This window comes from Scyliorhinus canicula, chromosome 17, assembly GCF_902713615.1.
Source record: "Scyliorhinus canicula chromosome 17, sScyCan1.1, whole genome shotgun sequence".
In the NCBI taxonomy this organism is placed as follows: domain Eukaryota; kingdom Metazoa; phylum Chordata; class Chondrichthyes; order Carcharhiniformes; family Scyliorhinidae; genus Scyliorhinus; species Scyliorhinus canicula.
In genome coordinates, this window is record NC_052162.1 from 62,680,778 (window position 1) to 62,802,673 (window position 121,896).

A 121,896-nucleotide genomic window follows, 5' to 3' on the forward strand; every position below is an offset into this window, starting at 1 on the left:
ACAATCTGGTGAGCACCACACAGCTGCTGATGGATATCTGGTGGAGGCAGGATGCCCCCAGGCGAGACAGCAGTCAGAGGTCTGCTGGGTCCCAGCCTGATGCTGAGCCTGTAGAACAGGGTTACCCAGAGCTGATGGAGACTTTAGGGAGAGGTCGGGACATTCAGAGAGTGTCACTCCAGCAGATCCATAGCTGCTTGGAGAAATCCCAGAGGCTACGGCGCAGTACTGGTTGGCGACAATACATGGCACCGAGGCCAACACTTCAAGGGTGGTGACCGCAGTAGAGAGCCTGGTGCACGACATTGGCACTATGAGTGAAGGTGTCCAAGGCGTCGCGCAGTCGGTGACGGCCGTGGCTGATGGTCTCGACAATGTCCGCCACGCTGGGGGATGTCACCCAGTACCAGGCTTACCTTGATGAGGTTCTGTGGGACACGTCCCGCTCTCAGATGAGAATGGCCGAGGCGCTGCAGAGCTTGTCCCAGTCGCAGGTGGACATTGCGAAGGTGCTGCAGAGCACGGCCCAGTCACTGAGGAGCATCACCAAGGTCAGCAGAGCCAGATGATGGAGGGGCAACCGGGGCTCAAACCAGTTACCCCTCCATCGAAAGGTGAACCCCAGGGCACTAGGGCACCGAGCAGCGGGAAGGGGTGCTGAGTGCCAATCCGGTCTCGTCCCATGGAGTAGGGATGGTGGCCATCAGCTCCCCCGAGTTCGGCCTCTCTGATGAGGCTGCGTCTCGCAGCCAGAACAAGGGACAGGGCGGCATGGCTGCGCATGTGCTGCCGACAAGTGAGCCAGGGCCCTCCGGCTCCCAGAGGACACCCGTCAGGGACATCAAAGACCACAGGACGAGGTAAGCAGCTGGCTGCCTCCACCTCTGATGTGCATCCTTGGGACACACCAGACGTAGTGGTAGAGCTAGGAGGGCAAAGCAAATCGAGTTTGGAAGTTGATATCAAAAGAACCTTGGTGAGTTGTTGCCGTGTATTGTGTGCATATGGTATCATGCAGAATTCCCATTCTTGCGACCCGGGTTCGGATCCTGGGTGGCGCACTCTCCTTAGCTCAGCTGGCTGATCAGATGGTTTGTGATGCAGAATGAGGCAACAGCGTGGGTTCAATTCCCGTACCGGCTGAGGTGATTCATGAAGGCTCCCCACAGGGAGAATGTGCAAACTCCACACGGACAGTGGCCCGGGGCCACGATTGAACCCAGGTCCTCGGTGCCATGAGGAAGCAGTGTTAACCACTGCGTCACCGTGCCACCCTACATAGATAACTAGTAACAAGTGATTGGTATACACTAATTTCCTGTAACTTAATCTGAAGTCTAACTGGCTGTACAATCCTTGAATTAGGGTAGGCTGGGGTGCTGGCTGCAAATGCCACCAGCCCACTTACAGCTGCAATAAAGGCCTTGCTCGTAAATCCAAGAGTGTTCATCTGGTCGCTCATGAGCTCATGAGTGAGGTACTTTATAGTCAAATAGCTGTACAATTTTCCCCTCTAATGTGCAGTCTAATAAACAATATGTTTAATAGGAGTGGCATGGTGACACAGTGGTTAGCACTGCTGCCTCACAGCTCCAGAGTCCCAGGTTCAATTCCAGCCTCGAATGACTGTCTGAGTGGAGTTTGAACTACTTCCCCGTGTCTGCGTGGGATTCCTCCGGGTGCTCCGGTTTCCTCCCACAGTCCAAAGATGTGGAGGTGACGTGGATTGGCCAGCTAAATTGCCCCTTAGTGTCCAAAAGGTTAGGTGGGTTAGCTAGGTTACAGGGATAAGGTGGAGTCATGGGCTGAAGTAGGGTGCTCTTTCCAAGTGCCAGTGCAGCCTCGATGGGCCAAATGGCCTTCTTCTGCACTGTAAATTCTATTACACAATTAAAACCCCAATTCTAACTTAAGTACTGTGGTGAATGTATAATGCGTATAATTCACACTGTGTATCACTGTGTCCCTGTGGGCTCCATCTGTGAGCCGTAGCGTGGCTCTGCCCACAGGGGGAGATGAGGAGCTTGTACAGGGCTCCACCCTTGACTCCGCCCATGGCTCCACCCATGGCTCCTCCCACTACCGGAAGTATAAAGTGCTGCGGTCTTGTGAGCCTGCCCTCAGTTCTTCTGGTCGCAGACAGGCTCAGTTGTAAGTCGATTAAAGCCACAGTTTACTTCCACTCGTGTCTTGAGTGAATTGATGGTCGCATCAATTTAATCGACTTAAAAAAAACCGCCATGGAATCAGTCCTCAAACCTGATCGACTGGAACTCGACCCGCAGGCCGCAGAAGCGAAGGAAATCTTTCTACATTGGCTTCGGTGCTTCAAGGCCTACCTGGCTGCGTCGACTACCTCCGCTGTTACTGAAGAGCAGAAACACAGTCTCTTACACGCACGGGTGAGCCATCAACTCGATAGCACCGACTCGTACACCGAAACCCTCGCTATACTCGACCGGGTATACGTGCGGCCTGTAAATGAAGTTTCGCGCAGCATATTTTCACTATCCGCCGCCAGCGCCCCGCAGAGTAGCTAGAGGACTACCTGCGCAATCTAAAAGCTCTTGCACGGGAATGTAACTTTCAGGCTGTAACTTTCCACTGCCTCCCAGCATATGGAACTCACTGTCCGTGATGTGTATGTTGCAGGGGTCCAGTCCAACTACGCGCACCAGCGTCTCCTTGAAAAAGGGGCCCAGAACCTGGAGGACACAGTAACGCTAGCAACCTCATTGGAGGTCGCTTTCCAAAGTTTGAACTCGTTCCCAGCCGACCACACGACCCCATCGTGCACCCCTGACCAGAGACTGCCCCAGGCCTGCGCCGCGCGGCCGCCCGCCCACCACGGAACGCCATCGTGCCATTTCTGCGGTCAGCCCCAACACCCACGGCCGCACTGCCCGGCCCGCAACGCGACCTGCAGCAGCTGCGGTCGAAAAGACATTTTTCAAAAGTATGCCTGGCTAAAACCAAATCCTCAAACACTACCGCTATCCAGAACAATTGCCCCTCCAACTCGCACGCCCGCAGACCCCGCAATGTTGCAGCGTGTCTGCCGACTCCGCCTCCGCACGACATGTGGCCACCATCTTGGCAATCCTCCACTACGTAGCCGGCCATGTGCGAGTCATGGGGGCCGCCATCTTGGGCACCATCTTCCTCACCGCCCGCCACGTGCGATCAACGGGGGCCGCCATCTTGCCCATCACCCGATGTGCATATCGCCGACTACGACCTCCGCGGACAGTCATCACGGGGCCGCTCCAGCACCGCTGATCAAGCCACCGACTACCCGCAACTCAACGCAGTCACTTTGGACCAGTCACGGCCAAAGCATCTCAAAAGCTCAATGATGTCCGTTCAGGTCAACGGATACAAGACACCGTGCCTCTTCGACTCCGGGAGCACCGAGAGCTTCGTTCATCCAGACCTGGTAAGACACTGTTAGCTCCCTATCTTTCCAACGCGGCAAACTATCTCCCTCGCCTTGAGGTCGCACTCGGTCCAAATACAAGGGCGCACCGTTGTGACATTAACGATACAGGGCGGCAACTACTCCAACTTCCAGTTGTGTGTACTCCCAGACCTCTGCACCCCTCTCCTACTCGGGCTCGATTTTCAATGTAATCTTAGAAGCCTAACACTCAGCTTCGGCGGACCCCTGCCCCCCCCCCACCCCCCCACAATATAGGCAGCTTAGCGACTCTAAAAATCAACCCCCCTCCACTCTTTGCCAACCTCACCGCTACCTGCAAACCCGTAGCCACTCGCAGCAGGCGGAGCAGCCTGCAGGACAGGGTATTTATTAGAGCCGAAGTCCAGCGGCTCCCACATGAGGGAGTCATAGAGGCCAGTAATAGCCCCTGGAGAGCTCAGGTGGTGGTCGTCAAGACCGGAGGAAAAGTTCCGCATGGTCGTAGACTATAGTGAGACTATTAATCGGTTTACACTCCTCAACGCGTACCCCCTCCCCCGGATTGCAGACATGGTCAACCAAATCGCCCAGTGCCGCATCTTCTCCACGGTGGATCTGAGGTCTGCATACCACCAGCTCCCAATCCGCCCAGAGGACCGCCACTACACGGCGTTCAAGGCAGACGGCCGCCTCTTCCATTTCCTCCGGGTCCCCTTTGGCGTCACAAATGGGGTCTCGGTGTTCCAACGAGCAATGGACCGAATGGTGGACCAGTGCGGGCTGCGGGCCACGTTTCCGTACTTGGATAACGTCATCATCTGCGGTGATGACCAGCAGGACCACGACGCCAACCTCCACCGATTTCTCCAAACCCCCCAAAAACTCAACCTCACATACTGATGCGCTATCAATTGCACTTAAAGACTCGAATCGGTACAAGGGAGGCTTTATTACAGTGAGATGTTTATCCTCCAACTGCAGCTGGTAGAATGGCAGCTCAGGAGAACTCATACATATTTGTACGGCTCCCTGTGTGTGGAGCTAGCCGGCAGGGGCTACCGACGAACCTGTAATGCAGGTACTGCTGTACATCCCCTAATACAGGCACACACACAATTACACAGTGGTGGATCACCACATTCACCCCCTGTTAAAAATAAGTCCGGCGGGGGTGACGTGGAACTATATACAGAATCCGTGAATTATTTAAAGAGGAGAGAGGAAAATAAATCAAGTATCCATCTTGCAACCCGGTGCCCGTCAGAGGTTAAGTCTGTCCCGTGGTCTGACGATTCGTTGGGAGCGACGCAACAGTGGTGGCAACGTCTGTACAGGCGGTGTCGACGGCGTTGGTGCTGGCGGTATTGGTGCTGGCGGTGTTCCTGCTGGCCAGTGGCTGGATGACTCCGGGACCATGCCGAAATCTTCCATGTCCTCTAGCGTGGGCAGGGGAAGGAGGGATGGACCTGGTGGGGCTGATGCTGGGAGCGCCGGGGGAGGGGAGCGTGGCGCATGGGTGGGGAGGTGTGTGGGAGTGGGATCGGCACCCGAGGGAGCCAGGTCCCTGAGCGGGACCGTATCCTGGCGGCCATTGGGGAACTCCACGTCTGGGGGTTTGCGTGGAGCTGGCGTACCCTGTCCACCAAAGGGTTCGCCTTGTGGAGTCGGACATGCCTACGCAGTAGGACCGGCCCTGGAGCTGCGAGCCAAGTCGGGAGCGACACCCCGGATGTAGACTTCCTAGAGACGGTAAAAACACGTTCATGGGGTGTGTTGTTAGTAGCGGTGCACAGCAGTGACCGAATGGAGTGAAGTGCATCCGGCAGGACCTGATGCCAGCAAGCGGCTGGGAGGTTTCTGGACCGTAGGGCCAGCTGGACGGCCCTCAATACTGTCCCGTTCTCCCTCTCTACCTGCCCGTTTCCCCGGGGGTTGTAGCTGGTCGTCCTGCTGGAGGCGATACCCCTGCTGAGCAGGAACTGACGCAGCTCATCGCTCATGAATGAGGATCCCCTGTCACTGTGGATATAGTCGGGGAAACCGAACAGAGCGAATATGGAATCGAGGGCCTTGATGACGGTGGCAGACGTCATACCCGGGCATGGGATGGTGAATGGGAACCTAGAGAATTAATCGACCACACTAAGGATATACGTGTTGCGGTCGGTAGATGGGAGGGGCCCTTTGAAATCCATACTAAGGCATTCAAAGGGGCGGGACGCTTTCACCTGGCGCTCGCGGTCTGGCCGGTAGAAGTGCGGCTTGCACACCCCACAGACCTGGCATTCCCTGGTGACAGTCCGTACTTCCTCGACAGAGTAGGGCAGATTGCGGGCTTTGATGAGGTGGTACAACCGAGTGACCCCCGGATGGCAAAGGCTGTCGTGCAGGGCACGGAGCTGGTCCACTTGTGCGCTGGCACATGTACCTCGGGAGAGGGCGTCTGGGGCTCGTTGAGCTTGCCGGGGTGATACAAGATCTCGTAATTATAGGTGGAGAGCTCGATTCTACACCACAAGATTTTATCGTTTTTGATCTTGCCCCGCTGCGTATTGTTAAACATGAAGGCTACCGACCGTTGGTCAGTGAGGAGAGTGAATCGCCTGCTGGCCAGGTAATGCCTCCAGTGCCGCACCGCTTCAACGATTGCCTGGGCCTCCTTTTCAACAGACGAATGTCGAATTTCAGAGGCATGGAGGGTGCGGGAAAAGAATGCCACGGGTCTGCCTGCCTGGTTTAGAGTGGCTGCAAAGGGCGACATCTGAAGCGTCACTCTCTACTTGAAAGGGCAGTGACTCGTCTACTGCACGCATCCCGGCCTTGGCTATGTCTGAGCGGATACGGGCGAAGACATGTTGTGCCTCGGCCATGAGGGGAAATTGAGTAGCCTGTATCAGTGGGCGGGCCTTGTCCGCGTATTGTGGGACCCACTGGGCGTAGTAGGAGAAGAACCCCAGGCAGCGTTTGAGGGCCTTGGGGAAGTGGGGGAGGGGAAGCTCCATGAGGGGGCGCATGCGGTCGGGATCGGGCCCCAGGAGTCCGTTTTGGACTACGTAGCCGAGGATGGCTAAGCGATTCGTGCTGAATACGCACTTCTCTTTGTTATAAGTGAGGTTGAGGAGAGATGCGGTGTGGAGAAATTTGGCAAGGTTGGCGTCGTGGTCCTGCTGGTCATGGCCGCAGATGGTGACATTCTCCAGGTACAGAAACGTGGCCCACAGTCCGTACCGGTCAACCATTCGGTCCATTTCTCTTTGGAATACCGAGACCCCGTTAGTGACGCCGAAGGGAACCCTAAGAAATTGATACAGGCGACCGTCCACCTCGAAGGCAGTGTAGGGATGGTCCGATTTGCGGGTGGGGAGCTGGTGGTATGCGGATTTAAGATGAATCGTTGAGAAGACCCGGTACTGTGCAATCTGATTGACCATATCAGATATGCGTGGGAGGGGGTACGTGTCGCGCTGCGTGTACCGGTTGATGGTCTGGCTGTAGTCCACAACCATCCTGTGTTTCTCCCCAGTTTTAACCACCACCACTTGGGCTCTCCAGGGGCTGTTGCCGGCCTCGATAATACCCTCCCGAAGCAGCTGCTGGACTTCGGACCTGATGAAGGTCTTGTCCTGGGTGCTGTACCGTCTGCTCCTGGTAGCGACGGGCTTGCAATCTGCAGTCAGATTGGCAAAGAGGGAGGGAGGGTCAACCTTGAGGGTCGTGAGGCCGCAAATGGTGAGTGGGGGTAGGGGCCCGCCAAATTTGAGGGTGAGACTCTGGAGGTTACATTGGAAATCCAGGCCCAGTAACAGTGTAGCACAGAGGTTGGGGAGAACGTACAGGCGGAAACCGCTGAATTCAACGCCTTGTACGGTGAGGTTGACCATACAGAAACCCCAGATCGGGACAGAGTGGGATCCGCCAGCCAGGGAGATATGCTGGTTGGCGGGATAGACCGCGAGGGAGCAGCGCCTTACCGTGTCCGTGTGGATGAAGCTATCGGTGCTCCTCCTCTAGTAGGCAGGAGGTCGCATGGCCGTTGATGAGCACCGTCGTTGATGCGGTAGCCAGGTTGTGAGGACAGGATTGGTCCAGCGTCATGGATGCAAGCAGCGGACGATCGTCCGAGGATTCCGATGAGGAGCGGCAGCGACCCGGGTCCCGCGGTCCAGTCCCGAGGAGAGGACAAAATGGCGGCGTCCGAAGTACCTGTGGGGAAGAAGATGGCAGCGCCCATGCAGCGCACGTTGCAGGCATGGGGCAAGATGGCGGCGCCCATGGTGCGCACATTGTGGGGGCGGGGCAAAATGGCAGTGCCCACTGGCCACACGTGGACCTGGGGGGAAGATGGCGGCACCCATGGTGCGCACGTTGTGGGGGCGGCGCAAGATGGCGGCGCCCATGGGCCGCACGTGGACCTGGGGGGAGAAGATGGCGGCGCCCACTGGTCGCACGTGGCCTCGGCAGCAGAGGATGGTGGCGCCCATTGTGCGATCGGCTGAGGGAAGGGAGAGAAGTCAGGCACGATAGCGGCAACTGCGCGGGCCTGACACACCGCCGCAAAGTGGCCCTTCTTGCCACAGGATTTACAGGGGGCGGCGCGGGCCGGGCAGCGCTGGCGGGGGTGCTTCTGTTGGCCACAGAAGTAGCAGCGGGGACTCCCAGAGTGCGCGGTGTGGCAAACAGCGCAGGCATACTGTGCGGGGGCGGCCCCAGTCGGGGGGGGGTCGGTTGCGGGATCCACGAGGTGTAGGATAGGTTGACCGCGCGGCGGGCGGGGTAGGACTGTACATTACGGGAAGTGACCGTCATGGAGAGCGCTAAAGTTTTTGTCGCCGTTAGGTCAAGCGCGGCCCCTTCCAGCAGTCGTTGCCTGATGGGGTCCGATGCAATCCCCGTCACAAATGCATCATGCATGAGGAGATTGGAATGTTCCGTGGCCGTGAGGTCTGACAGTCACAGTCCCGTATTAGAGGGAGAAGGGCCCGCCAGAAGTCTTCAATCGACTCACCAGGTAGTTGTATGCGAGTGGCGAGTACATGCCTTGCAAACAGAGTGTTTGTCTTCTGGACGTAATTTTCTTTAAGGAGTTCCATGGCGCGTGCGTAATTCACGTGTTCTGTATCAGCGGGAACACGCTGGAGCTAAACCTTGAGTAGAGAAGTTGAATTTTCTGAACTTCCGTCGGTGCAGAATCCGCTGAGGTGATGTAGGCCTCGAAGCAAGCCAGCCAGTGATTAAAGTCTTTTCTGCCGTTTGGTGATTGCGGATCCAGCTGCAAGCTATCTGGTTTTATCCTGATGTCCATGATACGGAAAATCTCACTGTAATAAATTGATGCGCTAAGAATTGCACTTAAAGACTCGAATCGGTACAAGAGAGGCTTTAATACAGTGAGATGTTTATCCTCTGACTGCAGCTGCTAGAATGGCAGCTCAGGAGAACTCATACATATTTATGCGGCTCCCTGTGGGCGGAGCTAGCCGGCAGGGGCTACCGACGAACCTGTAATACAGGTACTGCTGTATATCCCCTAATACAAGTACACACACAATTACAGAGTGGTGGATCACCACACATACAACAAGGAGAAATGCATTTTCCGCACAACCAGACTAGCCATCCTCGGCCACGTCATGGAAAACGGGGTCCTGGGGCCCTCTTACAACTCCCTCTCCCTCACTGTTCCAAGGCCCTCAAGAGGTGCCTTGGATTCTTCTCCTATTACGCCCAGTGGGTCCCCCAGTATGCGGACAAAGCCCGCCCACTATTTAAGACCACACTCTTCCCATTGTCAGCCGAGGCCCGCCAGGCCTTCAACTGCATCAAGGAGGACATCGCCAAAGCCGCCATGCGGGCGGTGGATGAATCCGTCCCCTTTCAGGAGGAGAGCGATGCCTCAGAGGTCGCTCTCACCGCCACTCTGAACCCGGCAGGGAGGCCAGTAGCTTTCTTCTCCCGGACCCTATCCGCTTCAGAACTTCGACACTCCTCAGTCGAAAAAGAAACTCAAGCCATTGTGGAAGCCGTACGGCACTGGAGGCACTACCTCGCAGGTAGGAGGTTCACCCTCATCACCGACCAGAGATCGGTTGCCTTCATGTTCGACAACTCGCAACGGGGCAAAATAAAAAACGATAAAATCTTGAGGTGGAGGATCGAACTCTCCACCTATAATTATGATATATATCGTCTGGGGAAGCTCAACGAGCCCCCAGATGCCCTGTCCCGCGGCACATGCGCCAGCGCGCAAGATGACCGATTACAGGCTATCCACAATGACCTCTGCCACCCGGAGGTCACCCGGCTCGCCCACTACATCAAGGCCCGCAATCTGCCTTTCTCCACCGAGGAGGTAAAAGCTATCACCAGGATTGCCCGATCAGCGCGGAGTGCAAACCGCACTTCTATAGACCAGACAAGGCCCACCTGGTAAAGGCTTCCCGGCCCTTTGAACGACTGAGCATCGATTTCAAAGGGCACCTCCCCTCTACCAACCGTAATGTGTACTTCCTCAACAACATAGGCGAATTCTCCTGCATCCCGTTTGCTATCCCGTGCCCCGACATGACCTCCCATACAGTCATCAGAGCCCTGCACAGTATCTTCACTCTGTTCGGTTTCCCTAACTATGTCCACAGCAACAGGGGTTCGTCATTCATGAGTGACGAGCTGCGTCAATATCTGCTCGACAAGGGCATCGCCTCGAGCAGGACTACCAGCTATAACCCCAGGAGGAACGGGCAGGTGGAGAGGGAGAACGCGACAGTCTGGAAGACCGTCCTACTGACCCTACGGTCCAGGAATCTCCCGACCTCCCACTGGCAGGAGGTCCTCCCCGCCGCACTCCATGCAATCAGGTCCCTCCTGTGTATGGCCACTAACCAGACTCCTCACGTGCGATTATTTGTTTTCCCTAGGGGAACTACCACGGGGGCCTCGCTTCCATCTTGGTTGAGGACACTGGGCCCGGTTCCCCTCCGGAAGCATATCCGGACACATAAAACGGACCCGCTGGTCGAGAGGGTACTACTACTACATTCAAACCCCCACTACGCCTTTATCGTACACCCCGACGGCCGGCAGGACACCGTTTCCCTCCAGGACCTGGCGCCTGCAGGATCCACCACCACCATAACCACCGCCGAGGTACCCCTCACACTACACCCCACCCGACCCCCCGCGCCCTGTGCCCCCACGCCTACAGGTTTCCTGCATCCCCTTTAGCCCGTCGCACCGGTCAGGAACGAAGCTCTGAACAAACCACCCCTGGAGTCCACCCTCAGATCCACACCGGACATCAGCACACAGCCATCCGAAGCGGCTGCAACCCCGGTGCTCTGCAGATCCCAGCGGACGATTCGGGCACCGGACCGACTCAATCTGTAGACCCGTCACCCCCGCCGGACTTGTTTTTTTACAGGGTGAATGTATTGTGCGTATAATTCACACTGTGTATCACTGTGTCCCTGTGAGTTCCATCTGTGAGCCGTTGCGTGGCTCTGCCCACAGGGGGAGATGAGGAGCTTGTACAGGGCTCCACCCTTGGCTCCGCCCATGGCTCCACCCATGGCTCCTCCCACTACCGGAAGTATAAAGTGCTGCGGTCTTGTGAGCCTGCCCTCAGTTCTTCTGGTCGCAGGCAGGCTCAGTTGTAAGTCGATTAAAGCCACAGTTTACTTCCACTCGTGTCTTGAGTGAATTGATGGTCGCATCGTAGCATGGGTAGCATGGTGGTTAGCATCAAAGCTTCACAGCTCCAGGGTCCCAGGTTCGATTCCCGGCTGGGTCACTGTCTGTGTGGAGTCTGCACGTCCTCCCCTTGTGTGCGTGGGTTTCCTCCGGGTGCTCCGGTTTCCTCCCACAGTCCAAAGATGTGCGGGTTAGGTGGATTGGCCATGCTAAATTGCCCGTAGTGTCCTAATAAAAGTAAGGTTAAGGGGGGGGGTTGTTGGGTTACGGGTATAGGGTGGATACGTGGGTTTGAGTAGGGTGATCATGGCTCGGCACAACATCGAGGGCCGAAGGGCCTGTTCTGTGCTGTACTGTTCTATGTTCTATGTTCTATCAAGTACTAGGGAAAATTAACTCTTTCCTAACATTCAAATCAGGTTCCCGTCCTTCCTGGCTGTGAATCTGATTACATCAGAGGGAGGGCCCAGGAAGACTGTGTCCGAAGATATTGCTCGTGCAAATCCCCTATTTTTGACCTTGTGAGATTTAGTGGCCATGCGGGATTTGCGCCTGTGACGAACGGGCCATGAAAAACTCTCTGATCCCACTAATTCCTAAATAACCCAGGTTACAGATATGGACAGATCTCAGTACTCTGATTAAGATTTATTCATCAATCACTTAAAGAGGTCATCTGCATTCAATCAATCTTTACTTCACATAAACAGCCTGGCAATCTTCATTCCCGATGTAAGGAACTCTAATCTTAACCTCAATGTAAACAGAGTGACTTTGTTGATATTTTTTTCTTTTTTTCAGTTTCCAATTTTTTTTACAATTAAGGGGCAATTTAGCGTGGCCAATCCACCTCACCTGCATATCTTTTGGGTTGTGGGGGTGTCCAGATGGATAGTGACCCAGGGCCGGGATCGAACCTGGGACTTTGGTGCTGTGAGGCAGCAGTGCTAACCACTGCACCACCGTGCCACCATGAGTGACTTTGTTGATCCTCAATCACTGTATAATCAGGGTATAGAATTATATCATAAGCCACTGCCTCCCATTGCTTCGCAACTTGAATTGGGGCGAAGGGAGTTTACTGCTCAGAAGCATTGGCTGGAACTGGTCCTTCAGAAGATCTGTTACAACATCAGAACTAATAGCAATTTAGGTCAATGGATCCTAAATTCTGACTGGTGTTCCCAATTCACTATTGCTGATTTTGATGCATCTGATGTGATCTGTATGCTACTATTTCCTTGGAAAGGATTATCTGCTCTATACAACAAACCTGGAGTTGATTGTATGTTTGATGGCAATATTTATAATACTCCAACCATCATTAAATTGACTTAGGCTGTAATTAGGTATGTTGTGCTTCTTTAGAGCAGTCCAAGAGAAAGGTAACCATGTTCCAGAACAAAATTGTATTTATAAGGTGCCTTTGACATAGAATATATCCTAACGCACCTTATGTAGAAGAGAGAATAAAAAGGTATATGTAAGTGATGTGAAGGAAAAACGCTGAAACACTGAACTAGAGTTAAGAGGGGTCAATAATCAAAATGATGAGCTTTGTGGAGATTTTTTAAAGTGCAAAGATAGAGGGCGAAATTCTCCCAAAACGGGAGAAATCGTCAAACTGCCGTAAAACCCGGGCGGGTTTTACGGCATCGCGCCCCTTCCCGACGGGGGACCGATTCTGGTCCCCCGTCGGGGCTAGCAGCCCGACGTCGGAGGCTCCGACAAGTCGGGCTTAACGAAAATCGTTAAGCCCGCTTGTCGGACTTAGCGCCGGCTGACGCGTCATATGACGTCAGCCGCGCATGCGCAGGTGGGAAGACTCCACCCGCGCATGCGCGGGTGACGTCATCGCGTTTTGCGCGAAACCCGCGCATGCGCGGTCCGGGTTGCCCCTCAGCCGCCCCGCGTATTGATACTGCGGGGCGGCGGAAGGACAAATAGTGCGCGGGCATCGGGCCCGCTGCCCGCGATCGGTGCCCACCGATCGCGGGCCCATGGCACCCTTGGCACGGCCGTGGTACTGCCGTGCCAATCGGTGCCATGGTTATTTTTTTCCAGGTGGTCACGACGTTTTTACGAACGGCAGGACCAGGTGTGTTTGTCGTTCGTAAAAAGGTCGTAAAGGGCTGGGACTTCGGCCCTTCTAACAGCTGTGAATCGCTGCCGGCCGTAAAAAAACGGCGGCAGCGATTCGTGTCGGGATTTCGGCGGGGGGGGGAGAATAGCGGGAGGGCGTCAAAAAAGTCGGGAAGGCCCTCCCGCTATTCTCCCACCAGTCGTGGGGGGGGGGGGGGAGAATTTCGCCCAGAGTTCCAGATAACAGGGTCAAAACAGCTGAAGTCTCTGCCATGAATGCATATGCATAAAAGGCAGAGTTGGAGGACCAAAGGATGTAGGACAGGATAGAAAGCTGGCTGAGTTTGGAAAAACGGGATTGAATGAGGTCATGGAAAGACATCTCTTAATGTGCGTGGTAGACCCGTTCCCAGCCTGGGAGGAAAACTAACAGCTGCAAATGAGTCAAAGCTTTTATACCACCCAGGAGCAGAGGAGTTATTTGAGGGATGCCTCTGATGTTTTATGGTATCACAAAAGCATCTCAAAGGGTGGTTAGCTCTAATATGATATTCCCAGTGGAGAGTGAATGAGTGACCAGATGCTGATCACCCGAGATGTGTGGAGGATGCAGTCCGCAGGAGATGAGAAGTGAAATGTAATCGGTGACCAAAAAATGACAATGCATTTAAATTTTAAATTAGTGGAACAGAATTTTATTTTACAGTGGTAATGTTTACAATGTGTATGTGTACCATTTCTAAATCCAATGAGGGTAAGTTCAAATGAATGAGGGTGAGGCTTTCTGCATGCTCGACTCTTGGCTGGTTGTCATGGTTCCACCAGGTGAAAGCTCCCCCTGGTTTCCATGGTTCCACCAGGTGCAATTACCCTTTGGTTTCCATGGTTCCAACAGGTAAACGTTCCCCCTGGTTGCCATGGTTCAACCAGGTGAAAGTACACCCTGGTTGCCATGGTTCCAAGAGGTAAATGCCCTCCTAGTTGCCATGGTTACACTAGGTGAAGACTCCCCCTGGTTGCCATGATTCCCAGAGGTGAAGGTTCCCCTGGTTGCCATGGTTCCATCGGTGAAAGCTCCCCCTGGTTGCCATGATTCCCAGAGGTGAAGGTTCCCCCGGTTGCCATGGTCGACGAGGCGAAAGTTCCCCTTGTTGCCATGGTTCCCAAAGGTGAAGGTTCCCCCTGGTTGCCATGGTTCGACCAGGTGAAAGCTCTCCCTGGTTGCCATGGTTCCGCCAGGTGAAGGTTCCCCTGGTTACCGGGCCAAAGGTCGAGCAGTTGTGTTGGGTGCAGCGGGATTGTCAGGATCGCCAGGAGGAAGGGCAGGCGTGGAAGTCAGAGGGAACGTGAGTAGATTCCTGTTCATTGCCCAGTGAGCTCCTTATTCTGAATGAAGCGGCTCTGGGATGAGGTTCCTGCCGAGCGGAGCCTCTCAAACACAATAGTGTGGGGGTGGCTGTGGGGGGTAGCCATGCCGCCCCTGAGCCTTTCCCACTGGCTGGTCATAGCCACACTAACAGTCGCCCGGTCACTTCCCGACCCGACAGTTTACGGTTTATAAAACAATTGTGGTGCCTTTTCTGAGGTAATTAGGAGGGGGAAACTGTTTTAAAGAGAGAGGCACAGCTAGCCACGAAATCAGTGAGAAAAATAAACCAAACTTGTCAACGGCAGTATTAATGTTGTTGGCGGCGTGGCCGCCTCTTCAGAGCCGCCTGGCACCGCAGAAATGCAGCAGGAGCTGCCCATCCCCATCCCGGACTGCCCAGCCCACCCCCACCCGGACTGCCCAGTCCACCACCACCCCGGGACTGCCCACCCCTTTTCCCACCCTGGGACTGCCCTTCCCCACCCCGGACTGCCCAAACCCATCCCCATCCTGGACAGCCCACCCCCACCCCGGGACTGCCTACCCCCACCCCGAGACTGCCTACCCCCACCCCGGGACTGCCTACCCCCACCCCGGGACTGCCTACCACCATCCCGGACTGCCCAGCCCACCTCGGGACTGCCCACCCCCATCCCCACCCCGGACTGCCCACCCCCATCCCCACCCCGGACTGCCCAGCCTCCCCCCCCCCCCCCCATCCCCACCCGGGACTGCCCACCCCCACCCCGGACTGCTCACCCCCCCACCCCGGACTGCTCACCCCCCCACCCCGGACTGCTCACCCCCCCACCCCGGACTGCTCACCGCCCCACCCCGGACTGCTCACCCCCATCCCCAACACGGACTGCCCAGCCCCATCCCCAACCCGGACTGCTCAGCCCACCCCCATCCCCAACCCAGACTGCCCAGCCTACTCCAATCCCCAAACCGAACTGCCCAGCCCACCCCCATCCCAACCCGGACTGCCCAGCCCCATCCCCACCCCGGACTGCCTAGCCCCATCCCCACCCCGGACTGCCTACCCCATCCCCATCCCGGACTGCCCAGCCCACCCCCAGCCCGGGACTGCCCACCCCCAGCCCGGGACTGCCCACCCCCAGCCCGGGACTGCCCACCCCCATCCCGGGACTGACCACCCCCATCCCGGGACTGCCCACCCCCATTCCGGGACTGCCAGACCACCCCGGACTGCAAAGCCCCATCCCCACCCGAACTGCCCACCCCCATCCCCACCCCGGATTGCCCACCCCCATTTCCACCCCGGACTGCCCAACCCCATCCCCATCCCGGACTGCCCAGCCCATCCCCAACCCAGGGGCTGCCCATCCCCACCCCGGGACTGCCCATCCCCAACCCGGACTGCCCACCCCCATCCCCACCCAGGGGCTGCCCACCCCCATCCCCAACCCGGACTGCCCACCCTCATCTCCAACCCAGACTGCCCACCCCCATCCCCAACCCGTACTGCCCACCCCCATCCCCAACCCAGACTGCCCACCCCCATCCCCAACCCGGACTGCCCACACCCAACGCCAACACAGACTGCCCATCCCCACCCCGGACTGCCCACCCACATCCCCACCCCGGACTGCCCAGCCCACCCCCATCCCCAACCCGGACTGCCCAGCCCACCCCCATCCCCACCCCGGACTGCCCAGCTCCACCCCCACCCCGGTCTGCTCACCCCCATCCCCAACACAGACTGCCCAGCCCATCCCCAACCCGGACTGCCCAGCCCCATCCCCACCCCGGTACTGCCCACCCCCATCCCCAACCCAGACTGCCCACCCCCATCCCCACCCCGGACTGCCCACCCCGGACTGCCCGCCCCCATCCTCAACCCGGACTGCCCAGCCCCATCCCCACCCCGGACTGCCAACCCCCATCCCCACCCCAGACTGCCCAGCCCACCCCCACCTAGGGGCTGCCCACCCCCATCCCCAACCTGGACTGCCCACCCCTATCTCCACCCCGGACTGCCCACCCCCATCCCCACCCCGGACTGCCCAGCCCACCCCCACCCAGAGGCTGCCCAGCCCCAACTCCACCTCGGATTGCCCACTCCCATCCCCACCCCGGAGTGCCCACCTCCATCCCCACCCCGGAGTGCCCACCCCCATCCCCACCCCGGGACTGCCCACCCCCACCCCGGGATTGCCCACCCCCATCCCCACCTCGGATTGCCCACCCCCATCCCCACCTCGGATTGCCCACCCCCATCCCCACCCCGGAGTGCCCACCCCCATCCCCACCCCGGACTGCCAACCCCCAACCCCACCCCAGACTGCCCAGCCCACCCCCACCTAGGGGCTGCCCACCCCCATCCCCAACCTGGACTGCCCACCCCTATCCCCAACCTGGACTGCCCACCCCCATCTCCACCCCGGACTGCCCACCTCCATCCCTACCCCGGAGTGCCCACCCCCATCCCCACCCCGGACTGCCCAGCCCACCCCCACCCAGAGGCTGCCCAGCCCCACCCCCACCTCGGATTGCCCACTCCCATCCCCACCCCGGAGTGCCCACCCCCATCCCCACCCCGGGACTGCCCACCCCCACCTCGGGATTGCCCACCCCCATCCCCACCTCGGATTGCCCACCCCCATCCCCACCTCGGATTGCCCACCCCCATCCCCACCCCGGAGTGCCCACCCCCATCCCCACCCCGGACTGCCCACCCCCACCCCGGACTTCCCAGCCCCAGCGCACCCTGTGACCACCCACCCCACCCAGGGGCTGCCCAGCCCACCCCCAGCCCCACCCCAAAGGTGCCCACACCCAGCCCCAGCCCCCGGAATGTGTCTGTGCACCTTTCACCAAGTCAGCCCCATTTCAACTGAGAAATCCTCTCACTGGAAGGTGCAAACTGGCACAAGACAACAAAGGGAGCTGGGAGTAGAAGTTAACGTTGGATGGGAATGAGTCACAACTAAAGCGAAACCAACTGGGGGCACCTCAGTAGTGAGAGAGAGGGCTGGAATTCGAGATTGAAGGTGGACATCTAGATGCTGAATTTTGCTGGCACCTTGCTGTCTGCCTCGCCATCGGGATGTTCTTCAGGGTCAGAAATTTCTGTATCTGTGCTCAATCTATGAACTAAGCTCTTCATAGAAAGTGCAGTCTTACCCATTTCAGGGTAAGCACCCTTTCAACAATGATGGGTGTCAATTGCTGCCGAACAACCACACTGAAAATTACCATCATGATTGTTGATTTTAGAATCGCCAAGTTTTAAAATCCAATTTCCCTTTCTATTTATTTTTTTTCTCCCTCTTTTAATTCCAAGTTTTGTTCCCTCGCTTTCTTGTTCTGTCCGTACCTGATTTGACATTGAATTCACCTCCTGTAATTTTCACTTCTCGATTCTTGAGCTGTGCATTTCACAAACCTTTAATCTGATTGATTGATTGGTTCAGGTGATATACAGTTGTCTGTCCTGTTCGCTGATTCCAGATGCCTGGTTTTGCCTCATTACCCTGCTATCAGTGGCACAGCAGTTAGCACTGCTGCCTGACGGTGCCAGGAACCTGAGTTCGACCTTGGGTGACTGTGTGGAGTTTGCACATTCTCCCCATGTCTGCCTGGGTTTGGGTTTCCTCTCTCAGTCCAAAGGTGTGCAGGTCATGTGTATTGGCTATGCTAAATTACCCCTAGCATCCAAAGGTCAGGTGGGATTACGGGGATGGGGAGGGTGGGTCTAGATAGTGTGTTCTTTCAAAGGGTTGGTGCAGACTCAATGGACTGAATGGCCTCCTTCTGCACTGTATAGATTCTGTAACAGTTCACAGTCAGACATTGCTAAAGGCAGGTGCCATTTGATGGCGAGCCACAGAAATTGTGTCCATTATTTCAGCAGGTGGTATGAAAAATTATTCTTTGCTTTCAATTTATCTCAATAAGGACAATTACTAAATTCTAACAACTGTACAAATCACAAACAATGGTTATTTAGTCACAACCATCTGGGCAATTTGCAACAAAGTGAACCTAGCTTGAACACGATTAGAATCCAAACACAAGGAAAAATAGAAAACATGTCAAAGAACACAGTCAGTAAAAAGCTCATGAGCAGAGCATCAATACTCTCTGGGCTGGTAAGTCTAAGTCTTTATTTTAGCTTTTGGAGGAGTTATATGGGGGATAATAATTATGCAACTATCTATTGATTAATTTGTTTCATTTTTATAAGAAACTATGCAGGTAATGCAGCTGCAGATAATTTCATACCTTGGGGTCTGTGGACTGACTCTGCTGTTTGCTCAAGGCATTGCCGATGATTCACACTTTCAAGATGCAGAGTCTTCTCATCCAAACAGGGTGAGATTTTCTTATACAGTTAACTATATTAGCAGCTTAAATGTTTCACTATCCCGTGGTACCCACCTTGCACCTCCCCCGTCAAGCAATACATTTTGAATTTTGTGGAACACCTTCCGTGTGTATTTAAAAATAATACACAGACACCACAGCAACTGGCATTGGGTTCACACTAATTGAAATGGCAGTTACAATCAATCACTGATAGATTTCAAAATCAAGAGCATGAACTCTGCCTGACTTTATCCTCAGTCTTAAAACCCTGTCAACCAACTCAGCATAGATCTCGGATTGAATCTGTGACCATCTTAATCTTTATTAATCAATTGCAAACTAGGTATAGTGGATTGAGCCATTTCCTTTAATTGATGTATTGATACAGTATCAGCTCTATTCTCTTGAGCTTGGTTACAATACTACTCATTTCCAAGAGGCATATGAGACTGGTCAAGAGGCTTATCTCTGCTCTCCTTTTCTCACTGTAAGAAGGTTCCCAACAATGAGCTAAGTTGAGTTCACTATGAGGTAATGCCAAATTGTGGCACAAACCATGGAATGACCGACAAACAAGAACATTTCTAAAGTAGCTGCATTGTCAGTGCCATTCTGTGTACTATGCTTTTATTGTACTTTCTTTTCAGGTTGATTATAAGCCTCCAAAACCTGTTGGTGATGTCTACTTTGTGGCGACCTTTGACACAGATGATCTTGAAGGGTAAGTTTGCCCCCCCCCCCCCCTGCTTTTGATCGCACTGCCTGTGAAGTGAGTCAGTGTGACTCTGTGTGATTAGAGTTGATTCTCTCTGGCTAATTGATTGATTGAATTGAGAGAAATGTTATGAAACTATTCTGCAACTATTACAGGACCAAATATTTGATCACTCAGATGAATGGGCTGGATGTAGTGAGAGCTGCTTCATCTGATTTTACGCAGGGTTCAGTATAAATTCGTCACTTGACTTTCCATTTGTCAGTGGAGGTAGTAAGTTTGGGTTCCCAAATCCTTTCTCTCCAAGTACTATTGCTGCAGTGATCTTGGAAGGAGGGCAGTCTCCTCTTTAAGGTCAGATATTATCCTTATAGATAAAAGTGGTTGGAAGTGGGACATCTGTGCATGCTGATATATGATTTATCTGTAGGTATATTCTTGCACCAGTGTGAATTTTTCCTTGCTATTCTTGTATTCTTGACTGTAAAAGATAATTTGCAGAGAGTGCAGGAAACATTGGGCAAAGAAGGTTGTGCACCCATCATGGAGTCTTCATAGATGTCTGTCTGTTAAGTTAAGTCTGCTCAGACTTCCGGTTGCGGCTATGCGGAGCTAAGCCGCACGTTCGTCAGCTCCCGCTATTTAGGGACTTTTGGGCCGATTTGAGGGCCCCAAACGGTGCTGTTTTAACGCATCCCGGTTGGGGAAGGTGTCTGGAGGAGCTTTCCACACAATTTATGGTGCGACGAAGCATGGTAGCATGGTGGTTAGCATAAATGCTTCACAGCTCCAGGGTCCCAGGTTCGATTCCCGGCTGGGTCACTGTCTGTGCGGAGTCTGCACGTCCTCCCCGTGTGTGCGTGGGTTTCCTCCGGGTGCTCCGGTTTCCTCCCACAGTCCAAAGATGTGCGGGTTAGGTGGATTGGCCATTAGATAAATTGCCCTTAGTGTCCTAAAAAGTAAGGTTAAGGGGGGGGGGGTTGTTGGGTTACGGGTATAGGGTGGATACGTGGGTTTGAGTAGGGTGATCATTGCTCGGCACAACATCGAGGGCCGAAGGGCCTGTTCTGTGCTGTACTGTTCTATGTTCTATGAAGGAAGAAGCGGCAGCAGCTCCCCAAAAAAAACAGGGGAAGAAGAACAAAATGGCGGCCGGCGGGACACCCGAGGACTGGTGGAAGTGGGCGCAGGAGCAGTAGGCCTCTCTCCTGCGTTGTTTTTGCGGAGCTGAAGGCTGAGTTGCTGGACTCCATGAATGCAACTACAAACAAGCTGCTTGGGACCCAGGCGGCCCAGGAGGTGTCTATTCGGGAGTTGTAGCAGCAGGCCGTTGAAAGGGAGGAGGAGGCCGTGGTCCTCGTGGGGAAAGTGGAGTTTCACGAGGCACTTTATAAAAAGTGGCAAGACCGCTTGGAGGAGCTGGACGTTCGCACGAGGCGAAAGAATTTGAGGATCCTGGGCCTGGCGGAGGGGCTGGAGGGGTCGGATCTCCCGGTGTATGTGACTACGATGCTGAACTCTTTGATGGGAGCGGGGTCCTTCCATTTGCCCCTGGAGCTTGAGGTAGCTCACAGAGTGATGGCCAGGAGGCCCAAGGCAAATGAGCCCCCGAGGGCGGTGCTGGTGCGGTTCCATCGATTCAGTGACCGGGAGTGTGTGCTGCGCTGGGCCAAGAAAGAGAGGAGCAGTAAATGGGAGAATTCGGTAGTGAGGATCTACCAGGACTGGAGTGCGGAGGTGGCTAAGCGGCGGGCCGGGATCAACCGGACGAAGGCGGTGGTTCATGCCAAGCAGGTCAGATTTGGAATGCTGCAGCCTGCGCGCCTGTGGGTGACATACAAGGACCGGCACCATTACTTCGAGTCCCCGGAGGAGGCGTGGGCCTTTGTACAGGCGGAGAAGCTGGACTCGAACTAGGGTCTGGGGACATATTATGGCCGTTGCTGTTTTTGCTGTTGCTTTTTTAAAAAGTTGTTTTTTCAACTTTTTTAACTTCGACATGTGTGTTATGCATGCTGGTTTTTTTCTTTTTGCTCTGTTTACGGGTGGTTTGTCTGTTGGGTATGGTTGTGGGTTAGGTGGGGAATGTTGGGGGTTTGTGTTTTATATGTTCTCTTCTGTACGGGGCTGGGGGTTAGGGTGAAACTGGATGTTGGGGAACTGCGTTAGAAGGGTGGGGTGTGGCAGTGTGAAAGCGCGGGCTTTCCTCTGGTTTCCCGCGCTGCGGGGCGGGGGAGGGTGGGGTTGGCGGTGGAGGCGGGTCCTCTACTGGTCTTCTTTCCCGCGCTGAAGCGGTGCCAAGGAGGTGTGGCAAGAGGGGGATGATCCCATGCCGGGAGGGGATGGGCGTTGGCGGAAGCTGCCGGGGTCAGCAGAAGTCAGCTGACTCAAGGAAGTACTATGGAGGGTGCGTCGCGGCTAGGAGGGGTCCTAGCCTTTGGGGGGGGGGGATACCGGATTGCTGCTGGAATGACCAGGAAGGAGCTGGTGGGGGCCGGGGGGGAAGAGGAGAGGCATTATTGCCATGGGGAACGGGTCGGGCGGGGTGTGCTGGCCTGGGGCGAACATTTGATAAGCTATGGCTAGCCGGCGGGGGAGGGGGGCGGGGTGCCCTCTGATCCGGCTGATTACCTGGAACGTGAAGGGGCTGAATGGGCCGGTTAAGAGAACCATGGTATTTTCTCATCTGAGGGGGCTGAAGGTGGACGTGGCTATGCTCCAGGAGACCCACCTGACGGGGGCGGACCAGGTTCGTCTGAGGAAGGGGTGGGTGGGGCAGGTTTATCACTCGGGATTGGACGCGAAGAACAGGGGGGTGGCGATTCTGGTGGGGAAGAGGGTGGCTTTCGAGGCTGCTGAGGTGGTGTCGGACAAGGAGGGCAGATATATCATGGTGAAGGGTAGGCTACAGGGAGAGAAGGTGGTGCTGGTAAATGTATATGCCCCAAATTGGCATGATGCGGATCTGGAGGCAGGGGGCCTGATCATGTGGGGAGATTTTAACACAGTGCTGGATCCCACACTGGACCGGTCCAGTGCAAGGACGGGTAGGAGACCGGCGGCGGCCAAAGTACTGAGGGGATACATGGACCAGATGGGAGGGGTGGATCCCTGGAGGTTTGGAAGACCAAGAGCGCGGGAGTATTCCTTTTTCTTTCATGTCCATAGGGTTTATTCCCGGATAGACTTTTTTGTCCTGAGCAGGGGATTGATTCCGAGGGTGCAGGATGCCGAGTATTCGGCCATAGCGATTTTGGACCATGCTCCGCACTGTGTTGATCTGGAGATGGGGGAGGCGCGAGACCAGCACCCGCTTTGGCGCCTGGATGTGGGGATGCTGGCGGATGAGGAGTTGTGTAGGAGGGTTCAGCGAAGCATTGAGGGGTATCTGGATACCAATGATACGGGGGAGGTCCGGGTGGGGATGGTCTGGGAGGCTCTGAAAGCAGTGATCCGGGGGGAGCTGATCTCTATCCGGGCCCACAGGGAAAGGAGGGAGAGGAAGGAGAGGGAGAGACTGGTGGGGGAGCTCCTGGATGTGGACAGGAGATATGCGGAGGCACCGGAGGAAGGGTTGCTGGGGGAACGGCGCAGTTTGCAGGCCAAATTTGACTTGCTGACCACCAGAAAGGCGGAGACACAGTGGAGCAGGGCGCAGTATATGAGTATGGGGAGAAGGCGAGCAGGATGTTGGCGCATCAGCTCCGTAGGCGGGATGCGGCTAGGGAAATTGGTGGAATGAAGGATGGGGTGGAAATGTAGTGTAGAAGGGGACAGAAGTAAACGGGGTCTTTAGGGACTTTTACAAGGAACTGTACCGGTCGGAACCTCCGATGGGGAGAGAGGGGATGGAGAGCTTCATGAACAGGCTATGTTTCCCAAGGGGGGAGGCGGAGATAGTGGTGGCGCTGGACGCAGAGAAAGCATTTGATAGAGTTGAGTGGGGGTACCTGTGGGAGGTGCTGGAGCGGTTTGGATTTGGGGAGGGATTCATCAAATGGGTGAGGCTGCTCTACGCGGCTCCGATGGCGAGTGTAGTTACAAATGGAAGGAGATCGGAGTACTTTAGGCTCTATCGTGGGACCAGGCAGGGGTGCACCCTGTCCCCCTTGCTCTTTGCACTGGCGATTGAACCTCTGGCTATGGCGTTGAGGGAGTCAGGGAGATGGAGGGGTTTGGTGCGGGGTGGGGAGGAACATCGGGTATCGCTGTATGTGGACGACCTGCTGTTGTATGTGGCGGACCCAGAGAGGGGAATGCCGGGGGTGATGGAGCTGTTAGCGGAATTTGGGGGCTTCTCGGGCTATAAGCTAAATTTAGGAAAGAGCGAGGTATTTGTAGTGCATCCAGGAGATCAAGAGGAGGGAATTGGGAGGCTCCCTTTTAGGAGGGCAGTGAAGAGTTTCAGGTACCTGGGGGTGCAGATGGCCAGGAGTTGGGGGATTCTCCATAAGCTTAACTTCACCAGAAGTTAATTTAATTTAAAAGGTGGGACATGGTGCCGCTGTCGTTGGCGGGTAGAGTGCAGTCCGTCAAAATGACGGTTCTCCCGAGGTTCTTGTTCCTCTTCCAGTGCTTGCCCATCTTTATCCCTAGGGCCTTTTTTAAAAGGGTGACCAGCAGCATAATGGGCTTTGTTTGGGCGCATGGCACCCCGAGGGTGAAGAGGATCTTTTTGGAACGGGGTAGAGATAGGGGGGGGCTGGCATTGCCCAATCTCTCGGGGTACTACTGGGCGGCCAATGTGTCGATGGTGCGCAAGTGGGTGATGGAGGGGGAGGGGGCAGCATGGAAACGGATGGAGAGAGCGTCCTGTGGGGATACGAGCCTGGGGGCCCTGGTAACGGCGCCGTGGCCGCTCCCTCCCACGAGGTATACCACGAGTCCGGTGGTGGCGGCTACCCTCAAGATTTGGGGGCAGTGGAGGCGACATAGGGGAGAAGTGGGGGGCTCGATGGAGGCTCCGTTGAGGGGGAACCATAGGTTCGTCCCGAGGAACATGGATGGGGGATTTCAGGGTTGGCACAGACAGCTGAGGGACCTGTTTATCGACGGGAGGTTTGCGAGCCTGGGGGAGTTGGAGGAGAAATTTGGGCTCCCCCGGGAAACATGTTCAGGTATCTGCAGGTAAAGGCATTTGCTAGACGGCAGGTGGAGGGATTCCCTGCGCTTCCTGCGAGGGGGGTGAGGGACAGGTTGCTTTCAGGAGTATGGGTCGGAAAAAGGCCTGCAAACTTCCTTTCAAATTATTAAAGGTTGGAACATTAACAATCTCAGGAACCATACCAGGAACACATACTCTGTCAAAGCCAAAGTAGAGAGGTGGGAGTCATGTAACATACTGAGTTGTTGTACTGAAAGGCAGTCAGCCATCTACAAAGCTCAGAAAGTGTTCTGTCCAAGTTTGAATGCCTGCCCCATCTACACAGTTGCACAATGGTTAGCACTGCTGCCTCACCGCGCCAGGGACCGGGGTTCATTTTTGGCCTCAGGTGACTGTCTGTGTGAGGTTTGCACATTCTCCCTGTGTCTGCGTAGGTTTTCTCCGGGTGCTCCGGTTTCCACCCATAGCCCAAATATGTGCAGGTTAGGTGGATTGGCCGTGCTAAATTACCCCTTAATGTCCAAAGATGTGTAGGTTAGGTGAAGGGGTATTGGGTTATTGTGGGGAGTGGGCTTGTATAGAGTGCTCTTTCAAAGAGTCGGTGCAGACTCAATGGGCAGAAAGGCCTCCTTCTGCACTGTAGGGATTCTATTCTATGATACAGGAATCTTCTGGATGTCTATACCATCACCTGCAAGACTAATCCATCTTTGCATGCCTATCTCATCATGGTAGTCACCTCAACTGAAAAAGTAAATTCACCAGCATCAGTTTTCAGCTTGCCAACCTCTGTGAAGGATACAACAGAGGACTTTGGGTGAGACATTGCAGCTGTTCATGCCAGCGGGATCTTCCTGTTCTGCTGACGGTGTCTCCCCGTCACAGGTTTCTTGATGACGTGGCCTGGGTTCATTGGGAAATCCTATTGACAGCAGCGGGACCAGAATATTCCCTCTGCTGGCCAATGGCGGGCCACCTCACACCGATGAGAATCATGCTGCAGGGAGATCAGAGAATCCTGCCCTATGATTCTGGATTCACAGGACTTAATAATTCTTTATTCTTTGCCCTGTAAATCTTTCTTTCTCTATCCCTAGTTTATTGTATGAATGCACTGGGGGCTACGTAGCAACTCTCCTTGTTTTTTGAGTATGTGCGAATAAACTAGCCCTTTAAGTTCACCCTATCTCTCGTTTGCTGTGGGGTTATTAATAGAAATTTGGTCACACCAAAACTGAAGGGTTGGGAAATGTGCCACAAAGAGAGGATTACTTCAAAACCCCTTTCTGTTTATGGAGAGTGAGAGGAGAAATCAGGACTGTTTAAATTAAACCCCCTCCTGTCCGTAGCACTAGAATGAGCACAATTATTTTTAAGAAAAAACATAGTTTGCTTATAGTTTGCTCATTAATTCAAACCTTCTCTCTTTTTTTTTATCTCCTGAAAGCATTTCCTCCTTAATCTTTTTTAATAATCTTTATTGTCACGAGTAGGCTTACATTGCAATGAAGTTACTGTGAAAAGTTCCTAGTCACCACATTCCGGCGCCTGTTCGGGTACACAGAAGGAGAATTCAGAATGTCCAAATCACCTAACAGTACGTCTTTCAGGACTAGTGGGAGGAAACCGGAGCACCCGGAGAAAACCCATGCAGACACGGGGAGAACGTGCAGACTCTGCACAGACAGTGACCCAAGCTGGGAATTGAACCTGGGACTCTGATACTGTGAAGCCACATTGCTAACCACTGTGCTGCCGTGCTGCCCCTAAAATGGTACAATTCCACTATATTGCTGCATGTATCTCACCACCTCATCCAAGTAACTCCCCTCCATCTGTCAGCTTAAACAGTATCAGAAGGGGGTTCAATAGTGGAAGGAACATCATGTCCACACACGGGCATTTTGCTTTTAATTATTTATTCATGGGATGTGACCATAGTTTGCTTTTTCCTAATTAACCTCAAAGGTAGTGGTGAGCCGGTGCCTTGACTATGTCAGTCCATTTGGTGTAGGTACATCCAGATACTGTTAGAAAGAGAGTTCCTAGGGTAGCATGGTGGCGGAGTGGTTAGCATTGTTGCCTCACGGCACCGAGGTCCCAGGTTCGATCCCAGCTCTGTGTCACTGTCTGTGTGGAGTTTGCACATTCTCCCCGTGTTTGCGTGGGTTTCGCCCCCAAAGATGTGCAGGCTAGGTGGATTGGTTGTACTAAATTGCCCCTTAATTTAAAAAAAAAATGAATTGGGTACTCTAAATTTATCACACAAAAAAAGAGAGTTCCTAAGGCTGTAATGATGTCTGAAGTCCAATGGTCCTGATAAAACCCAAACCGAACATCATTTGCTGAGTAATTGTCGCTTGGTAGCACCGTCAGCAAAACCTTCCATCACGCTGTTTGAAGATTGAGTGTAGGCCGTCGGGGCAGTAATCAGCCAGATTGGAGTTGTTCTGATTTTTCGTGAACAGGAGTAATGCTGCAATTGTCCACATTGTCGGGTTGATGCTAATATTTGTAAATGTAGACTTCCGGTTGCGGCTATGCGGAGCTAAGTTGCACGTTCGGCAGCTCCCGCTAGGAACGGACCTTTCGGCTCTTTTTAGGGCCCCCAGCGGTACTTTTTCGACGTTTCCCGACATGGGAAGGAGTCAGCAACATTTCCCCAGCAGTGTATGGCCTGGACCAGGAGTGGGGGGAGTAAAAAGAGTGGTAGCAAAGCCAAAGCAGGTGCGAGGGAAGAAGCACAAGATGGCGGCGGGTGGAGACCAGGCGACATGGATGCAGTGGGCACAGGAGCAGCAGGAGGCTCTTCAGCGCTGCTTCAGGGAGCTTAAAGTGGAGCTGCTGGAGCTGATGGCTTCAATTGATAAGCTGCTGGAGACCCAGACGGCCCAGGGGGTGGCGACAAAAGGTGTCCGAAAACGAGGACAAGATCTTAGGCCTCGCTGTGAAGGTGGAGGCGCACGAAGCGCTCCATAAAAAATATATTTGTAAATGTATTGGAACAGCATGGCTAGGGGCACAGCTGCTCCTGGAACATAAGTTTTGAATACCACAGTGGGGATTTTTCAGTGCCCATACTTTTGCAGAATCTATTGTCTTCAGCCATTTCTTGATATCACATAGAGTGAATCAAATTGGTTGACGTCTGTGCTGCTGGAGACTTGAGGGACAGCCCGAGATGGATCATCGATTTTTACACTTCCGGCTGAAGATGGTTGAAAATGTTTCAGCCTTATCTTTTACACTGGTCTGCTGGGCTCTCCCATCATGGAGGATGGGGGTGTTTGTGGAACCTCCGAGAGTTATTTAATTGTCCACCACCATTCACAATTGGGTGTAGCTGGACTGTAAAGATTTGATCTGATCCACTGGTTATGGGATTGCTTACCTGTCTATAGCAAGTTGTTTTCGCTGTTTAGCATGCATACAATCCTGTATTGAGGCTTCACCAGGTTGACACCTCATTTATGGATATGTCAGGTGCTGTTTCTGGGTTGGTCCCTGACTTAATAATGGTAGAATGCGAAATATGCTGGCTAGCAGTAACTGGATAGTGATCACGAGCTCTGGCTGCTTCTCTAACCTAGAGTTGTTGTGATGCTCCAAACTGCTAGTCGAGCTGACATCAGCTAACTCGGTGCTACCAAGCATCAAACCTTGAACTTTGGACTGTGTGGCTCAGTATATTACAGTAAGAAGTCTTACAACACCAGGTTAAAGTCCAACAGGTTTGTTTCCAACACGAGCTTTCGGAGCACGGCTCCTTCTTCACCTGAAGAAGGAGCCGTGCTCCGAAAGCTCGTGTTTGAAACAAACCTGTTGGACTTTAACCTGGTGTTGTAAGACTTCTTACTGTGCTCACCCCAGTCCAACGCCGGCATCTCCACATCACAGTATATTACAGGTAATGAAGCTATTTTGAGAATGATATAATTAACTGGGCATTTTAACATTCAATAACCAACTTGCTTCCTCAGTATTTTATTGATCCATTAATGCTAATTTACCAGCATTTAAAGTCCAATTTATAATTTCTCTTAATCAAAGCCGCTCTGTGGATTATGTTAGCCTTTAATGAAGACAATGTGGGATATTCTTGCCCTCCCTTCCCTGGCAAATAATGCAAAAGGTGGGTGATCTTCGGATTACTCATTACAAGATTGAACCGTATTGTAGGGCAGTTTATAAACACTGCATACAATGGTGCGATGGATGTTTACACAGTACAAATTTCCAAATGGCAAGTTTCCAAATCACACCCTGAGTTAGGGAGTATGTCGAAAGTGGAAGCTATGCCGTATAAAAACAGGGAGAGGAACCACAGAACACTGTTGCATATTTCACAGAGGCTGGTTAAAGAGTAACAAGCAAAGTTAAGGGAGGTCTCCATATTCTGGGGAACATGCACTCTGTCACACAACAGCTGAAAGATTTTACATTCCTTTCTTCAGATGGGTGAAGTCCAAAGCAAGGAAGGATGACACTAATGACACCAGATATGATGGTAAGATATACCTTTTCTCCATGAAATACAAATGGATTTGTTACTGAGTATGAATAGTGCTTTATCTCTGGCTCTTTCGTTCATGTGGAAGAAGGGCTATATTTTTAAAATAAAACTTTACACCCTAACTTGATGATTCAGCACTTCACACAAGCTCTGAGTGTTGATGCTGTGTACATTTAATATGCATGCATATTTAAGGCAACTGTTCGTCCTGTACCATAAATGTGTACTCAGAGTCAGTATCTCAGCCAGTTCTTTAGCCTAAAAATTCATCTTTCTACGCTGTCCTCACCTCAATGATTGAAATTGTCACCCTGCTGATTCATTTTAAATTCTGTTACCTGTTTGCTGTTGTTTTTCCACAATATGTAGGATTTGATAATCAAGTCCACTTTCCATTGTTGAGAGTCAAGCAACAGGGTACAATCCAAACCTCCTTGAGAGAACTTTCCCCAATTTTTCTCCACCTTTCCTGAAAGTTTTAACTTGGACTGGAGTATAGTTTCAGAGGCACCAAACATGTTCCTTCATATAATTGGTCATTTCTATGTACAAGCTTAAACAATGATTCATTCATATGAGCTCTGCCTGAAGGCATTTCATTTGTACATTGTCTACTGAAGCTTCAGCCTAAGTCATTTTGTTGCCGTTTTTTGTCAGTGGTGGTTTATTGCCTTCCACTCGCAAGGACGAGGAGGAAATTCTCTAGTCTACCTTAGCCAGAACAAGAATAAAGCTGCACTAGTGGCATTATTCTGAACATGCATTAGTCATCTAGACTGAATCACTAAACAATGATTATAAGCATGAGATTTGACCATAGATAGTTGTACCAATTATCCAGATCCTGTCTTCACTCATGTAGATCATATTGAGTTATGGTTGACCAACAAATGGAGTGGTGGCCAGTTACTCACTATCAAAGGGGCAGCATGGTAGTGCAGTGGTTAGCACAGCTTCTTCACAGCTCCAGGGTCCCAGGTTCGATTCCCAGCTTGAGTCACTGTCTGTGCGGAGTCTGCAGTATAATTGGGACATGATCCGATCGGCTAACCAGAGTGGGCCGGAGGTGAAATTCTGAACTAGAACCAGGTCACCCACCTAGAATGATGTCACCCCTTTATGATGTATGTTGATTTTTCTGGGAGGCCTGATGTGCCTCCACCTCCCTGTCAAATTTGGAAATATCAAGTCCGAACGAGTCCTGAGGCGATGGTCCACAAGCAATTCAGCCAGTGTCTCCCTATGTGTGCGTGGGTTTCCTCCGGATGCTTCAGTTTCTTCCCACAGTCCAAAGATGCGCAGGTTAGGTGGATTGGCCATTTTAAATTGCCCTTAGTGTCCAAAAAGGGTAGGTGGGGTTACTGGGTTAGGGGGATAAAGAGGATAGGGGTGGAGGCATGGGGCTTAAGTAGGGTGCTCTTTCCAAGGGCCGATGCAGACTCGATGGGCCGAATGGCCTCATTCTGCACTGTAAATTCTAAGAAAAGCAGCAGTGATATAGGCCTACGTATGAAACAGGAAGACATATTGGGAATTAGTGGATAGGCCTCTTTTTAAAATGTGCTGGGTGCTATGTCTGGAGTGGACTACTGACTCCATTTTGAGACTGATAGTGCCATATTAATATCAGATGATATAATTTAAAATTGACTCCAATGCCCACTACACACATTTCCATTACATACATGATCGGCAATGGAAATCATGGATAATTTATAATGTGTATATGACTGTGGTGGCTCGAGATAATAAACTGGTAACTTTGAGTAAATGAATGGGGTTTATTAATGATAGGAAAATACAGGCACAATGCTGGATATGTCTTTATTCTCCAGCTCCGGGGTCCACACTGCCCGGGTCCTTGCTGTCAAAGGCCCGCACTTTCTCTCTATTGGTCGGGGTTGATTGGTCCTGAGCCAGTCATGTGGAACGCAAAGCCGTCCCCCCACCTTAAAGGGGCCGCGCTACCACAATTCCCCCCCCCCCCTCAAAGTCCCTCATTACATTTTATAAAGTAAGCTATATAACAACACCATATACGAGGTCAAGAGATATGAGGGAAAAGAGTCCATCACAGAATCAGCCTGTCCGGGGACCATCAAGTCCCCCAGCTGGCTCCCCCGTCTCTGAGGTAGGTTTGTTGTTTGCCAAAAATGATAGTTCAGGTGATACGACCCCTTCTGTTGGGCTGCTCGTCTAGCTAGCTCCCACCTGGACTGACGGAGAGGCTGATTCTGAAATTCCCAGTTCCCTCTGCTCTGGAAAAGCCACAGGAGTGCCAATGGCATTAGTTGAATCCATCTGATCTGGAATGGGGGTTACCATCCCCCGGCTCCTTACATGGTCGACGTGCTTCCGCACAGTGCTGCAGTTGACATTGACCACATACGATCCTAATTGGGACATGATCCGATCGGCTAACCAGAGTGGGCCGGAGGTGAAATTCTGAACTAGAACCAGGTCACCCACCTAGAATGATGTCACCCCTTTATGATGTATGTTGATTTTTCTGGGAGGCCTGATGTGCCTCCACCTCCCTGTCAAATTTGGAAATATCAAGTCCGAACGAGTCCTGAGGCGATGGTCCACAAGCAATTCAGCCAGTGTAACCCCCCTTGGTGGTGTGGTAGTTTGTGTTGTAGGACAACAGGAGGTTGGCCAGCTGATGGCACATTGCTTCCTCATAGCACCTTTTAAAGTCTGCACGGCCCTTTCTGCCAACCTGTTGGATGCAAGGTGACATGGGGCTATCGTGGTATGTTGAACTCGGTTTGTCAGAATGAAGTGTAATAAATCATCACCAGTAAAAGGTGTATCATTATCAGACACAACGGCTTGTGGAAGACCATGTATGGCGAATACCTGGCGTAAGGTGTCCACGGTAGCCACCGAGGTTGCAGCTCCCTGTATGGATAGCCACTTGGAATGAGCGTCTACCAAGACAAAATGTATTGTGCCCAAGAAAGGGCCTGCACTCTGACCCATTGGCCACCTGGCCACTCCTAAGGAGTGGAGATTGGCCGAAGGACGTAACGATTGTTGAGTCTAGTGGGGAATACATTCCTGTCCCATTTCCTCAATAGCTTTATCGATTCGCAACCACCATATAACTGTGAGCCAGCATCTTTATCTTTGCTTGGCCCGGATGGGAGCTGTGTAATTCTTATAGGAGGGATTCCCTCGTTGGAGGTGGAACAACGACTCGAGACCCTCAAAGTATTACTCCATCCTCATAGGTTAGTTCATCCCTGCAAGCAAAGTAGGGCCTCGACTGTTTGGGCTTCTCATGATGCCAGCCGGTTTGTATCATCTGTTTCACCTTGGATAATAATAAATCTCGCTGAGCCCAATTTTAGATATGTCCGGTTAACATCGGCAAGGTGTCCAAGAAGTTCAGCACCAAGACCAAAACTACTCCAGGTGTGGCCTCACCAAGGCACTGTACAATTGCAGCAATACATCCCTGCTTCTATACTCAAAACCTCTTGCAATGAAGGCCAACATACCATTGGCCTCCTTTACCACCTCTGCACCTGCATGCTTACCTTCAATGAATGGTGCACAAGGACACCCAGGTCCCGCTGCACACTCCCCTCTCCCAATTTACAACCATTCGGGTAGTAATCTGCCTTCCTTTTTTTGCTTCCAAAATGAATAACCTCACACTTATCCAAATTATACTGCATCTGTCATTGGTTTGCCCACTCACCCAACCTGTCCAGATCTTGCTGTAGGATCCCTGCATCCTCATCACAATTCGCCTTCCCACCTAATTTGGTATCATCTGCAAACTTTGAGATGTTACATTTTGTTCCCTCATCCAAATCATTGATATATATTGTGAATACCTGGGGTCCCAGCACGGATCCCTGTGGTACCCCACTGGTTACTGCCTGCCTATTTGACAAGAACCCATTAATCCCTGCTCTTTGATTCCTCTCTGCCAACCAGTTTTCTATCCACCGCAATACATTTCCCCCAATCCCATGCGCTTTAATTTTGCACAATAATCTCTTATGCAGGACTTTGTCAAACGCCTTCTGAAAGTCCAAATATACCACATCGACTGGCTCCCCTGTGTTGACTGTACTGGTTACCTCGTCAAAGAATTCCAACAGATTTGCCAAGCATGATTTTTCCTTCATAAATCCATGCTGACTCTGACTGATCCTGCCACTGCTTTCTAATCGCTTAGCTCTAGATTCAACCATTTGATGCAAAGTGTAAGGGACTAGTCTGGTCTTAAAAAACTTGGATGTCAAGTCTGGATTGACATGAATTTGGCCTTCACGCCTTGATCCCACCTAACCCATTGTGGGATCTTTGCAGAATGTCTTGTAAACAGCTGTTTTAGATTTTAAAGATTTCCAGCCAATTTAGTTTAATTCGCTGCAACCAGTCCCTTCCCATCGGGTTTGGTCTGTGCCCCTGTGACAATCAAAAGCAACTGGGCTTGTTCTTTGTAAGCTACTGGTGTACTGGTGCTCCTAAGAATATTTAGGGTTTTCGTTGGATAGATTAAGAGCTTGGTGCAGTGTCTGTATGACACCACTGGATGGTGTGGTTTGTATTTACTATATTGTACAGTTATAGTGTATGATACCGTAATACAATACGCCAGTATATTTGTAATATTGTAATGCATGGTAATGTGATATACTGAATGGTTGAGTGTTCATACATTTGAGTGCTTCTGGTTGTGCTAATTGGTTTCTGAATTCCAGGAATATGGGCAGTCGAAGAATCTTATCAGGAGAAAATGCCAGGAAACAAAGGACTGGTGTTGAAGTCCCATGCCAAACATCATGCCATTGCCGCATACTTTAAGAAACCCTTTCATTTCAAAAACCTGCCTCTCATTGTGCAGTGAGTATCGTGTTTTCATTCAAAGCCTCTAGTGTGACATGTAATGTAGCAAAAGAATTACACAGGACCACTATAAGGAATATTTGTGAAGTACAGCTGCATGGACGCTAACTGCCCCCCCTTTCCCTCATCCAAGTTCAAACAGTAACACCTAGCATTTGGAATATCCATGAAACATGAAAGTTTCTTTTTTTTCCCAAAGCTTAGTTTATGGCAGAAAACCCCTTTGGAACAGTTGGTACTTGAAGGCTCAGCATAGGAACCTGAAGATACGAAAGGCAATCCTATTAGAATACAGTCCTCGCTGGGGTGGCAGCGGGTAGAGTTGGAGGGGGGGGGGTGATTTTTTGGGGGATGCAAGGGTGTAAGGATATTGTGCCTGTTTGCTGTTGCCCCGGTTGCTTTTTGATTTTCTTCTTTGTTATGTATTTATTTGAAAATGCCTCCAATAAAATATTTTTCCAAAAAAAAAGAATGAAATAGTCCCCAACTGGCAACATTTTAATATTTGTGTTAGGCTTCTTCAAAGGACCATTGCAACTGTACAACTGAAATGAAGTGCTGTTTCATTGCATCAGCTGCATTATACATCTCTAATTTACATAATGCCTGAAGATTTAACCAGCTTTGTACCCAGTTATTGCATGAGCTCTTAGCATGATGTTCATTGCCTCAGATATGGAGCAGGCATCCGATTAGATGTGGTTACACATGCCCCCCCCACATCTGCAGTAACACCAGGACTGGGTTATTTTCCCTTTGTAATGATGTAAGGTGCTGTCCATTTGCAATGGTACAATAAAATGCAACGGAGAGGTATTATTGCAGAATTTTAAATGTCACCAATTTCAGCAGTTATTTTAAGATCCAGCTTCTGGTTTCGGAAACCATTTATAAAATGGTTCAACCTCCAATCCAGATCATGGGTCCTTCTTTATTTGAGTTAAAGCATTGAACAGGTTGCTGATGTACAATAATTACGAGAGATAATGAGCTTGTTCCTGTCCATGGCAATGTCCATTCATAAGCACTTTCCAGCAGGGATGTTTATAGTTATCAGGAGTTTGAGCTGTGTCATGTTTCTCCCTCCTTAGCCTACAGACACTGATGCGAATTGTAGTGTTAGCAAGCATCACAATTAGCTGTCTTGCACCATTTTGGTGAGACGTTGGGTGATATAACAATGCAATTTTGGTGCTCCCATATATTGGATATATACAGGGTTTAATTTCAAATCTTGCAGCTGATCCAAAACTGGCAAATGTAATGAACTGTGAGGAGGATGGTAACAGACATAGACTGATGAAATGGACAGACACGTGGCAGAAGAAGTTTGAGAAAAGGAGAGGCAATATAAAGTAAATGCCCTTCTACGATTTAGAAGGGTGCAGAAATAAATAGATCAACGGGTCTCTGAAGTTAACAGTAGAAGTTGAGGTGGCTTTTAAAGGGCATTTGGAATCCTTGGCTTTATAAATAGAGTCATAGACTACAAAAATAAGGAAGTTATGCTAAACCTATACACTGCTTAGGCCCCAGCTGGAGAATTGTGTCTAGTTCTGGATGCCACTCTTTAGGTAGGAGTCAAGGGAGCCCAGAGGAGATTTATTAGAGTGGCACAGGAGACTATAGAAATTGGAGTTCTTCTTCGAGCAGGGAGGTCAAGTGAAAACATAATAGGGGTGTTCTAAACCTTGAAGGATTTTGACAGTAAGTAAGAAAACAATTTCCAATGGAAGAGTTGGTAATCAGAGGACACCGGTTTAATTGGCAAAAGAACAAGAGGCACAATGAGGGAAAACATTTGTGCAGCGAATTGTTATGAGCTGAAATGCGCTGCATGAAAGGTTGATCAAAGTAGATCCGATAGTAACTTTCAAAAGAGAATTGGATAAATACTTGAAATGGTAAAACAGTTTGCTTGATTTTCGGGAAACAGCGGGATGATGGGGTGGGACTTAGTTCTTTCAAAGTACCAACACAGACACACATGGGCCAAATCACCTCCTGTACTCTATCATTCTATAGATTCTATACCATTGCAGTTATTGGTAATGTTTAGCTTTGTGATCATTTATCCCCCATACTGTAACCAACATTAGAAACGTGTTATGAGGGAATAGCTGACTGGAGGCTGGAAACTTCTCCACAAGAATTCAGAGAAACCCATGGAGTTTCATTACTGGCCTTTCTCTTGAAATTCTTAGCAGAAAGTTAGTGAGATGTGCTGGCAGAGGCCTCCGACCTAGCCTCCTGGCCAGTGAATGGTGCTTAATGAGTGAAAACCAAAGAACAGAAAAAAGAAGAATATTAAATAACAAAACCAAAAAACAGGCTCAGGTATCATTGCAGTTAAATGTACTAGTGTCCATCCTCACTCTTCTACAGGTATGAGGTGCATTTCCAGAATGAAATCAAGTGCGGGGGTGCATATCTGAAGCTTCTGTCTGTAGATGATCAACTTGACCTGGTGAGTTGTCCTGTTGAGAAGTTAAGATTGACATCCTTTTGTTTGCACTGCAGTAGGAGACACCTCATTGCTGAATACAGCTAGACGGAGAGAAAGAACAACATCCAGGGAAATAAATAATTCATTTTTTATTTGCTGTTTCTCTTCGGCAATGATATTTGGATGGATGACTTTTCTACACAGAAGTATCATATAAATCCAAATTATTGTACCACAATTAGTAGGTAATACTCCACATGTAGAAGTAACTTTAACTTCCCAGAGACCCTCATGCAATGGTGAAAAACACTGAGGAATTACGGTCACGAAGGCTGCTTCATACAGTGATGTAATTCATAGCGTGCTGACCACTCACCTGTCCAAACCAAAGGAGGTCATCGAACTCAGTGGGTAGTATTTCCCAGACTGAGTTAGTCAGTGACTACTGCAAAGCCTGGACTGTACCAGTTGGTAATTAGTCATTCTTCAACTATTATTTGATGGTTAGCATCAATTTCAAAATGTATTGTTTAGTCATAACCGTCAATCCCAGACTGTGTGAGTGGGTGGTTACTGTTAAATCCAGACTATGTCCATTGTGTTGTGTGGCATTACCATTGTGCTAAATGGGATAAATACAGAATAAACCTAACAGCTCAAAACTAAGAATCCATGAGGCGCTTTGGGCCATCAGCAGTAGCAGAGCAGAACTGTGCTCAACTACGACCTGTAACCTCATGGCATGGCATGTACCTCACTCTACATTACCATCAAACTAAGGGATCAACCCTGATTCAATGAGACGTGTAGGAAGGCATTCCAGGAGCAGCATCAGGCATATCTAAAAATGATGTGTCAACCCAGCGAAGCCTCAACACAGGTCTACATGCATGCTAAACAACAAAAGCAACTTTCTCTTGACAGAGCTAAGTGATCCCATAACCATCGGATCAGATCAAAGCTCCACAGACCTGCCACCTTCAGCCGTGAATAGTGGTGCACAAATAAACAACTAATGAGAAGAGAAGGCTCCACAAGCCCATCCTCGGTGATGGGGTAGACCATCACATAATCACAAAAGATCTGGGGCCTCATGGTAGCATGGTGGTTAGCATCAATGCTTCACAGCTCCAGGGTCCCAGGTTCGATTCCCGGCTGGGTGGAGTCTGCACGTCCTCCCCGTGTGCGCGTGGGTTTCCTCCGGGTGCTCCGGTTTCCTCCCACAGTCCAAAGATGTGCGGGTTAGGTGGATTGGCCATGCTAAATTGCCCGTAGTGTAAGGTTAATGAGGGGATTGTTGGGTTACGGGTATACGGGTTACGTGGGTTTAAGTGGGGTGATCATTGTTCGGCACAACATCGAGGGCCGAAGGGCCTGTTCTGTGCTGTACTGTTCTATGTTCTATGTTCTATTAGACTGAAACATTTGCCAGAATTCTTCAGCCAGAGGTGCTGAATAGTCAGTCACCTTCTGGAGTCCCCAACAGGACTGGTGCCCATCTTCAGACAATTGAATTCACTCCATGTGACATCAAGAAATGGCTGAACACATTAGATACAGCAAAGGCTGTGGGCCCTAACAACATCTTAGCTATAATGCTAAAGAATGTGCCCTGAAACTAGTCCCACCCATACCCAAGCTGTTCCAGTAGGGCTACAGCACTGGCATCTACACAACAAAGTGGACAATTGCACAGGTCTGTCCTGTTCATAAAAGCCAGAACAAATCTAACCCAGCCAATTACTGCTGCATCAGTCTACTCCCGATCGTCAGAGTAAATGCCTGCACAGCAATACTCAGTTGCCATAGAATCCCTACAGTGCAGGAGGCCATTTGGCCCATCTAGTCTGCACCGACCCTCTGAAAGAGTACTTTACCCAAGCTCACTCCCCTCCCTATCCCATTAACCCCTTGATCTAACCTACACATCTTTTTGAACATTAAGAGGCAATTTAGCACAACCAATCCAACTAATCTGCACATCTTTGGACTGGAAGAAAACCGGAGAACCCGGAGGAAACCCACGCAGGCATGGGGAGAAAGTGCAAACTCCACACAGACAGTAACCCAAGGCCGGAATTGAACCAGGGTCCCCGGCACCGTGCCACCAGGACCACGCCACTGCATAATTCATCTCAGCCTTGGTCCAAACTTGGGCAAAAGAGCTGAATTCCAGAGGTGAGACGGACTGCTCTTGACATCAAGACAGCCTTTAACCAAGTGTGGCATCAAGGACCCATAGTAAAATTCAAACCGATGGGAATCAGGGGGAAAAAACTCCACCAGTTGGAGTCCTACCTAGTACAAAGGATGATGATAATGGCTGTCGGAGGTCAATTATCACAGTCCCAGGACATCACTTCAGGAGTTCCTGAGGATAGAGTCCTTGGTCTAATAATTATCAGCTGCTTCATCAATGACTTTCCGTCCTTCGTGAGATCCAAAATGGGATGATTGTTGATAATTGTACATTATTCAGTTCCATTCACAATTCCACAGATATTGAAACAGTTCATGCCTGCAAGTAGCAAAGCCTGAACAAAGGCTTGAACTGATAAGTGGCAAGTAACATTGCCTGGTGCTTATGAATGACCATCTCCAACAAGAATCTATCCATGACATTCAACAGCATTATTATTGCTGAAACATCCCATAGTGAATATCCTGGACCATGACCAGAAACATAAATGGACTAGCCACATAAATATTGTAACTACAAATGCATGTGAGAGATTGGATATTCCATGTTGAGTCACTCGCCACCTGACTCCCCACTTGCCTGAAAGAGGCAGTGGCATAATGATATTGTTGTTGGACTAGTAATCCAGAGACCCAGGGTAATGCTCTGGGGACCTGGGTTCGAATCCCGCCAGGGCAGTTGATGGAATTTGAATTCAATTCAAATCTGGAATTAAAAGTCTAATGACGACCATGAAACGATTGTCGAAGAAACCCATCTGGTTCACTAATGTCCCTTACTTGGTCTGGCTTACATTTGACTCCCAACCCACAGCAATGTGGTTGACTCTTAAGTGCCCTCAGGGATGGGCAATAAATGCTGGCCCAGCCAGTTAAGCTCGCATCCAATGAATAAAAGAAAACTCAGGAAACTCAACACCATCCAAGTCAAGAATTGTTTGGCACCCCCATCCATCATCTTTATATTCACCCCCTTCACTGCCAGAATGCAGTGGCTGCATTGTGTACCATCTACAAGAGGCACTGCAAAAACTCAACAAGGTTTCTTGCACCTGTTTCGGATGCTTGGGAACACGACCACAAGTTCTCCTCCAAGGCACACATCACTCTGACTTAAGTAATATTTTGCCACTGGGTCAAAATCATGGAACTCTTAACCTGACAGCACTATGGGTGAACTACACAGGCAGCAGCAGTTCAAGAAGGCAGCTCACCACCACTTTCTCAAGGCAATTGAGGATGTATAATAAAAACTAGCTTTACTGGTGATACTCAGAACCAATGAAAAAAAGGTAATTGCTATCAATCCCACACTATGTTGACAGGTGATTACCATTGATCCCAGACTATATCAATGGATGATTATTAATATTGACCATTGACAATGTTCAGTGTTCACTATTGTCCTAGACTGTCGATCATTGATTACCATTGATATCATTCTGTCAACGTTTTCATGGAGACAATGGGTACCAGCTTGATACTGAGACAGGAACACAGATAAAATAGTTTGAGTGAGTTCTGCACATGTTGAAAACCTCTCGTAATCTGGATGATTTTCTTAAGATTTATTTATTCTGTTCTTTATAAGTTCTAACATTGTTTTTACAGGAACAGTTCTTTGACAAGACCGCTTACACAATTATGTTTGGCCCAGACAAGTGCGGGCAGGACTATAAATTGCACTTCATCTTCAGACATAGGGATCCAGTGACGGGTGCATACGAGGAGAAGCATGCCAAGAAAACAGATGTGGACCTCCAGAGTTACTTCATCGACAAAAGACCTCATCTGTATACACTGAGTAACATGATCCTCTTAATCATTCTATTGCATTCAGAAATAGGTCCATGAGAGGGACGGAAATCATTAAGAAAGTACCATCCATGGATTAGGATTAGAATAAAACTTGCAGGCTTCATATGTGAGATAGCAATCATTCAGCATCCTTATTAATGATGAAATATTTAATCAAACACCACAGAGCAGGCAAATCTACTGATCTGATCACATTTGAATATAGCAACTAAACAGTCTAGCAACTTGCCATTAGATATCTGTGAGTGAAAATAATAATTGAACACATCTTACATATTACTCTATAGTTTAAGACAATCTGCAGAGCCAACCTTTCTGCAGCAAATTCAGATTATAGTACAGGTACCAAAACCAGTTCCACTGACCTCTGATGAGTGGCTTCATTATTGCACCTTAGTGGCATCAGTACATTGTAATATATTGATATATTATATTAGCATGTATAATGTATAATTGTTATGCTTAAAATTACTTCTCACTTTGACTTATTCTCTTTTATCTCTTTCCCTACATCCAATAACATTTCATAAATGACTGGCTTAGTTGTGAGACCTGATAGCAGTTTTGAGATGCTAATAGATGAGAACTCTGTGAGTAAAGGAAACCTCCTGCAAGACATGAGTCCGCCTGTCAATCCTCCCAAAGAGATCGATGATCCCAGCCATCAAAAACCTGAAGACTGGGATGACAGACTTCAAATACCTGATCCAGAGTCAGTGAAGCCCCATGACTGGTGAGGATTAAGCAAGCTCAGGTTCAGTGGAAATGTTTGTACAAATGTACAGTAGTCTCTTTGTACACCAAAACTCTTTCCAGCACCAAAACTAGAAATGATCATGAATCCAAAATCAGCAAACAACGCCCCAATATTAGAGACCACAAATGGGCATCTATCCGCCAACAGGAGAGAAGATCACTTGTATTGAGACCTACCTCTCACAGACAATACAGATCATCAGGAAATAGGACTCCCTTCCATCAATAGTAGAGAACACTATTGAATTGATGGCACTTTCCCTTACTCTTAAAACCACTGCGAATAAAGAAAAAATATCTCACAGTCTGAGGCCACCAGGAAATTGGGACTTAATCCTTCGAGTCTGAATACAGGGATCCATAGAATCCCTACAGTGCAGAAAGAGGCTATTTGGCCTATCACATTTGCACTAAGCCTCTGAAAGAGCACTCGCTCGCCCGATCCCCATAACCCCACATAGCCTGCACATTTTTGGATACTTAATGGGCAATTGATCATGGCCAATCCACCTAACTTGCACGTCCTTGGACTGTGGGAGGAAAGCTGAACACCCGGAGGAAATCCACGTAGACACCAAGAGAATGTGGAATCTCCACACAGTTTCCCAAGGCCAGAATCGAACCTGGGTCCCTGGCGCTATGATGCTGCAGTGCTAACCACAATGCTATCGTGGTGCCCTGAGGGATATCTTTCTCCCAACACTAGGGGGCAGTAAGGAACATAGAAACAATAGGAGGGCATCAAGTGTAAGGAGTAGCATAGTGGATAGCACAGATGCTCCACAGCTCCAGGGTCTCGGGCTCGATTCCCGACTTGGGTCACTGCGCAGTCTGCACGTTCGCCCCGTGTGTGCATGGATTTCCTCCGGGTGTTCCGGTATTCTCCCAGAGTCCAAAGATGTGCAGATTAGGTGGATTGGCCATTCTAAATTCCCCTTAGTGTCCAAAATGGTTAGGTGGGGTTATTGGATTACCGGGATAAAGGAGATAGGGTGGAGGCGTGGGGCTTAAGTAGGGTGCTCTTTCCAAGGGCCGGTGCAGACCCGATGGGCTGAATGGCCTCCTTCTGCACTGTAAATTCTATGATTCTATGTACACAGCAACATCCTCTCTCTGACAGTAGAGTCCAACACAGAGACTACGTTAGAGGTCACAAATTAATAGACACAAGACCACCAGTGAAATACAGAACCATCCTTCTGCCAACACCAGAAATAACCCGTGAAATATAGAAACATCCTACACTATAATTGGTCTTGGTGGTCTTAACAGGAATGTGGTAAATTGAGACCAGCTCCTCACGAGAATCCAGAAGTTCCTGATTCTTGGGTCCAGACAAAATGGGGCCCATCTGTGATACTCCTCCAGTCACATACCTTGCCAATATTGAAGGTGGGTGCCAACTGTGGAAAGAACACTGGAGGTAAAAATGCACAGCTCACAGCTATTTATAGACATTGTTTCAACTAATTTCAAATCCCTCACCTAGGTCCTTGGGTAAATGTAAAGTCTGGAGTAGATCCGATCTGTTGTATTTTATTTACAAACCTATGTACTTATTGAATAACTTATGATATGACAGATATTTATATATGCAGCTGCTGAGGGATATCACCATGTTCTGTATGACAGGGATGAGGATGCTCCTCGCTTTATCCAAGATTCCACGGTTATGAAACCAGATAACTGGCTGGATGAGGAGCCAGAGTATGTTCCAGATCCTGAATCAAAAAAGCCTCCAGACTGGTGAGTACTGAACTATTTCAGACTGACTTGAGATTCCAGACTGCTTCACAAGGCAGTTAATGATTTTAACTGCATGCAGGCACATCAGTGTGCATTTCTGCCCTTCAGGACATCCTGATATTCTTACATGTATCCCAGTGTTCACTGTACCTTTCTCTGATAAAGCCCACTACTCACTGCCAAATTCTTTCATATATTCCACACCTCTCATCATCTTTTTCATCTACCCCAGCCAATATATTGGAGCATTCTCTGATATGGCCTTCATCCCACACCAAGAGAGAGAGCTTTCATCTACAACCAATCCATGCATGCCTGATCTGGGAATCCTTGATGATAAAACAATCCCAACAAAGATTTTGCTCATTTTGATGAACAGAAAATGCTTGCCAGAAATATAAGTTTAAAATTATAGTTGATGAAAATAAAGATGATGTACATCAAGTTCATGAATACAGCGATTCCCATAGTTTTCTTTAACATCCTGAAATTGTTTTAACATCAATATGACGTTGTTGTCTCTTGCAGGGATATTGATATGGATGGTGAATGGCAAGAGCCAGAAATCCCAAATCCTTTGTGTAAGACTGCAGGCTGTGGAACCTGGAAACCTCCCATGATACCTAACCCTGTTTACAAGGGCAAATGGAAAGTGCCAATGATTGACAATCCCAAATACAAGGTAAATTAATTTATGTTGCACTGCAGGTTTTTGTGTGAAACAAATCTCTGAAATGTCGCAGTTTTTTTTACTTTATTGACCATAGCTAAAAGATTTGGCCATTCTTTGGAATTCTTGTTGTAGATTTTTGGTAAACGCATCGCGATTGTGCTGCTGAGTCATGCAGACCCGAAAGATCTGCAGTTAGTTCTTAGTGCCTGCTGAGTTAGCTGGTCTCAGCTGGGGGTAGCTGTTGGGTGTTATATAGGGCACAATTCTCTGGCCATGTTGCGCCTGGAGCCAATCCTGCTATTCCCGGTGAACCGTAGGAGAGCCCCGAAAAGGGCGCATGTTGGGAATGGAGCCAATCATTCGCTGATCTCTGAGGAGTCGGTCTTGCCGGCATCTTTAGATCCCCATACCAGCTCCAGAAAAAATTCTATGTGTGGGATATTTCAGTGAGAATCTCCTCAAGCTCCAAAAAATGACTAAGTGTAGATGAATTGCGATCTGGATCTTGCCCATACACCCGGCGGAATTCACCCCCGATTCTTGCCCAGAATGACACTTAGTCATTTTTTGAGGAGAATTTACCCATAGTCTTTGGTGCACTGGACTTGGGAAGTTAAAAACCTATAATGATTATTACCCCGATCCCAATGAAAAATACATGTGTGGGCATCAAGTTTGACACGTTTACACAGTCAAATAGCCAGGAGAGATTCACTGGGGCGCACACTCGAGGAGTGACCATTTGGCTAAGATACTGGAGAGCAGCTAGTCCCGAACATCAAACTATAGCAACTGAAGCATGTCTTCACATGAGGAAGTCAAAATTTGAAAGACAGAAATAAATAATTTTTCTTTACAGAGAGATGAATTCCGCTAAGGGGCATCATTGGGGCTGAAGACTCTAACCATAAAACAATCTTGAGTGTAGTTGGAACTAAAATGGTGTAAAATAGCAATCAGCCTTGTTAAATCTTAAATAATGCTTGGTACAAGATGGACTATAATATGCAGAGTATTTACATTAACTCCAATACCAGGCCATCCTATTTTTCTGACATCGCCATAATTCACAAGGCCACCTATGTTTGTCTACATTAACTGATAGACGTATGATAAAGTGAAATGCCTGTTTACTGCATGCCTGTAACTTAGTGATTGTGAATACATGTGATAGAAATCTTACCATCTCTGTAAACATGCCATTTTGTAACAAATTCCTCTGTGTAACATATTTTTCTCTGCAACATACATTTCTATAACGGATTTTGTTAACATCCTGCTCTCACACACTCCGTTCTGAAACTCACCTTTTTGTTACATCGATCTCTGGAAGTAAATTTTCTTCCAACATAATCCCCTAAAACATATATTTATTCATTGCAGCTCACTCACCCTCTATAGCACATACCTTTATCTGCAGAACATTATCCAGAAATCTAAGTTATCAAACCTGCTTACTATTTTCTTCCAATTTTGTTCCTAAAGGGAGTTTGGAAACCTCGCAAGATTGTGAATCCAGACTATTTTGAGGATACAAAGCCATTCCTTATGACTCCAATCGCTGCAGTTGGGCTTGAGCTATGGTCACTGACACCTGACATATTGTTTGACAATTTTATTGTATCCTCTGATGAGAATGTTGTCAAACAGTGGGTGAAAGACACATGGGCACAAACAAAGGCAATCTATGATGCAGATGGAGTAAGTACATTTTGTGTCTTGTGTTTCATTGTGTCAGTGTTCCAGTAGGAACAGTCATTCTCCATTCTCCTGCCAGAGTGCAGCAGAGAATGATAAACCGACCGGATGCATTGCCATAGTGCCCTGTGTCTCCTGTAACGGTAGGGGACAGCTCTCTGTTCCCTCCCTCCCTGCTGCTTTAATCGGGACTACTGTACTGGATGGTGGTGATGGACCTCAGGAAGCGGAGGTAAAGGCTCAGAATGCTTCAAAAGGGATGGGGTTTGGGAGTGGCCTCCCCAGCAGAGCCGGAATTTATCCATTATCTTTCTGACCCAGTGAGGTTCTTCCCTTCCTTGGGTGCTACAGTTGCATCAGCGGGTATCCGTTCTCCATCTGAAGTGGACCCCAGAGAAAGGGATTGGGATGGATTCGGCAGCCTGGGTGGCGGGTCCTTCTGCATAAAAACCCTGCAAGATAAGAATTTTTCCCAATATCTCCAACTGCAACTGACAGTGTCTGTTTGCTTGTGACTTGGTGGAGGAAGGAAGGTTGTCAACCCTCCAGGATTGATTTGGAGTCTCTCGGAACATACACCAGAACACTGCTGTGTACAATCAGAGTAAAATCATTGGGACATTAAAAAAGGATTGTTTTTTAAAACAATTCTTTGGACATATTTCCTTACCAGACATCAAAATATCAAAAATGGGAAGAAAGGCTGTTTCGCTGACAATCGAGCATTAAGCAATTGGGTACTGAAAGTCTTTTTGCTTTCAAGTTACCATATGGAGGCAGTACTTCACAGAGATGGAGGTGAGGCCAACTAATGGCTGAAGCATGGAGTCAGGTCACTTCATGAAATCCAGGAATACATTTAATCACAGTTGCCAACCCTAGGTGTAGCTGGTGGTACTATGGAGGTTTGAATATGCATTGGTGTGCTTGGTGTGAGTTTGGCAGTGTGTGTGTGTGTGTGCATGACTGCAATGGTGAGTATTTATTTTATCACTAATTGAGGTAATTGCCACTGTTCCCTATTGTCCACAGCCTGGTTTGATCCTGCAGTTGTTTCTGGCAGCAGACAAGCGCCCATGGCTCTGGGGGGTCTATGTCTTCACTGTTGCTCTGCCAGTTATCCTATTCATTAGCTTCTATTGGCCAAACAAGGTATGTCTAACAATTCTGTGAATTCCTAGACTAAAATTACCCCGCTGTCTAAATTGTGTGACATTGTTCAGTAACTCTCCTATATACTCTAGTATTGTGATGTCCTCTCTGTACCTCACCTGCCTGTGCTGTACTTTCTTGCTCTGTGTTGTAATGTATCACCTGCCCCATGCTGCTGTGCTACATTTTATTCTGCCCTGTGTTGTACTATCCTGTGCTGCGATTTGTTTTCCCAGCGATTTGGACCCCCTGATGATTATTACTACAAGAAGACAGATGATGTGCAGATCAGTGATGAAGAAAAACTAATAACAGAAGCAGAGCCTCAAGAGTCCGGTAAACTAAATAGCAATAATAATAAAAATGATGTAATACTGTTTGCCCTGCTCAAATTTCCCTGTGTCGCAGGTCAGTTTTGGCTGCCTTCACCTGACATTAACAGGGAATGGGGTAGTAACCATACAGCCATGTTAACACAGCTAATGCAATGGTTCAACTTCAAAAGGATCCCACGATTGCGTTTTCATCGGGCTCTTTTAATCATAGAATTTACAGTGCAGAAGGATGCCATTCGATCATCGTGTTTTCACCGGCCCTTGGAAAGAGCACCCTATCTAAGCCCACCTCCACCCTATTCCCGTAACCTAGTAACCTCACCTAACCTTTTTTGGACACTAAGGGCAATTTAAAATGGCTAAGCCACCTAACCTGCACATCTTTGGACTGTGGGAGGAAACCGGAGCACCCGGAGGAAACCCGCATAGGCACGGGGAGAACGTGAACAGACAGTGACCCAAGCCGTGAATCGGACCTGGGATCCTGGAGCTGTGAAGCAACTGTGCTAACCACTTTGCTACTGTGCTGCCCAATATGGCGATTTGAAGCCTGAGATGTAAGTTGGAACTGGATTGCATTTTAGATTGAACTAGCTGTCAGGTTTCATGGGCGATGGAACCTAGAAACCTTGTCAAATGTAAATGTTGAATCATTTCTGTGGATCTCGAAGGGCAGGATTGAGTGCTCTTCTGGGTCCCACAAAAACGACATGTAGCATTACTGACTTCCATCTTCCAACATCAAACCCTTCGGCTAGGAAGGGTAAAATCAGACAGAGTTTACCATCTATTCACCAAATTGCCAACACGCTAGTGCAGTGGCTACACAGGCACTGTGTCGGAGTACAACCAGGACCTTTGAATGCATGGGAGTTGCCGTGTCCAGAACAGATGAGGCAAATTGGGAGAAAAAAATGTATTAAAAATTGGCAGTTATAAATCATCAGAGACCACCTGAACAATTTGGTGGAAAGGGTATTAACGATATCAACTAATGAGGGACCCTAAATGTTGAGGAATGGCTTGCTTTTTTAAAAAAGATGCTGACATCTGTTCTAAAAATCATGCTGCCCATAAGCAGAAAATTAACTTGTTTCCTGGTTCCCTTCCACTGTCAGGAAGAACCTGGGGCGGGATTCTCTGATCCTGAGGCTAAGTGTTGGCGCCGTTGTAAACGCCATTGCGTTTGCCGACGGCGTCAACATGGCCTCAGGAGCAGCAATTCTGACCCCTACAGGGGGCCAGCACGACACTGGAGCGACCCACGCCGCTCCAGCTGCCGATCCCGCATCAGATGGGCGCCGTGGGTCCGTGCATGCGCAGTGGGACCGCCACAATTGCCGCGCATGCACGGTGGCTGCTTTCTCCACGCCGGCCCCGACACAACATGGCGTAGAGCTACAGGGGCCGGCGCGGAACAAAGGAGACCCCCAGCCCGAGAGGCTGGCCCGCCGATCGGTAGGCACCGATCGTGGGCCAGGCCACAGCGGAGGCCCCCCTGGGGTTGGACCCCCCACCAGGCCGCCCCCGGATCCATTCACACCGAGGTCCCGTCGGGTAAGACCAGGTTAAAATGGCGCCGGCGGGACTCCGGGTTTTTTTTACAGCCACTCGGCCCATTCCGGGTCAAGAATCACCGGAGAGGCCGTGTAGAGCGCATTGGCATTGATTCTCTGCTCTCCGGAGAATCGCATCCCGGCACCGGAATGGCGTGGCGGGGCCCCTTGGGGATTCTCCGATCCGGCGCGGGCTCGGAGAATCCCGCCCCTGTTATCCACTTGGACGCTCTACCAGCCAATGCAGTTGGTATTAGAACACACCTGTTGCGGGAATCTGACCAAAACAAATGGTTTTGTTTGAAAACACTCTTCAGTGTACATTCTAAGCAGCATGCAACTGTCTGTGATGAGACAGTTTGAAAAGCGACTCAGACTGGGAATTTTCTGATTCAGCCTTGCTGAATATAGGGGACATAACTGACAGTAAAGCTCAGTTAAATTGGTCCTTATCCTGGTTGATAATGAATACCCATTGAAAACTTTTGGAATTAATGCCTCCATCTGAAAAACACACAAGTTGACTGAAAAAATTGTTTGCTTGTGTCCAGTTTCCAGACAGTACATTCAACAAAACTGAATAGATGCCATGTCTAGTTTGGATTGTGATTGTTAATTAATAATTATGATGCATACTTTTAGATCAACAAGATAATGAAGTTAAAAGCAAAGAGATGACAGAAGGAGGTGCATTAGGAAAAATGACTGCATATTTGGAGACCTCTGCACAGGTTAGAAGTTTCTGGCATTTATTTCACATCTTAAAGGGACCACAATTTTATTCTGTTTAAATGTGTTAAATTAAAAGAATCAGTAGAGTATTACCCGTAATATTTTCCAGCACAAAATTAGTTCTTAAAGAAGGTTTTCCAGTTCGAGGGTAAAACTGGTATAGCCTGGCCAGCCACCACCACAGCAGCCAAAGCACATGTGCTTTTCTATGTAAGGAGTCCAGTGCCACTCAAATTGCATTAATATCTTTCCACATCGAATGGCTGGGATTCCTACCATACTGCCTCTGTTTCAGCCAGTTTTATTTCCAACTAGCGCTGTCGCTCCATCATTTTAAACTTTTTGTTGGCCGTGTACGAGATGACCTAACCCCTCGCATAAGCCTTGCAGATATCCCACTGGATTGAGGGGCTTACTCCAGAGAGAGAATTGATTGAGTGATCAAATTTGGCCTTAAAGTATAAGATAAAGTCATGATCGCTGAACAGAGATGCATTTAATCTCCCAAGATCTGGACTGGGGGTGGGTCACCTTGAATAAAAATTCCAGGAAGACAGGAGCATGATCAGAAAACACAATACTACCTATAGAGCAGAAAGCCATGAAATGAAGAATTGTTTTTAGCATGAAAAATAATAAATTCTAGTATGACATTAGTGGGGAGCAGAGAAGAAAGTGAACTCTTTATATCTTTATGATGCAGTGTTCTCCACACATCTAAATACCCCACCTCCTCACGAACCGATGCTAAAGCCTTACCTGTTGGGTGGGGGATTCCTAGTTATGGGGGTTAGTCCGTCAAAGAGTTAATATGACAGTTGAAAAGCCCCATGCTGGGAGGGGTCGAGGGAGTGGCTGGGGTCAGCAGGAGTCGGCTGGCTTACGGGAGTGCAATGGGGGGAGCAATGCAGCTAAGGGGGTCCTAGCTGAAGGAGGGGGTGGGGGTGGGGGTGGGGTGGTACCGGGTTGCTGCTGTAATGGCGAAGAGGGAGCTGGAGCAGGTAGAGGGGGTCGAGATGGGGGTCTGCCGCCGTTGGGCCAAGCGGGGGGGCTTGGGCACACGTGGCGGGCTGAGGAAGGGTTATGGCTAGTCAGCGGGGGAGGGGGCGGGCGGGTAGCCCCCTGATCCGGCTGATAACCTGGAATGTAAGGGGACTGAATGGGCCGGTCAAACGTGTTTGCGCACCTGACGGGGCTGAAGGCGGATGTGGTCATGCTTCAGGAGACGCACCTGAAGGTGGCGGATCAGGTAAGATTGAGGAAGGGATGGGTAGGCCAGGTGTTTCATTCGGGGCTGGATGCAAAAAATCGGGGGGTGGCAATCCTGGTGGGAAAGAGGGTGTCGTTCAAGGCATCGAACATTGTGACAGACAGTGGCGGAAGGTATGTGATGGTAAGTGGCAAGCTGCAGGGGGAGCGGGTGGTGCTGGTCAATGTATACGCCCCAAATTGGGATGATGCGGGTTTCATGCGGCGCATGTTGGGCCGGATTCCAGACTTGGAGACGGGGGGCCTGATAATGGGGAGGATTTCAACACGGTGCTGGATCCGGCACTGGATTGTTCCACATCTAGGACGGGTAGGAGGCCAGTGGCGGCTAAGGTGCTGAGGGGGTTTATGGACCAGATTGGGGGGGGGGGGGGGGGGTTTGACCCATGGAGGTTTGCGAGACTGAGGGCCAGGGAATTTTCATTCTTCTCCCATGTGCATAAGGCCTATTCCCGGATTGATTTTTTTTGTTATGAGTAGGGCGCTGATTGCGAGAGTGGAGGATACTGAGTACTCGGCGATAGCCATTTCTGATCATGCCCCGCATTGGGTGGACCTCGAGCTGGGGGAAGAGAGGGACCAGCGCCCGCTTTAGCGCTTAGAGGTGGGGTTGCTGGCGGACGAGGGGGTGAGCGGGCGGGTCCGAGGATGTATTGAGAGGTACCTGGAGGCCAATGGCAATGGGGAGGTCTGGGTGGGGATGGTCTGGGAGGCGCTGAAGGTGGTAGTTAGGGGAGAGTTGATCTCCATTCGGGCACACAGGGAGATGAGAGAGCAGAGAGAGGGAGAGGTTGGTGGGGGTGGGGGTGGACAGGAGGTACGCGGAGGCTCCGGAGGAGGGATTGCTTAGGGAGCGGCGTAGTCTCCAGGCTGAATTCGACCTGTTTACCACCAGGAAGGCACCTGTTTACCACCAGGAAGGTGTATGAATATGGGGAAAAGACGAGCCGGATGCTGGCACACCAGCTTCGGAAGCGAGATGCGGCTAGGGAGATCGGTGGAGTTAAGGATAGGGGAGGGAACGTGGTGCGAAGTTGGGTAGGCATCAATGGGGTCTTCAGGGACTTCTACAAGGAACTGTATCGGTCCGAACCCCCATTGGAGGAGGGAGGGATGGGGCGTTTTCTGGACCGGCTGAGATTCCCGAGGGTGGAGGAGGGGCAGGTGGAGGGACTGGGGGCGCCGGTTGGGCTGGAGGAGTTGGTCAAAGGGATAGGGAGCATGTAGCCGGGGAAGGCGCTGGGGCCGGATGGGTTCCCAGTCGAATTCTATAAGACGTATGCGGACCTGCTGGGCCCTCTGTTGGTTAAGACCTTCAACGAGGCAAGGGAAGGAGGGGCTTTGCCTCCAACGATGTCTCGGGTGCTGATTTCCTTGATCCTTAAGCGGGACAAGGATCCCCTGCAGTGTGGGTCATACAGGCCGATCTCACTCTTAAATGTAGACGCCAAGTTGTTGGCAAAGATTGTAGCCACGAGGATAGAGGACTGTGTGCCGCAGGTTATACACGAGGATCAAACGGGGTTCGTGAAAGGGAAGCAGTTGAATACTAATATACGGAGGCTCTTGAATGTTATAATGATGCCGACGGTAAAAGGGAGGCGGAGATAGTGGCGGCGATGGACGCGGAGAAGGCCTTCGATAGGGTAGAGTGGGGGTACTTGTGGTAGGTGCTGGAAAGGTTTGGGTTTGGGGAGGGGTTTGTCAGGTGGGTGAGGCTGTTATATGAGGCCCTGGTGGCGTGTGGCCACGAATAGGAGGAGGTCGGAGTATTTTCGGCTATACCGAGGGACGAGGCAGGGGTGTCCCTTGTCCCCCCCCTGCTCTTTGCGCTGGCAATTGAACCCCTGGCCATGACGTTGAGAAAGTCGAGGAACAGGAGGGGGCTGGTGCGAGTTGGGGAGGAACACCGAGTGTCGCTCTATGCGGATGACTTGTTGTATGTGGCGGAACCAGTGGGGGGGATGCCGGAGGTGATGTGGATTCTCAGGGAGTTTGGGGACTTCTCAGGGTACAAGCTCAACATGGGGAAGAGCGAGCTGTTCGTAGTTCACCCAGGGGACCAGGAGGGGGGGATTGGTGAGCTCCCAGTAAAAAGGGCGGAGAGGAGCTTCAGGTACTTGGGGGTCCAGGTGGCCAGGAGCTGGGGGGCCTTGCACAAGCTTAACCTCATGAGGCTGGTGGAGCAAATGGAGGAGAAGTTTAAGAGGTGGGACATGCTGCCGCTGTCTTTGGCGGGTAGGGTGCAGTCAGTCAAGATGACGGTGCTCCAAAGATTTCTGTTCCTGTTCCAGTGCCTCCCCATCCTTATCTCGAAGGCCTTCTTCAGGCGGGTTAATAGGAATATTATGGGGTTTGTGTGGGCGCAGGGGACCCCGAGGGTGAGAAGGGTGTTCCTGGAGCGAGGTAGGGATGGGGGGGGGCTGGCGCTGCCCAACCTCTGTGGATATTACTGGGCTGCCAACGCGGCGATGGTGCGCAAGTGGGTGATGGAGGGGGAGGGGGCAGCCTGGAAGAGGATGGAGATGGCGTCCTGTGTGGGCACGAGCCTGGAGGCGCTGGTGACGCCGCTGCTGCCGCTCCCTCCAACGAGGTATACCACGAGCCTGGTGGTGGCGGCTACCCTCAAAATTTGGGGGCAACGGAGATGGCACAGGGGGGAGGTGGGGGCCTCGGTGGGGTCCCCGATATGGGGGAACCACGGGTTTGTCCCGGGGAGAATTGACGGCGGGTTCCTGAGTTGGCACAGGGCAGGTATTAGGAGGATGGGGGACCTGTTTGTGGATGGGAAGTTCGCGAGCCTGGGTGAGCTAGAGGAGAAGTTTGGGCTCCCCATGGGGAACACCTTCAGGTATATGCAGGTAAGGACGTTTGTCAGGCGGCAAGTGGCGGAGTTTCCACTATTGCCGCCGCGCGGGGTCCGGGACAGGGTGCTCTCGGGGGTGTGGGTTGAAGGGGGGAGGATCTCGGCAACGTATCAGGTGATGCAGGAGGAGGACGAGGCCTCGGTGGAGGAGCTGAAGGGTGTGGGAGGAGGAGCTGGGTGAGGAGATCGAGGAGGGGACGTGGGCGGACACCCTAGGAAGGGTGAACTCCTCCTCTTCTTGCGCGAGGCTCAGTCTCATACAATTTAAGGTGCTGCATAGGGTTCACATGACCGGGACAAGGATGAGCCGGTTTTTTGGGAGTGAGGACAGATGTGTTAGATGCTCAGGGAGCCCAGGGAATCACACCCATATATTTTGGGCATGTCCAGCATTGGAGGACTTTTGGAAGGGCGTAGTGAGGATGATGTCGAGGGTGGTAGGATCCAGGGTCAAACCGAGCTGGGGGCTCGCAATATTTGGGGTTGCAGAGGAGCCGGGAGTGCAGGACGCGAAAGAGGCCGGTATTCTGGCCTTTGCGTCCCTGGTAGCCCGGCGGAGGATTCTTCTTCAGTGGAAGGATGCGAGACCCCCAAGCGTGGAGGCCTGGATTAATGACATGGCGGGGTTTATTAAATTGGAGAGGGTGAACTTTGCTCTGAGGGGATCGGTGTAGGGGTTCTTCAGGAGGTGGCAACTATTCCTAGATTTCCTGGCAGAACGGTAGAAAAAGGCCAACAGCAGCAGCAACCCGGGGGGGGTGGGTTTGTCTTTTTGTTTTGCTTTGAGGGGGCGTGTATATTTGCTCAATGTTAATGGCGGGTGCTAATTTATTTATTTCTGTACATATGGGGGGGGGGGGGGGGATTTGTTCTCTTTTTGTATTTTGTTATTGATATATTGTGAAAATTTGAATAAAAATTATTTTTTTTAAATGACAGTAGAAGCCCCACCTGTAAAGAAATTAGTTGATACCAATTCAGCAAGGTCCATGAAGACTTCAGTGACAAAATCAGGGGAATAATTTGGGGGTGCCATAGACATTCATTATTGAGGCATTTTCCCCATGCAATGGCTCCTTGATAATCACATATCTACCTCCCTTATTCTTCACACAGTCCTCCAGTCTAAAAGGCACATTTTCATTGACTAACGCTGCAACACCTTGGCTACTGGTTGAGAATGAAGGAAAACACACCGCCCCATCCCTCTTCAATTTTAGTATCTAAATGAGTTTCTGCAATAAAACTGTCAACTTTTTTCCTTTTTAAGAAAAGACAAGGGCAGGATTCTCCAGTTCCCCAGCCGCGTTTTCTCGGCTGCACCGTTCGCTGGTTGCGGAATTCTATCTTCCTGCTGCTTGTCAATGGGATTTACAGTTGAAACCACCCATGCCTCCGGGATGTGCTGTTGCTGGCAAAAGTGAATTTCAACGACTAGAGAATTCTGACCAAAATCTTTTTTTCTTTTAATAGAATGATGTACTCCCTGTATATTCCAAGAGCAAAGTTTAAAAATTGCCTATTGCCATTCTTTTTTCAGTTAAAGAGACTAAAGGATATTAGCCCAAAGAGAAAAAAAGTCTTACCAGCCACAGATTTTCATACTCCACTAGAGCATTCACCATAACATACCTCCCCCATCTTCAACTATGCTAGATGCCACTGACACATTGTAAAGTCTTTTTCTAGGATATTAGGATTGTCTGTGCCTTTGCAGAAACAAGTTAACGATTCCTTAAAGAAAAAAATAAAATAAAATAACCCCAAAATAAAAAAATATGCAAGGTTATTAGTTGTAAGGCAGTATTCTTCACCATATGAGAGAATCCATAGGACTATACCTACAAACGTTCCATCGTTACATCAAGGAGTCTTTCCCCTCAAAGAAAAAAGGTGGTAAGATATACCACAATAAGGATGAGTGTCGAGTGTCCTTTCTGCATTCTAACCTTTCCCATTAAGACTCAAGCCACTTGCCCACCTCCCAGCAGCCACGCTACTCATATTTATCATTAAAGGAGACCATAAAGCATATACCACCATTATAAACGCACAGTAAGAAGAAAAGATGGATATTTATCACACAGCCCTAGTGACATACAACCTGCACAGCACACACATTAATTAGAAGGAACATGCTGAGGTATTTCCCATTCAAAACAAATGGAAGTTTCTGGTATTCTTAATTCTCATTGTATTGCTCAATTCCTAGATCATCCATATCAGCATGATAAAAAATAACACAATCAGGAATGAATTATAATGACAAGGGATAGAATCCAGAATGTACAGTGAACTGACGATTGTTACTCCAAATTATTGCCTTCCATGAACGTCACAAAGGCATGGCCTTAGCTGGTTGTCAAAAGTTTCTACAGAGTTGCCCAATGTCACCCTCAATATAGCAGGATAGAGTAGGCAATATTGCTTTCCGATAGCCTTCAGCTGTTTTCTAACTTCATTGAAACCCTTACGCCTCTGTTGTATTGCTGCCGAGAAATCTTGGATAAAGACACATTCGCTCCATCAAAGAACAAGGCCCCATTATGTCCAGCTGCTTCCAATACTCTTTGCCCATCTTTGAAGTTACGAAAACGCATAATTAAGGGCCTGGGTCGCTCATTGTCCATAGGCCTTGGTTCTCCAAATCATTCAGGAATTCTGACATACCATGTAGCTGCTTTTCCAAGGATTGTAAGCGGACCTCAACTGAGGACGTTGCATTTTCAACAGTAAGGATTCCCTTCTCCACTTCATCAAGTCCTTAAGCAGTATTCTGCAATTCTGTAGCATGAGCACTGATCTTCTGTGCTAATAAGCTGTGTTCTCATCAATGACCTTAATAATATTAGCAGTCATCAGCAGTAATGCCTTTGAGAGTGCCAGATCGAGAGTGCCGGATCGAGAGCTTGTTTGTGGATTAAGTCGCCATGTTGATGAGTCGGCTCCACCCCAGTTACTTCTGACTGCACTCTTTTATAGATTATTTTCTTAATATTTCTTGGCATTTTGTCACCAACATTTAGCCAGAAATTTCCAGGGACATAATATGGGGTTCTCACTCTAGGATTAGGTACATTTAAGCTGCGTGAGGGTGATAAAGGATGAGTAGTGCCAAAGCTCATGAAAACACAGCTAGTCCTGCATTGGCATCATGCAACCCCAATTGACAGGTATTTTGTGTAGAAAATCAGGCATTACATTTGAGAAAATTCCAATTCATGCATGGAATCATGATCACATTGCAATTCCAGTCATTCCTTTTTCCAAAAGCTTTAACCCCCAAATACAGAGGTTGATTGTGGGAACTGGCTACAAATTATTACTGTACCATCTCAACAGTTTCCTAAAATCAGTGACATGGTTTATGGCTTTGACAATAATATCTTACTCCTAGAAGTGAGCAGATAATGCAGTGTTTTCTAGATTGAGTAGTATTTCTTTTGGGACACCCCAATCATTCATTATAGTAGAAGTGGGTGTGAAATGTATGCAGGAAATACAACAAAGATGCTTATAGAATAAATTCTGGTTGCAGGCACAAGGAGGCGGTGAACCAGATCCAGGTCAGATTACAGCAGAGGCTCTGCGATATCGCAAGACAAATCCAAAGTAATGACCACCTGGATTCATGCTCTTCGAAAAGATTAATTTTACACTGAGTTGTCAATTGTCAGTCTGACCCAAGTTTAACACAAAACTTTTGGATGTAACTATTAGTAACACAGGCAATGCTGCAGATATTGGAGAAAGATGCTTGTGCTTTATTTGTAACAATATTATAAATGAGTTTTTTAGTTTTATATTTGAAAGTTTGCTATGAATAAGAGACAATATTTTCTTCCACGTTATTATAATTTGTGATAAAATAAAACATATTTCTTGTATTCATTAAAATGAGAGACTTTTTATTTTTATTTTGATGTGATAAAATTTAGTAACAGCTATCTCAAATCAGATTATGACCCAAGTTGGTATGTGTTGCTTCCTTAACATAGTTATCGTAGCGTGTCCCCTTTTAAGTGGCGATTTTTCATGGGCCATATGACCCGCTGAGGGCATATCGCGTGGGAGCACACAAAGTCTGAATCATGAGGAAAAAAGTGCAGGGCCCTGAGAGCATGGAACTGGGAGTCAAATAGTCAAGGCCAGTATGATATACGTCTGTGCCTTTATATGGTTCAACCTCATTGTTGTTTCCAATAAATCTCTTGGTTATATACGAAGCCTCCTCAGTGACACTTCGCACCATGACAATAATGTTACTAAATATTTTGTGTCCTTGGCAGGGAGGTTATTCTTCAGTCTAATAACCCAGACTACATCTACCAGTGGATCCGTCTGAATTAAATTGGGAAAGCTCCTTGTAGTAAAATGCATCTTGTTTATTTTGTGTTCAAAGATTCTAATTTATAGTACTAATTCAGGATCATAACCATCTCCCATTTCCCCCCTGCAAGTCTGCAATCTTCCTTGCAAGGGCAGCTGAATGTTTTATAAAAATCAAATATTTATGGTTGGTATGTTGCTTAAGAAGGAACAAACTTCGTCATGGTCTGTCACTGCTTTATCAGAATATTCCTTTAACAGTCTAGACTGGAGCACTGGGCATGAAGATTGGAACAAATTGTAATCTCTCTTGAAACACAAGGAAGAAGAGGAGCAGTACCTGAGCTTTCTGAAAATCTCACCACTATGATATGGTGACTTCTGAGGAAGATCCTAAAAGTTCGGGTTTATTGATTTGCTATGATATCTTCATTATGTGATCTGTATGTATCTGCAGCTCAATTAGGCACCTTCTAAAGCCATTCTGCCACAATTACAGAATTTTAAAAATATTTGTTAATGGGATGTGAACATTGCAAGCTTGCCCATACCCAATTGCCCTTGAGAAGATGGTGGTGAGCTGCCTTTGTGAACCACTGCAGTTCATGTGGTGTAGGTACACATACAAGTGTTGCTGGGGAGGGACTTCCGGGATTGATAATGAAGGAACAGTGATATATTTCCAAGACTGGATGCAGTGTGGTTTGGAGGGGACCTTGAAATGATGGTGCTCCCATGTACCCATTGCCCTTGTCCTTCTAGACGGTAGAGGTTGTCGATTTGGAAGGTGCTGTCTGAGGAGCGTAGGTGAATTTCTGCAGCAACTTACGGTAGCGGCCATGACCAGCTAGGTCGCACGCACGGCAGCTCACGCCGGGATCGGGGTTTCGGACCGTCAAACGGGTCAGCAGCGGCACTTGTAGAACGGGTCCGATGTGGGAACGGACGCTGGAGAGTTTCCCCCCAGTGCTGTATGGAGGGAACCAGGAGCGGGGCTGTCAAACGAGCAATCGCCGGGAAGAAGACAGCGCGGGTCCGGGAGGACAAAATGGCGGCCGGCACAGATCGAGAAGCGTGGGCTCAGTGGGCCAGAGAGCCATAGGACTTTTTGAGGAGCTGCTTCGCAGAACTAAAAACAGAGATGCTGGCCCCTATGAAGGCCTCCATGGAAATGATGGTGGAGGTGCAGAAGGTACAGGAGAAGGCGATCAAGGAGATGGAGAGGAAGGTGTCTGAGAATGAGGACGAGATCCTGGGCCTGGCGGTCAGGGTGGAGGCGCACAAGGCCCTACACAAGAGATGACAGGAGAGGCTGGATGACCTCAAATATAGGTCTCGGAGTCACAACCTGCAGATCCTGGGCCTCCCTGAAGGTGCGCGGAGGCCTTCCCGTGGCCCTTGGAATTGGACGGGACGCATAGGGTCCCAGCCAGGAAGGCGAGGGCGAACGAGCCACCGAGGGCGATGCTGATAAGGTTCCACCACTTTACATACAGGGAGCGTGTCCTGCGTTGGGCAAAGAAGGAGAGGAACACCAAGTGGGTGAATGGCGAGATTCACATTTACCAGGACTTGGGAGCTGAACTGGTGAGGAGGCGTGCGGGTTTCAACTGGGCTAGACAGGAACGACAGGGGCAACGACCTGGCTGTGTTGTCCGGCACACGGGAAAGATCCGGATGGCAGTTGCCCTCTTACCCTTTGGGGGAGGGGGGTTTGGGGGCCCGGAGGAGGAGACGATAGTAGGTTTGGAGATAGAGGCGGGAGCTTCCGGGGTCAGCATGGGTCAGCTAACTTAGGGAAGCACAATGGGGGGTAAATAAGTGCTAAGCGGGTGCTGGCGGAGGGGGTGGGAGCGGGGGCTGGGGGGGGGGGAGGGTGATGCTTTTTGCTGACTTGAAGGGGAGCAGTTATGGGGATGGGTGGAGAGTCGGGCTGGGTGGGGGTCTCCGGCAGGAGGGCTGGAGCGAGCGGGGGACGCGGGTACGTGGCTGGCCGAGAAAGGGAGATAGCTAGTAGCAGAGGGGGGGGGGGGGGGGGGGTTAGGATGTTAGCCCCCCATCCAGGCTGATCACGCGGCATCTGTTGAGGGGCCTGAACGGGCCGGTCAAGAGGTCCCGCGTGTTCTCGCATTTAAAGGGGTTGAAGGTGGACGTGGCCATGCTACAGGAGACACAGTTAAAACTCGCTGACCAAACGAGATTAAGAAAGGGATGGGTGGGCCAGGTGTTCCACTCGGGGCTAGACTCAAAGACCAGAGGGGTGGCAATTCTGGTTAGTAAACGGGTGGCATTTGAAGCAGGGAGCATCGTGGTGGACAAGCTGGGCAGGTACATAATGGTGAGCGGCAAGCTACAGGGGGACCGGGTGGTGCTGGTGAACGTCTATGCCCCGAACTGGGATGATACGGAATTTATGAGGCGCATGTTGGGTAAAATCCCGGATTTGGAGACATGTAACTTGATTATGGGGGGATGACTTTAATACTGTCTTGGATCCGGTGTTGGACTGATCTAAGTCCAGGTCGGGAAAGAGGTGGGCGGCGGCCAGGGCCCTGTGGGGGTTCATGGATCAGATGGGGGGTGTGGACCCATGGAGATGCTCCTTTTTCTCCCACGTCCATAAAGTCTACTCGCGAATTGACTTCTTTGTGTTGAGCAAGGCGTTAATCCCGAGGGTGGAGGGGGTTGAGTATTTGGCCATTGCAGTTTCAGACTATGCCCCGTACTGGGTGGACCTGCGACTGGGGGCGAATCGGGGGCAGCGCCCTCTCTGGAGACTGGATGTGGGGCTGCTGGCAGATGAAGAGGTGTGTGGGCGGACAAGGAGAAGCATTCAGAACTATGTGATAACGAATGACACGGGGGAGGTAACAGCGGCAGCGGTTTGGGAGGCTATGAAGGCGGTCATCAGGGGGGAGTTAATCTATATTAGGTCCCACAGAGGGAGAGGGAGAGGCTGGTGGGAGAGATGCTTAGGGTGGACAGGATGTATGCGGAGGCCCCCGAGGGGGGCTGCTAAAGGAGCGCCGGAGATTACAGGTTGAATTTGATCTGTTGACCACGGGGAAGGCGGAAGCACAGTTGAGGAAAGTGAAAGGGGCAGTCTACGAGTATGGGGAGATAGCCAGTAGGATGCTGGTGCACCAGCTTCGCAGGAGGGAGGCGGCCAGGGAAATCAGAGGGATGCGGGATAAGGAGGGTAATACGGTGTTGAGCCCAGAGAGGATCAATGAGGTCTTCAAGGAGTTTTATGGGAAGCTGTACGAGTCAGAACCCCCGAGGGGAGGGGAAGGAATGAAGCAATTTATGGATCGATTGAGGTTCCCAAGGGTGGACGAGGATCGGGTGGAGGGACTAGGGGCCCCGATTGAGTTGGAGGAAATAGTTAAGGGACTAGCAAGTATGCAGTCGGGCAAGGCCCCGGGTCCGGACGGCTTTCCTGTAGAATTTTATAAGAAATTCTCGGAGTTACTGAGCCCGCTCCTGCTAAGAACCTTTAACGAGACAAAGGAGAGAGCCCCCCCCCCCCCGACGATGTCACAGGCATTGATCTCGCTCATTCTGACAAAGGAGAAGGATCCGCTTCAGTGTGGGTCCTACAGGCCGTTATCACTCCTGAATGTAGATGCCAAATTGCTGGCAAAAATTCTGGTCACCAGAATAGAGGACTTTGTCCCAGGAGTGATCGAGGAAGACCAGACGGGTTTCGTCAAGGGCAGGCAACTGAACACGAATGTGTTACCTCTACACGGATGACCAGCTGTTATATATTTCAGACCCGCTAGAGGGCATGGGGGAGGTCATGAGGATCCTGGGGGACTTTGGGAGCTTCTCGGGATACAAGTTGGGAAAAGTGAGCTGTTTGTAATCCATGCTAGGGGTCAAGAGGAGAGACTGGGGGAGCTCCCGCTCAAGATAGTGGAGAGGAGCTTTCAGTAATTAGGTATACAGGTGGCTAGGAACTGGGATGTCCTACACAGGCTCAACTTATCTCGGCTTGTAGAGCAGATGGAGGGAGACTTTAAAAGGTGGGACATGCTCCAGCTTTCCCTGGCGGGAAGAGTGCAGATAGTGAAGATGACGGTTCTTCCCAGATTCCTGTTCGTTTTTCAGTGCTTCCCCATTTTCATCCCCAAATCTTTTTTCAAGCGGGTGAACAGGATTATCACTGGGTTTGTGTGGGCAAATAAAACCCCGCGAGTCAAAAGACTATTCTTGAAGCGTTGGGGGGGGGGGGGGGGGGCACTGCCGAACTTCTGTAGCCACTATTGGGCGGTTAATGTGGCCATGATAAGGAAATGGGTAATGGAGGTGGGGGCGGCTAGAGGCGGTGTCATGCAAAGGCACCAGTCTGGGGGCACTGGTTACGGCACCGCTGCCGTTCACCATACAGCACGATACACCACAAGCCCAGTGGTGGCGGCGGCACTGAGGGTATGGGGTCAGTGGAGAAGGCACAGGAAGGAGGAGGGGGCCTCAGTTTGGACCCCGATACAGAACAACCATAGATTTGCTCTGGGCAGGATAGACGGGGGGGGGGGGGGGTTTCAAGGCTGGTATAGGGCAGGCATTAGAAGGATGGGGGACCTGTTTATAGATGGGACTTTTGCCAGCATGCAGATACTGGAGGAGAAGTTTGGCCTGCCCCCGGGAAATGCTTTCAGATACCTCCAGGTCCGGGACTTTCTCAAAAAACAGGTGGGGACATTTCCGCAGCTACCCCCTCGAAGGATACAGGACAGGGTAGTGTCTGGCATCTGGGTAGGAGGGGGGAAGGTGCCGGACATACCAGGAGCTGCAGGATGTGCAGGAAGCCTCAGTGGAGGAGTTGAAGGGCAAGTGGGAGGAGGAGCTAGGTGAGGTGCTAAATGAGGGCCTGTGGGCTGATGCCTTGGGCAGGGTGAACTCGTCCGCATCATGTGCCAGGCTCAGTTTAATTCAGTTTAAGGTGGTACATCGGGCTCACATGACGACGGCGACAATGAGCATGTTTTGTGGGGTGAAGAACATGTGCATGAGATGTGCAGGGAGTCCGACGGACCATGTCCATATGTTTTGGGCATGCCCGGCGCTTAAAGAATTCTGGCAGGGCTTTGCGAGGACTATGTCCAGGATTTTGGACATACGGGTGAAGCCGAGCCCAACAATAGCGATCTTTGGGGTGTCGGAGAATCCGGGAGTGCAGGAAGCGAAAGAGGCTGAGGTGTTGGCCTTTGCCTCCCTGGTAGCCCGGAGACAAATCTTGTTAATGTGGAGGGACTTGAAACCCCCGAGCGTGGAGACCTGGGTTAGCGACATGGCTGGGTTCCTCAGCCTGGAGCGAATAAAGTTTGCCTTGAGAGGGTCCTTGCTGGGGTTCTCCCGGCGGTGGCAACCTTTCCTTGACTTCTAGGGGAGCAGTAAAGTGTCAGCAGCAACGGGGGGGGGGGGGGGGGGGGGGGGGGGGGGGGGGGGGGGTTCAGGTGGGAGGAACTGTTGATATAATATGTATTTTCATTTTGTATAATGATAGCAGCCACCTTGTTTTGTTAAATTTTTCTCGTTTATTTTCTTTGTTATGTAAAAATTTTGATTGAAAAAAGCTTTAGTAAAAACAATTTTTAAAAAAAGAATTTCTGCAACATTTCTCGTAGATAGTACACACTTCTGCCACTGGATCAGTGAATCTTTGTGGGTGGGTTGCAATCAGGTGGGATTGGAGGAGGGGAAAGCACTTGGCTTGCACCAGTCACATTGATCAGCATTTAAGGAAGGGAGCTAACTTCACAGTAGGCATATATTTCTGGCTATGCCCATTACGGGGACCTTGTTTCATCAGATGGGGAAAGGTTGGAATTAAGCCTGGAATGCAGGACTGGGCTTAAAAGGTTGAAATATAAAGGTACTGGCATGCCATTTTCTTCTGCAGGTTATTCTATAACAGTGAAAACTCTCAAGGAAATTCAGAGGCTGAAGCAACAGCATCTGGAAAGCATTTCCTCAAGGCCAGATTTGAGAATATATGCTTGTATTTTCTGGGTTTGGTGTCAGTATTATTGTGTATAGACAAACACCTGTTAACGACAAACTTGTATGACCATATTCAGTGGATAAGCGGTGGGATTCTCCGACCTATTGCCGGGTCAGAGAATCTGCGGGGGGGGGGGGGGGGGGGGGGGGGGGGCGGCATGAATCCCGCCCCGACGCCGGCTCCCGTATTCTCCGGCACCGGTTTTCGGGCGGGGGCAGGGTTCACGCCATGCCGGCTGGGGGCCCTTGGCAGCGGTCCGCCCCCTCGGCAATTCAATGGGCCGAGCGGCCGTCCGTTTTTGGCCAGTCCCACCGGCGTGGGTTACGCATCGTCCCACACGGCACCTGGCAGGTAAGTCAGCGGGGGCGGTCATCGGGGGGTAGGGGGGGTCGCAGGGGGATCCGGCCCGGGAGGGGGCCACGGTGACATGGCCCGTGATCAGGGCCCACCGATCTGCAGGCGGGCCTGTTCTGTGGGGGTACTCCTTCCTTCCGCGTCGGCCCCTGTAGGGCTCCGCCATGGCCGGCGCGGAGAAGAGAACCCCCCGCGCCTGCGCCAAAATACGGCAGCCGGTCTGCGCATGCACGGAGCAACGGCAGCAGATCTGCGCATGCGCAAGATGACGCGGGCCCTTCGGCGCACACGCAAACTCGCGCAGTCCACTTCAGCGCCTGCTGGAGCGACGGCAATCTCTCCGCCATCCACCTAGTGGACGTGTGGAGAATTCCGGAGTAGTTGCCGCCGGTTCTCCCGCCGCCGTGGGGACTTAGTCCCCAGAAGGGAGAATTCCGCTGATGTTGTCTATCTGTGGGGTGCTTAGGAGAATGGGGCAACACAGTCACACATCTTGGGCTGGATTGTCCGCCCCGCCGCGCCACATTTCTGCCCCTGCCCGCCGGCGGGATTCTCTGTTACATCGGCCGGTCAATGGGGTCTCCCATTGTGGGGCAGCCCCACCCTGTCGGGAAACCCCCAGGCGCCGGCAAAATGGAGAATCACGCCGATGGAGGAATCCAGCCACTAGTGAGGGTCAGACCAGCTATATAAGTGGCAAATTGTACATGAAGAGAAAATCCAGGCATTTATCACACTCGCTGTTGTCAATTCTTTTTACAGAAGAAAAGCTGCAATTCAACCAGTATTGAAGGTGCCAATGACTTTATAAAAGACTGCTTTAAACATGTCTTGGACAAATAGCTATTTAGTAGTTATTTTTGACCCATTTGTACTCTCCATAAATGTACCTACTCCAGATTTTAAATTACAGATCTAACGAACGGATGACAATTTGCCAGACAACTTTTTAAAAGCTCCTGTGCCATGCACTTTGTTGAACGGTTGATAATTTTTGAGTTTTTGTAACTTTTGAAACATTTTCATTTTTAATTCTACACATAAGTAAATGCAAAGATGACAATACATCATAGAACATTCCAAATGTGTTGAGGCTATCACATGTGAAATAGCTAAGTGATTTCACAGTTTTAGCAGACAAGTGTTATGTATTCAAGTAACACTGCCTCGGGGGAACATCACGTGATCTGTAGTGCTGTCGGTAGAGTGTTTGCTTTCAGTTCACCATCTTGCACTGTAAGAGCAACATCTCCAAATAAGCACTGTGCTTTGTGACAAATTTAGAATGCGGCACTTCTACTGCTTTCCTCTTTGTGGCTAACTAGGGGAATATGACAAAAGAGAAAACTAGCGATGAGGATTTGAGCCATAAAAAACAACGATGAGATTTGTGGCAATGAAAAATTGCTCAGTCATTTGAAAACTGTAGCCAAAGCCAATTGGTCGGTCGTGAAGAGCCAGCGATGCGATCCAAGGGGTTTGATAAGAAAAGTCAGAACGCAGCTGTAAGTAGCTGAACATATCTTTAAAAAAAGTTTTGGCCGTTTATTTACCGTTGAAGTGGATAAAGGCTGAGGTGCCCGTGCTCGTAGAACTGTGAACGGGCTGCAGGAACAGGAACCCAGAAGGCTGTCCGACTCTGCAACCTACTGCTCGGAAAAATGCTAGTCCAGGCAAGGGAAGAAATTAGTTTTGGTTGTCGGCCAGAAGATTGCTTGTTTTTTTTAAATCGGAAGGAAGGAAGGCTGAAGTGCAGTCCGGGGAACCAGGTCCAAGAATGGCAGGAAAAAGTGGTGCCATGGATGCATTTGATGAGGAGTATAAGACTTTAAATGCATATGAAGCGAGGTTTCAATTGTATGTGTAGCTTACTAGATGTCGGAGGACCTAAAGGCTGCAACGTTTCTCAGTTTAGTAGGCAGTAAAACTTTTATGCTACTACAAAATCTGGTCCACCCAGCAAAGCCAGGAGATATAACCTACAAGGAAGTAATGAAAATCTTGGAAGGACATTTCTCTCCCAGTTCACCATTAATTGCAGAAAGGTTTAATTTCTACCAACATGATCAGAAAGAAAGTGAAGGCATCTTGTAAGTTGGCGGCACGGTGCTACAGTGGTTAACACTGCTCCCTCTCAGCACCAGGAACCGGGGTTCAATTCCGGCCTTGTGGAACTGTTTGTATGGTCTCCCAGTGTCTGTGAGTTTGGTACAACACTGGATGACACCCTTCGTGAGCGGCTGATTTGTGGACTCCAAAATGAAGCAAAAGGGTTGTATTGCAAAGCATGCTGGTCACGTCAAACTTTACCAGTACAAAAAAAGTACAGTCAAGTCTACGTGTTGAGATTACAAGCTGAATGATAGAACTAAAGACTCACCAGAACAGCTTAAAGAGCTGAAACTAGATGTCCTATTAGTAAGAGGTGGTCAACAATTTTTTTGGGAATTCCCAAAACTTGATGATAACCAGGTCAAGAAGGAAGTGGATACAGGAGAAGCTGTTTCATTAATACCCGAGATAATATATGATCGGTAGCTAAAACATCACTTTTACAACCATCAAATGTTATCCTAACAACGTGCACAGAAGAAGTCATACCACTAAAAGGATGCATGGCAAAAGTGGACGATTATAGTCAAAACAGCGGAGTGGCCTCTTCACGTTGCCCGAGAGACCCTTTTGTGCCTTATTTGGTAGGGCACGGTTTGAGCAGACTAAAAACTCAACTGGCCATCGAAAATCAACTGGTTGATTCAATGAATGACCTACAACAAATTCTGGGTAAATATAATGTGTTTGAAGACTCACTGGGCTCCAGATTACTCCAAAATGTCTCAAAGCAAGAACTGTAGCACATATCATCAGGCCAAAAGTCAAAGAAGAACTTGAAAGACTAGTTCAAACAGGAGTCATTGAACCCATTACCACCAGTGATTGGGTTATACTGATAGTTCCTGTTTTGAGACTTGATGGTTCAGTGAGGATATGTGGAGAATTTAAAATCACAATTAACCAAGTACTGTGTGCAGATCACTATCCACTGCCAATAATTGAAGACTTATTTGCAGGACTTTCTGGAGGTCAGAAATTAAGTAAAATAGATATTTCACCACGGTATCTACAGATTAATGTGGTTGCAGAATCACAACCAATACCATAATGACACACAAGTATCTTTCATCACAGAAGACTTTCATTTGGGATGACTTCATCACCTGCCATTTTTTCAGAACTCACGGCTCAAATTCTAAGTGGGCTAACTGGTGGACAATGTTATCTAACTGACACTCTCATTACAGGTTCAAGTGACCAAGAACACGTAAAGAACTCGGAAGCTATCCTGGCGCAGTTACAAAATCACAGTCTTAGAGCCAAAAAAGAAAAGTGTGAATTTATTAAATCGTCTATCAACTATCTAGGTTCCATCATTGAAAAAGATGGCTTACATAAAGAACCAAAGAAGATGGCTGAGATTCTAGAAGCCCCACGTCCTTAAAATGTGAAGCACTGAGTTCATTTTTAGGAATGCTCATTATGAATGGTAAATTCATTCCTAATTTTGCAATGAGATTGAAGTCATTACATAGAGTCAAAGAGGCAAGACACTGGTCCGAAGAATGTGAAAATATATATTAAAATGTAAGAAAAAGTTTTGAAGACGTCAGGGTTATTGGTCTACAACTGCTAGGGGCTGGTTTAGCACAGTGGGCTAAATCGCTGACTTGTCTTACAGAACAATGCCAGCAGCGCGGGTTCAATTCCTGTGCCAGCCTCCCTGAACAGGCGCCGGAATGTGGCGACTAGGGGCTTTTCACAGTAACTTCAATGAAGCCTACTCATGACAATAGCGATTATTATTATTATTATCTTAAGCTGAAGTTACAGCTTGTTTGCAATACGTCATCCTATGGAGTTGGCACAGTGTCTCACACATAAGGTCCTCAGGAAAGGCACGACCAATAGCATTTGTTTCATGAACGTTTAATAGCGCAGAAACAAACTAAGTTCAGCTAGGAAAAGAAACTTTGCGCATCATATTCGCCGTTAAGAAGGTATCACAATTACCTTTACGAACCTCATTTTACACTCTTGACAGATCACCAACCCTTGACGACAATCTTTGGACCGTATAAAAATATTCCTTCATTAGCAGCTAGTTTGTTGCTAGCCGGGGGTCGGCACATGATTATCATATCCAGTATCGAAGATCAGTGCACAAATGCGGATGCTTTATCCAGCCTGCTGTTACAAATCAATCAAGAACCTTTTTTTAATAAAGTTAGAGTACCCAATTTGTTTTTCAATTAAGGGGTAACTTAGCATAGCCAATCCACCTTCCCTGCACATCTTTTTCGGTTGTGGGGGTGAGATCCAGTCTCACAAGAACCTGAAAAAATTTTTGCAAATGCCCTATATCTCTCACACGTGGATAATGTGCCTGTGACTTCACCTCAAGTACAGAGGCAGACAAGAGCCTATCCAGTGATGGGGAAAGTCATGGACAGGGCCCTAAAGGGTACAACATAAGAAGCCAGACCTCAAGCTCTATAACAAAAGAAGACTTGATCTGAAAGTTCAAAGTGGATTTCTGTCGAGGGATTCATGTGCTTACACATCAAGATCCTGATCAACTACATGAAGGACATCCTGGCATAGTGAGGATGAAAGAAATGGCATGCAGTTATTTTTGGTGGTCAGGATTATTGAGGGACACATGTTCCTAATGATAGTCGATGCACACTAAAAATAGCCAGACGCCACAACCATGAAATGCAAGACAATTGAACAAACCACGGATAGATTAGATGAAGTATTCACACGGTTTGGAAGGCCGGAGCAGATCGTAAGTGATTATGGAACTCAATTTACGTCAAAAGAGTTTGAAGATTACTTAAAGGGAATTGGTATACAGCATATCGAATCGGCTCTGTACCGTCCTGCAACAAATGGATTGGACAAATGACTGTTCAGTCACTCAAACATGCAGTTAAGGCATCAAGAGATCAAGGCACCGTATCAAGACGTATTAATAATGTTCTGATATGCAGAACTCATCAGCAATGTTACTCTTCAAGAGGAGACCAAGCACACAATTCAACCTCTTGACACGACCTGATACTTCAGAAACTGTCAAACGATTGCTGGGAGAGAGCAAAACTCAGGAGCGATATGACGAGTGAAAAATGAGTACTAATCATCTTCCTAGAAAAGGCGTCAAATACCGTACATCATACAGATGAGAGAGTTTGGCAAGGTCATATAGACCAACTACTAGCTTCACAGTAAAATCGCTGAGATGTCACCAGAAGTATTCACATCAGAATATGCGGACAGTAATACGTCAGAACTGAGACCTACTACAGAGGAAATTGCAGGATCTGTCCCTGCAGAATCTTCACGAATGGAGACAGACATAGAGGTAGTTTCTCAAAAGGTACCACTACCGAGAGAAAAGGAAGGCGTTTCCAAGGTTTTGAGGAGCCAGATTCCATAATGTTGAGTATTACCTGAAAGAAAGATGTCCTCCTAAGAGTATATTATTGTGTACATATGCAATAACAAAATAATGGTGTCAAGTAATGGAAATTGACGTGGGTGTGTTGAAGTATTAAAAGAAAAATTGTTTGCACTAAAGAAGTGTGGTAAACCACTGTTGCACCTGTATTAGATGATGTATGGTAGGACCTGTACTACAGGTACGGCGGTAGTCCCTGCCTGCTAGCTCCGCCCAGTAGGCGAAGTATAAATGTGTGTCCTCCGTGCAGCAGCCATTTCGACAATTGCTGTGGAAGGCCACACATCTTAGAGTAATAAAGCTTCAGTTGTATTCAACTCTCATCTTTGTGCAATTGATCGTGCATCAATTTATTGCTCTAAGATTTTCAGAAGATGGACTTCTGTATAAAGCCGGATCACCTGCAGCTGGATCCGCAATCAAGCGACACCAAAAATGACTTTCAGCACTGGCTAGCTTGTTTCGAGGTGTACATCAACTCGGCACCAAGCCCTGTTTCGGAGGCTCAGAAAATACAGATACTGTATTCGAGGTTGAGATCCAACGTCTTTCCGCTGATCCAGGACGCGCCAAACTACGCCGAAGCTATGACGCTACTTAAAGAAAATTACGCCCAGAAGACGAACATGCTCTTCACCAGGCACATACTCACCACTCGCTCTCAACTCCCTGGTGAGTCCATGGAAGACTTCTGGCGGGACCTAATCCCACTCGTCCGGGACTGTGACTGTCAGGCCGTTACGGCCACTGAACATTCTAACTTCCTTATGCAGGACGGTTTTGTTACGGGGATTGGGTCGGACCTCATACGCCAGCTCAATCTCACAGAGACAAAGAAACTAGCGCTCTCTATGATGGTCGCCTCACGCAATGTTCAGGCCCTACACCCCCAGCTGCGTGGCCCACCCTTCCTACGCATCGTGGACCCCACAGACGGCCGCCCCAGCGGGGGCCTTATCCAGCCAATACGCCTGCGCCACACGCCAGCCAGCGAACCCCAGGTGTCCCCGATGTTACTTTTGCGGCCAGCAGAAACACCCCCGCCAACGCTGCCCGGCCCGTGCTGCACTTTGTAAGGCTTGCGGCAAGAAGGGGCATTCACCACGGTGTGCCAGGCCCACGCTGTCGCCGCTAACGCCCCCACCCCCCTCGTTTACGGACAATGGGCGCTGCCATCTTCACCTCCCCGGACCACGTGCGACCAGTGGGCGCCGCCATCTACTCCCCCTCAGACCTCGTGCGCCCAGTGGGCGCCGCCATCTTCTAGCCCTCAGACCAAGCATGGCCAGTGGGCGCCGCCATCTTCCCCTCCGCGCAACACGTGCGGCCCATGGGTGCCGCCATGTTGTCCTCCCCAAGATCTTCAGGTGCCGCCATCTTGTCTCCCCCACGGCACATGGGCACCATCAGCGTTCCAGGAGCCGTGCCGCCCGGGCACCCCATCATCCGACACCAGCGATGACCAACCACAACTCGTCTCAGTGACCATCGACCATTCTCGTCCGCACAACCTGGCCACCGCATTGACCAGCGTTAAGATCGACGGACAAGTGACCTCTTGCCTGCTGGACTCTGGGAGCACCAAAAGCTTCATCCACCCGGATATGGTAAGGCGCTGCTCCCTCGTGGTACACCCCGCCAATCAAAGAATCTCCCTGGCCTCCGGATTCCATTCTGTGGCGATCCGGAGGTACTGTACGGTCACACTCACGGTCCAGGGCGTAGAATTCAGTGGCTTCCGCCTCTGCATCCTCCCTAATCTCTGCGCTGCCCTACTACTCGGCCTGGACCTCCAGTGTAACATCCAGAGCCTAACCCTGAAATTCGGCGGGCCCCTGCCACCCCTTACTGTGTGCAGCCTTGCGACCCTAAAGGTCGATCCACGTTCCTCTTCGCAAATCTAACCCCGGATTGCAAACCCGTTGCCACCAGGAGCAGAGAGTACAGCACTCAGGACAGGACCTTCATCAGGTCCAAGGTCCAGCGGCTGCTTCGGGAAGGCATCATCAAGGCCAGCAACAGCCCCTGGAGAGCCCAAGTGGCAGTAGTTAAAGCTGGGGAGAAACACAGAATGGTCGGGGACTACAGCCAGACCATCAATCGGTACACGCAGCTCGACGCGTACCCCCAACGCATACCTGATATGGTCAATCAGATTACACAGTACCGGGACTTCTCAACGGTAGACCTCAAATCCGCCTACCACCAGCTCCCCATTGATAAAGCGGACCGTCCATACACTGCCTTCGAGGCAGACGGTCGCCTCTATCACTTCCTCAGGGTTCCCTTCGGCGTCACCAACGGGGTCTCGGTCTTCCAAAGGGAGAAGGGCCGAATGGTCGACTGGTACGGTTTGCGGACCACCTTTCCGTACCTAGACAACGTCACCATCTGTGGCCATGATCAGCAGGACCACGACGCCAACCTTGCCAAATTTCTCCACACCGCCACTCTCCTAAACCTCACCTACAACAAGGAGAAGTGCGTGTTCAGCACAACCCGCTTAGCCATCCTCGGCTATGTGGTCCAGAACGGAGTTCTGGGGCCCGATCCCGACCGCATGCGCCCCCTCATGGAGCTCCCCCTCCCCCACTGCCCCAAGGCCCTCAAACGCTGCCTGGGTTTCTTTTCATACTACCCCCAGTGGGTCCCAAACTATGCGGACAAGGCCCGCCCACTCATACAGTCCACCCATTTTCCCCTGACGGCCGAGGCTCAACAGGCCTTCGCCCGTATTAGAGCCGATATCGCCAAGGCCGGAATGCACGCAGTAGACGAGATGCTGCCCTTTCAAGTGGAAAGCAACGCATCCGACGTCACCCTAGCCGCCACCCTCAATCAGGCAGGCTGACCCGTGGCATTCTTTTCCCGCACCCTTCATGCCTCAGAAATTCGGCACTCATCCATCGAAAAAGAGGCCCAAGCTATCGTTGAAGCTGTGCGACATTGGAGGCATTACCTGGCTGGCAGGAGATTCACTCTCCTCACTGACCAACGGTCGCTTGCCTTCATGTTCAATAACACACAGCGGGGCAAGATCAAAAATAAGATCTTGAGGTGGAGAATCGAGCTCTCCACCTATAATTACGAGCCCCCAGACGCCCTATCCCGAGGTACATGTGCCAGCGCACAAGTTGACCGACTCCAAGCCCTGCACGACAGCCTCTGTCACCCGGGAGTCACACGGTTGTACCATTTTATAAAGGCCCGCAATCTGCCCTACTCCGTCGAGGAAGTACGGACAATCACCAGGGACTGCCAGGTCTGTGCGGAGTGCAAGCCGCACTTCTACCAGCCGGACCGTGCACGCCTGGTGAAGGCCTCCCGTCCCTTTGAGTGCCTCAGCGTGGATTTCAAATGGCCCCTCCCCTCCACTGACCGTAACACGTATTTTCTCAGTGTGGTCGATGAGTACTCCAGATTCCCCTTCGCCATCCCATTCCCTGACATGATGTCTGCAACCGTCATCAAAGCCCTCAACACAACCTTCGCTCTGTTAGGTTTCCCCGCCTACATCCACAGTGACAGGGGATCCTCCTTCATGAGTGATGAGCTGCGTCAGTTCCTGCTCAGCAGGGGTATCGCCTCCAGCAGGACGGCAAGCTATATCTCCCGGGGAAACGGAAAGGTAGAGAGGGAGAACGGGGTGGTATGGAGAGCCGTCCAACTGGCCCTACAGTCCAGGAACCTCCCGGCCTCCTGCTGGCAGGAGGTCCTCCCTGATGTACTACACTCCATTCGGTCACTACTGTGCACTGCCACTAACAATACACCCCATGAACATCTTTGTGCCTTCCCCAGGAAGTCCACATCGGGGTGTCACTCCCGACTTGGCTCGCAGCTCCACGACCCGTCCTGCTCCATAGGCACATCCGACTCCACAAGGCAGACCCGTTGGTGGAGATGGTGCAGTTGCTCCATGCAAACCCCCAGTATGCCTACGTGGGATACCCCGATGGCCGCCAGGATACTGTCTCCCTCAGGGACCTGGCACCAGCAGGTTCCCCACACACACACACCCCTCCGGCCAGGCGCCGCCCTCCCCTCCCCCTTGCCCATGCCCAAGGATGAAGAGTATTTCGGCACGCTCCCGCAGTCACCGAAGACCAGACCAGTATCGGCATCACCTCCACCACAGCTTCGCTCCCAGCAGCACATCAAGGCCCCGGACCGGTTAATCTCTAACTGGTCCACTGGACTTCAAAAGACACTTCTTTTTCTCACAAAAATTGTATATGTAAAATTCAGTTGTTGTATATAATTCTACACCACTCCCGCCGGACTCAATTTTAACAGGGGTGAATGTGGTAAACCACTGTTGCACCTATATTAGGTGATGTATGGTAGGACCTGTACTACGGGTACGACGGTAGTCCCTGCCTACTGGCTCCGCCCAGTAGGCGGAGTATTAATATGTGTGTCCTCCATGCAGCAGCCATTTCGCCAACTGCTGTGGGAGGCCACACACCTTAAAGCAATAAAGCCTCAGTTATATTCAACTCTCGTCTTTGTGCAATTGATCGTGCATCAAGAAATAAAGGGGGAGGGGTGTAATATATTCAAGTAACACTGCCTGCTGGTGGAACATCACATGATGTGTAATGATGTCACCATCTTGTACTGTAAGGGCAACATCTCCAAATAAACGCTGCACTGTGTTTTGACAAACTTAAAGTGTGGCAACTCTACTTTTCTCTTTGGAGCTAACTAGGGAAATATAACAACAGGGAAAAGCAGCAATCAATGAAGAAAATGGAAGGCAGAGCTACATGTTCAAATCTATAGGCCCAACCATCTTCGACTGCTTCATCAATGACCTTCCTTCCATCATAAGGTCAGAAGTGGGGCTGTTCGCTGATGACTGCACAATGTTCAGATCCATTTGTGACTCCGTGGATACTGAAGTAGCCCATGTTAGAATGCAGCAAGACCTGGACAATATCCAGGCTTTGATTGGCAAGTAACATTCACACACACAAGAGGCAGGCAATGACCATCTCCAACAAAAGAGGATCTAACCAACACCCCTTGATATTCAATGGCATTACCATGTCAAAAACCCTCACTATCAATGTTCTGGGTGTTACCGTTGACCAGAAACTAAACTGGACAAGCCATATAAGGACATATAAGGACAAGCAGGTCTGAAGCTAAGAATCCTGTGTCGAGTTACTCACCTCCTGACTCCCCAGAGCCTGCCCACCATCTACAAGACCCAAGTCAGGAGTGTGATGGAATACTCTCCACTTACCTAGATGAGCGCAGCTCCAACAACACTCAAGAAGCTTACACCATCCAGGACAAAACAGCCCACTTGATTGCTACCCTTTCCACAAACATTCAACCCTTCCAGCACTGACAAACAATGACAGCCATGTGTACCATCTTCATGATGCACTGCAGGAACTCACCAAGGTTCCTTTAGACAGCATCTTCCGTACCCACGACCACTACCATCTAGAAGGGCAGCAAATATTTGGGAACACCACTATTACTGTGAGTAGCTAGTTTTCATTGTGGGTTTAATCACAGGAATTTCAAATTAGAAGCACCACTCTGTCCAGGGCAGTCAGAATGTTTAATAAGCAAAGTGAAGACTGGGCAGAATGCATGGAGAGACTGAAGTGCTTCTTTTTAACAAATGAAATAGAAGGTGCGGCAAAGTAGCATTTGATTCTCCTGAGCATGCACGGGATGAAGACTTATAAATTGGTGAGAGATCTGGCCACACCAGGGATGCCAAGGAAGATGTCATTTGAAGACTTAGTCGCTCATGCCCAGAATGACCATAATCCCACTCTTGGTGATTGTTCAAAGATTCAAATTTCATAGCCGCATTCGAAAAGCAGGGTAATTAGTTGCTGACTTTGTGGCAGAATTACGGCAGCTTTCAGAGCACTGTGATTTTGGAGCACTTTTAGAAGCTCTGCTTAGAGTCTGCCGCATTAACAAAGACAGCATTCAGCGTTAGTTATTGAGTGAAGCCACACTTACCTTTAAGGAGGCTCCTGAAATTTCTCGGGGCTTGGAAACGGCTACCATGCAAAGCTCGACATATCCAGCAGGCTAATGGTGGCGCCTAGGCGGAGGTGCTGCACCAAGTACAGAAAGAAGCTGCAAGCAGAAAGGCGAAAGCAGTGGAGTGGCCACACTATGCAAATCAGTGCAAGTTTCTGGATGCTGTTTGTCACCGATGCAACAAGAAAGGGCGAAGGCTGAGCAAGAAAGTTTAAATTTGAGGAAGCCTCAAGTAACTACTCGCAGGGCAGCACGGTGGCCTAGTGGTTAGCACAACCGCCTCACGGCGCTGAGGTCCCAGGTTTGATCCCGGCTCTGGGTCACTGTCCGTGTGGAGTTTGCACATTCTCCCCGTGTCTGCGTGGGTTTCGCCCCCACAACCCAAAAATGTGCAGAGTAGGTGGATTGGCCACGCTAAATTGCCCCTTAATTGGAAAAAATAATTGGGTAATCTAAATTTATAAAAAAAAAGTAACTACTCGCCATGTAGAAAGCTCATAGGATGCAGATGAGAATTCTTACAACATGTTTAATGACAATGAGGCATGAGCAGAACCTATGTATACTAGAGTGGTGGTGGATGGGAAGCAAATCAGATGGAGGTGGACACGGGAGCCTCCGTATCATAAGTAGTAAAGAAACCTACAAATTGATGTGGGACTCTAACGGAGCACCAACCCTTACGCCAGTAGGAATCAAATGTAGGAAGTACACCATAGATTCCATTCCATTACTTGGGGCATTATAAGTACAACAGTCACGAAGCAAGAGCACGCCACTCTGTGGTCAAAAGGGGATGAGTTTGCTCGGACGTGACTGAATCTGCAAAATTCCATTAAACTGGGTCGAGATCCAGCACCTGAGGTGACCGAGGTTGTTATTAAGAAGTATCTGGATGTGTTTAAGGATGAGCTGGGTACATTGCATGGTAGTATTGTGAAATTATACATGGATCCTCAAGCTACTCCCTGCTTTTTAAGCCCAGGACTGTGCCCTGTGCCATGAGAAGGAAAACGAAGGAGGAGTTGGAGCGGCTGCAAAGGCTGCGAATCGTTGAGCCGATTCAGTTTTCTTGTTTGGGCAGCTCATATCATGCGTAGGGTGGCACGGTGGTGCAGTGGTTAGCACTGCTGCCTCACGGCGCTGAGGTCCTGGGTTCGATCCCAGCCCCGGGTCACTGTCTGGGTGGAGTTTGCACATTCTCTCCACGTCTGCATGGGCCTCACCCCCACAACCCATAGATGTGCAGGGTAGGTGGATTGACCATGCTAAATTGCCCCTTAATTGGAAAAAAAAAATTGTGAGCTCTAAATTTATTTTTAAAAAGCTCATATCATGAGTAATATTACAGCTCCTGTGACAATTGAGGAGCCACTTCAATTTTTTTCAATTCATGGTCTACCAGATTCGCTTGTGTTGGATAATGGCACAATGTTTACAAGTGAATTATTTCAAGAATTCATGCAAAAGAATTGTACACGCCATGTGTGTACTGCGTTGTTTCATCCCACTTTGCATGGTTTGGTGGAGCGAGCTGTTCAAACTCTGAAGAAGGGATTGAAGAGATTGGTGATAAACGTTTGAGTCCAAAGCTCTCAAGATTTGTATTCCAATACTGCATCATACTACAATCCACGACCGAGCCCTCTCCAGCGGAACTGTTGTCAGATAGAAAGCTGAAATTTCAGCTGGATCTCAGAGCAGAACTGAGCAGGAGACGAGAAGCAAATATAGGCACTCAACTTCCACACCAAAGAGAGGTAGTTCAGACCAGATGGCCAGGTTTACATTAGGAATTTTGGCAGTAATCAGGTGGTTACTGGGAATAATTTTAAACCAAAGTGGTCTGGTATCTTGGTCGTGAGACTGCAACACGGAAGAGTTGTTCGCAGACTCCAAGACCATATTCATTTACATTATGATTCAGTCAGGAAAAGCTTCAGAGTCAGCAACAATTACAGATAGCATGGCAGTAGGTAATTCTGCTGTGTGTGTTCACCAGGAAGTGGTTCCTGTGTTTCCAGATGTGCTGGTTGGCTCTGCTGGGATGTGGCAGAGGAACGTCCAGATACAGGTTCACAATCTACCTCTTCACCTATGATTTCAGATCAAACGTTGCAAAATTCACCTGTGGTATTGCATAGGTCACAACGCAATTGCAAAGCTCCTGACATGCAGTTGTATAGTTAAGACATTATTTTATTTTTACTGGCACCTGTTGAGGTTTATGACCATGTGCGAGTTTTGAGTGGACTTTTGTCAGTCTGCAAGAAGTGTTCTGTAAGCAAGCCCCATTTTACGAGAGCTTGTTTTCATAGCATTACTACTGTTATTGTTAAACTTTGTTATTTATTCGTATAAAGAAGTTCCTTATATAAGGAACATATTCGAATACCTGCTTTTTGGTCTCACGTTATCAGAACAACATCTGGAGGTTCTCCTCCAAGTCACTCACCACCCAGACTTGGAAATATATTGCCGTTCCTTCACTGTCGCTGGGTCAAAATCCTGGATATCCCTCCCTAACTGCACTCTGGGTGTTCCTACACCTTAAGGACTCAAGAAGAAAGCTCACCACCACCTACTCAAGGACGATTAGGGATGGGCAACAAATATAAAAAGCAAATTACTGCGGATGCTAGAATCTGAAACAAAAGAGAAAATGCTGGAAAATCTCAGCAAGTCTAGCAGCATCTGTAGGGAGAGAAAAGAGCTAACGTTTCGAGTCCAATGATTCTTTGTCAAAGCTGGTCTAGCCAGAGCCTCCCGCATTCTGTAAATGAACTTTTAAGAACTTACAGAATGCCATGATTATTTGTATAGCTCTCTATAGTCAGACGGCACACCTTGGGACGGAAGCGCCAACATGATGACGTTGGGTCCGGCAGTAAAGCAGTGGGCAGCCACCCTCTGAAATCAGGAGCCATTGCACCATTTTGAAATGAGAAATTAATGATTGTTTAAACCTATTAGCAGTCCAATTGACTGTAACAATACATCCCTGGTGCTGTAATACGTTGCCCTGTGAAATACTCCAGGTGGTAACCTTAACTTTTTTTTCTGATCATGGAATGAAAAGACCGATGATTAGTTTATGTCTGACTGTACTAGGTGAGGCTGCTGACAGGCTCTTCACTCACTCACCTGAAGGCAGGCTGCAACAGGCAGAGAGATGCAGGCAGAGGCTATACCTGCCAATTGTGTACAAAGCTTTTGCAAATGACTGAGAGAGTGCCTGCAGAGACTTTGCTTTTCGTGATCCATGATGACATCTCTGTCTGACATGTTGGCCCCAGAGATCGCTTGGAGGGCTATCCGATGCCTGTGGAATTGAAAGCCACACTGGTGCTGAATGTCTTTGCATCACAGTCATTTCAGGCTGCTTTTGGAGACCTGAGTGGCATAACGCAGCCCGCACTGTACCACAGCATTCCTGAGACAGATCTGGAGCTGGATGACTTCAGGCACCTCGGCCTCCTCTTGCCCTGGATCTGCACCCCTGAGAGACAAGGCGATGGATGCAAGTCAGAACACGTGCCCATAATTAATTCCGTAATCAGTAAAACAGGTTTGGCCCTCCCTATTCTGTCAATGGGGTAAGCAATGCATTCTTGTCGCGTGGATCATATTACTCATGGGCTAGATGGACTCCTTCAATATTGGTGCCAGAAGACACAACCCCTCTGGTATCTCCACACACCATGCGCTCAAAACCCAGCATCTGCCTCCTTACGGATGACTCCAGAGGCTCGACATCCAACTAGAACTCCGCATCTGGCTCTCCTCCAGCATCCTTCGAACAGCCAGAGCCCTGCTCTGATTCAGATTCCATGCGAGTGTGAAGTGCTCTCACCAGTTTGGGGCTCTCTTAGTTGCAAGATGCAATTCCCGATTGAGATGCTCGTATCTGTGCTGACACTGCACTCACTGAGGCTTCCTTTTCCTCCTCCTCCTCAGAGGTTAGCATGGGACTCTCAGGACTGCAGCAGCAGTCGATGGTGCATCTGTGCAGGAGACAAATGTTAGTACGGTTAAAGCCATCTTCTAGATTCAAGTGAACGCACAGGGAAAAATTCCCACATTGGCAACACTCCAAACTGTGTGAGATGTTGCTCTTTGTTTGAGTTGCACAACTTCCAAAATGCAGTCACTCTCCTCCCAGAAGAAGGAGAGCCTTCAAAACAACAAACTATTAATACCTCATTCCTAGACATCCCAGACATCATGCATCCTCCCTTCAGCCCTCTTAAGACATCTGTATTTGAATTGTAAATAATGCCCCTTGCAATCTCACACCCACTACCCACTCTCTGGTGCCTTCCTCCTGATGAGATCATCAATTCACAAGACACGTGATTGGAGGTGAACAGTGGTTTTAATAGTCTTACAACTGAGCCAGCCTGCGACGAGATGAACTGGCAGCAGGCTCACGACTGCAGATATTTATACTTCTGGTTAGTGGGCGGAGCCAAGGGTGGAGCCCAGTACAAACTCCTCATCTCCCCCTATGGGTAGAGCCGCGCAACGGATCGTATACAGAGCCCACAAGGACACAATACATATAATAGAACACAGTGTGAATTACTAGGTTTATAATTCACCACATTCACCCCCTGTAAAAAAATGAAGTTGGGCGGGGGTGATGGGTCGACAAATTGAGCCGGTCCGGCGGCCGAGTCGTCCTTTGGGATCGGCGAACCACCGGGGTTGCAGCCTCTTCTGGTGGCTGGGTGGTGGCGGTCGGTGAGGGTACGATAGTGATTCGGTCCGAGCTTCGTACCCGACTGGTTCGACTGGCGACGGGGAGCGCCGGAAACCCATAGGCGCAGGGGCGCAGAGCACGGGCAGTAAACCTGTAGGTGCGGGGGTGCAAGGCGCGGAGGGTTGTGCGGGGTGTAGTGTGAGGGGTACCTCGGCGGTAGTAGTGGTGGGATTGGATCCTGCAGGCGCCAGGTCCCGGAGGGAAAGTATCCTGACGGCCGTCAGGGTATTCGATGAAGGCGTATTGGGGGTTCGAGTGGAGTAGGAGCACTCTCTCTACGAGTGGGTCAGTTTTGTGTGCCCGGACGTGCTTCCGGAGGAGAACCGGGCCCGGTGCCCTCAACCATGCTGGGAGCGCAACCCCCGTGGTAGTGCCCCTAGAAAAAGCAAATAGCCGTTCGTGAGGGGTCTGGTTGGTGGCTGTACATAGGAGGGACCTAATAGCATGGAGCACGTCGGGGAGGACCTCCTGCCAATGGGAGGTCAGGAGATTCCTGGACAGGAGGGTCAGTAGGACGGTCTTCCAGACCGTTGCGTTCTCCCTCTCCACCTGCCTGTTCCCCCTGGGGTTGTAGCTGGTAGTCCTGCTTGAGGCGATGCCCTTGTCGAGCAGGTACTGACGCAGCTCGTCGCTCATAAAGGACGAACCCCTGTTGCTGTGTACGTAGCTGGGGAAACCGAACAGGGTGAAGACACTGTGCAGGGCTCTGATGTAGTGTGAGGGGACTGTGGCTGTGTGGGAGGTCATATCGGGGCACGGGATAGCAAAGGAGAACTCGTCAATGACGTTCAGGAAGTACACATTGGTCGAGGGGAGTGGCCCTTTGAAATCGATGCTTAGGCGTTCAAAAGGCCGGGAGGCCTTTACCAGGTGGGTCCTGTCTGGTCTAAAGAAGTGCGGTTTTCACTCCGCACAGATTGGGCAATCCCTGGTGATGGCTTTTACCTCCTCGGTGGAGAAAGGCAGATTTCGGGCTTTGATGTAGTGGGCGAGCCGGGTGACCCCCGGATGGCAGAGGTCATTGTGGATAGCTTTCAGGCGGTCGTCTTGTGCGTTGGCGCACGTGCCGTGGGACAGGGCATCTGGGGCTCGTTGAGCTTCCCCGGTTGATACGTAATATTGTACTTGTAGGTGGAAAGTTCGATCCTCCACCGCAGGATCTTATCATTTATAATTTTGCCCCTTTGTGAGTTGTCAAACATGAAGACAACCGATCTTTGGTCGGTGATGAGGGTGAACCTCCTATCTGCGAGGTAGTGCCTCCAGTATCGTATAGCTTCCACGATGGCTTGTGCTTCCTTTTCGACTGAGGAGTGTCGAAGTTCCGCAGCGGAGAGGGTTCGGGAGAAAAAGGCGACTGGTCTCCCTGCCTGATTTAGTGTGGCTGCGAGAGTGACCTCTGAGGCATCGCTCTCCACCTGGAAAGGGACGGGTTCATCCACCACCGGCATTGGCCACTTTGGCGATGTGCTCCTTGATGCAGGTGAAGGCCTGGCGAGCCACATCTGACACAAAGAGTGTGGCCTTAAATAGTGGGCGGGTTTTGTCCGCATACTGAGGGACCCACTGGGCATAATACGACAAAACTCCCATACCCGTTTTGAGGGCCCTGGGACAATGAGGGACTATATACGGTCCGGGTCGGGGCCCAGGACTCCGTTTTCCATGACATAGCCGAGGATGGCTAGCCTGGTCGTGTGGAAAACGCATTTCTCCGTGTTATACGTGAGGTTGAGTTTCTGGGCAGTCTGGAGAAATCGATGGAGGTTAGCGTCGTGGTCCTGCTGATCATGGCCGCAGATGGTGACGTTGTCCAAGTACGGAAACGTGGCCCGCAGCCCGTACTGGTCCACCATTCGATCCATTGCTCATTGGAACACCGAGACCCCATTCGTGACGCCAAAGGGAATCCGGAGGAAATGGAAGAGGCGGCCATCTGCCTTGAACGCCGTGTAGTGGCAGTCCTCCGGGCGGATTGGGAGCTGGTGGTAAGCAGACTTCAGATCCACCATGGAGAAAATGCGGTACTGGCCGATCTGATTCACCATGTCTGCAATCCTGGGGCGGGGGTACACATCAAGGAGCGTGAACCGATTAATGGTCTGGCTATAGTCCACTACCATTTGGAATTTTTCCCCAGTCTTGACGACCACCACCTGAGCTCTCCAGGGGCTAGTACTGGCCTCTATGATCCCCTCACGTAGGAGCCTATGGACCTCGGTTCTGATAAACACCCTGTCCTGCAGGCTGTACCGCTTGCTGCGAGTGGCTACGGGTTTGCAGTCCGGAGTAAGATTGGCAAAGAGTGGAGGGGGGTCAATTTTTAGCTTCGCTAGACTGCAGATAGTGAGTGGAGGTAGGGGCCCGCCGAAGCTGAGCGTGAGCTTTTGAGGTTGCACTGGAAGTCGAGTCCCTGTAAGAGTGGGGTGCAGAGTTCGGGGAGCACGTACAGCTGGAAGTTCGAGTAGCTGGTGCCCTGAATTGTTAGGGTCGCGACGGTGCGCCCTTGGATATGAACAGAGTGTGAACCCGAAGCGAGGGAGATCGTTTGCCGTGCAGGGAAAATAGGGAGCAAACAGCGTCTTACCAGATCTGGGTGTACGAAGCTCTTGGTGCTCCCGGAGTCGAAGAGGCACGGTGTACTGTACCCGTTGATTTTAACGGTCATCATTGAGTTGCGGAGGTGTTTCGGACGCGACTGGTCCAACGTGACCGCGCTGAGTTGCGGGTAGTCGGCGGCTCGATCAGCTGTGCTGGAGTGGCCCCATGATGACTGTCCGCTGAGGTCGTAGTCTTCGAGGTGAGTTTCAGAGTTTGAAGAGGATGGATTCCAAGATGGCCGTCCCCGTGGATCGCACGTGGCGGGCGGCGAGGAAGATGGCACCCAAGATGGCGGCTCCCATGAGTTGCACGTGGCCGGTCGCGTGGAGGAGGGTTGCCAAGATGGCGGCCCCCATGAGTCGCACGTTTCGAGTGGGGGCAGAGTCAGCATACAGGCCGCAGCATTTCGGGGCCTGCAGGCCTGCGAGTTTTGGAAGCGAGCGCTCTGGGCTGCGGGAGAGTTTGGAGAGGGGGATTTCTTCGCCAGGCACAGTGTCAGTGTCACAGACCCAAGCACAGTGTCCTTTGCGACCGCAGCTGCTGCAGGGCGCGTTACGGGCCGGGCAGTGCTGCCGTGGGTGTTGGGGCTGCCCACAAAAATGGCACACTGGAGCTGCATAGTGGGTGGGTGGCCGCGCGGCGCAGGACTGGGGCAGTCGCTGGTCAGGGGCCCAGGATGGGGTCGCTTGGTCCACGGGGAATGAGGTGAGGCTGCGGAACGAGACCTCCATGGTTGTAGCTAACCCTACAGTGTCCTCCAAGTTCTGGGCCCCTTTTTCAAGCAACTGCTGGCGCACATAGTTTGACCTGAGCCCTGCCATATACACAGCTCGGACAGCGAGCTCCATATGCTGGTCGGCTGATACAGCTTGATAATTGCAGTCCCGAGCTAAGGCTTTTAAATTGTGCAGGAATTCGTCCAGCGACTCCGCGGTGCGCTGGCGGCAGGTCGTAAAAATGTGGTGCGCGTAGACCTCGTTGATGGGCCTCACGTACATTCGATCGAGCATGGCCAGGGCCTCCGTATACGAGGTAGTACTGTTAAGTTGAGTAGAGATACGGTGGCTCACCCTTGCGTGCAGTAGACTGAGTTTCTGCTCCTCCATAGTTTCTGAAGTGCTTGATTCAGCCAGGTAGGCCTTGAAACATCTGAGCCAGTGTAGAAAGATTTCTTTCGCCTCTGCAGCCTGCGGGTCGAGTTCTAGTCGATCAGGTTTGAGGGCTGATTCCATAGTCGTTTTCTTCAAGTTTCCTAAGACTATTAAATTGATGAGACCATCAATTCACAAGACACGTGATTGGAAGTGAACAGTGGTTTTAATAGTTTTACAACTGAGCCTGCCTGCGACGAGATGAACTGGCAGCAGGCTCACGACTGCAGATCTTTATACTTCTGGTTAGTGGGAGGAGCCATGGGCGGAGCCATGGGCAGAGCCAAGGGTGGAGCCCAGTACAAACTCCTCATCTCCCCCTATGGGCAGAGCCGTGCAACGGCTCGTATACAGAGCCCATAAGGACACAATACATATGATACAACAGTGTGAATTACCAGGTTTATAATTCACCACACCTCCAATCCCGCTTCTACCAACGGATGAGCTTCACACGTTGGCAGCAATCTCCTCCTCAATTGGTGTTAGGATTGCCAAGTTTGGCACACTGCCTCCTGTCTTGCTTCTTTCCCGGGCATTGAGCACTCTTCTCCTGCAATTAAAATGCGATATTGCAATGATTTTGAATCTCCTGCGCACTCATTCCTTCACATATATGTGGCGGGATTCTCAGTCCCGATGCACACGTTTTCTGGTGCAGCGCGCCACTGCCTGCAGCGGGATCCTCCGTCCCACCAGCTGGCCAATGGGGTTTCCCATTGTGGGCACCCCACGCTGTTGGGAAATCCACAAGCATGAGAACGTTGCCGGCAAAACGGAGAATCATGCTGATGGAGAAACCACCCTCCAGCCTTTCAGAATTCCACAGGCTGCACTAAGAAGTCCACTAATCAGTGTGGCTTTTACAGTCTCTCTTCTTCCCCCCCTCCCGCACCAAGTATCCCTTCATAGGCCTCGATGCCATGCACAGTAACATCTGTGCATCATGGCACCTCACGGTTTTGCAAAACACACAACAAAATCCTGTTTGAGCTTCACACAAAACAATAGTTTTCACTGTACCTCGGTACACGTGACAATAAACCAAACCAAATCAAACCAAACCAAACTCTAGTCGAGCCTTCCCAAAACCTTCTATCCATTTCCGTATTGGGGCCTTACAGGTCGTAAAAGGTCACTGAGGTATTTTCTGCACAGAAGCCATGTTCTTTGGATTGATCCCAAAGCTGCTGATCTCCACTGTGACCTCCATCCAGGCTGCTTTTGTCAGTCTGGGAGGGCTCCTCTTTCCCTCAGCTGGCCTGTCACTTACAGCCTCAAGGAGGGCTTACAGTTAGTCATCGTCAAAGCTTGTGGCTGTCCTTTGCTTGGGCTGCACCCCCCCCCCCCCCCCCCCAAATCATCTGGTTCCCTTCTCTGGAGACAGACAGTTCGAAGTCTTCAAATTTTCCTAAGTAGATCAATTTTATCTGGGTTGTAGTTCAGCAACATTCCAAGGCTTTGACTTTTCTGCCAAACATCCTGAAAGTTTCCCATCAGTAATGAGTCAAAAGTAAGCAAACAATTTTCACTCACCTCTGGCAATGTTTCCAAATACTTATATTCAGCAAATAAATCTTCTTACTCTCTGTCAATGATGAATCTGGTGTCACTGATGTACTCCTGTGCCTTTAAATGAATGGCTGTGACCTTCCTGGTTAAAGCCTGTCACCTTGGTACCTGGTCATCCCGGCCTCAATAGCCCATTGGGTGAACCCTTCCACGAATGCCATTGGTTGGCAACCCTCTGGCGATGGTTAATTCCTGTATTATCAGACATCATTCAAAGGCTGCAGTGGGAGTTGGCAATCCGCATACTTTCAGGTTGGCTCTCACCCACCTCAAAAGAACATTAAATTTGGCCCTTTGATTAACATGTTCAGCTTTAACCCCTGATAAAAGAAAAGGAGTTGTGGAGATGAACCTGAGACTGATTCTGAGTTTCAGTGGCTTATTTTAATAAGGAAAATCTGCACAATCTTGAGATTTGCATTATTGAAACCATAAAGTGATCTAACATAAGTGCATAGATTACTAAAAGGCATAAAAAGGTCAAATACGAAGACTATTTAAAACCAAACCATAGAACATAGAACAGTACAGCACAGAACAGGCCCTTCGGCCCTCGATGTTGTGCCGAGCCTTGTTCGAAACCAAGGTCAACAAACCATGTATCCTTTGCGTGAATTAGGGACTTGGTCTCCACAAGGACAGTGCCGTGATCACTCCTACCAATACTGTCAGGCACAGATGTATTTGCACAGATTATTAAAAATGAGGTCAAGTAGGTTTTTCCCTCATGTAGGTTGTTAACACAGAGGATACCATATATTGTGTTGTGTGGTACTACCATTGAGCTAAATCAGACAGATTCAAATCAAATCTAACAGTTCAAAACTGCATTCAGGGGACAACTGGTCTATGTGCGGTCTGTAACTTCTTGTGTCAGCATAACCCCCAATCTAACGTTACCAGCAAGCCAGGGGATCAACCGAGGTTCAATGAAACGTGCAGGATGGCAATCCAGAAGCAGCACCAGGCATTCCTAAAAATGATGTGCTAAGCTAGTGAAGCTACAACACAAGACTACGTGAATGTTAATCAGCAGAAGCATCAAAGCTAAGTGATCCCACAACCAATGGATGATATCAAAGCTCTACAGTCATGCCATATCTAGTTGTGAATGGTTGTGGAAAAGTAAACAACTAATTAGAGCAGGTGGCTCCACAAATGTGCCTGTCCTCAATTATGAGGGCGCTCAGTACATCAGTGCAAAGTATAAAGTTGAAACATTTGCAACGATCTTCAACCAGAAATGGATGATTTAGCTTAGACTCCTTCTCAGGTCCCCAGCATCACAGATGCCAGTCTTCAGCTAATTCAATTCACCCCATGCGATATCCAGAAATGGCTGAAGGCACTGGATACTGCAAAGGCTATGGGTCCTGACAATATAGCAGCCAGAATACAGTACTTGTGCTGCAGAACCTATATGCCCCTAACTTAGCTGTTCCAGAACAACTTCTACCCAGCAATGTGGAAAACTGCCCAGGTATGTCCTGTACATAAAAAGGACAAATTCAACTCGGACAATTACCATCCCATCAGTCTACTCTCAACCATCAGTAAAGTGATCGAAAGGATCATCAACAGTGCTATCAAGCGGCACTTACTTAGCAATAATCTGCTCACTGACACTCAGTTTGTATTCCACCAGGACCACTCAACTCCTGACCTCATCACAGCCTTAGTTCAAACATGGACAAAAGAGCTGAATGCCAAAAGTGAGATGAGAGTGACTGCCCTTGACATCAAGGCAGCATTTGATCACGTGTGGCATCAAGGAGCCCTAGCAAAACCAAAGCCAATGGGAATGTGCTAGGAGTCATACTAGCATAAATGTATCTGATTGTGGTGGTTGGAGGTCAATCATCTCAGCTCCAGGACCTCACTTCAGGACTTCCTCAGGGTAGTGTCTTAGGTCTAACCATCTTCAGTTGCTTCATCAATGATCTTCCTTCCATTATAAGGTCAGAAGTAGGGGTGTTTACTGATGATTGTACAATGTTTATTATCATTCATAATTCTCAGATAATGAAGCAGTCCATATCCAAATGCAGCAAGAACTGGACAATGTCCAGACTTGGGCTGACAAGTGACAAGTAGCATCTGCGCCACAAAAATGCCAGACAATGACCAACTCAAGAGAAAATCTAACCATTTCCCCTTGACACTCAATGACATTACCATCGCTGAATCCCCCACCATCAATATCCTGGGGGTTACCATAGACCAGAAACTGAACTGGACCAGCCATATAAATACTGTGGAAAATAAAATAGGTCAAAGGCTAAGAATCTGCAGTGAGTAATTCGCCTCCTGGTTCCTCAAAGCCTATCCACCATCTACAAGGCACAAGGGAAGTGTCTGAAGGAATACTCTCCACTGGCCTAGGTGAGTGCAGCTCCAACAACACTCAAAAAGCTCGACCATCCAGGACAAAGCAGACTGCTTGATTGGCATCCCTTCCACAAACATTCATTCCCTCCAACACCAACACCCAGTGGCAGCAGTGTGAACCTTCTACAAGATGCACTGCAGGAGCTGAACAAATGTCCTTCAACAGCAAACCCAAAGACCTCTACTTTCCAAGAAAGGATAAGGGCAGTAGATGGACTAAAAAGACTAATAGCATCAGAGTGCTCATCATGCAAAGAGGTATCAACAGACAAGAATAGACCTCCAGTCGGAAAATGAAGGCAAAAGTCAGGAAATCATTCATAAAAGGTTTGATGCAGTACTGTGGTGGTGGTGTTAGTGGGAGGCGGGGGTGAGTGGTGGGTACAGAGGCCAATGTTGGTTCTTTCCTCATGGATGAGTCAAAAGACAACCTTATTCACCTACAAAGCAATCGTGCGTCATGCGATTAAATAGGTCAAGGCAAGTCGATGACCATTAATGGTTATTTCAGAACAAGTAGGTGGCTTAATGCCTCAAATGTTACTTCTCAATTGATATATTATTTTGTGGTCGAGGTCCCGGGTACAAATTATTGCCTCTGTGCAAAATTAGGCTAGTTTTGAAACTTAATATCTCACAGATTAATCATCCAAACAGAATTTTGTGTGCAAAATGAGAAGGGAACACATTAAACATAACAATATCAGCTTTAGGGTTTATTATTCCATAATTAAATAGACTAAATACAAAAAAGGTATGCAAGCTGACTTGAGACAAGAAGCTACTGGTTCTAACAGGGTTACACTCTTAATACTGGATGGTCTCGACTCCCAGTCCCCTTTACCATAATTAATGTTATTATTATTTGTCAGTCTTCTTGGAGCTTTTGGTTGGTCTGGAAAATAAAAAAGGACATTTTTTTATTGAAATTAATTTGTCTTTTTTGACAAATTGACTGAATTAATGTAATAATCTTGCTATTTAACCCTTTCACCTTATTTGGATACAAAATCAGTAACTGTTTAGGTTTATCATTAATAGCATGGCAGGACTGCAGAGACTGGCATGGAAAATGGTGAATGTGCAATGTATATTGCCTCTCTGTTCTCTCACCTGTGGAATGGTCTTGGTTGCAGCTTGAGGTCACCCACCTTCCCTCGCAGTTTGAGAACATTGTGTGCTGGTGTATCTATCCCCTGCTTGCCGTCTCACCCAGGAATTAGGGTATGCTGCGATATGTGCATCTTGTGTCTCTAACATTCCTCCTCAGTAATTTCCTCCCTCATCCGTCTCAGTATCTTGTCCTATGCACTCTTCTGAATCCCTGCACCCTCAATATATTGAAATCAAAAGTTTATTCAGCCTCTCCCGCATAATTCACTCTTTCCCAGGAATGTTTCCTTTGCTCCCCCTGCCTGCAGTCTTTTCAAATCTAAGCTTGGTGTCACATGTTCATTTATTTCTTTCACTCCTTGATACCTAAACTTTAGTACCGAACCTTTTGCTCTTCACCTTTTGTTTTCACTTTGGCTCCCCAAAAGTTAAAAAACAAATTAAACATTGGAGGGAGAGTGTGACCAAGGGAATGGGTGACCTGTCTGCTCTTGTACCTGAGGCATAGACTTGTTCACTGGACGCTGTGGAGTAGGTTGGCTGATCACTTCTATGCCACAGATTGTCTCCTCACACTCTGATGACCGTTAAGTTGTTTCCCTCGCATTGTGTCCAGGGACTGGTACACTCTGCGAGAGGGCCATAAAATATACCGTGCTGCGAAGTGGCTGCAGCCTTGCTTATCATACGTTGCTGACTGTGCAAAAGATTTTCGTCAGTACTTCAATTGAAAGCAAAGATTTTTAAATTTAGAGCAACCTAAAAAATGTTGCGCATTTTGAGAGCTCCGATTGCTGACTTATTGAAATGTTCTTATCAATCATTCCAACAAATAGCGGTTATGGATCAAAATCCTATTAATCGAATCTCAGATTTTACTTCCCAATCTATAAACAGGATCTGAATGGCCTGAGAATGTCTCATGGCCCTTGAATCTTAAGGTGAAAGGGTCAAACTGAGTTTTCACACAGATGAACACAACATGCAGATTAACCCACTACACCTGTCGAGATATAAAGCTGACTGGTATCAGTGGCATGAGCTCCTTACTTTCTCTTGTTCTTCGAGTCTGTGGTTTGAAAGACGCTGGAGGCTGACATGAGGTTTTCAATGTACTGACCAAGTACTTGGTTCTCAGATTTGAGTTTCAGGTTTTCCTCTTTCACAGCATCAACTCTAGCGGACAGATCTGTAAGGCAAAGAAATGATCAGCTCAGAGGGACAAGGAAAGAAACAGAAAAGGAAGATTTATTTTTGAACGAGAAAGAAACGCAAAGAAAAATGAAAGATGGTAGTTTGGATATGGGGCATGATATGGTAGTAAAGGTTTGGATTTTACCGGAGGTGGGGTGGTGTTGGGGTTCCTGCCCCCTGTGTAAGAGTCAGAGCTGAGCCCAGCCCTGCTTCACAAGCTCATCATACAGCTGTCCTCTGCAACCCAACAGCGATAGCCAATGGAGCTGGATGTGATAATAGAGGGGAGAATAGATGGATAGGGGAGAACCACCAGGGCTGCGAGAGGCAAGAGTGGGGTGAACAGGGTATGGAGCAAACACGTTGTGGGAAGACCTTTTGGGAGGCCACCAGTGTGCACAGTGGCTCCAAAAAGGCGTAACTCATCCCCACTCTTACTCGACCACCAGGTCAAACAGCCAATTAAAAAACGTGGAAAGGTTTGGGGTATGAAACAGGCATGCAGTGAGGTAAGCATAGAAAGAAAAGCACTGAAAAAGTGAGAGATAAAGGCCAGTTTTAGAAGAGAGAAGAACAAAGAAAGAGAGAGAAAAACAGAACACAGGAAAAATAAGAGAGACAAACATTAAAACAGCGAGAGAATAATATGGAAAAAGGTGCATGGTCACAGGAGCTATTATAGAAACAAGAGAAAAAAAATGAATAAATAAATTATAGAAACAAGAGTATGTCAACATGAAGAAGAAAAGAAGCAGCAGGAGTAAAGTGTCAGCAAACAGAGGCGGGCATTAGTATAGTAAGAGAAAGAAAATACATTTTGAAGCCAAATTTGCAGCAAGATAACTGCCTAATTAATCACCTTCGAGTGTGTGCTGCAGCTCCAGAACTTGGTTTATTAGCCTTGTCTTCTCCTCCAGCTCCTCTTGATTTTCATAATCTGTGCCTTTGGAGGGAATAAAATCAATCAGATAAATCTGGCACGAAACAGTGTAAATGGCAAAAGTACCTCGCAGGCAAAAAAAATCCTTTTTCAACTATGTTTTTTTTTACATATCATGGATTAAATTCTAAATTCCTCCATATTAAAGATATTAATAAGAATATAAGAAATAGGAGCAGCAGTAGGCCATTTCATAAGACTGGGACTGATCTTATTGTGGCCTCAACTCCACTTTCCTGCCTGACTGTCAAAACCCTTGACTTCTTTTCAGATCAAATATCTATAACTGAGCCTTGAATATTTTCAATGAGTCAGCTTCCATTGCTCGCTGTAGAAGAGAATTCCAAACTCGAATAACCCTCTGAGAGAAGAAATTCTTCCTCGTCTCCGTCTTAAATGGGAGACGCCTTATTCTAAAACTGTGCCCCCAAGTTCTACATTTCCCAACAGTGGAAAATATCCTCTAAGCATCTCCACTATTGCGACCCTCAGGGTCCTCTACCTTTCAATAAGATCACCTCTTTTTTTCCAAAATACAAGGAGTAAGAGGCCTGACTTGCTCAAATTTTTCCTCATAAGACATTTATTTCATCCCTGGAAACAATCTAGAGAGCCTTCTCTGAACTGCCTCCAATGCAAATATATCCTCCCTTAAATAAGGAGACGAAAACTGTACACAGTACAGTTGTGGCAAGACTTTGTTGCTTTTATATGCCACCCACTTTGCAGGCAGGGAAATAACCTCCTGTACTTGCATGCTAACCTTTTGTGATTCATGTACGGCAGAGGTTTCCAAACTTTAAGAAAGTGTCAAATCCCGGGAACTCCCTTGTAAAAATAAATATTTTCCTGGTATTTTCTCCCTTACCGGAGTGTAATCTGATAGAAAAGTATTCCATTTTCTATTTATTTATTTATTTTTATAAATTTAGAGTGCCCAATTCATTTTTTTCTGATTAAGGGGCAATTTAGCATTGCCATTCCACCTACCCTGCACATTGTGTGGGCGAAACCCACGCAAACAGGGGGAGAATGTGCAAACTCCACACGGACAGTGACCCAGAGCCAGGGTCGGACCTGGGACTTTGGCGCCGTGAGGCAGCAATGCTAACCACTGCACCACCGTGCTGCCCCGTTTTCTATTTATAACACTGCACACACGATAGCACTGCCTCATAAATATGCTCAGTACATCACTCCATGCATGGCAACAGTAATCAATACAAACTAATCATAGCCCCTCATCTCGCACTCCCCTTCCCCTCATGTCACACCGCCTCATCTCACGTCATGTCCCACCACCATGTACCCCCCACTTAACAAACAACGGCACTCCGCCATGAACGTCCTCTTAAAGATTTTTCGAAGCTGGGGTTGATGGTGCAGGGTTAAGGCAGGACTCAGGAGAGGGGGTTGAAAGTGAATGCAATTGCCAGCCACAGAGGAAAGGTAAAATCAATGTTATTGAAAGCATCAGTCTCTGAAAGCTGCGGTTTTCTAAAACTTGTTTATTCCAGTTATTGAAGCTGCTTCTGATCCTCACCAAATCCACAAAATTCGAGGATCAGAAGCAGTAACTGAATGCACTGGATTGAGGATTTACGGCAGACAGGAGGGAGATAGAGAACCTAGTGGAGTGGTGTAGCGACAACAATCTCTCCCTCAATGTCAGCAAAACTAAAGAGCTGGTCATTGACTTCAGGAAGCAAAGTACTGTACATCCCTGTCAGCATCAACGGAGCCGAGGTGGATATGGTTAGCAGTTTCAAATTCCTAGGGGTGCAAATCTCCAAAAATCTGTCCTGGTCCACTCACGTCGACGCTACCACCAAGAAAGCACAACAACGCCTATACTTCCTCAGGAAACTAAGGAAATTCGGCATGTCCACATTAACCCTTACCACCTTTTACAGAAACACCATAGAAAGCATCCTATCGGGCTGCATCACAGCCTGTATGGCAACTGCTCGGCCCAGGACCGCAAGAAACTTCAGAGAGTCATGAACACCGCCCAGTCCATCACACGAACCTGCCTCCCACCCACTGACTCCATCTACACCTCCCGCTGCCTGGGGAAAGCGGGCAGCATAATCAAAGTTCCCTCCCACCCAGCTTACTCACTTATAACTTCTTCCATCGGGCAGGAGATACAGAAGTCTGAGAACATGCACAAACAGACTCAAAAACAGCTTCTTCCCCACTGTCAGCAGACTCCTAAATGACCCTCTTGTGGACTGACCTCATGAACACGGCACCCTGTATGCTTTCATCCGATGCCAGTGCTTATGTAGTTACATTGTATATGTTGTGTTGCCCTATTATGTATTTTCTTTTATTCCCTTTTCTTCCCATGTACTTAATGATCTGTTGAGCTGCTCGCAGAAAAATATTTTTCACTGTACCTCGGTACATGTGACAATAAACAAATCCAATCCAAGACTTATCGTTTGGTGGACTTTTTGATCCACAAGGTTGTCGAGTTGGCCATGGCTCCCAGTGTGGTGGACTGGCGGTGCGAGCCGGGCAGCGTTGGCGAGGGTGCTTCTGCTGGCTGCAGAAGTAACATCGGGACCCCCGGGGTGCGCGGATTGGCATGTGGCACAGGCGTATTGGCTGGGTAAGGCCCCGGCTGGGGCGGCCGTTTGCGGGTCCACTAGAGACAGGAGGGGTGGGCCGCGTGGCCGTAGGGGTAGGCCTGAGCATTACGTGAGTTGACCGTCATGGAGAGCGCTAGCTTTTTAGTCTCTGCTAGGTCGAGCGTTGCCCTTCGAGCAGTCTTTGGCAGATGAGGTCCGACCCAATCCCCGTTACAAAAGCATCGCGCATGAGGAGATTAGAATGTTCGGTGGCCGTGACGGCCTGACAGCCACAGTCCCGGACGATTGGCATTAGGGCCCGCCAGAGGTCTTCAATGGACTCACCAGGGAGTTGAGAGCGAGTGGCGAGTACGTGCCTGGCGAAGAGTGAGTTCGCTTTCTGCGTATAGTTCACTTTGAGGAGCGCCATGGTGTCCGCATAGGTCGGGGCGTCCTGGATCAGCGGAAACACGCTGGAGCTCAATCTTGAGTACAGGATCTGTATCTTCTGAGCCTCCGTTGGTGTGTTGGTCGCTGAGTTTATGTAAGCCTCGAAGCAAGCTAGCCAGTGATTAAAGTCTCTTCTGGCGTTGGTCGATTGCGGATCCAGCTGCAGGCGATCTGGTTTGATTCGGAGGTCCATCTTGTAGAACATCTTACTGCAATAAATTGATGCATGATCAATTGTACAAAGACACAGATTGGGTACAACTGTGGCTTTATTGCAGTAAGATGCGTGGCCTCCTACAGCAGCTGAATGGACGACACGCGTATTTATACTCCTCTTCCTGGGCGGAGCCAGCAGGCAGGGGCTACTGGCGAACCTGTAGTATAGGTCCTACCTTACATCACCTAATACAGGTGTAACAGTGGTTTACCACAGACAGGTTGGCTATTAAAATGTTATTTTTTAAAAATTTGTTCATGGCATGTGGGCATCACTGGTAAGGGAGCATTTATTGCCCTTGGGAAGGTAGCAATGAACCTCCTTCCTCAACCGCTGCAGGAACACCCACAGTGCTGTTAGGCAGTGATTACAGGATTTTGACCTACCAACAGTGAAGGAACAGCAAAATATTTCCAAGTCAGGATAATGTGTGGCTTGGACAGGTGGTGGTGTTCCCATCCACTTGTTGCCCTTGTCCCGCTAGGTCGCAGATTTGGAAGGGACTGCCAAAGGAGCCTTGGTGAGTTGCTGAATCCATCTTGTAGATGGTACACACTGCTGCCACTGTTTGCCAGTGGTGGATGGAGTGAATGTTAAGGTGGTGTATGGCATGGCTATCAAGGGGCTGCTGTATCCTGGATGGTGCGGGCTTCTTGAATGTTGTCGGAGCTGCAGTCAAGTAGAGAGTATTCCATCACACTCTTTGACTTGTGCTTTGTTGATGGTGCACAGGCTTTGGGGAAGCAGGAAGTGGGTTCATGGAATCCCCAGCCTCTGACCTGCTCTTGTAGTCACAGTTTTGATAGGCTGGTCCAGTTCAGTTTCTGATCAATGGTAACCCCCAGAATATTGACAGTGGTGGATTTGGTGATGGTAATTCCATTGAGTGTCAAAGGGAAATGGTTAGATTCTCCCATGTTGGAGATGGTCACTATCTGGCACTTTTCAATTATCAACCTAAGCCTGAATGCTGTCCAGGTCTTGCTCCATATGGACACAGACTGTTTCAGTACCTGAGGAGTTGTGAATGGTGCTGAACATTGTGCAATCATCAGTGAACATTCCCACTTCTGACCTTTTGATGGAGGGAAGGTCATTAATGAAATAGCTGAAGATATTTGGGCCTAGGACACTACCCTGAGAAACTCCTGCTGCGTGTCCTGGAACTGACATGATTGACGTCCCAAGAACAACAACCATCTTCCTTTGTGCCAGGTATGACTCCATCTAGTGGAGGCTATTCCCCCATTCCCATTGACTCCAGTTTTGCTTGGGCTCCTTGGTACCGCATTCATTTCATGCCTTGATGTTAAGGGAAAGCTCTCTCACCTAACCTCACCTCTGAAATTTAGCTCTTTGGTCCATGTAGAATATTGTGGGTTCCTTAAATCATGAACATCCAGGACGTCCAATAAAAGTATTGTATTTCTAGGTTTAGCAGCTACATTTGGTACATGTGCTCTGCTTGAGATCCCGGGGATAATGCCCACATTTCCACCATGTGACCTCTTATGTAGCTATGACAAATGTTCTCACATGACCACTCTGTCTACACCTTCCCCGTTTAGTTGGGACACCCGGTGGCATGAAATGCAACAGTGTGCACAATCGGAAACTATGTACAGACCATTGTGGGACATGCAACTAAGCAAACTGACTATGCATAACTATTTACATATATATGTATATTGAGGCACAGATTAGGCTGTAACATCTGGTGTCGAGTCCATCGCATCTCCTCCCCCTCCAATTTTCTGTTGTAAAGAAAGTGAACTTCAAAAGTCAGTTCTAGGCTAAGTGGTAATGAAGTTCTGGAATAATTATGTGTTTGGCCTGCTCAGTCGCCCAAAGTGTGTGATTACACCAGTTGGTGGTGTTGTCGTGTATCTGTGACAGGCATCCTAGGTATTCATAAAATCCATACGGTGCTAAAGGAGACCATTCGGCCCATTGAGTCTGCACTGACCCTCTCAAAGCGTACTCTACCCACCCTATTATTAGGGCCAGGTTTAGAGAACCCCAAAGTGTATCATGGAGTTTAGCTGACCCACAACTTTTAATAGATTTTGGTTATGGGGCGCACAAGGGCCCACTCTATAGGTGTGATGCAACAGAGATCTAAAGTACTTTTCAAACAAAATAATGTTTATTCTATGAATCCAGTTAACGTTTTATAAACACACAGTAAACATTTTAGCAACTATCAAAGAACCCCCCAAAGAATACAGTGCTATATAAGTAACCCTTAATTTTTCCTAGCAACATCCTTAAGACAAATACCCTTTTTAACAAATACAGCAGATTTAATTTCTCTACTGAGAGCAGTTGTCACTTTCAAATTAGCAAGTGACCTAAAGACATTCTTTTCATGCAGAGAGAGATCAAAATTACACCTGTTTGGCTGGATGCAGCTCCAACTCTGAAAACTAAACTAAACACACACTGTAGCTGCCAGCTCAAAAACGAAAGTAAAAACAGACAGACAGCCCACTCCACCCACACTCTGACATCACTGCAGCTATTTGAGAAACACCCATTTCTTCAAGGTACATCCACTACAGCTATTTAATAAATACCCATTTCTTAAAGGTACTCTCACATGACACTATCCCCATAACCCCACCTAACCTGCACTTTTTTGGACATTAAGGGGCAGATTTAACATGGCCAATCCACCTAACCTGCACATCTTTAGACTGTGACAGGAAACCAGAGTACACGCAGGAAACCTACGCAGTAACGAGGAAAAGGTGCAAAATCCACACAGAGAGTCACCCATGGCCGGAATCAAATCTGGGTCCCTAGTGCTGTGAGGTAGCAGTGAAAACCACTATGCCACCATCCCATACTGGTAGCAACATGGGATATTTCACCTGTGAGGTCGTCAGGTGTAGGATTCGCTGCATTGGCCAAGGTAAGAGTCTGCACGGCCACTGAGATGACTGAAGTGATGTCTTGTAAGTCGGTGCATGCAGAAGATGATGGCGATTGCATTCATAGTGGGCACCATTTGAGACTAATGCATAGCTTTTGGTTGGAGACCATTACGTGTATCACCGTCAACTGTTCATGGCCCATGCAATCTGAATCCTAACCATTTCACCTGATATTCAGGAGCCAAGTCTATGGGCATCTCAATCATAGTGCACTTTGCTTTCACAGTCTGCGGTCCATCTTTGAACTAAGGCTGCAATAAGATAAGGAGCTGAGTGATTCTTGGGTAACCCAAACTGAGCAAGCAGGTTATTGCTCAGCAAGTGCAGGTTGATTCCATGGACATAGACATTTTCCATAATTTTGCTGATGATTGAGAGTAGACTGATGGGCAGTAATTAGCTGGGTTGGATTTGTCCTGCCTTTTGTGGATAGAACATGCCTGGGCAATATTCTACATTGCCAGGTAGATGCCAGTGTCGTAGCTGTACTGGAACAGCTTGGTTAGGGGCACAGCTAGTTCTGGAGCACAAGTCTTCAGTAATATTACATGAATGTTGTCAGGGTCCATAGCCTTTACAGTATCCAGTACTTTCACCTGTTTCTTGAGTGAACTGAATTGGTTGAAGACAGGTATCTGTGATGTTGGGGATCTCCGGAAGACGCCAAGATGGATCATCCACTTGACACTTCTGGTTGAAGATGACTGCCTTAGCCTTGTCCTTTGCTCTGATATGCTGGGCTCCCCCATCATTGTGGGCCTCCTTCTCCTGTTAGTTGTTTAAAAGACCACCACCATTCACAACTGGATGTGGCAAACTAGAGAGCTTCAAACTGATTTGTTGGTTGTGGGATCACTTAGCTCTGTCTATCACAAGCTGCTAACGCTGTTTGGCATGCAAGTAGTCCTGTGTTGTAACCTCATCAGTTTTACGCCTAATTTTTAGGTATGTCTGGTGCTGCTCCTGCACTCTTCATTGAACCAGGGTTGATCCCCTGCCTTGATGATAATGTAAGTGTGGGGAATATGCCAAGTCATGAGGTTATAGATTGTAATTGTACACTTGAGTTGTTAGATTTGTTCTAAATCTATCCAATTCAGCATGGTGGTAGCGCCACACAACACGATGGAGGATATCTTCAATGTGAAGACGGTGCAGAGTCACTCCTATCAATACTGTTGTGGACCAATGCATCTGTGACAGGTAGACTGGTGAGGACAAGGTCAAGTATGTTTTTCCCTCTTCTTATTTACCTCACCACCAGCCGACGACCCGTCTAGCAGCTATGTCCTTTGGGACACAGCCAGCTCGGTCAGTAGTGGTGCTACCGAGAAGCCACTCTTGGTAATGGACATTGAAGACCCCACCCAGAGTACGTTCTGTGCCCTTTCCACCCTCAGTGCTTTCTCCACTGTACTTCGGTACATGTGACAATAAATCAAATCATCCAAGTAGCGTTCAATATGGAGGAGTAGCGACTCATCAGCTGAGGGGGTTGGTAGGTGGTAACCAGCATAAGGTTTCCTTGCCCATGTTCGACCGGATGCCATGAGACTTCATGTGGCCCAGAGACCTTGCTGAGGATTCCCTCCTGGCTGTGCATCACTGTGCCACCACCTCTGCTGGGCCAGTCCTGCCAGTGGGGCAGGACATGACGGTGATGGTGGTTTCTGGGACATTATCTGTAAGATATAATTCTGTGAGTATGACTATGTCAGGCCGTTGCTGCTCAATCATTTGTTTTGTCGAAACTTGCACTTTTGTTCTTCAAATAAAACTGTTACAGTACTGGCACCACTGTTGGGAGATAGACATCTTCACAAAGCTCTTAAAGTGCACCATGAAAATTTCAGAAAGTTAAGAGACAACTCTTTTTTTTCTCTCTATTTTATAAATTTAGAGTACCCAATTCATTTTTCCCAATTAAGGGCAATTTAGCGTGGCCAATCCACCTACCCTGCACATCTTTGTGTTGTGGGGGTGAAACCCACACAAACACGGGGAGAATGTGCAAACTCCGCATGGACAGTGACCCAGAGCCGGGATCGAACCTGGGACATCGGTGTCTTGAGACAGCAGTGCTAACCACTGCGCCACCTTGCTGCCCTAAGAGGCAACTCAACAATCTTCCTAATGATCCCAACATACCCAATGAACCAGGCGGTCACTTTACCTTTCCCCTCACCTTCTACCCTCCCTGACAAGTTTGCTTGGTGTTCCCTTTCATGGGAATATACCTTGGCTGAACTTGACTTCTCTTCTTTAAAGGCAGCACATTGTTCCATTATAGTTTGGTCAACTCATCTTTATCTGGGCCAGTTCCATTCTCACCCCATCGAAGTTGGCTTTGCCCCCCAGTTACATATTCTTATTCTCTATTGCCCCTGTCCATTCCTATAGTCAACCTAAGCCTGATGATACAATTATCATTTTCCCCTAAATTTTCACCTATTGATTCTGATCCACTTGACCCACCCCATTCCCAAGAACCAGGTCCATCAATGACTCCTTTGTCATTGAACTGGAAACATACTAATGTAGAAAATTCTCCAAAAATAATAATCATTTTTATTATTGTCACAAGTAGGCTTACATTAACACTGCAATGATATTACTGTGAAAAGTCCCTAGTCGCCACATTCCAGCACCTGTTTGTGTACACAGAGGGAGAATTCAGAATGTCCAATTCACCTAACAGCACGTTTGTCGAGACTTGTGGGAGGAAACCGGAGTGCCGGGAGGAAACCCATGCAGAAACGCGGAGAACATGCAGACACCGCACAGACAGTGACCCAAGCCAGAAATCGAACCCGTGTCCCTGGCGCTGTGAAGCAACAGTGCTAACCACTGTGCTACCATGCCACCCACTCAGACCAAATCCACTCAGAACTCTTCTCCCTTCCTGCCCTTTGCAGTACTACTATCCCAGCCTATAATCAGATAAAGTCCCCCATTATAATTACCATATAATTTTTGCACCGCTAGTTTCCTCGCGAATTGATTCCTCGACATCTTTCCCACCAGTTGGTGCCCTCGACTACTCTCAGTTATGCTTTTGCACTTTTATTTGTTTCTTGGCTCTAACCAAATTGATTTTGTCTTTGATCCCACTGGGACATCCTCTTTCTGCAGCACTACAATCTTCTCCTTCATCAAAACCACCATCCCAACCCCTTTCCTATCTTTTTTGAACACTTTGCATCCAGGAATATTTAAGTCCTGCTGTTCTTTGAACCAGGTCTCTCCTATCGCCCAATATCATGTTTCCATATGGCTATCTGCGATCAAAACTCACCAATCCTAAGTACCACATTCCACTCATTCACACACATGCACTGTTACCTAATTTATAAATTATTACTTTTCCTATTCGCTGAACTTTTTAAAAAAAAAATTTATTTAAGAAAATATTTTCATATAACACTGTAAAACCATACTACAGAACAAAATCAATTCTAGACTCAACCAACCCCCCCACCCCCCCACCCCATCTCAATAGAATCCTTCTGCCAAATCACTCATGATGCACTTGACCTTTTCTATGTGCAAAAACTCCATAAGTTCACTTAACCACGATGAAGCACTGGCGGAACCGGAGTCTCCCACCCAAGCAGAACCTGCCTTTGGGCTATTAGCAAGAGGTGTGTCCGCCGTCTGCAACTCCAGGCAGTCCAAGACCCCAAAGATAGCCACCAAAGGGCAAGGCTCCAATTCAATCCCAAGAATCGAGGACATGGTGCCGCAGAAGGGGAAGCAAAAGCTCACAAGTTTGGGACAAGAGCAGAATAAATGCGTATGATTCGCCGGACCCCGTGCATATCCTCTATTTCCAGATAAAAAACCTCTCATCCGTGCCCTTGTCAGTGTGCCCTATGCACCACCTCAATCTGAATCAAGCTGTGCCTGGCACATGAGGACGTGGAGGTGGCCCTGTGTAGAGCCTCACTCCACACCCCCAACAAAAAACTGACCCAGCTCCCCCTCACACTTCCCTTTTCCCTCATCCAACGGAGCTTGCTCCATCGACACAATATCCAATATTTTCTCCCCCCCCTAACTCAACCACCGAAAAGACCCAATCAAAGAGGGCGAGGGTGCCAAGGAGAAGGAAGAATCTCCTTATGCAAAAAGTTACACACCTGATGATACCTGAAAAGATTAGTTCTCGGAGGCTGGAATTTACCCACCCAACCACTCCTCAAAATGCAGCAAACATCCTTTCTATAAACATGTCCCCAAATCACTCCATCGCCTCCCCCCCCCCCCCCCCCCCCCCCCCCCCCCCCCCCCCCCCCCTTGCCCAAAGCGACGAGTCCAAAGCTGCCAGAACAGAATGATGGTTTCCTGGTTTCCGCAGATTGGGGCTAACAACAACATGGCACCCAGTTTGAAACATTGCCTCAACTGTCTCCATATTCTCAGAGTGGCCACCATCACTGGACTTGAAGTCCACTTTAAAGGGGAAATCAGAAGCGGAGCAGTAACTAAGGCCCTCAAACTAGTCTCTCTCCAGGCACTCCTCTCCATCCACCTCCTTATGGACTCTGTATCCTTAAACCGCCCCCGTACCTTTTCAATATTCACCGCCCAATATCAAAATAACAGATTGGGAACCACTAGGCGCTCTGATTGTCTTTCCCGCTGCAAAAAAAAAACTCTGGCAATCCAACAACCCTCAAAATCTGCCTTCTGGAGCGATTTTCCAAACTGTCCACCTTGGCCCTTAATGCCTTGTTGTCACCGGCCACCTGCACCATCTCCGCTTCCAGGGTGATCTGGTCACTTTGCCTTGAAAGGGCCACCTGCACCTCCTTTAGCTCCATACACTGCGCTTTTCCCACTTCATCCATTTTTACCAAGGCGGGTTGAATAGAGGACATCGCCCCCTCAATCATTGCTGTGGTTTCTGAAGTTCCCCTGCCAGAATGCCTGTAAACATCCTAACGGTTAGTGGAGTGGCCACTGATGCTGCAGGAGCCTCCGGCATTTTCATCACAGACAAAGCCCTCAAGGCCTCCAAATTCAACGAGGATTCCTTATATTTCTGCTGCCTAGTCTTGTATTTATTGAGCATCCCTTTGATGTGGGATTTTTAACCCATCGAACTAACCAAATTCCAGCCCAAACCTCCTGCGGAAACTGGGCGAAAAGGGCTTAAATTAAAGTTCTATAACGGGAGCCATCTTGTGTGCGACTGCTCTTTTACATGTCACCACCGGAGGTCCTCCTCTTATGCTAAACTCACCTAATTCATTTCCTAATTTAATACACTGTCTCTCCCAATATTTTTTACATCTTGATATCCCTCTGTAGCATTACCTTCTGATTCTCACAACCCTATCAAGTTAGTTTAAACCCTACAAATCCCCAACAGTTAGTTTAAACCCTTTAAATCCCCAACAGCACTAGCAAATTGTCCTGTAAGAGAACTGGTCCCAGCTGTGCAACTCAACTGGTCGTTACAGTACGATCTCGCCCAGAGCTTGTCCAATGCCCCAAGAATGTAAACCTTTTTCTCTTGTACCATCTCTCCAGCCGCACATTCATCTACTCCTATCTCTATACCAACGTGTGCACGCTATTGGGAGTAATCCAAAGATAATTACTTTTGAGATCCTGCTTGCTAATTTTCTACTTAGCTCCCTAAATTCTATCTGCAGGAACATCTCCCTCGTTGTGGACCACAACGACTGGTTGTTTGCCCTCCCCTCTCAGGGTCCTCTGCAGATTTTCAGTGACCATCCCCAAAGGAAAGACTCTAACCATCTCTCCTTGACAGTCAATGGTCTGACCATGGCTGAATCTCCCACTATCAATATCCTGGGAGTTACTGCTGACCAGTCTCTGAACTGGACCAACCATATAAATTTTAATGCTACAACAGCAGGCCAGAGGCTGAGAATTCTGTGGTCGGTAACTTACCTCCTGGCTCCCCAAAGCCTGTCCGCCATCTACAAAGCACAAGCCAGGAATGTGCAGAAACACTTTCTACTTGCCTGGATGAGTTCAATTCCAACAACACTCAAGAAGCTTGATGTAATGCTGGGGAAATTTTCGTCTCCAAGCCACACAACATTCCGATTTGGAATTACAGACACTGGACGGGATTCTCCCCTGTCATGATGTGCAAACATGCAACCAATGAACCTCAGAATAAGACACAACCCAATGGGCAGTCAGGACACTCAGAGGTGGCATCACCACAAGGGGGCATGACATAAACACTAGTTGATGATAATCACACCCTGCCTCTTTCCACAGACAGACAGCTAGAGAGTTAGACAGGGTTTATCAGCAGCATCATGGCACATGGCTTAGAGCAAGCTGGTACAGTTAGACAGAGTTACCACAATTAGATTAGCAGAGAGTCGAACTCATTTGAGAACTGTGTTAATAGTTCAATAAACACGTTGAACTCATTTCAGAGTCTGGAGCATCCTTTAGTGAAGACTGCATCAAGGAGCAGCCTGTGTTATCCGAAGCAGCATAATACAACATGATACCAGGAGTGGCTGTTCAATCTATGTAGTTCAACTCAGCAAAATCCGTGACAACCAGCTACTGAATACAGGCACAATGGACAAGATTCAGGCTCCTCATCAGCTCAGGACCATCGGCAAGCTTAGTGCCAACTGGCGATCATTCAAGCAGAAATGTCAACTATATGTGGAAGTATCCAACCTCAATGGCGCGACCGATGCTCAGAAGATAGCACTTCTACTCACCACTGCAGGTGACCATGCGATAGAGATCTTCAACTCCTTTCACTTTTCCGAAGGGCAGGACAAAACAAAGTACCAAACCAGACTGTACAACTTTAACAGCCACTGTGAGGTGGATACCAATGAAATCTTCGAGCGCTGCATCTTCAAGCAGAGGATGCAAGGTAAAGACGAATCCTTCAGCTCCTATATAACTAACCTCCAACTGCTAGCACGATCCTGCAACTTCGGTGATATCACTGACTCCATGATCAGAGACCAAATCGTTTTTGGAGTCCACTCTGATCCTCTGCGAGAGCAATTATTGAAAATCAAGCACATGACCCTGCCAGTCGCGATTGAAACATGTACTGTGCATGAGCACTCTAAAAATCGCTATTCACAGTACAAATCGGCAGAAAGTGAAAAACAAGCCTCCCACGAGGTGGAGAGTGTTCAGGCCATCTCCTGGATGCAGCGCCTCCACATTGACGAAAGTAGCCATTTCGCACACTCTTCCCGGGGCCCGACGCATGTGCAATGTGATTTAGAACACGAAACGGCTGAAAACCGCATTGCGCAGGTGCAGATGTCCGAGGACCGCACCGCGCATGCGCAACGACGCACTGAGTGTCACGTCATGACGTGTACGAACTGTGGCACCGCCCATTTTTTAAAAAACTGCCCTACAAGTGGCAAAAGCTGTTTAAACTGTGGGAAACCAAACCACTGTGCAGCCCCGTGCAGATCTGCACCACCAGTCAGGAGCCAGCGCTCCCAATTCTGACAGCGACGCAGCAGAAGTGTGCAACATCAAATGCATGACTCTGATCCAGGCAGTGCGACGGATCCAGATGATGAATACCTGGACAAAACTTACCGAGTGGGCATTATTACGAAATGCGAATACGCCATACAGGACACATCGCGAGTCCAATCAATCCTGGCCGTGGATTCCGAGGACGAATGGCATGCAGTGATGAAGGTCAACCACTGCCCCATCCAGTTCAAACTGGACACAGGTGCCTCCGCCAACCTGATTTCGCAGGTGGACATCAAGAGAATCAAGAAGCCCCCCACAATCCTTGCAGCTGCCTGCAAACTCCTGGACTACAATGGAAACACAATCAAGGCACTGGGGTCCTGCCATCTGCAGGTGTCCAGCTGACACACACAAGCAAACTTATGCTTCGAGATTGTCAAACCAGACAGGGCATCCCTGCTAGGTGCGCACGTCTGCAAGCAACTGAACCTCATGCAAAGGGTCTACACCACAACGCCGTCCCATTTGGATCTTCAGGCCAGCATCAACGACATCCTAACCCAGTACCCAGATGTATTTAGCGGGATGGGCACGCTGCCGTACGAGTACCAGGTTCTACTTAGGCCTGATGCCAAGCCAGTGGTCCACGCACCACAACGAGTCCCTGCTCCACTGAGAGAGCACCTGAAGGCAGTGCTCACGAGTCTACAACAAAAAGGCATCATCTCCAAGGTCACTGAACCAACTGACTGGGTCAGCTCGATGGTGTGCATAAAGAAGCCTTCGGGGGGACCTACGCATCTATATTGACCCCAAGAAGCTAAACAAAAACATTATGCGGGAGCATTACCCCATTCCTAAGAGGGAAGAAATCACGAGTGAGATGGCACACGCGCGCTTCTTCACAAAATTGGACGCATCCCAAGGATTTTGGCAAATCCAACTTGAAGAATCCAGCCGAAGTCTCTGCACCTTCAACACACCTTTTGCTAGGTTCTGCTACAACTGAATGCCATTTGGCATCATCTCGGCATCAGAGATTTTCCATCACATCATGGAACAGTTGATGGAGGGAATAGAAAGGGTTCGTGTCTACGTTGACGATATCATAATCTGGTCCACAACCCCAGAGGAACATGTGTCGCGACTCAAGAAAGTATTCCGACATATACATGAACATGGCCTCAAGCTAAACAGGTCCAAGTGCTGTTTTGGGACATCCACGCTGAAGTTCCTGGGCAATCAGATTTTGTGACATGGTGTGTGCCCGGACATAAACACTATAATAGGGATGAGGCACTCACACCCTGCCTCTTTCCACAGACAGACATCTAGAGAGTTAGATAGGGTTAATCAGCAACATCGCACCCCAACATGTGGCTTAGAGCAAGCTGATACAGTTAGACTGAGTTACGACAGTTAGATTAGCAGACAGTCGAACTCATTTGAGAACTGTGTTAATAGTTCAATAAACATGTTGAACTCAATTTAGAGTTTGGAGCATCCTTTAGTTAAGACTGCATCAAGTAGCAGCCTGTGTTAGCCGAAGCAGCAGAACACAACATCCCCTACCCGGCAGAACTGGCCGTATCGGCGCTGAGGAGTGGCGTGAACCACTCCGGCGTCGGGCCGCCCGGAAGGTGTGGAATCCTCCGCACCTTCAGGGGCTAGACCAGCACTGGCAGGGTTGGTGCTGCGCCAGCTGACGCAGAAGGGCTTGGCTCCGCGCCAATCGGCAAAAGTTTCTGCCTGCGTGGGAGCGCCAGCGTGTGCGGGCGTCATCCCATCGCATGCGCAGGGTGTTCTTCTCCACGCTAGCCATGGCAGAGATTGACAGCAGCCGGCGTGGAGGGGAAAGAGTGCCCCACGGCACAGGCCCGCCCGCGGATCGGTGAGCCCCGATCGCGGGCCAGGCCACCGTGGGGACATCTCCGGGGCCAGATCCCCCTGCGCCACCCCCGAGGACTCTGCAGGCCGCCCGTAGAGCCAGGTCCCGCCGGTACGGATCTGGTTTGATTTACGCCGGTGGGACCGGCCGAAAACGGGCAGCCGCTCGGCCCATCGCGGGCCGGTGAATCGCCGGGGGGGCCGTTGCCAACGGCCGCCGATCAGCCCGGCGCGATTCCCGCCCTGGCAAAACCCCGGCGCCGGAGAATTCGGCAGCCGGCATCAGGGCGGCGGGGCGGGATTCACGCCGCTCCCCGGCGATTCTCCGACCCAGCGGATGGTTGGAGAATCCCGCCCACTGTTCTTCCACTGTCACTGGGTCAAAATCCTGGAGCTTCCTTCAACAAACTTCATCCGCAGTTTCAATATTCTTCCCAAACACAACTCACTAGAAGACACAATATCAAAACAGTGCCGCATATCACAGCTCCTCACCCATTCTTTTCTTGGGTGTGTTTAAGAAATCATAAACTCATTCATAAACTTGATTCCAACACTCTTTCTGTCCCTTCTTCTGCTGACAGCAAAACATTTGGTGATGTGCCTCTAAACATCATGGGCTCTGACACACCCTCCTCATTACTTGCATACATCACAATTGCACTCCCGGCTACTGACTCCCATGTTCTATATAAACATAAATAATCATAAATATGGTTGAACCCTGTTCCTACATTCCAAATCATGTTGAGCCAATGGCCTACTATTGTGCTATGATTCTAGTTCAGCCTCTCACTACAACTCCTGTCTCGGTCAACATGTCTGAGCTGACACTAAAGGCAACAGACATCAGTTGTCACTGGAACTGTCCTTCAGCACCGTTGCCTCACAGAGTGAATAAAAAGGGCAAGGAGAGAAGAAAACAGAGAGACACTGATGACATGAAAGAAATAAATACCAATGATGTCAACAGATAAATACCAAAGTGAGAAAATGAGGGACAAAGTAGGTACCATTTGTGCGGCACAGTGGTTCGCACTGCTGCCTCACAGCGGCAGGAACACGAGTTTGATTCCGGCCTTGGGTAACTGTGTGTGCGGAGTTTCAATGTTCTGCCCGTGTCTGCTTGGGTTTCCTTCCGGTTCTCCGGTTTCTTCCCACAGTCCAAAGATGTGCAGGTTAGGTTACGGGGATAGGGCGGGGAGTGGGCCTTGGGTGGAGGGATCTTTTGGAGGGTTGGTGTGGACTGGATGGGCCGAATGTCCTCATTCTGCACTGTAGGGATTCTATGACTTAAAGGAATTAGGAGTTGAGAGAGACTATAAAACTGAGAAAGATAGAGATAGAACAAATATTGAGAAACATAAAGAAATTATATTTTTATACAGAGCAGCAAAAAAAACTACAAGATAGAAAAGTGGTAGAGAGAGAGAAAAGAAGTGGGAAAAAGAATTAAAATAGACACACGTGTTTTTTGGGATAGAGCCTGATCTGATAACATTTGTAATGTGATAAATTTGTCTCACCCAAAAAATCCTGAATACTGCCAATATGACTAAGAGCAGCCTGACATGCATGTGTGCAGGAGACTGTCTGTAATAAATAAATTCGCAACTTTACTTCAGTAATATTGGGGCCCAGAGATTAGGGAAAAATGGAAGATTATGCACCGTCAATGAAGGCAATGGTGTGTGGCATTGTCACTGGACTCGCAATCCAGAGACCCAGGGGACCCAGGTTTGAATCTCTCCATTTGAATTCAATAACAAATCTGGATTTAAAAGTCTAATGATGACCATGAAGCCATTGCCGATTGTTGTAAATCATCTGGTTCACTAATGTCCTTTGGGGAAGGAAAGCTGCCATCCTTACCTGGTCTGGCCTACATGTGACTCCAGACCCACAGCAAAAATGCTTAGCAAGGCACTCAGCTCAAAGGCAATTAGGGATGGACAACAAATACTGGCACAGCCAGCGATGCCCACATTCCATGAAAACAAATTTTTAAAAAGATGGCCCTATTGGGAACGATGGGGGAGAAAATTGTTACGGACTACTAGAAAGAGTTGGGAAGTTAAGAGGGTACAGACAACAACACTTATCAGCAAAGAGGGTTGGAGGGCAAATCCCACTGAGGACAATAAATAGGGAGGGGTAAGTGCAGAGAGAAAACCTGTTGGGGGTAGGGAAAGGCCCAATTGAAGGAAGGAAAAAGAAACCTGTCTCCATGGGGGGAGTTAGACAGAAGAAAAACTCTGTTTCTGTGTTGAAGGGGTCAACTTTGGCTCACTAAGAGAAAGATCAGCAAGTTAATGTTTTAAAATAGGATCCCCTGTAACATCCCAGAGGACTTCTTAATATGGTTGTGTTATGCTTCTTCATGTAGCATAAGCTGCTTCCTTGATGTATGCTCTGACAAAGGAAGGTTCAGACTTGGAGATAGGTTTAACACATTTATTGAACAGGTAACAATTCTCCTACTTGAGTTCGACTTTCCTGCTAATCTTGCTGTAGTAACTCAGTCTAACTAACCAGTCTGCTCTAAGCCATGTGGTGGGTGTGATGCTTCTGATCTGCCCCGTCCTTCTCTCTTGGTGTCGCCTGTGGAAAGAGAAAGAGCGTGTATGCCCTGTCTTTTTATATGGGTTGCCATCTTGTGGTAGTGTCACCTCTGGGTGTCTTCACTGCCCATTGGCCGTGTCCTATTCTGTGTGTTCATTAGATGTATACCGCATGTCATGATGTCTCTGGTGTTCCCTCTAGTGTTTTAAAAAAATATATTTTTATTCTCCATTTTCCTTCAAAATTTACACCCCACCCACAGACAGTAAACGCTAACAAATACAAAATCAATCCCCTTAACAATAACAACGATCCCATCCTCCCACCATTCCAAACAACGGCCCACCTGTCATATATGCATCCAATAAAACAAACCCTCCCATGGTGGAAACAAAAAACAAAGGAGAAAACGAAAAAGGAGTCCGGGACCGCCCATGGTCACCATTAACCTATAGAGTCCACGCCCCCCACCCCTACACTCAATGCTATCCAACCTCTGAAAGGGTACCGTACATGATACCCAAGAGCTGTAAACACCGCCCCCCTCTCCAACTCCTCCCCTCCACTGCCTCTTGTAAACCTCCTCCCCCCAACCTCGGTTCCTTCCCCCCAACTTTCCACCCCGGCTAGACCTCTCGGATCCTGTTCTGCCAGGCTCCGATGGCCGCAGCCCCTCCCCCCACCTCACTCCCATTCACTGGCCGGCTTAGACCGGCCAGCGGGAGGCCCCCGCCCGGGTCCCTTTCCTCATTGCCCGACCCTAGGAAAGCCCAAAAATTCCCTCTTAGCACACAAACCCTGCATATCCAAAGAGCCCTCATTTCGAGTGAAAGTCCCATCACTTCCCTTGTCCAAACATATACAACATTGGCTCCTTTAGTCCTTACACCCGCACACAATGAAACAAAAAAGAAGAAAATACAGTCATGAGGTTACATCGGCACACGGCCATTTCTCAATTTCTCAGTTCTGCCACAGTCCTTCTGCCTTCGCAAACCCCTCCGCTGCTTCCGCCGTTCCAAAATAAAAGTCCTTGAGCTTGTAAGTCACCCTCAGCTTCGCTGGATATACAATGCCGCATTGCACCTTGCTAATGTACAGTGCCCTCTGCACCCGGTTGAAGGCAGCCCGCCTCCTCGCCAGCTCCACCGTAAAGTCCTGGTATACACATATACCGGCTCCAGGCCACTGCACCACCCGCTTCTGCTTGGCCCAGCACAGGACCTTCTCCTTCACACAGTACCTACGGAAGCACAGAGTCACTACCCTTGGCGGCTCACTCGCCTTTGGTATAGGCCTCCACGACCGATGATCCCGATCCAGTTCATATCGGGAAGGATCCTCCCCCTCCCCCAATAGTTTCACCAGCATCGCGGCAAAATACTCCGTCGGCCTCGGTCCTTCCACTCCTTCGGGCAGCCCCACAATCCTCAATTTCTGTCGCCTGGATCTGTTTTCCAGGTCTTCCATTTTTCCTTGCAGATCCTTGTTAATCTCTAACACCTTCCGCATCTCCTTCCCCATCAAGGTAAGTTGATCACCATGCTGCAATAATGTCTGTTCCACTTCCTTTAGCGCCTCCCCTTGCTCCCGCACCTCCACCACTGCTCTCACCACCGCCGTCGTCACCGGGGAAATCGCCTCCTCCACCAGCACACTCAAAACCTCCCTCATCTCCTTCCTCATTGGCTCCATGTATTTTGTAAACTGCCTTTCAAATTCCGCAGCCATCACCTTAGTCATTTCTTCAGCCATAAGGAATGCGGCCTCCCCTGGTGCTCCAGCCTCCATTTTCCTTGGTGACCCCGCGGTGACCTTTCCACTCACCGACGGACCTTCAGCTGTTTTTTTTATGGCCGGTGTTTTGCTCACCCTCGACATTTTCCTTCACTGTGCCTCCTCTGTGCCTCCTCTGTGCCTTCTCCCTGCTTTTGCCGCCTCCATGGACCCTGGGACCGGGCTTAAAACCCCAAAAATGCCGTTCCCGAAGGGAGCCCTCCATTGAACGGCTGCCTCTCATCCGCCGTCACCGGAGGTCCACGCTCCCTCTAGTGTTTACTTAGTCATAGTGTATTTACATTAACCCCTTGTGTATTTACAGTGATGCATATCACCACAAATATTACATCTGATCGGAACAATATCTAGCAGTACCAACATAAGAATCACTGCCATAAGCACAAATGATGCATTCTGAAAAAAACTACAAGACTAATTTTACAATGGGTAGTATTAGGGGAACGGGTGGTAATGAGGGGCAAGGAAAATAATCAGAGTAATGAGAAAAGGAATGGACGCTATGGAAGGGGAATTATGGTAATAGCGGAGGAAGAAAAATGCCATTTTGACTGGGGAAAATGGCTACAAACTTGAACTGGCCTGGAGAAGACATCCAGATTGAATTGAGGGGGAGTGAGTGAAAGATGTTAGTATTATCTGGGAGTGTTGGAGTTTCTGTGTTTCTGTCAAAGGATGGACAGTTGGACGGGGTGCAGTATATCTCTACGAACGTCTGAAGAGTGACTGTTGTAGTAATTCTCAGGGAACTGATGACAGATTGCTTTACAGAAAATCCAAATGTCACTTTTTCTTTCCTTAAGTATTAAAAGTCCACCAACTGTGAATCATAAAAAGGTTCTAAAAAAAGTAGCCAAAGCTATAGAAGTGCTGTACGTGGATTTCCGGAAGGCATTTGAGAAAGTGCAACATCAAAAGTTATTATGGACAATAAAAGCTTATGATGTAGGGGGTATCATATTAGCATTGATAGAAGATCGGCTGGCTGTCAGTAAACAAAGAGTACGCATAAATGGGTCCCTTTTCTGATTGATGAGTGTAGTCTTGCAGGGGTCTGTGCTGAGGCCGCAACTTGTTACAATTTATGTCAATTATGAAATTTCAAGATTGATACATGGCTAGGTAGGAAAATATGTTGTGAAGAGGAGATAAAGAGGCTGCAGACAGACATAGATAGGTTGAGAGTGGGCAAAAATGTGGCAGATAGAATGTAATATGGGAAAATGTGATGTTGTTCACTTCAGAGTGAAGAATAAAAAAAGCAGTGTTACTTAAACGGAGAACTATTTCAAAATTCCGCTGTACAGAGGGATCTAGGTGTTCTAGCGCATGAGTCACAAAAAGTCAGAATGCAGGTACAGCAAGTAATTAAGAAAAGCTAATGGAATGCTATCCTTTCTTATGAGAGGAAGTTAACATAAAAGTAAGGATGCTATGTTTCAGTTATACAGGGCATTGATCAGACTATATCTGGAATACTGTGTGCAGTTTTGGCCTCCTTATTTAAGGAAGGATGTAAATGCATTGAGGGCATTTCAGAGGAGGTTTACTAGATTGATTCCTGGAATGAGTGGGTTTGTCTTATGAGGGAAGACTGGACAGCCTGGGCTTGTTTCCACTGGAGTTTCTAAGAGTGAGCAGTGACTTGACTGTGGTATTTATGATCCTGAATGGTCTCAACAAGATGGATGTTTCCTTTTGAAGAATAAAGGGATTAAGGGTTCTGTGTTCGGGCCGGAAAGTGGAGCTGAGTCCACAAAAGATCAGCCATGATCTCATTGAATGGCGGAGCAGGCTCGAGGGGCCAGATGGCCTACTCCTGCTCCTAGTTCTTATGACTGAGTCCAGAAATAGGGGCATTGTTTCAAAATTAGGGGTCACCCGTTTAGGATAGAGATGAGGAGATTTTTTTTTATCTCAGAGGGTTCAGCACCTCTACCTCAGAAAGCAGTGGAGATGGGGTCATTGAATTTTATTTTCAAGTATAGTTATAAAGGTTTTACATTTTGACAAGCAAGCGTGGCACAGTGGCACAATGGTTTGCACTGCCACCCCACAGCTCCACAGACCCGGGTTCAATTCCAGCCTAGGGTGACTGTGTGGAGTTTGCATTTTCTCTCCGTGTTTGCGTGGGTTTCCTCCCACAGTCCAAAGTGCAGGTTAGGTGGATTGGCCATGCTAAATTGCCCCTTAGTGTCCAAAAGGTTAGGTGGGGTTACTGGGTTACAGGGATAGGGTGGAGGCATGGGCTTAAGTGGGTGCTCTTTCCAAGGGCCAGTGCAGACCTGAAGGGCTGAATGGCCTCCTTCTGCACTGTAGGGATTCTATGATTCTAAGGCAACAAAACCACAAGAATTATATAGTACAGCAAGCAAAAAAAAGGTTCAGCATATATGAATACAGAGAGGGACAGGAGAACAGCAGTATAATGAGCTTGATGCAATCATTAGACATAATTTGATGCCTCTATAAGCCCAACCAGAGAACAAGGGAGAAACAGGATAAGGCCATGAAAACATGATAAAATGGTGCACACCTTCCCATGCAGCAATTGCTCGCAATTGCACGAGAGTTCAGGATAAATCTTTAGCGCCATATTTGGGCGCACACTCTCTCCACACCAGCAGTGACAGAGGCACCAATGACACACCGCAACCTCCTCTCCTTGGATACCATGCAGGGGCCAATCACAGTTTCTTTATACTCCACCACTTAAAACAACAGGAAACCTACAACGAAAATAGATGAGAACCCCAGTTCCAAATGGATGTTACATATATAATTACACAACGCAACCTAACCCCAGTCTCAGGCCCAGCACAGAACCAATGTCATTCCAATGTCAGAGGGCCAACAGCAACCGTTTCAGATCAGAGCTATCAACACCTTCTGAGAAAACAAACAGGAAGGAGAATTAGAACTACAAGGAGTGGATCACAGGATAACAAAGGATTAGGACCCCACCATGGGTCAGTATTCCCTAGGCACATGCCCACTACCTGTAATGAAGAAGACAACAAGCTGCTCAATCAAACAAGAAAAAGTCCTGACCAAAATCCAGCATTCGACTCAACCCCAGGCCCCCATGCACAGAAGAAGCAAAACCCAGCCTCCCAGGATGTCCCTAATAAGTGCCTTCGAGAATTGACATCCCAAGCTCCAGGGGGCAACTGGGTACCAAACATAGCAACGAACCTGGCCTATCTCAGCATATTCTGACACAAAGGAATCAGTACTCCCAGGACCTCCAGCACACCTTAAAACCTACAATCCAGCCGACCTCACCAACCACACACCTGAGGCTGTGCATCCACCCCATTTTCCACTAAAAATAAATTACACCAGCCTTAGCAAGGGAGACCCCATCACCAAAGAGAAGAAGAATTGTCAACACACCCAATAATCTGAGGGGGGGGGGGGGGGGGGGGGGGGGGGGTGTCCAGGTGGAGAAGAAGAAGAAAAACCCTTACGGAAGAACACCCGAGCTAATCTAGGAATATCAGCCACTGCCCGGCACTGCACACCATCACAAGAACGATATTAAGGGATATAACAATGTTGCTTCACAAAGCACTGAGACAGAAACACTGCTTCCAAGTTCAAAACCCAACCACGATGAGGAGGACCCTCAAGAAACCACCAATTAAGACCACTTGGAGGAGGACTCCTAGCTCCCCCGTCAAACCCACCCTGATACGAGGGAAGAGCTCCGACAATGTAGAGGCATGGCAAACAGTCTCCCTCTTCAACAAATCAGTCAAGGTTTGACCAAACCTACCTCGGCATGCCCTGCCACTCAATTCCTCCTATTCTAATAGCTCTAACGAAAAAAGACCCCCCCCCACAAAAAAAAACACTCCAACCTCAAGTAAGAGTCAGAAGGAACCCAGTTCGCCCCATGATACATAATATACCCAGGCCATCGAAGGGGGCAAGCACAGATTCTTAAATTCAAAATAACATAGAACAAAATTAAAGACCCAATATAGTTAGCTCTAACTGTGAAGCTATCCTCAATCTCAGTGATAACTTGACTAACCCTGCCAGCCAACTCCACACCAACCAATTGCCCATCACCCTGGCTTGGCTCCAATCATTTTCATTATAAACAAGATAAAGGGTGTCCAAAAAGCACTCCCTTCCCGTAACCACAAGGATTACAGTACATAGTAAAAAGGAGTAAAACTGCACAGACCACGTTTCACATAATCAACTCAATATGGCTTTTGCTAGAACAGGATAACAAGTGACTCTTGCTCGTGTTCACATCTTGCACATCCTTGCAGGAAAAGGACAACAACAAATAATCAACCACATAATCACAAGGGAGTAATGTCCAAGATTATTGAAGAATTGCAGGATAATTACTCCATCTATGTTGCTTGAAAAGGCCAAAACTGTGACAGAATCATCCAGAATGCCTCAGGATCTCTTGAGGATACCAACACATTAAGTACCTACACTTCCACCAGGCAGCCACCCCGATGCCAAAGTGATTGACCAATCAGGATTGACGATACAGTGCAGCAGGATCTCAATGAATTGAAGGCTGGCCTGAGCAGGGAAAGTGCTCTATCGAATACAAGGATTCTCCCAAGGACACCTTGCAGTTCCTCAGTGTGAGCTCCAAAGACCTGCACCACAGAACCAAGATCATCATTCAGAACAACGTTCTCAATGGAAATGAGTCGGCCATCTTCCCGATGCACACAGCACCGCCGGGGTGAAGGCCCGCTCGCCAACAACAACGCCACTGAAGCTGGGCCCCACGCTAGCTAACTCCTGTCACCACAGTCGAACGAGGATTCTCTACAATTAAAATTGGTTCCTCATTGCAAAACTCCAAGCAGGGTCATCCAGGCACATAATGCAAGACATATATCCTCAAAAAAAGACAAATTTGAAACATACGCTAGGATAAAATGAAGGATTAAAAGACGAGCAGAGCCAGAGCTTGTGAAACCACAGCTAACCCTGCATTCCTATCACATGACCCCCCCCCCCATCACTGAATATTTTTATGGCGGAGGTAGATAGATTCCTCTTAGGAAAGGGAGTCAAAGGTTATCGGGTGTAGATGGGAATCTGAAATTGGAAACACAAACATATCAGGCATGATCTTATTGAATGACAGAGCAAGCTCGAGGGGTTGAATGGCCTACCTCTGCCCCTATTTTGAATGTTAATGTGCAATCTTTACATAACTTAAAAATGATAGAGAAAGGGCAGCACGGTGGTGCAGTGGTTAGCACTGCTGCCTATGGGGCACAGGACCCGGGTTTGATCGCGGCCCTGATTCACTGTCCGTGTGGAGTTTGCACATTCTCCCCGTGTCTGCGTGGGTTTCACCCCCACAACACAAAGCTGTGCAGACTAGGTGGATTGGCCACGCTAAATTGTCCCTTAATTGGAAAAAATAATTGGGTACTCTAAATTAAAAATAAAATGATAGAGCAGGCGGGAGACTCAGAAAATGTGCACACTGGGGTCAAGTTATGCAATGAAGATCCCGATAACATTTCTGGCTTTGACTGCCCGAATGTTGCCAGTTTCTCCTCCTGCTCACCCTTCAACCATGGTACAGGCCATGAAGTGACACTTTTCCGCATTAACTAAAGAAATCATCAACTGGGGCAGCACGGTGGCACAGTGGTTAGCAATGCTGCCTCACGGCGCCAAGATCCCAGGTTCGATCCCAGCTCTGGGTCACTGTCCATGTGCAGTTTGCACATTCTCCCTGTGTTTGCGTGGGTTTCACCCCCACAACCTAAAAAGATGTGCAGGGTAGGTGGATTGGCCATGCTAAAATTGCCCCTTAATTGGAAAAAATTAATTGGGTACTCTAAATTTATAAAAAAGAAAAAATCCTCAACTACTGTCAGATCAAGTTGGGTGGCGCTTTGGAGACATTTTGATGGCAGCCACTTGTGGTACTGCACCTTGAAGGATTTGAATTACGCATCAGTTACTGTAGATTCTGCACACTTTGCCCGCTGCATCATAGATTCATAGAATTTACAGTGCAGGAGGAGGCCATTTGGTCCATTGAGTCTACACCGGAGCACCCAGAAGAAACCCACGCAGACACGGGGAGAAAGTGTAAACGCCGCACAGTCACCCAAGGCCGGAATTGAACCCGGGTCCCTGGAGCTTTGAGGCAGTAATGCTAACCACTGTGCCACCATGCCACCCAATGATGGAGTTCCTTACCATATATACAGCTCCCTATTAATCTATCGCTCCAGGTCCTTCACAAGTGACTGTTCCCCACAATTCATTGTGTCCATTTCCACACTGGCAGCTCACCAACTGCATTGCTATCAAGCCCTGGGATAAAAAATCAATTGGATCCCACACCAAGTGTTCAATTACTCTGTGTGCCCCACCCATTATCACAATTAACACACAGCATGAAAATCACTTCCTGTATTTTATCCTTCATGCACTTTTTGTTCTCCTTAATATAAGCGAAGAAATATTGAAGGAATGTTGGGCATACCCTCAGCTTCATTTCAAAGCTAATGTCACTTTTCTTCACATCAAAGGTTTCTAATCTGAGCTGTTCTTGAGTTGTCAGCTATTTCAGACTTACGTCCGCTAGCAGTTATAATCAATAATGTATTACCCGTCAAGCTACTTATCCAATGTAACCTTGAATAGATCTACTTGCCCCTTCAACCTCCCACAATTAACTACTACAAAAAGCAACCAGCCTATCAGTGGGGTACTGTTTTCTTACATCACACTCTTTTACACTCATGCCCTGCTCCCTTGTTGAGATATCTGATACCAAATCAAATATCCCTGACTGATTCACCAGATCCATAAGCCTTACTCATTTCAACATCTTCATCACACTCGCCCTCAGCCTTTCCCTGTCCAATGAGTTCCATTCCTATATGTTCTATTTTCTCACTTTGAATCATTCTAATCAACCTCCTCCTTACCTTTACCATTTCAGCTGCATCCTTCGTGTACTAATGGACCCAAAGTGATGCCCAATGGACGAGTTGTGGCCTGACCAACACTCTTTGCAACGTCAAGATAACTTCCTTTGATCTACACCTTTTGACATTTTTCGAGCAACTCGACATGTCATTTTATTTTTCGACAGCTTCTAGATATTGACTCAATATCTTGAGGAATTTATTCATCTTGATTTCTGGGTGTCTCTCCTAACTGGTAGTTAAACAGGATCATTCATAGAACATACAGTGCAGAAGGAGGCCATTCGGCCCATCAAGTTTGCACCGACCCACTTCTGCCCTCACTTCCACCCTCTCCCCATAACCCAATAACCCTTCCTAACCTTTTTGGACACTAAGGGCAATTTAGGATGGCCAATCCACCTAACCTGCACATCTTTGGACTATGGGAGGAAACCGGAGCACCCGCAGGAAACCACGCAGACACGGGGAGAATGTGCAGATTCCGCACATACAGTGACTAAGCGGGGAAACAAACCTGGGACCCTGGCACTGTGAAGCCACAGTGCTAGCCACTATTCTACCGTGCTGCCTATTAATCCAATTCCATTAATCCAATAATGCCCCTGCCTACTTAATACCCCGAAATGCCTGATCTTCCACTTACCTATTTTAACTGCAAACGTCCAATTCTTTGCCCACCACCCCAAACAAACAAAACGCTCTTGGAGTTTATCCAATTTCCTACAGTATTAACAACATCTTTCCTGAGATGGCTACAGCACGCTATTCGAGATAATTTATGAGGCCCTCCATCCAGAATGTTAACCATTTATCTACATTTTCTGTTTCTTATCACCCGATCGATCTCAACATTCTGCCATCAATATCGTGTCTGTTGATTTGTTTCAATTTCCCATGAGATTCTTAGCAAAAACCAGTTACTAAAATCCACGCTGGCACTCAATGGGAATTGAGGGACAGGAATAGGCCATTCAGCCCCTTAAGCATGCATGCCCAGTAAACAGATCATGTGGGACAGGCATGTGCCACAGTTGACAATCCTTTACCGTTGTTACCTGGGGGCTGGTTTAGCTTGGTTGGTTGGACAACTGGTTCGTGATGCAGAGCAAGGCCAGCAGCACAGGTTCAATTCCTGGACTGGCTGAGGTTATTCATGAATAATAATAATCTTTATTGTCACAAGTAGGCTTACATTAACACTGCAATTAAGTTACTGTGAAAAGCCCCTAGTCGCCGCATTCCGGCGCAATGTTCGGGTACACGGAGGGAGAATTCAGAATGTCCACATTACCTAACAGCACGTCTTTCAGGACTTGTGGGAGGAAACTGGAGCACCCGGAGGAAACCCACGCAGGCACAGGGAGAACGTGCAGACTCCGCACAGACAGTGACCCAAGCCGGGAATCGAATCTGGGACCCTGGCGCTGGGAAGCAACAGTGCTAACTACTGTGCTACTATGCCGCCCAAATGCTACCACTGTGCTACCGAATGCCTGCCTTCTCAACCTTGCCCCTCACCTGAGGTGTGGTGATATCAGGTTAAACCACCAGCAGCCAGCTCTCCCCCTCAAAGGGGAAAGCAGCCCATGGTCATCTGGGAGTATGACGGCGTTACCGTTCCTTACGGTTGTTACCAATAACATTTTGACACTGAGGATGCCCACAGCAAGCAATATCACTCACGATTCTCTGCTCCATGGGGATTGTTTGGTGGGTGAGATTTTGCTCCAAAAAAAAAGAAAATCATGTATGGTCAGAGAATAGAGGCGAATGGAGGGTTAGCTACCGTTGTCCAATAAACAAATCCAATCCAATCGCAGAATTTGGATTTTTACTGGCAAACTCATTCCACATTTCTCATCAAGGTAATTCCTGGCACTATTGCAAACCCCATTGACTGACAACCAAGCCCACAGTGAGATTAACACCCGTCATGGTCCAGAACCGGTCTCAGCCCAATCCCACCACATTATACACAGGTAACGTTGCGAAAGGCTCACCTTCTGTATCCGCATTCATTTTGTCACCAGCCTCTTGTGGAATTTTCATTCGATGGCGTCGCCCAGGAACTCCTTGGAACCGATGGTCTGAAATGAACAAAATAAAATAAATAACGAGAAGCCCCGCACACAAAGCCGCCTATTGTGTTTATCAGTATCTCACCCCCGACTGACACAGAAACAAAATGGTTCAAAGGTCAACAATCCCCCCCCCCCCCCCCCCCCACACCCCACACCAGGGGACTGCAGCTAAAGGGCGGATAATTCACTTCGCTGCAAATGACTAAAGACGGTTCTGATGCCGGCTGAACTCTCACCATCTACCGATCAGATTGACCATAGCAACACCACCGCCTCCGACAATGTGGCATTTTGCTATCAATCTAAGCACAGGTACTGGGGGCAATCCCAATCTAATCCATTGCTCATGAGGACCCTCTTTCCCCAGTGTCAGCAGCTTCTGTCAGCCTCGGTTCACAGACTAACTGCCCCACGCCCCACATTCTCCCCTGGTAACTAATGGGCTCGGGCTTTGCCCAGAGGAAGCCGGAACCATCCAGCATCACTAACCTGCACTAAAAGCAGCTCCTGCTCGCAGCCTCCTCTGTTCAACACTGAGCTGCTGCGTCAGCCCGCAGTGCGCAGTCAGAGGGTGGGAGAGACCGCCTTACTGCACCCCCACTGCCACTGTACCCCACAGTTACTGCACCCCCACTGTCACTGTACCCCCACTGTCATTGCACCCCCACTGTCACTGTACCCCACTGTCACTGTACCCCACTGTCACTGCACCCCCACTGTCACTGTACCCCACTGTCACTGTACCCCCACTGTCACTGCACCCCCACTCTCACTGTACCCCCACTGTCATTGCACCCCCACTGTCACTGAACCCCACTGTCACTGTGCCCCACAGTCACTGTATCCCACTCTCACTGTACCCCCACTGTCACTGTGCCCCACTGTCACTGCACCCCCACTCTCACTGTACCCCCACTGTCACTGTACCCCACTGTCACTGCACCCCCACTCTCACTGTACCCCCACTGTCACTGCACCCCCACTGTCACTGTACCCCCACTGTCACTGTGCCCCACCGTCATTGTACCCCCACTGTCATTGTACCCCATTGTCACTGTACCCCCACTCTCACTGTACCCCCACTGTCACTGCACTCCCACTGTCACTGTACCCCCACTGTCACTGCACCCCACTGTCACTGTACCCCACAGTCACTGCACTCCCACTGTCACTGTACCCCCACTGTCACTGCACCCCACTGTCACTGTACCCCACAGTCACTGTACCCCCACTGTCACTGCACCCCACTGTCACTGTACCCCACTGTCACTGTACCCCACTGTCACTGCACCCCCACTGTCATTATACCCCATTGTCACTGTACCCCACAGTCACTGCACCTCCACTGTCACTGTACCCCACAGTTACTGCACCCCCACTGTCACTGTACCCCCACTGTCATTGCACCCCCACTGTCACTGTACCCCACTGTCACTCCACCCCCACTGTCACTGCACCCCCACTGTCACTGTACCCCCACTGTCATTGTACCCCATTGTCACTGTACCCCACTGTCAGTGTACCCCACTGTCACTGTACCCCACAGTTACTGCACCCCCACTGTCACTGTACCCCACAGTTACTGCACCCCCACTGTCACTGTACCCCCACTGTCATTGTACCCCATTGTCACTGTACCCCACAGTCACTGCACCCCCACTGTCACTGTACCCCACAGTTACTGCACCCCCA

The 121,896-nt window shown here is 49.0% G+C and overlaps 2 protein-coding genes across 8 annotated transcripts; one reads left to right on the forward strand and one right to left on the reverse strand.

The window, feature by feature from the left end:
* Positions 1 to 14,362: 14,362 nt before the first annotated feature.
* On the forward strand, positions 14,363 to 57,231 carry LOC119951732 (calnexin-like). Of its 3 annotated transcripts, none has more exons than XM_038775035.1 (15): positions 14,363 to 14,532; positions 18,777 to 18,893; positions 19,535 to 19,608; positions 29,161 to 29,213; positions 33,944 to 34,085; positions 36,474 to 36,555; positions 40,345 to 40,537; positions 41,095 to 41,284; positions 42,940 to 43,053; positions 43,582 to 43,735; positions 45,212 to 45,427; positions 46,457 to 46,576; positions 46,813 to 46,912; positions 49,110 to 49,198; positions 56,873 to 57,231. In XM_038775035.1, the coding sequence occupies exons 1-15, from the start codon at positions 14,413 to 14,415 to the stop codon at positions 56,948 to 56,950; spliced, it is 1,842 nt and encodes a 613-aa protein (XP_038630963.1). In that variant the 5' UTR covers positions 14,363 to 14,412; the 3' UTR covers positions 56,951 to 57,231. The 3 variants fall into 3 exon arrangements, with proteins under 3 accessions (XP_038630963.1, XP_038630964.1, XP_038630966.1); XM_038775036.1 differs by having other exon boundaries at positions 14,455 to 14,532; positions 18,766 to 18,893; XM_038775038.1 differs by lacking the exon at positions 14,363 to 14,532 and adding an exon at positions 18,312 to 18,670 and having other exon boundaries at positions 18,766 to 18,893.
* LOC119951733 (short coiled-coil protein B) lies at positions 35,827 to 120,823 on the reverse strand. Of its 5 annotated transcripts, none has more exons than XM_038775041.1 (5): positions 120,694 to 120,823; positions 120,124 to 120,210; positions 91,204 to 91,287; positions 90,201 to 90,339; positions 35,827 to 36,635 (listed from the first exon to the last, which is right to left on the reverse strand). In XM_038775041.1, the coding sequence occupies exons 2-5, from the start codon at positions 120,170 to 120,172 to the stop codon at positions 36,620 to 36,622; spliced, it is 288 nt and encodes a 95-aa protein (XP_038630969.1). In that variant the 5' UTR covers positions 120,173 to 120,210; positions 120,694 to 120,823; the 3' UTR covers positions 35,827 to 36,619. The 5 variants fall into 5 exon arrangements, with proteins under 5 accessions (XP_038630969.1, XP_038630970.1, XP_038630967.1 ...); XM_038775042.1 differs by lacking the exon at positions 35,827 to 36,635 and adding an exon at positions 88,733 to 88,932 and having other exon boundaries at positions 90,154 to 90,339; XM_038775039.1 differs by lacking the exon at positions 35,827 to 36,635 and adding an exon at positions 88,735 to 88,932.
* Between the last annotated feature and the right edge of the window lie 1,073 nt (positions 120,824 to 121,896).

Excerpts from the sequence above, each read along its gene's own strand:
- LOC119951732 (XM_038775035.1), top strand. The coding sequence starts at position 14,413 with ATGGTTCCGCCAGGTGAAGGTTCCCCTGGTTACCGGGCCAAAGGTCGA. Across the intron at positions 18,894-19,534 it reads AGTCTTCTCATCCAAACAGG|GTTGATTATAAGCCTCCAAA; the intron begins GTGAGATTTTCT and ends CTTTCTTTTCAG. Across the intron at positions 41,285-42,939 it reads TCAGTGAAGCCCCATGACTG|GGATGAGGATGCTCCTCGCT; the intron begins GTGAGGATTAAG and ends TCTGTATGACAG.
- LOC119951733 (XM_038775039.1), bottom strand. The coding sequence starts at position 120,172 with ATGAAAATTCCACAAGAGGCTGGTGACAAAATGAATGCGGATACAGAA. Across the intron at positions 91,288-120,123 it reads AATGAATGCGGATACAGAAG|GCACAGATTATGAAAATCAA; the intron begins GTGAGCCTTTCG and ends TTCCCTCCAAAG. Across the intron at positions 88,933-90,200 it reads GACTCGAAGAACAAGAGAAA|ACCAACCAAAAGCTCCAAGA; the intron begins GTAAGGAGCTCA and ends TTTATTTTCCAG.